The sequence below is a fragment of the Pezoporus occidentalis genome, unplaced genomic scaffold, assembly GCF_034315485.1.
Source record: "Pezoporus occidentalis ecotype Australia unplaced genomic scaffold, CSIRO_AGI_Poc_V1 ctg149, whole genome shotgun sequence".
Lineage (NCBI taxonomy): Eukaryota > Metazoa > Chordata > Aves > Psittaciformes > Psittacidae > Pezoporus > Pezoporus occidentalis.
The window spans coordinates 237,350-346,112 of record NW_026913305.1 but is presented as its reverse complement, the minus strand read 5'-3'; the positions used below and the strand labels follow the sequence as shown (position 1 = coordinate 346,112).

The 108,763-nt window shown below is 42.8% G+C and overlaps 5 protein-coding genes across 13 annotated transcripts; 1 reads left to right on the top strand and 4 right to left on the bottom strand.

Moving 5' to 3' along the window:
* Nucleotides 1–665: 665 nt before the first annotated feature.
* TMEM40 (transmembrane protein 40) lies at nucleotides 666–19,417 on the bottom strand. Of its 3 annotated transcripts, XM_062610674.1 has the most exons (14): nucleotides 13,424–19,417; nucleotides 12,971–13,027; nucleotides 9,337–9,393; nucleotides 8,616–8,752; nucleotides 7,876–8,029; nucleotides 6,594–6,701; nucleotides 5,876–5,929; nucleotides 4,962–4,997; nucleotides 4,556–4,588; nucleotides 3,150–3,212; nucleotides 2,755–2,826; nucleotides 2,598–2,672; nucleotides 1,808–1,870; nucleotides 666–1,341 (listed from the first exon to the last, which is right to left on the bottom strand). In XM_062610674.1, exons 1-14 carry the CDS (start codon nucleotides 13,557–13,559, stop codon nucleotides 1,322–1,324), a joined length of 1,065 nt encoding a protein of 354 aa, XP_062466658.1. In that variant the 5' UTR covers nucleotides 13,560–19,417; the 3' UTR covers nucleotides 666–1,321. The 3 variants fall into 3 exon arrangements, with proteins under 3 accessions (XP_062466658.1, XP_062466657.1, XP_062466659.1); XM_062610673.1 differs by having other exon boundaries at nucleotides 666–1,870; XM_062610675.1 differs by lacking the exons at nucleotides 12,971–13,027; nucleotides 13,424–19,417 and adding an exon at nucleotides 12,510–12,736 and having other exon boundaries at nucleotides 666–1,870.
* Nucleotides 19,418–19,561: 144 nt separating this feature from the next.
* On the bottom strand, nucleotides 19,562–20,088 carry BRK1 (BRICK1 subunit of SCAR/WAVE actin nucleating complex). Its single transcript, XM_062610679.1, has 3 exons — nucleotides 19,952–20,088; nucleotides 19,785–19,867; nucleotides 19,562–19,701 (listed from the first exon to the last, which is right to left on the bottom strand). The coding sequence occupies exons 1-3, from the start codon at nucleotides 20,067–20,069 to the stop codon at nucleotides 19,675–19,677; spliced, it is 228 nt and encodes a 75-aa protein (XP_062466663.1). The 5' UTR covers nucleotides 20,070–20,088; the 3' UTR covers nucleotides 19,562–19,674.
* Nucleotides 20,089–20,101: 13 nt separating this feature from the next.
* FANCD2 (FA complementation group D2) lies at nucleotides 20,102–61,269 on the bottom strand. Its single transcript, XM_062610680.1, has 44 exons — nucleotides 61,251–61,269; nucleotides 60,723–60,824; nucleotides 59,922–60,038; nucleotides 59,255–59,322; nucleotides 57,720–57,823; nucleotides 57,047–57,107; nucleotides 55,886–55,938; nucleotides 53,671–53,749; nucleotides 52,822–52,946; nucleotides 51,798–51,885; nucleotides 51,018–51,122; nucleotides 49,722–49,822; nucleotides 49,142–49,250; nucleotides 48,408–48,443; nucleotides 47,868–48,011; nucleotides 46,692–46,826; nucleotides 45,202–45,333; nucleotides 44,819–44,926; nucleotides 42,880–42,989; nucleotides 41,506–41,566; nucleotides 40,671–40,796; nucleotides 39,591–39,664; nucleotides 39,362–39,502; nucleotides 38,141–38,241; nucleotides 37,732–37,847; nucleotides 36,793–36,901; nucleotides 35,801–35,899; nucleotides 35,063–35,172; nucleotides 34,447–34,593; nucleotides 32,788–32,904; nucleotides 31,962–32,090; nucleotides 31,648–31,763; nucleotides 30,695–30,808; nucleotides 30,008–30,135; nucleotides 28,623–28,722; nucleotides 28,133–28,255; nucleotides 27,266–27,359; nucleotides 26,649–26,720; nucleotides 26,322–26,360; nucleotides 25,617–25,691; nucleotides 24,398–24,472; nucleotides 21,961–22,107; nucleotides 20,318–20,392; nucleotides 20,102–20,227 (listed from the first exon to the last, which is right to left on the bottom strand). Exons 2-44 carry the CDS (start codon nucleotides 60,799–60,801, stop codon nucleotides 20,147–20,149), a joined length of 4,323 nt encoding a protein of 1,440 aa, XP_062466664.1. The 5' UTR covers nucleotides 60,802–60,824; nucleotides 61,251–61,269; the 3' UTR covers nucleotides 20,102–20,146.
* A 335-nt stretch (nucleotides 61,270–61,604) lies between these two features.
* On the top strand, nucleotides 61,605–66,342 carry EMC3 (ER membrane protein complex subunit 3). 2 transcript variants are annotated; one of them, XM_062610676.1, is made up of 8 exons: nucleotides 61,606–61,842; nucleotides 61,968–62,025; nucleotides 62,776–62,869; nucleotides 63,526–63,630; nucleotides 64,305–64,386; nucleotides 64,537–64,616; nucleotides 65,193–65,275; nucleotides 66,099–66,342. In XM_062610676.1, the coding sequence occupies exons 1-8, from the start codon at nucleotides 61,688–61,690 to the stop codon at nucleotides 66,225–66,227; spliced, it is 786 nt and encodes a 261-aa protein (XP_062466660.1). In that variant the 5' UTR covers nucleotides 61,606–61,687; the 3' UTR covers nucleotides 66,228–66,342. The 2 variants fall into 2 exon arrangements, with proteins under 2 accessions (XP_062466661.1, XP_062466660.1); XM_062610677.1 differs by lacking the exon at nucleotides 62,776–62,869 and having other exon boundaries at nucleotides 61,605–61,842.
* Nucleotides 66,343–68,286: 1,944 nt separating this feature from the next.
* On the bottom strand, nucleotides 68,287–106,233 carry USP4 (ubiquitin specific peptidase 4). 6 transcript variants are annotated; one of them, XM_062610638.1, is made up of 22 exons: nucleotides 106,036–106,233; nucleotides 105,765–105,892; nucleotides 105,334–105,464; nucleotides 101,743–101,869; nucleotides 100,537–100,682; nucleotides 100,286–100,347; nucleotides 93,631–93,774; nucleotides 92,904–93,021; nucleotides 89,895–90,068; nucleotides 87,926–88,084; nucleotides 87,325–87,549; nucleotides 87,002–87,085; nucleotides 86,442–86,536; nucleotides 76,568–76,759; nucleotides 75,929–76,017; nucleotides 74,717–74,932; nucleotides 74,550–74,620; nucleotides 73,792–73,907; nucleotides 72,952–73,101; nucleotides 72,162–72,265; nucleotides 70,946–71,034; nucleotides 68,287–70,822 (listed from the first exon to the last, which is right to left on the bottom strand). In XM_062610638.1, exons 1-22 carry the CDS (start codon nucleotides 106,197–106,199, stop codon nucleotides 70,721–70,723), a joined length of 2,886 nt encoding a protein of 961 aa, XP_062466622.1. In that variant the 5' UTR covers nucleotides 106,200–106,233; the 3' UTR covers nucleotides 68,287–70,720. The 6 variants fall into 6 exon arrangements, 4 of the variants coding, with proteins under 4 accessions (XP_062466622.1, XP_062466625.1, XP_062466623.1 ...); XM_062610641.1 differs by lacking the exon at nucleotides 87,325–87,549; XM_062610639.1 differs by lacking the exon at nucleotides 93,631–93,774.
* Between the last annotated feature and the right edge of the window lie 2,530 nt (nucleotides 106,234–108,763).

Sequence of the window (108,763 nt, the reverse complement as noted above, 5' to 3'; positions counted from 1 at the left end):
TCATTCTGACTATTCCACAAATTACTTTTCAGAAAGATGTTGCACAGCAAAGGAAACTGATTTTCATCAGAGCAGGGTGACTGTGCATGGACTTTCTGTTCACCCAAAAACCATTTGACATTAACGCCACCATACTGGGCTGAGCAAGACTATTTGCAGACTATAAACACAGAAGATATAGTACCTTGGTATGACAGAATTTCTACAAAGACATGTAAATGAGAATATAAATATTACAAATAAATTGTATCCGTCCTTACTTGGCTTAACCCCTGCCATGCTAGATACCTGCTAGGCTCTGTGGGTGCAGGCCTGCATACATCTGTTGGCATTTCTGGATGTGGAAATGGAGCTGCAGTGAACAAGAATGATCCACGCTGGTGCTTAGAATTAAGTGCAACTGAAAAGTAAGTAAGTGCTTTAATTTTCTAAGCAAGGCTTGAAATTGCTTCTCTAAAACTCTGGGTTGTTTGGATTTAATGGCTTTTAGATATACATTTCCTTACAGTTCGATGTTTTATGGCTCTCTCTGTATGACTTGGTGCCTTCATTTTTCTATGGGTATAACTGCATTAGCCCTACATATGTAACGTGCAACATGCCCCTGTAAAATGAAAGGGATGTTAAAGTTGCACTTTCTTTTACTCAAAGAAAAATGTTGGGGATGAGTTAAATTAAGCACTTTATTTTTCCCCTCAGAAAGTGAGATGAAATTTGCTGCTCTTAATAATCTCATTCCTGCATCATTATTGTCACTGCATGTTACATCTCACCCAGCTTTCATGGGGTGAAATCATTATACGCCCACTGTATTGAGTTCTGCCACAATAAATTAATCTGCTTCAGTGCTGTTGCACTGTTAGGGCTCAGCTGTGTAAGCAAGAGGCTGATGTGTGCCTGGATTGTGGCATCACAGGGTGAAGAGGAGGCAGCTTTGTGGGTGCCAAGATTCCTACTGAAACATCCAGAAACAGTGAAGGATAATAGTGGTCATTGTGTTGATTTTGATAAACCATAGGCAGGCTAACATGGTTGTACTGGGGAGGGAAGGAGAGTGTGTTTATATTTAATGCAATTAATAGAACCCTACGTCCAGATTGTCTATGAGCTCTGCTGAGCCATGACTCACTTCAGAAAGAGTAGGACCCTGTACTGAGGTTTCAGCTTTATTTTTGTGGGGAAGGAATGATGTCTTTCTATGGTTTAACATTTCGTTATTTCACATTAGCCATTAGGTTTGTGTGTTCACCTCATAAAGCAGCTCTTTAATACTAGAAATTCGGACAGCAGGGTTCTGTGGAACTCTCCTGAAATGCTCCTCCTAGTCAGCCTTCCTCATACCTGCATGATGAAGGAAAAGATGAATGTCAGGACTATTGTTTGCAAATTGTCACATATCTATACAGCTGTTCAGCATTCTTCATGTTCTGCGTTCATGAACACAGACAAATACGAGCCTGGAGTCTGTCTGAAGACCCAGCATGAGAAACCTACTCCCACTCCCTCTGTTTTTAATTGAGATATAGAATTCTTATTCAGACATTGTCAGGAAACAGTATCCCACACCAGGCAGAGTATTAGAAATGTGAAAATGCTCTGCCACAAGGAGAGTCAAGAATGATTCATTTTCAACCCCAGGCAGCTATAATGAACTAGAGTGAAATATTTTTACTTTTTTTTTTCTTTATTTTTAATTAGGAAGATGGGAAATCATAATTTGGAGAAGTTCATCTTAAGACTTTACTAAAATGAAGCACCCAGAAAGATCCAAGGACTATGCATGCAGTCAGTAACAGGTCACCGTTACCTGGTAGCCTGAATTTGTCAATCAGAGGAACAAAGCTGTTAAGTACGCTCCGAATTCGGTACACTAATGGCAGAAACAAACACATTTTGTCAGGGTGAGACAGACAGCAACATAAAACATAGAAAAATGGCAAAACCCAAACACTGGCATTTGCAGTATCAATGAACCCAAGATCCCTATTTAAACAAGCATGTGTGCAATATCATTAATAAGAAAGTTGTGACCAGGCTGGTTTCTGAGGACCAGCCACAACCTACCAAAAACGTTAGCCCAGGATTACAGCGGTGACTCCTGTTCTCAGTTGGGAAACTGTGACTTGCTGCTAGTTGCACCTTTCTTGCCACATCCCATGGAATAGCTGAGAATGCCCATATTTTTAATAGTATTTTCAGTAGCTGCCACCATCCCGGTTCAGCCGCCTCAGTGCCAGGGGTTGAATGGCAGCCTGAGTGTGCCTCAGCACCTTATAGAGTGTATCTGGGAAGGCTGCTCTGCTGCTAAAATTGTCTGTTGTCATGGCAACTTAGCATTCAGCCATTGCTGGGGGAAGAGGTGACTCAGGGTCTTGTGATCATTGAGAATGAAAAATGAGTCAGCCTTTCCCTTCATTGTCGCTAAGGCACATTTGTCTCTAGCCACACTGGAATGGTGGATGAGATGTTACAGGATCACTCCATGGTGACGTACAGCATCACAGCATGAGCCATTCTATGGATTTGCATTGCTCAATGACTGTGTGACCTTGTACCCTTAGTGCAGATACAGAGTTGTCTGCTGTAGATACACTTACCTAGACCAAAGTAGATCCCGGTGGTTTCCAAGGAAGCAAAGGTGACCAAACCAGTTCCAACCGAAATAGTCCAATCTAAGGCAAGAAACTAAAGGTTTGGCTTTGATCGCTTTTCCAGTATGCAACAATTTATCCTTCTGTTGAAGTCTTGCCTTACCTTTGTAGTAGTAGTAGCAAATTAGTAAAGCTCCAATTGCAAAGCAAAGAATTACAAAATGAAAGAATTCGTCTGAAATAGAGAGGGGAAAATCAGGTCACAACTGCAGGCACAGCCCTTACAAATACACCTTAAGATACAGTGTATCTATGGCTCAGTTAATACAGTCTATTTCCACAAGATGTCTTGTACACCAGGTTCAATTACAAAACATCCATGCACGTGTTACAAGAAGCTGTGATGATTTTCATCAAGAAGCCTTGATGCATTTCAACAAAGTACTCATGTCAAAAAACAGAGGGGTTTTTTGAACCAGAGATCTTATTCATGGACTAAGGTTTAACAGGGTTGGCGTCAATTGAATTGAAAGAAAAAAATAAATTTAAAAAGATTACCATCCTTACGTATGCCCATCCATCGAACTGTCCACTGATGGAGGTGAGTGTTCTCGTCATATGCTACAAAAAAGAAATGCCTTTTATCACCATGGAATTCTTTAATCGATTCTCAGAACAAAATAGATATAAAACTGTTCAAAGGAAAAGATCTAGGAGGCTTTCAGCTCAAGTTGTCAATCTTTAAATCACCCCCAAAAGCAGGTTGGTTGTTTTTAAAAAGGCATAATCAGATGGTTCCATTAACAATACAGAATTATTTCAAAGCACTCCGAGTCTTTTCTATCTAGTCTGAGACAATTGGTAGTCTCAGAATTAGTGGGAGTGAAGCAGTAGTACAAGGAAGATTCAGTCTGATTCTTGGGTGCTTTGCACAATCACAGCCACCATAATACAACCATCTTCATTACCAAGCATATAAGAACCATCAATCTACTTATGCCTGATGCTGAAGTATTTCTGTACCTCCAAAATTAAGAACTGTAGCTGGCAATTACTCTCCTGAGCTAGCATACTGATACATAGAAAGAATAACATAACAACAAGCTAGATGTTTTTAGAGGCTTAAATAGAGAGTATTTCGCCCAATGCCAGTTGTGTGCAGTTGCCAAATTGCGTTCTTTTTCCAACCGTATTGTCCCCAAGAGCTCAATGTTTTACCAGATCAGCAATGACATGTGCAGAGCAGAAGGCTTTTTTCCTTTTTCTGTTTGCTGCTCACAGAAGACCCCTGGGCAGGCTGCTGTGTGTCAGCCTTTGGGAGTTGATTCATCACTAGTTCTAGGTGCTGATTTCACTTACACTGGTCTGTGCATACAGGCAACCGCTGCCTGGCAGTGAACTTCATTTTCTCTAAAGATGTAACAGGTGAGTACTGGAAACGTATTCCAGATGAGCTATAGGCTCTTGCTGCTGTGCTTTTAAACCACGAAGCAACTCAACTTTTGACAAAAAATTCTGGTTTGGGTCACCTGATACTGGAGTCGTATTTTTAAATTCTTGATTATTTCAGTGTTCTGGATTGAACAAGTTCTGGTTTGGGGACAAACTCAGTTATTTGATTATTAATGTTAACATAGTGTTGCACTAGCCTGACTCACAAATGTTCCTCTCTGCACTTGTATGAATGATCCACAGATCCAGAATTTATCAGAATACCAATTCATGCTGGGTGAGTTCTGCTTTACTCTGCCTCCTAAATGCAATAGTCCCACTGCACCTTTGTGTCATGGGATGACTTGCACGGTATTTCTTCTGTTAATGCATTTTAATAACTATTCTCAAATTTCCACCTTTTGATAAGGAAATATCTGGGTATCAAGGAGCTAGTATAGCTATCATCACTAATCAAAACTTAGTTCTGAAAGGCAGCACTCACAAAAAAAAAGCTGCTTGTTTGTACTTACCATCTGCAATTGAATCTTCTCTTCTGGTAATCGCTGAAAAGCAACATAGTTTCCTTATTTCTGATGGTAAAATACAAATACCTTGTTTCCCGTCATTATCAGCACTAGCAAGCACAGCCAGTATTTGCATATTTGGTGACACAGTATAGACAAAACATTACTTGAAAGTGCCAGGAAATCAGGGAAGTTAAAAGAGCCCAAAACCAGATAAGAATAAAACTGACTAGTCACAGTGATCCCGGGTTCTTTGCAACAGCTGGGCAGTAAGAGATTGATGGGCTCCGTGTCCAGTTGCTAGAACTGAAGCTAGAACCAAACTGTACGGGTGTTTTTTAATATATAAGAAAGAAGAAACTACAGTTAGAATCTTCCTTTCAGGAGGATGAGATTATCTGGGAATGTTTACCTGAATCCGTGTAGGGAACGACCTCTGCTGGTACACCTAAAATATTACACATAGATGATACAGATTAATGCCCCTGATGAATACACATAGCTTGCCACCAGTCCTAGCCCATGCACCTCTATTGAAATTAGTGTGATTGTGTAAAAGGGACAAGGCAGATCCCAGCTCCAGCCATTAGAGAGGGCATCTTAGCTGTGGGTTATGCAGTATGAATGCAGGAAACATAAATGGATTATTAACACCTCACATTCCATCTCTCAATATCTAGGCTCAGGTGGAATCAGACTCCTGTGAGAAAAATTAGATCTCCTAATGTCAGTTTAAGTGAGCCAGCCTTACATCTGAGCTGAGATCAATTTAAGACATTAAGTGATTAAAGCTTTAATTGTTTTATATCTGTGTTTCTACACCATAAGCTGACAGCTATTTCTGTGTGTTGACGCAGCACATTTTCTTCAGCTGCATAGTACTTATTTTCCATTTTTCCTTTGGGAGGAAAGGAAAAGCCTTGGGAAGAAGACCCAAGGTGTGGTTCTCTCTGATCTCTGGTCAGTGCTGAGGGCTGACTGCAACCCCTGTAAGTAGTGGCTGTAACAGGTATTTTCAAAGCTCTTTTGCTGCATTTCAACGGCAGTGGTGCAGATCCAGGCAGCAGGACTTCTCCCACCACAGCAGGTTTTGCTATTCTCCTGGTTAAACTCTAAGCACAGGGCATGGGTAAGCATTGGTATGACTTGAGCTTCATCTTGTAGGAAATGCCTTTCATCCAGCCAGATTCTGACTGGTCATTTTCCTATGTCTGTACAGGCTTGTTTGCTCAAATGTCAAACCAAAGAATGCCAGAAATTATTCATCTTTTCTTGCTTATATTGGTTATCTTTAGTAAAAACAATACTGTTGTGACTTTGTCCTACCTCCAAGTAATTGGCCTTCAGTCTTCTGTCTTCCTAAATCTTCTCCATCACTGTCTGCATAGACAAAGTTTTTCATCAGATTAAAGAAAAATGTGCCAGCAGTATCAGAAACAACAGCACTATAGCTGTTTGCTCATAATAATAGCTATAGGATATGTAGGTAAAAATCAAGGCTTTGAAATGCAAGAATCATTGTCAAGTGCTTTTGCCTCACAGCTCTCTGCCAAGCTGGCTGAATAGGAGAAAACCAGCAAAATCTGAAGTTGGAATAATTTGTATAAAGGGGTGTAGTGAGAAAGTTCTTATTATTTGAAACAGGAACATCAGCACTGCTCACGTAAGTACCATGGCACTGGCAGCTCCTACAGTACACTGATTGTTCTTGGCCTCCCCCTGTAACACAGGCTTCAGCTGGACTATAAGCACTGAAGATCACAGAAGTTAGGACTTTTTATTTGGGAAGAAATCTTGCAGCAGAATTCCATGTTTCTGAAACCTCCAACTTCCACAAGAGCAGGAGGCAGCCACTATTTAGCAATAATGAATCTGGACATACTGATTATTTTCTCTGCTCTCTCTTTTGCATAATTTCTCACTATTTTTTCCAGAGTTCTGCAGAATTGCTACAGAACTGCTGCAAGTCTGATGTGAATCTCTCATTGAACATGCAATAAGATTAAATTACGTATCAGTGAAAAATAAAATAAATCCTCTTTACCTTGTGTATCTTCATCTGTGGACTCCTGGGACGAGTTTTCAGCCTTTTTATCACCTTGTGAATGCACAAGATTCCTTTCTAATCTCTTCAGGAGTTTCAGTTTTTCATCTGTTTTATCAACAGAGAAAAAGGTATTAGAAACAACTGTTCACATTTACTCTCTTTTACAGTGACAGATTTCACAATGGTTGAATTAAAAGTTGCCTGTTGGGAAATCAGACCCTTAGTCTTATTTCAGCCATGGTTTTTGCACACAAGGAGTAAGTACAAAGCATTACAGATTAAAGCATCATACACAGTACTGTTAAGACTTCCCTAAAAGAGTGTGGGAGATGCCTAAAGTTTCATATTCTGACCTTTAATTTACTCATAATGATACCTCTATGAAAACTCCCATTCCCTGAAGCAACAGCAGCTGCAGCTGAAAGATGCTTTAGTTGGAGAATAGTTGTTCACCCTTCCCTGGGTTACTTCTCCCTTCACCCCTGACTTCTGCAAGATTCCCTGCGTTCATGCCATAGTGCCAGCACCCTCCTGTGGCACAAGAGCAGAGCCCTCAAAGCCAGCCAGGCCAAATTACCAGGAGGAGAAACCTTCATGAACATGTCTGATCAAGGCAAAAAGGGGAACAGAATCTCCTTAAGGGTATCCAGTTAAATTCAGGGTCATCTTAGTAAGTGCAGCTTTGTAATCTATTAAAGAAAGACAACGATTTTATGGACCCTGTGGAACTGCACTTAGTTTCTTACTGCACACCCAAGCATGAGAAATGCAGTGGAGTCTATTTGACCCTTGTTGCCAGGTTTAGCATCCTGAGTGGCTCTATCCTCTGTGCATTACATGTGCTCCTACAGTCACTGCAAAAATATTTTCAGTGGCTCAGCTTGGATTCCTCACCACTGTGAGAGCTCAGGGAGGTCCGGGCTGGCTGGATAACAGTCTGTGCAAAAAAGTGTCCTAGGTGTCATGAATCCAGTTAGACAGGAAAAACCATGACATGACTTTGAGTCAGAGAAATTTGTTTGGCATCACTATGACAGGATATCCTCTCTCCCTGAATACATGTGTTTTTTTCCCTGAGAAGAAGTGAAATCAAACTAAAGTAAAATACTGTCTTTGGCTCCCATTATCACCATGCCTAACTGACTTTCCTAAGCAGTACTTTAGACATTTTAGCTGTTCACTAGTAATCACTTCCAAGCATTTTCAAACTAATGTCAAGTCCCACTGGCACTGCAGTAATTTTGATAAAATAGCTGATGTGCAGCTGGGTAGGACTCACCCTTTCCCTTGGAGCTGGGCAGCTCCCTGTATCCAGATGGGTTTCTTGTCTTCAGCAAGAGGTAGAGAACAGTCATGGCCCTCACTCCTTCCTCCTCTATGGCTTTCAGGCAGGCTGCACAGCCTGCAGGCGGGACACTGCAGTTGTTGACGAGCTGAAAGAAAAGTAAGTAAATAGCAAACAGTCCTACCAACAAAACATAACCTGTAAAAACATGCCCCGCTATATAAATGAATGTATCCTGCCCCATCTGTTGGAAAGGTAATCCCCTGATCCTACTACACAACAGGGAAATCAGGGACAGAGTAATGCCAAAGATGGGAAGAGAATGCAAACTCCATTCAGCAACTCATAGCTGAGCCATAAACTTGAAAAAAAACATTGTGTACAACAGTTAACTGTCTAAAGAGCTACAGAAATACAGGGTGTGAAAATAGACATGGAATCTCTGCAGTATCTTACAGCAAAAATGTCACTAACAATGGTATTGCCTTGAAAACTGAGCTGGACAGATCCTGAGGAGTTTACACAAAGGCAGTTATTTTTGCGCATGGAGAACAATGAAGGAAAAAACAGGGACCTGAGTCTCATTTATCTAAGTGCCCTCTTACAGCACTTCCATATTTTAGATACGTTTTAGCATATCAACTAATTAGACTGTATGTTTTCTCTCTCCAAATTACAAAAGTATCTGTATAACAATGTTTCTCAAAGGATGCACGTGTCTTCAGTTAACTTACATTCTTGTCTTCAGTACTCAGGACAGGTGGATCGATAGCGGCTAAACATTTTACAAGTGATTCCCAGAAGGACTTATTTGTTTCCTCATGATTCTGCAAGTAACTGGCATCAGCAGTAAAAGCCCTCTGGAAAATGTCTGGAAGGGAAAACAAACAAATCACTGTGCAGCAATAGAGGTGGGTTGCAGGGCAGTGCTCTTACCATGCTGAGCACAGGTATGGTGACAGACATCAGACTCAATACACTGCCCAGCATCCGCACATGAGTGTAGAGGAAACAGCAGTGCTGTGTTATGTAAAGCAACTCAGTCTGGCAAAAATCAGTAGAAAAATGTCAACACCCCATACAAATTACTGATGCCTTTGTCTCAGAGAAGCAGGGGAAGTATTCCTGGCTATTTAATGGATACTTATTCCGACCATGCTGTTTTACAGACAGGCAGAAAGGGCTGGATACCAGGTTATTGAGACACCTCATCAGGCATTTAATGCACAACAAAATCTACTTCAGTCATCTGAATTCCCACCAGCACACACTTAAGGCCTGACGAGAAGCCTGTGGAAGAGCTGGGAACTGACTGCTGGTCTCTTTTTACAAGCAAGGAGATGGATGGAGTGTGTTTTCAGAGGAAACAAGTTTCCTTGACTCATAACCACTCTAGCAAACACTGCTGTGTAGCATGAATGAGCCTAAACTTTGATCTTCATGCACTACACTCACCTTGCTGCTCTTCAGTAAGGTCTGGGAGTAGGGCATTCAAGTTCTCCATTGCTGTGCCTGTTCAAAAGAGGAAAAAAAGCGTATTAGAAACAGATCTCTGGTTTTCTGAGTTAGATTTGCTTTTTTGAAAACGTGGCATCTACCTGTAGGCACTTTAGTTTTGAAATCCCTTCTCTGTTGCAATGGGAGTTTCACATCATGATTCATTTACCTTCTGGGGACACCTCTGAGTGAGTCTTGCTGAGCTGGCCTTTGGTTATTAAGGAAGAACAAATGTCTGATCAGCATGAGTAAAATGAAAAGAAATGACCTGATCGTTCATGTTGGTGGTTTTTTTACAACTACCAAGATGCCTCATTAACTATTTACAACAGATGTGAGTAACAGGCCCTGTTCTATTCACAAAGCAATGTTTATTCTGTGCCTTTTACATCCTTATACTTACAATGTACTAATTAGGGAAGACAGTGACAATGGTTCATAGGAAGACCCTGCAAGATTTAGAACCCTTGGCACTCAGAAGACTTTGACACTTCAACATCTGTTCTTCCCAGGCTGTCATAGAAAGAAAATTTCCACTAACCTTAGGTTTATGAATTAAAAAATTGTGTCGATCTCAGACTTCTCACTGGTATTTTCACAGAAACAAAGCTTTCTGACATCTCCAAAATTCAATATTTCCTTTTGTTTTGCTAAACTCTCCCCAGAAATTTTGGGTTGAGGCTGTTTTATTCTGATGATGCATTTTTTGTAGTTCTGAACAGTTGCCTCTGCCCACCATGGTCCAGTATCCTGCTCTGACTGCATCCCCTCTCATGCAGCATCTCAGCTAAGATACTACTGTACTAAGAGATGCAAAAATTCTTGGGAGCCTGAAGTAGTTTCCACCATGCAGGGCACAACAGAAAAACCATTTATACCCATACACATTTTCTTACAATATGACTTGAGTCCATTCAACAAAACACTTCCAATCAAGCGGTTTGATACCTAAGTATTTCCTTTAAACTTTCCAGATGGAGAACTGTTTCTTTTCCAACAGGCAGTTTCAGTTCTCTAAAGCCCCCTCAGATCAGTCAGAAAAATATTCTAATACAAAACCCAAACCAGGCCCAGAGAATACCTTCAGAAGTACAGTGTAACACACATGCAAACCTATCTTCATTCTGGAAACAGAACAACTTTTTAGCATATCAGTTCTCAGATAAAAGAAATTAGACACAGAGACTCCAAAATAGCTGCAAAACCTTTTGGAACAAGGGCCAAGGTCCCACATTCCTGATATGTTGGTTTTCCCAGGGGCTTTCTCCTTTCCTAGCCTGCAAAAGTGCTCTTCAAGTGATAAGGTCCTTAGTTTGAAACTCGTTTTAGCCACTGGTTTGCTGTTTGGTTCTGGGAAAGTTACACAATCCTTTTATCCACTTCAAAAGGCTAAGCCCAGACAACTGCTTACCTGCCTTCCTAGGTCTATTGTGAGAAAACAACAATTAAATTGTTCCTGATAATAACTCTATGCAAGGCACCTACAACAGCAGATAATACCTTGTATTTAACCACCTGATATAATACCTGGAAAGACTGGCAAGTTTTTGGACAGACAAGCTTTGAACTCTATCCATCAGTCTAATAGAATTTTTTACCTCTCCCACAAGCCCTGCCTGACTTGCAGCCTTTGCTGCTGCAGCTGCGGCAGCAGCACTGTGTGACAAAGGCAGGCAATGTGAGACTGTGAGCACCCGATAGGGAATGCAGGAAATGCATCTGCCGTCTCTGCCCTTGTAAGCAACAGCCAGTGTTGAAACACAGGAACCCAATATAACACACCCTGGATAAACTCGTTCCTGGCTGCACAATAAAGAGTGTAATTTCTGTGTCATTGTGTATCCCCAGCTATGGTTTTCAGCCTTTCTCAGTATCTTTCTTGTCTCCCTATTTACTCATCTTACACCTTGCAACAATGTTTGCTTTTGTAAGCTATACCCTTTAGGCCTCTCTGTGGAACGCACGGTTGAAACATCAGGCCTAAAGGGACAAAAATTACTTTAAATATAAAAATTTCTTTTTTAACTGATGAATTGCCCTTCATAAACATATTTATAAACAATCCACATATTTTACTGTTGAGTGAAATTCAGGAGGTTTGTCTTTGGTGCTCCTAATACCTAGTGAAAGCCACTTCCATTGGCACATTTGATGCATGTTGCTATTCCCATGACATGAGCCTGCCGCAGCAGCTGCCTTATGCTGGCTTTGTGTTATCCCAAAGACAAAATGAGCAGGTAGGCACTAGCATATCTGTCCCACCAAACACAAAGAGCAGATTCAACACTGAAGGCAGAGGAAACACTGTCAACCTCATTTGCTCTCAGAGTTATTTACTTTAAGACCAGACTGCTCAGCTGTACCAGTGGAAGCACATTTGCCTAATGCATTTATGCACCCCATTATGATAAGTCCTGGTTGCCACAAAAGAAACAGCCAGCATCTGCTCCCATCTTCCTTTCTGTGCCTCCAAGCATAGCAAAGCCCAGTCACCAAGGTTTACGTAAATAAGGAAGTTGGGTACCTAATTTCTGTTAGACTATGGACAATTAATTCCCCTGTGGCTCTTCTGGAAAGAAAATCAGATCTAAACAAAGGACAAATACAGGCACTTAATTACTGTATGCTTTTAAAGTGATTTAGTTGATTATACTTCATAAAGAGAGAAAGATGATGACAGACTGGGATTCCAGCCTCACCATGAGCTCACTGAGGAATGACATGAACAACAGACATCATCTTGCTTTCCCCCACAGTAAATCAGAACTTAATTGCAGTGAGGTCTTTTTAACATATCAGAATAAGATTTGTGTGCAGACTTCTCCTAGTTGTTTAGAAAGTGAGGTCAATAACCACTGTACACAACAACTTGTTGCTTAGCTGCTGATGATATATATCTGAGTGAAATTGTACAATGGGATAGCAAAAAATACAAATAAAGTGAAATAAAACTTTTTGCTTCAAGACAAAAAACAGCTAATCGTAAACCTTTTTCCTTTGGAACTACTTTCACCTTTCATTTTAAGTTACATGATGAAAACAAATCTTGCTAAATTTTACTTTAAACATAAACACTAAGTCCTTCTCTGCCCTTTTCTCACACCAAACCAAACCAACTTCATAAAGCGCACCTGCAAGTATCAGGTAGGTCCTAGCAGCTGGTTCCACAGATAATGTCCTGGAGGGCTGTGGCTATGCTGAAAGCTGGTAGCTTCTTCCAGCAAGACAACAAAAAACTGATCCACACAAGCTCAGTCTGAAACTGCTCCTATACTAGGCTCCTTGGGCAATGCCACCAGCAAGATAACCCTGCTATTCTTCTGCTTGCCTTCCTGTTGTCAAATATGGTTGAAATGCGACAGAGAAGTAGCAAAAGTCTTGTGACTGGCCCCACGGAGTGAGCAGGGAGTAGTCATAGCCCATCCACCCCTTGCCACAGCACCGGTGCTTCCTCCCTCAGCTCTCACAGCAAGCCCAGACATGGCGGCCATGCTGCTGCCAACCTGAGCTGGTTTGCTGCCTGTTTTCCAGCTGGGCTGGAAACAGAATGTCAGTGCTCCCATATGCATTTACATACACAGCTGGAAATTACCTGGTTTGTATTTCTCCTTATGCTCTGTGTGCTCCTCTCTGTAGTCCTTGGAAAGCTCTGAAAGGAAGAAAATGAGCTCATCAGAAGCAAGAAGAGCTCATGTTTGTAGTCTGAGTAAAGTTAAGGCAAACAAGTCTTCATCTACACATAAAGTGCAGGGATTGCCAGGAGGATTTTGTAAAAAAAAAGAATAAAAAATAAAAATCCAACCAAACAACCAAACAAAAAATATATATATATTTTTTTAGAAGATACGTAAGTGTAGTCAGGAAGACACCGAGGTTACAGGGAAGCCCTCTGGCTCACACCCACAGCACCACAAGCCCTTGTAAAGCAGTGTGACACCTCAGGGAGTTACCAACAACCCAGCAGTGTACCGAGAGCCAAGACGCAACCCCCAGACGCCCTCAGTCTCAACCACACGACGCTCCCGAACCCCTCCCTGGCAATTACCTGCAGGGCCATGTGGTGGCTCAGGATCCCGGGGCAGGCACTCGATAGCAGGCGGGCAGGAAGGCGTCGGGGCCAGCGCCGGGGCCTCACGCGGCCGTCCTGACTCACAAGGAGAGCGGCGGCTGCTCCACATCATCCCCTGCCCGGTGGCAGCCACGCTCCAGGAGCGGTGGGAGGAGCTGAGCGCTTTCCGTGTCCCCAAGCTCTGCTGAAGCAGCCGAGGGCTGATCCCTCTATGGTGTGCGGCAGAGGAGCTGGGTGGCCTCCTGGACTGACTCAGCAGCCCAGACTAGCTGGGACCCCCAGCCCTGCCTACAGCTGCACTGTGCCCCTTTTGAGGCAGGAGGCCTGGGCCCATGGGGATTCCATGATGGCAGTTTGGAGGCCAGGGCATGCTGCCCTCCTGCCCAGAGTGTCCCCATAGGCAATGGCCTATGCAGGAAGCAAGGAGATGGGTGGGTTTCATACCACACTCATCAGGAACTGGACACTGCCAGCAGAGGTCAGGTCCAGCATGATCTCCTGCTGTGTTTGCAGGTGGCTGGGGTAAGAACAAAGTGGAGCAGCCTGCACTGACTGCCAGGAGCCACCCAGGTTACGAGGGGCCGTTTACTGCTCCTCAGTTTACCATTTACTCCCAGGTCCACTCCGCTTGGGCCAGCCCTCATTTCCCCAACCTGCTCTGCTTTAGCACCAGACAGGAATCTCAATAACTGCATCAGCTGAGGCAAAGAAAATACTAGTGTTTCCTAAGCAAACCTCCCCAGCCTAGCTTTTGCTTTCACTATGACCAGGGGTCTCTCAGGCCTTACCATGCACCCTTAGATTTCCACCTGAACCTTTGCCAGGTACAAAAGTTCTCTTGTATGTAGTCACATTGAGGCATTTGCCAAATTAAGCTAACGGCTTCACCCTGGTGCAGTGTGCAAGAGCAGGTTGTGCACGCTCCCTCTGATCTCCACGTACCAATGCTTCTGGAGAGACTGGGACCCAGAGAAAGTAATTTGTACTTCCTGTAGGAGGTGTGCATTGAACTTCTCCTTTGACAGTTGGGTACTTTTTTTTTTTGATTGCTTGGGGTTTTTTAAAGCAGGGAGTTTCACTGGTTTTCCTTAAGTGCCCATTCAAGTGCCTTGTCTCACCTACCCTGACGTATTTAATTACTTTATGTTCAACACTCAAAGCAGCTAATACCATCCCATCTGCTTTTGCTGGGAGAATATTATCTAATTAATTAATTGCTTTATCATGCATTACATGTGTTTATTTTGCCCTTTGTTGGGAACTGTCCTCTTGAGTTAGGTGAATGGTGAAATGGTGAATGTACGCTGGAAAAATCACTTCCAGGAGAGATTCAGAGACACAAAAGCAGCTCTCTGCTTGACAGTAATTAGGAACAGTGTGTGTGCAGGTCTGTCACCCAGTCAGATTGCATAAGAAATGTAGAAATACGCCTATGTGAGTGTAGGAGGGGCCCAGTGCTGGTACGTATTCAAAGCAGTAATTGCTCGTTTAATCATCACATTTCTGACAGATTAAAACACTCCCCTGACACATTGTGCCCTACCCTGCTTTTATCCAGAGGGTTGCTTGAATTAGTCCCTTCTGTGCATTTACTTAGTTGCTACTTTCTTTTTTCCTTTAAATAAATTCTGCTTAAACAATTGTTGTGAGACAACAAAGTAAGAGTAACTGAGGGAGGATTATGCTTCCCTGCCAGCTGCATCTTGCAGGCTACAGCTAGTTAAGAGATACCTTTCTGTTGTTGAACTCTGAACACCTTTGAGAGAGAACAAGAACAGAAAAGCAACAGGTAATAAGTGCACTCTCCTAACCCTCCACACTCTCACTGAATGAGTAACACCCTCTTATGTGGGGAGATCACAAGAGAGCAGCCGTTTTGCCTTTGGCTCAGCTGAGAGGAAGTCCGAGGTTTAGCCACGTAACTTTTTGCAGAATTGCATGGGAGAGTGGATCCTGTTGTACCTTACTGCTTTTGGAGATGATTTTTCTCATTCTGTCCCTTCTCTGGAATTACCTGCTATAATAACTTATTACCCTAATATTTCAAACTAATACAGTCACATTTTTGCTAAAGCCTGCTAAATGTAAGAACTAGGCCTTATTTAATGTTTAGCTACAAGCATTAGTTTATTCTATACAAATCTTTTAGCATCTCTCCTGAACACCAAGAACGAAGCAGAACACTGTGCTCACCTCTATGGCTGACTGTTTCTTATTGTTTCCTTAAACTTTTACTTCTAGTCAAAATCACATTTTCTTTAAATTTGTTAGAAGCTTTCTAATATGATGTGTTGTAAGTGGTGCCACAGCTATACTCTTACAGTAAAATTTTCTTATTTACATTTAAAATGTCTGGTGTCTAATAACTACTGAAAAGTGGCAACAGAGACTGAAGATCCACAAGACGAAATTTATGCATGCTGCAGACCCTACTGACGGACTCCAGAGAAACCTTGCTCTTTGTTTCTCCTTACTGCCAGTGCTAACGCTCCTAACAGCAGACTACTCTGCACTTTCTTGAGCCTCACAGGTTTTCATTATTTGGCTGAGTTACAGAGCTGTTAAGCAGCTGTCCTGTGCCTACAGTCTGCCCTGCAGACTACTGAGCTCCACAGCAAAAGTGGCATTTCACAGCTCAGATTTCTTGTGGAAATGCACTAAGTTTTTTTTATGCAGAAACCCAGAAGATAAATGGCAGTCTGTCTGAAAGGCCAGAGAGGGGAAGGTGGCAGCGCCACCCTGAATGTCACATCTCCTCCAGATGCTCAGCCCTCCAGAGCAGAAACCCCAGCTGATTAAGGCAGATGCTGTTGGAGTTTCTGCTTCTCTCACACTTGAAGCATTTCTCTGAAATGCAAACTCAGTCTGGTTCAGCAGGAGGAAGGCAGACCTGGCTCTGGCACTTTCCATGAGCTCTTTCTTTCCCTGACCAGACTGCAACAAAAATGGCCTGCAGTTTTGGAGCCTGGGAAAAAGCACTTCCTTAGCTCACACCAAGGTCTTTGCAGATACTGAAGGTAACACCAAGGGGAGAACATTTTCCAAACCCTGTCCAGAAACATGCCAGTTTCTAGTAAGTTTAAACTGTAGTTTATTACATTCCTGGTGGTGAATTTGAATGTCTGTTTCATCACATCTATAATCATGTCATCAGTGCAATTCTATTGCTACTACACAAAATATTCGCCCTGCTCCCAAAAGGCTTGGGGTGCCAGGGATCTGAGGAAGAGGCTTGCTGACTGCTAGAGAAGTGGGGAGCAATGAACTGCTCCCAGCTGCTGCCTGGCTGAGCCCCCAAGTCCTGCAGCAAGCACAGGGCATCAGCGTAGGGTCTGAGGGCACTCTCCTGATGCACCCCTCCACCAGCCTTCCACGAGCAACCTGCAACAAAACCTGCTCTCACTCAAGTGTCTCTTCTCTTCCTCCAGTTCCCTGGGGTCCCCTCCCACCTCCATCCTCCTGGTCTAGCAAACTGGAAAAGATGTCAGTGAATCTGAAACCTTTCATACCCCTGTGAGTTTTCCAGCTCATTGACAACTCAGCTGTGTCCTAACACATTCCCCTCTTGAGATCACCTCCGATCACTGAATTATCAGGTTCAATCATCTCAATGCAGAAGGGATGAAGATACATATGGTTTTTAAGATGTTTCCAAATATCAAGGCTGTATCAGCACCAGTACCCACAGAGCCCAAAGGTTATTTACTAGAAACTAGGATTATTTGTGAGATCTGGTCCAAAACTACGTGCTTTTGATTGGACATTACAACCTTTGTGATGTAAGCAAAGCTTCTCCCTCTTGTGCTGACATCAGAAAAATAGTATCGTAGCCAATACCGTATCACCTCAGCTCCTGTCCAAGATCAGAATTCAGTACTGTTACTCATTCCCAAACTGTTACTTAAACGAGGACTGCAGGATTCCTCTGACCAATCCATGAGGTTGGGCTGCCTGTCCTGCAGGCAGCAAGCACTAGAAGCACACTGCTACCATTTGAGAGTGCAAACCTTTCTCAAACTACAGATGCAGCTCATGCTCTAATGAAACTGCACCATTCTGGCACCTTCCTAAGAGGTTTCAAACCAGCTTGTTCCCAAGCCCAAGCTCTGGGAAAATATCTCAGCTACAAACAATAGCAGCAAGGGTGTCCAAGCACCCAGCTCTCCCAGAGCAAAAGGAAAGCACCCTGTCAGCTCCTGCTACATTAAACGTATGGCAGGGAGAACAGCACCACTAACACAGCAAGTAAATCAATCTCCTGATGCAGAATACACAAATCTATTCCAGAAAAGTTTAATGTGAGTTCCTGCAACATCATATTCTGAAAAACACAGTACAAGAAGAAAAAAAAAGGCAAACAGGATTCCCCAGTCTTTAAAACAATCAAAGAGATCAAAGCTCCATCTACTAACAAGGCTGCACACCAGACCAGGTACTGTAAGTAGCAGTGTAAGTCCAGGCACCAGGAAGCTTCCCCTCCTCCCAGAGATGGGCTGGAGTGAGCAGCACCCAGAGCAGAAGCCTGGTCTTGCAAAGCACAAGGGAACTACTGAGACTCTCTGAAAGGGAAAAGCGCAGGACCCTGAACTGCAGTGAGCTGCCTAGCATCCCTCCTGGGAGATGAACCAGAGAGGCTGATCCCAGTGCTCCAGCTCTATGACAGCATGTGTCCAGAGAGGAGCAGTACCCTCTGGAAGACAGAGCCCTATACCAAAACTGCTTTGGACACATCAACTGTATGCCAACACCTATTCCTCCAAGAAACACTGGGGTCAGAGGGAAAAAGGAGCAACAGCGTGACAGCCTTACAACAGCCTGTCAGAGAACCACCAAGTGATCAGAGACACAAACCATACTACTAGGTGGGATCAGGAACAAGAAACAGATCTCGGGTGGTCAGCCTGGTACAGACCCCATCCCAGGGATGTCTGTGGTACCCTCTGTCTCCCATTCAGTCTTTGGGTTAAGAATTTTAGGATAATCTAGACTGGGACCTCTGGTAGTCTCTATCTCCTTAAAACACACACACACCTTCAGTCAGAGATCAATCTGCTCAGGGACTTGTACAGACAAGTATAGAGTTCTCCAAGAGGACAGAGATCTCACAGCTCCACTCCAGCACATCCAGAATGAATAGTACACAGACCACAGGCATACTATTGATGCACCTGGGCCAGAGAGCAGCTGCCTCCGAGGAAAGAGACAGGTGCTTTCCCTCTACCTGCCAATCCTGCATGACAGCACTCAGTCTCATCATTTGGTATCACCCCCGAGCAAAAGGGCAATGATCCATGACTGCTCCACTCGACTCCTCTAAGTACTGTAGGATTGCTACAAAGCACTTATTTCTGGTGGGACTACACACCAGAAGCACCTAAGCCTCCTGGATGTGCAGCCCAATTTGACAGTAAAGTGTAACTGGCTATGTGATCTGAGGGAAATGCTGGAGGAGCACTTACTCAATGGAAAACACAGAGCATCCTACAGAGAACAAACTGTGAACTCAGAAGACCTATGCTGAGGAGCAACCACCTGACGTCAACTGGAGAACATACTAAAACATGTAAAGCCTGCTGGGAAGTAAAGCCTTTACTGACACCAACTCCATGGACTCTCCAACAACTTAAATATGACCTGCAAGTCTGCAGCTCTAGATGCTCAGTGAAAAACTGAAACACACAGAGGAGTGGTGGGAAGGGAAAAGAGATTTCTTCTACTTGCCACTTGCCTCCCAAGAGAGAAGACATTCCCCTATGGCATGTGATGCACTCCAGGGTAGGTGAGCCTGTCCCCAACACAGCCCCAACAGCATGAACATAGGAAGGCTTAGACACCCTCCAAACCATCAGGATCACCAGGTTTTCTGCTGTGACTGCAGCAGGAGCACAGAGCACCTCAAAGGCTGGTCAGGTACTTCATGGAGCTGACAGCATGCCAGGCCTGCAGCCCCTGCAGCACACTCCCTCCCATCACAGCCCCCATTGTGGCAAGGAACACAGTCCCAAACCCCACAGGTCAGGTAGATGGAAGGCCTGACTCTGGACATCCAGGATGGTGGCAGTGAGCCAGGCATCCCTGGCCCAGCCCCAGGCAGGCAGGCAGAGAGCAGGCAGGGCAGGAGCACAGCGGTTTATTGGCAACACAAGCAGAGGCGGCAGTGGCGGCGGAGGCAGGCCCGGGGCAGGGCAGCGGTGCTCTGGTGGGGCAGGGACCGGGGCCACCCGGGCCTATGTCAGCGTCTCACCCTTGGTGACCTGCGGGAAGAGAAAACGACTCAGCCAAGGCCGGTCCAGAGCCCGAATAGACTGCCCCCCCCCCCCCCAGCCCCGCCGCATACCCGGGCCTCGATGTACTCGATCCTGCGCTCCAGCGCCGTCAGCTTCTCGTTCAGCGTGGCGAGCCGGGACCGGCACGACATGTCTGCGGGGAGGCGGCAGTGAGACATCCCGAGCGGGCGCCCGGCCCGGAGACACCCGCACCCCGCCGCCGGCCCCCCGCCCTCACCGAAGGAGTTGAGGAAGTCCGCGATCTTCTTGATGGAGCTCGTGATCACCTCGATGTACTCACGGTTGGCCCAGTCCTGGTGGATCTCCCGCTGCACCGGGTCCTCCTGCACCGACATGGCCGCCCCGCCGCCACAGCCGCCGCGCCTGCGCCCCGCAACCCCCGCCCCGCACGCCTCCGGCCCCGCCCGCGCCGTCAGCGCGCCGCCGGAGAGCCCGGCCCCTTCGCCCTTGCCTCGCCGTCGTCGCTGGGATCCGTGCTGCTCCCGCTCAGCTCCTGCAGGGAACACCGCCGTCAGACGCACACTCACGGCCCGCCGCCTCTGCGGTGTAACGAGTTAGAACCGAGTCGCCCGAGCGGCGGTACCTCAGCAGGACTTTCTGCAGAGTCCTCCTCATCGGAGCCCCTCTCTCCAGAAGCTTGAGACAGGATTTCTTCTCCCTAAGGTGAATGCAGAAAACCCGTACTGAGCTTATGCAAGGCAAACAACGCATGCCAGGGTGGAAGAAAGCAGCATTTTGTTACCATCTTAATAAAAGCTTTGAGTCAAAAGCAAGCTTTAAAATCATAGAATGGTTTGGGTTAAAAAGGATCTTAAAGATCATCTAGTTCCAGGATGATACAGAGGGTTGACCAATGTACAGGGGGGTAGTACAGGGGGGGGTTATACAAGGGGGTTAGAGGAATTTGCTTGCTTAAACAAAAGGACTATCTGTTGTAAATGCCTGCTAAGCAGAACAGAGACCTCCGGTCCTGTTGATAAGCAGACGCCTGAATCTACTGATCAAACTCTACTGATAAAGGGGAGAAGTAGAGGATTTACGGCTGGGACACTGACCAAACTCTAAGGCCACACGTAAAGACTAAAAAAGGTGAAAAGTGCAAGAAGAGGAAGACTCATTTACTTCATCTTGAAGACCCCTACCCAGAGGAGGAGGAGTCATTTACTTCATCTTGAGACCCCTGCCCATGACCAGAGGGGGCACTGCGCAGGCGCAGAGGACCTTCTGGCTCATTATAATACGAAGCGCAGATAGGACATGAATATGTATAGGCGTGTTGTGCAACCTTATGAATATATATAACTTTAGAGAATAAATGTAGAGGGAAACAACACTAAGGTACGCATGACTTTGAGGAATTATCCCCGTGCGTCTCAGCGCTGAATAAAAAGCATACCTACTTTACAACTTTAACGAGTTGTGGAGTCAATCCACGCATCAAGGAGACACCTTCCACCAGACCAGGTTGCTCAAAGCCTAATCCAGTCTGGCCTTTCACTGCCAGGGATGGAGCAACCACAGCTTCTCTGGGCAACCTGTGCCAGCACCTCACCACCCTCACAGAACTCTTCATAGAAGATTTTTCCCTAATATCTAATCTCAGTCCTCCCTCTGCCAGGTTAAAGCCATTCCTCCTTATCCTGTCCCTACAAGCCCTTGTAAAAAGTCCCTCTCCAGATTTCTTGTTGCCCCTTTTTAGGCACTAGGGGCTGTTCTAATGTTTCCCCAAAGCCTTCTTTTCTCCAGACTGAATCAACCCAGCTCTCTCAGCCTGTCTCCAGAGCACAGCTGCTCCACCCTTGGAGCATCTTCGTGGCCCAGATTTGTTTCGACTGTCCTGCTTCTACAGTGAAAGATGAATAAACCAGCCAGAACTGGCTTGTTAAATCCACACACCAGAGCGTGTGAAGAGGTGTTCAAGTGACCTGTATCTTTTCCCTTCTTTGCATGCAGTCCTTGTCACCAAGTACCCCCACCCCTTCACCACAAACAATAAAACTTGACTGCTTCAGTGCAAGAGCTGGGCTGCAAGGAAGCCCCCAGAGGCACAGATCCTCCATCCTGGAATAAAACACTTCCTCCTGCAGCACTAGACAAGACTGGAACATGGTCACACTGAATTTGGCCGTTTAGCCCTACCCACACACAAGGGCAGAGGCGTATGGGCAAGATGAGCACTGTCTTCTCCCAGGTTTTAACTGCCCCAGGCAGGACAGCGATTCTCACCTGAAGATCCCGATTTTTAAGGACACCCATCCAAAATGCCTCCTGGCAGTGGTTGAAGGCCAGCATTGCCTTCACTCGGTACACAAATTGTTCCAGAGACTTCTTCAACAAAGGCACGTGGTTGGTCAGTCCGATGTCTTGGTGAATCTAAGTATGAACAGTAAAACATGGCTGTGATTGATTCTTGCGTAAGTATTCTGGCTATTTAAAAAGCCACCGTTATACAGGTGAGAGTGATGGGATGTGATCCCCACAAAGCTCACCCAGATCATGTCATTTCTTGGCCAAATTCTTGCATAGCTTTTGTAATCAATAAAACTCAGATAAGCATTTTTTTTAGCAATAGGCAACCACACCATTCCAGTCCAAAGCAAAAAGCAATGCTACAACTGGCCAAACTCCAAAACTACCCACTCGGAAGGGGGATAGCCACAAACTGCAAGTTAATGCTGCAGGGAGTTTCACGTCAGGATACTGCCTAATTCCCAAGCACAGAGAAGAAAGAATGAGAAAGGTGTTGAATAAACCACTGCAATGATAATCTTTTATTGCTCAGTGCCTGATGCAATTCCTTTACACTAGCTGCATGGAATGTGTGTACGCTATAAAATCCAAAGGCACCTTGTCCAGACCAAACAAGCACTCACTGTTGTTGAACTAGGACAGGAGAGAACACATGGAGTTGCTGTAAGCAAAGCCCAGCTGAGGAAGGGCAGCTATGCCAGGTATTGTATGAGATGTAGCTCTCTGTGAGCACCTCTTCTGCTAGGCTTGGATCTGCAGTACACTATAGTCATTGCTAACCAGAAAACCTGCCAAGAACCATAAACAATTATTGTGTGCATAAGTATTTTCCTCTTTCATAAGCATACTTTGTAACCTTTTTTCAAATCACAGAAAACCTCGCTAATGACACAACCAACGGTCACAGCGGTGCCTTGGTCTTGGAACCTGCCCAATTGTCTGCAGGCAGTTTGGAGACCATGGTGTTTGCAAAAAGCTGTCTCCAGAAATTGCCTTTATGCCCAGCATTAGACACAGAAACAGAACAGAGGCTCGATGTGAGAGGATAAATGACAAATACTTAGGAAATTATAAACAAAGCCCATTCCTGTTCTCTGGTGTGTGATGCTCTGAGCAGTCCTATTGAGGGAAACCCTAGGTAACAGCAGCAAACCCTAGGTAACACTGCATGGTACATCAGTGAGCAAGTGAAATCAAGACTGGTTTAATAAATGTTGGTGTCAACTCCTCTTCAAACAGGTTTGGAGCACTCACTGCATACATTTATTTGCCTAGATTCAGCTGCTGCCTTCTCATTCTTGCAAAAATGATTTGGCACAGAGACCTAATCAGATTGCAACAGATAGAAGAGCAGTGGTAAAACACAGGTGTTCACTAATTGCAGTTACATGCTAACAGGGACCATGGCACTTGAAAATGCTGGTCAAACAGAAAAGACATCACAAGCTGCAGTGATATTATCCTATTTACAAGGTGAACTGTGACTTTAAAGCAGGCATGAGGATTTCACTGCAAACACAAGGGCTTTTTACCATCTCCAGGGTTTGTGCCAGATTCCAATTCTCCCCTATACTCATAGCTGCAAAAGCATATTCTGATCCCCAGCTAGGCTTTTATGCTCCTGATGCCAGCTCTGGACTAAATGGGTAGCAGACCTAGCTTGGGGAACCATGCTAATGGCTTTCTCCCTTCAACAAATTTGGCAGAGCCCCTTCTCAGACATGTGTTCTTCAACCTCTTAGGAGTCTAACACGAACAAAGCAGCACAGATGAAGTTCCTGCTAACCGCCTTTCCCATGTGATTTTCTCTCATGACAAGCACTGGCTCTCCACACTGTAAACGGGCTGCTAGTCGTCTCCTTCCTTACTGCCCCAAACCTCCTACAGAGGCTGTCAGACTGCACTTTCCAATGTTCCTCCTCTCCCTTTGTCCTCTTCCCTAGTAGCAACGTAACAAGGCCAAAAAGGCACCTCAAGAGGATTATGAGTAAAGTTTTCCCTTGTTCACCTCCTGTTACCAATTCTTCTGACCCTTAAGGCTGTTGATCTTTGCCAAAACTTCTCTCCCATATTATCAATTTGGCATCTAGACTTCATGCAAGGTCTCTAATATCTTGGCTTGTGTCCTCAGAAACACTGTCTTACAGAGGCCAACGACCACAGATGTCAAGAGCCTCTGCCCTAAAGAAGTATGCTAACCTGACCAGACATCCAAGTCAGCTACTTCCAGACCAAATACTTAACTTAGGGCCATTAAGCCAAGGCTATTGCTCCTCCTCTCAGAGTTTTTGCTTGTACAGATACTGCTGGAAGCTTGCAAGTAGAGCCAACCTATGTCCCAGCTGGGAAATAAATCATTCTTAGGACAGGAGCTTGTGCTGCAATTCAAACTTACCTTGGAATTCAATCTTACCTTTGAATGGCCACACATGTGATGAAGTTGTCTGGTACTCAGCTGCAAGGTTTTCAGCAAACTCTGCACATCATCCTGCAACAAATAAGTGGACCAGCACACCATTCTATCAAAGTATTTTTCCATAAGGGAAAAAATAATGAGACAAGTGTTCCCACAGTCCCAGCAATCCTTCTGAAGGGTTATGGGATAGAGATGATGCACATATTCAGGAAACATCAGACAAACAGGATTAAGCCATAGGAGCCTTGCACTGTGCATCTAAGTAGTTGGTAATAAAAGTATGACCTCATGTCATAAGGTCAAGCACTTTGAACTGATTTTTGAATCATTTTGGATTGAATTCATATTAGTGGAAACAGGGCAATAAAAATACAAACAACCTTGTCACCTCTTGCCATGAGCAAAACCTTGCGAATAGGGGAACCAGAGGAGAAGTACAGAACGTACTGCTACACCGTGGTATTTGAAATGCATCCAACACTAACTCTGAGTATCAGTGCTCTCTACTGAGCACATGACATGACACTTTCTGCTGTCCAGTGGCAATAAGTAGATATTCATTTGATAACCTTGTTCCCTCAAACATCCATGAGAACTCATCTTACATTTGTAATAGAAAGGAGTTACCTCTTAGAGACTAAGTTACCAACTTAGCCTTAAGTTGTGAAGGCTAAGCCAAAGACTGAGTCTCACTGGCAAAGCCGGACTGCCTTGCAACAAAACAGGGGGAGTAAAGTGAACTGTTCTTGCCATGTAGTACAGCAAGGCTGGCCTCTCCATCTGCACCCATGCATAATGTCCTGCTCAAAGCTCCAGGAATTACTGCAAACACACCAATGTCACTGTCCATCTGCACCACAAGCCCTCACCAACCTGACCACTCAAACGAGCTTCCTACTCTGTGATTGACACCTTTGTGGTAACCGATTCTGAAGGAGATAGAGATTGAAAGGCCTTCTTTTGCCAACAGAGAAGCCATCCAATGAGAAGAAAGTTGGCAAGTTGGGAAACAGTGATCTGTTTGCTGAGAGAGCATTGACTGTGCAAGTAAACAGGGCACAGCACAGCTGGGAGACATCTGATGTGTTTGTCATGAGGTGTCTGTCACAAGTGTCATGCCAACATATCAACATGTGACAAGACAGAACTCTTCATCTAGCAAGAATCAGTCCTGCTTCCCAGCTGGCTCCAAGACAGCTGTCTCCAAAAGGCTTACCCTGTGCTTTTTAAAGCTGTAGTCCAGGAGAGGCATGGCAAGCTTCAGAAATGCTTCTACAAAGAGACGGCCGTACTAGAAAAGAAGGATAAATATATCAGAAGGGTAGTTCAAATTCCTGTTCAAAGAACCATCACAAAGTCAAATAAGATAATGACACATTCTTTCAAGCTACCCCAGAGACTATTCTTGCTTAGTAAAAGACTATATTCATGAAGACTGTACTAGAATATACAGGATCAGTAAAGTGTCCCACTTCAATCACTGCAAAAAGAGGTAAGAAGGACAAGATCTCATTGTTGTACGCATCCCTGGCTGTATTCACCACAAAGTGGGAATAAAACTGAACTACCTACAAAATGTTAAAATCCCTATACATATGCATGAGTCAGAAAAGGGAGAGCTGCAGAGGGGGACAGGATCTCTCTGGGCTCAGAGGGAGACCTGTCTGCTGTGATGTCTCCTCTCATTTGGACTGCCAGGGGGAAAGGAGAAGAGAGAAAGGGTCTGAAGTCAGAAATGCCAGTCGCAGTAAGTTCACTCTGGTTGAGCCACATGGTGAGGATTAGTGGAAGGCAGAGGTATAAGAAACAGTCTCTGCTGCTTTCAGACAATTCAGTAACCACCTCCACTCCCCTGAAGGCAAGGATTCAAGAAAGCTGGTTCTTAAACTGCTCTCTTCAGTTATTTTGAATTCTTGCTTACCTTCAGGCAGGTGCCAAGTACAGGCCTGCTGTCAAATACCTGCTTGGTCAAGAGGAAAAAAGAGCCAGATCAGTCCACAAGTCTAAAGGGAACAATGTAAGCACATCAGCCAATTCGTTACATACTCTCACTACAGTGAGAAATTTGTTCTAAGGCAACATCAGTCCTCAAATTTCAACAGGGACCACGTAAGCATATGAAATGCAGTGCCTGTCAGGTGGAAGTACTTGACAGGATGGCCGTTTGGTGATCTTTGTGCTCATGAACCAGGGTACACTGGGCTTTGTGGGGAACATGAAGGTAAAACCAGGAAAACAACAATCTCACCTTGACCAAGTTAATGAGGATATGGAAATTCCGCACAGCGATGTTCCACTGCAGCAGCTTCTCCAGTTGCACCTAATGGGATGCAAGGAGACAAGAACCCAAGGTGGTGTATTTCCTCTTACCTTCCTGGATGCTCTCTCGGCACTTTGCTGCTGTTGTTGTTGAAGACAGAGGAACTAAGCTTCAACTCAGGAGATTTATCACAGCAAAACCACTTAATGGCAATTCCAGCCTGATCAGTGCCCACATGGCTTAAAATGCTGAGAGTTAACACACTTCCTTGCTCTCAGAACAGCTCCTGGTTGCAAAATAACTTTGTGCTCCCACATGGGTGTGCAGACCAACTGCACAGCTCAGTGTTTTGCAGAGCACTACCTGCTTTCTGGTTATAGCTTCTACTGGATATACTAGATTTTTGACATGGTACAAACCAGTGAAAAAGGATGCTACTTATATGTCACTCTGTATATCTGTTTTGGCTGATGAATGAAGCTGTCTGACTGCATTTCCTAGGCAAAGTTCAGAAGATCCTTTCCAGTTTATATACCTTTATTGTACGGTACAGTTTAACTTAGGTCATCTTCCCCTCAAAGAGTCCAGTGCATTTATTTTCATACCTCACTTGAGTCTGATGGTTTCCCAGCTGGGATGCTTTTCACTGAACTCTCTAGCTGAGCCATCATTACTCTGAAGAAAATCAGGAATGTCTGCCTGTGGAGAAAGCGAGAGCAAAACTAAAAGCCAGCTCTGAGCACCAAGATAAACTTCTTGTCCCCAGAACAATGTGAAAAATTTGAAGGTTACTCAGCTGCGCATTCTTTTCAATAGGAAATTGCAGGAGATTGACCCTAGGACTCATAAGCACGTCCAGCCCAACCCCATTGCTCAGACAGATGGAGAATCCTGGGAAGTCACTATCACTTCTCCAGTATGAACCACAGACACCCCTCACTCTTTTGTAGCTCTAGAGGTGCACAGTGAAAGGTTTGCAGCTCTTCACATAAGATGATTTTAACAGTTCCACAGTGCAGGAATTTTGGCCATCCCTGGATAAACTGGATTTCCAAGTTCTTATACCAGGAGCAGAAACACCCTGAGCGTGCTTTTGCACACTGCATATCAGCCCAGGAGTATCTAGAGGCACCCCAGGCCTCTAAGGCTGACTTTTGGAGCGCTTTATACCACCACAGTAGCACAGAAAGAGGCAGCATACCTGACAACAAATAGCAGCCCATTCTCCAATTAAAATGGCTCACAAATAATAAACTCAGCACTGTGTTAATGTACAAGGACATTCCCCTTAACATAAAGTTAACCCTGTACTAACTTGTTGCATGCTGCCAAAAAATGTTTATAAATGCCTATAGTAGCCCACACCAGTATTAACATATTAACAGACCCAAAAATAAGAAAATTAAATATTAAAAAGCAGAAATTGCCATTATGCATCTCATGAAATTCAAAGTTTCTACTAATATAGTTACCTGGTTAGAGTAGGGTAAGTAGAAGAACATCCATCTTTGGCAGAGTTGATCAGTTCAGGGACACCAACACTGGAGATTTCTTCTATAGCTTTCAGGATGTTATCTGTGTGCTCCAGGTAGACACTAAATCCAAATCCAGCTTAGTTAATCAGTAAATATTACACAGAATAACACAGTAAGTTCTTAAACACTGCCCTATCTGCAACACGGCCTAAAATTGTCAAGCTCATTCTTATGCCAAAGGCAATCATACATAGGAAATCCAAAGCAATACTTAGAACTGTCACAAGTAATGTCACCGAAAGCTACCAAACATGTTTCTACAGCCAATGGCTAACAGAATTCTTCCTATCACTCACTGTCTGTCAATGCAATGTAGGCCAAACTGTGCAAGTGTGAGGGTTATGACTGAGAGGGGTCATTCCTCTGTAGCAACAGGAATTATTAGAAAATGAGTGTCTCAGCATTGAGGCAATGGCTTGAGCCTTACCAGAGCAGAGTATGCAGTGCACTGTTGAACTGGCTGCCCTTCTCTCGATCTCCACTAGGTTTCACCCATGACTGGCAAAGGAACTGCTTTGCTAGTGAAGCTGTAAAAGATAAGGGATAACTTACTGAAGAAAGAATCCAAGACCATTTCTTTCTTCCCTATAAAGGCAGTGTGTCCAGATGGCTTTTTGAAAGGTCGCAGTATCGCTACGCCTCAATATGCCTGAACTTTGACAAGTCAGAATGCATTTCCCCTAAAAAGCAGTAAGGCCACAGGGACATGTATCATAACAAAATATATACACACCCAGTGTGTTCTGGTCTGGAATAGCTGTTCACGTCAGATCCATGAGTCATCTCTGGACATTACTCCCTGACAAGCTTATATTAAACCTTATTTGTTTGGTAGCTCCTACAGTATTCCAACCCTTTCATTTTAATTAGGCAATATGCAATCCTTAGGGCATCAGTTTCTAGAAATGGAATTTCTAGAAGTGACTTGACTTTTTGGCCACAGTGCTATAATAATAAATGTGAACAGGCAAGTTTAGAGTTTACAGATTCCTTAATTCAAAACTGCTAAGAAACCCGTTTCTCTCTTGCAGAAATGTTTCAAACCAGGAAATTATTAGTTGAAATTGGCTACTCCCTGCCATAAGCAGTGGGCAGTTCTCCTAATGTGGGACTTTTAAAAACAGTCAAATAATCTCAAAGTAGGGAAGTCACAATTCTGAGTGACTATGGAGTTCTGAGGACAAATTCTAGAGATGTCTCAGTATGACAAGGTATGGCTGAGAGAGGTGACTGTCCAGAGTCTTTATTTCAGTGTGTGACAAAGTGGAGACCCAATATTTTTCTTGTACATTTGTCGCAAGCATGTTTTACCTGCTTGAATGCTGCTCCTCTTACAGAACGGGTCCTAACCCATGAGAAGAGCTCTCAACTGGAAATGTTTGTTGCATGGAGTTAAGAGCATGTAGGTTTTCCTCTCTCTGCTCTGAAGTAACAGCTGTATTTGAATTCATTTCCATAATTTGCCATAGACATCTGTACTTACACTAGGAAGCTACATCAAATTAATCAGTGATTAAACTGGTACCAAAATTGAACAGCAGGCTTGCTCTTAGAACTCTAAAAAGCTGTGAAGTTTTGATTTTCGAAAACAGCAGCTAAGAGACTGAGGCAAAGCAAAACAAATACCAAAGAAGATCCAGTGTATTTACTGCTATTCCTTTTCTAAGAGCTAGGACTGTTCACCCAGCATGATTACTAGGACACCATGGGAAATCTCTCCCTCAAAAGATGCCATCCAGAGAGAGAACCCAAGATTTACAGGCAAAACCATCATGAAAACAGATGTCAGATTAGAGGTGCTTCACACATTACCAATTTTCTCTTTCTTCCAGCCAGCCACTGGTTTCTCAGTGATGGTGATCAGGAGCCGAGTGAGGATGAATGCACAGTGGAAGTTGGGAACACTCTGCTGGAAATTCAGCAGGTAGTGGAAACTCTCACTGGAGATGACAGAAAAGGGAAAAGGTAAAACTAATGTAGACAATCTCCCAGAAACATACATAAAAAGGAAGTATTAGACCACCTCAGATATGAGGTCTCCCTAGCCCACTATTTTATCTCTGGCAGTGTTCTCCTGAAGAAGTGGTAGTCAACCACTAGTAAATAAAAATTCAGCCACTGAGAAATTTCTCTCAAGCCCCAGTCACGTTAAGTCCAGCAACATCTTTATATACTGCTTTTGCTTAGTGTTCCGGTAGGCATTTTAACTATCCGGAATATACTTATTCCTTCTGTGAATCCTACTAATCACTTCATCTCAAATAGCATTCAAACATTGAATAATTAATAATTAATACATATTTTATAATCCAGTAGCTTCTTTTCATTAGGTTTGACTGCACTGCATTCAGTTAAATACAAACCTCTGTTTGAAGATAGCTAGCTCAATGCTAGCTCTACGAGAGGTCCCAAACATACATTTACCCATGATGCTCACATAAAACAGGGGAAACTGCTTGAAATTCATCCCTTTCAGAGCTTGGGAAATACTGACTCTACCTTATCAGATCCTCAAGAAGAAGAAATTCTGTCTCTCCTGGTTTTAGTCTGCCTGCAAGCACCTGGAGAGCTGACCTTAGCAAGTCAGCATTTTCAGACTGAGAAAAACCATTCCTGAAGGGGGAAAGAAAAGATCCAGTTCATCATTAGACTAGAAGAAAGAGAGACACCAGATGCAAAAGCATCTCTACCCAGTTCATCATCAGACTAGAAGAAAGAGAGATATCAGATGCAAAAGCATCTCTGGGCGTATTTTTGCAACACTAAAAACAAAGAAGCTGGATATGCAAGAAGAGCTCCGAAATATGAAAGTTATAAGGTGACACAAAAGATTGGAAACTGAATGGGAATGGAAAACCTTGTGCACACACAACAGAAACTTTTCAGTTCACAAAAAGCTTCTATGATGTTATCCTGGATTATATTAGCAGATGCAGAGGTCAAACCCAGGTGCACCAGCACTACTGAGTTTTACACAAATGCAGTTCAAATGCATTTGACTAAATGCACATGGCTTTTAGTCAATGAAGTACAGATTCATCCTTCCCCATTGACAAAAGAAATTCTTTCATTGCTCAGGATTCACGCAGTGACAGTTCAGCAAAGGATGAGGGGACCTGGTAAGAAATTCCAAGACCCCTAGGAAGAACAGGAGTTGCACAGCTAAGGTGTGCCAGTATGCCACTCACACTGGTCTTGATCCAAAAGCACACTGAATTCTATCCAGTTCAGTGCTTCATCACCTACAGTTTTAGTTCAGCTCAGGATCAGGCAATGAAGCTTGACATAACCATAAAGTGCCTAAAAGTCTCCAGCCATCGCAGTGTGTTGTTCTGTGTGGCTTACAGGCCATTTGCTGGGTACAAACACTTCAAAGATGATGAATAGGAGGAGGAAGCAATAAAAAGACTTTGCTCACTTAGGTGACTATACACTTTTTTGTTTAAACTTACCAAGCAAATAGGGAGCGAAAAGTTAGTAACAGCTGTTGGTAACAAGAGGACATCAGCATGTGCTCCTGGATGTTCTCTCCTGGTTCATCTTCCGCACCCTGATTTTGTATAACTGCCTTTAATACAGAACAAATAATTCATTAAACACTAATCCAAGGAAAGATAATGGCACAAGAATCCATTTCCATAATTCCATGTTTAAAAAAAATTGAGGAAAATTAAGCAGCTCTTTTTTCCCCACAAACAAAACTAAAAATACCTTTAGAGGTGACAACACTTGATAGTTTTTTGAGTCAAAATTGCTGCCCATTCACCTGGAAGTAGTTGTGCATGTTCTCCATGTGATTGCACAGTGGCTTTAGTAGCTTGACTACACACATAGCAACTTCCTTGGGGGATCTCTGACACAGGTGGGAAAAGCCAATATCCTTGTAGCTTCTTTCCTGAAGCAAATAAAAAAAATTAAAGTCATTTCATCAGCCTTACTTGAGAATAACTTCACATCAAGCTCTACCTCTAAGACTGCTTCTGAGCAGTGCAATCCCTGATGTCAATACCCTCTATGAGGAACCAGCACAAAGTAAGAAAGTTGGTAGAAAGATTAAGAACACTGAATCTGATAGAGTCCATCAGGTTGCAGTGAATTTCTCATAGTTTAATGCAGTGGGCCACACATTTACTTTACTCCTGAAGGCATCAGCAAGGAATGCAAGGAGTCACTGCACTCAGGTGTTCTTCTAAAGACTGCAGAAAAAGCAGAAGCATGGATGCAGTAGCTTCTGTTGGACAGAGCAGCTATCTGGCCTGCCTAAGCTGAGCTACCCCTTGAACAGGAGAGACAGGGTCCCCGGGGAGGAGTAGGAAGAGGGCTGCTCGAGTTTTGAGGCTGAAAGGCTTTCCATCTGTTATGTACCCTTCCCTCAGACATGCAGAGAACCAGATGCTACAAACATTTCAGCAAGGGAAGTGGTACAGAAGTCTCTTTTGAAAGAGCAAGTGCTGCTCTGACACACAGCTGGGCTCAGACTGCCAGTTAACTGAAAATTATTCTGAAAACCTTTTCTCTTGGGAAAGACCTGCAGGAGGCGACTGATGTGGCCCTGCCTCTGCCCTACATCCATTGGCTGCTGCAGTACTTGCCTTCAGAAAAGGTACTCTCCTTGTGGAGCCTGGGGTCAGCACATGCTCCAGCTTCCAGCACAGGTCATCCAGAAGGAAGCTAAGTTCAGCAGGCCCCAGCTGCACAACTTCACAAAACTGCAATTACAAGAACAGTCAATCCCAGGACCCAGATGTAATTGTAGTGCCTTAAAACTCAAATTCACCCCTTCCACCTCCAGTTATGACTTCTGAATTAGTTAACCTCTGCCAGGGACCTATTTGATGGTTTTATATATCCCCATTGCAGGTATGGGGCATCAGTTCTGGTTACTTGAAGAGTGAAGCATGCCGGGTGCTCCGAACACAGCTGAGGCAACATCAGTAAGAGAACTGATTTACATATATTGACACTGAAAATTAGCTCCTAAAGATAAAAAGAGGTTTAAGTCCAAAGAATCACCAAATTCAGCAGTTGAGTAATAGCCAAGAAGTAATTTGAAATAATGACACAGACTTGTCAAACAGTCTTCCGACTGGCCTGTGACCTGCATGGGGGTGTTGGTCGATGAGAAAATGAACATGAGCCGGCTTCAGTGTGTGCTTGCAGTCCAGAAAGCCAACCGTATCCTGGGCTGCATCAAAGGGAGCGCAACCAGCAGGTCGAAGGAGGTGATCCTGCCCCTCTACTCTGCTCTTGTGAGACCTCACTTGGAGTATTGTGTGCAGTTCTGGTGTCCTCAACATAAAAAGGACATGGAACTGTTGGAACAAGTCCAGAGAAGGGCCACGAGGATGATCAGGGGACTGGAGCACCTCCTGTATGAAGACAGGCTGAGAAAGTTGGGGCTGTTCAGCCTGGAGAAGAGAAGGCTGCGTGGAGACCTCATAGCAGCCTTCCAGGATCTGAAGGGGGCCTATAGGGATGCTGGGGAGGAACTCTTCATTATGGACTGGAGTGATAGGATAAGGGGTAATGGGTTAAAACTTAAACAGGGGAAGTTTAGACTGGATATAAGGAGGAAGTTCTTTCCTGTTAGGGTGGTGAGGCACTGGAATGGGTTGCCCAGGGAGGTTGCAAGTGCTCCATCCCCAGCAGCGTTCAAGGCCAGGTTAGATGAAGCCTTGGGTGGCATGGTTTAGTGTGAGATGTCCCTGCCCATGGCAGGGGGGTTGGAAATAGATGATCTTAAGGTCCTTTCCAACCCTAACTATTCTATGATTCTATGCACAGACACAGCTGTCCTTGGAACAGGCCAGGCTGTACTCCAGCCTGCCACGGCCTTTTCACATCTTACAAATCTCACTGTAGCCTAACACCATTAGACTCCAGATGGACTCAGCCTGCCTACAAAGAGAGTAACAAAAATAAGCACTTCTGCTTTCCACAGCAATGCAGTTTTATATAAGATGATAAACAGGACCCTGCTCACTGAGGGAACATCCAGGACACCGGTCCCAAATTCGTGCTACATTTCTGCTCTGTTTGTGCCTTGAGACACTTGGCTTTTTGCAACACAGGCTTTACTTAAATACAATAGGTTCTTTTTAATAGGCAAGCCGCCTCTTAGCAGTGTTCAATATTAAGGCCCCTTTCTTTACATTAGGTCTACATATGTTAATGGAACAGAAAGGGCAGGACCTCTGAGAGAGGCAGTTACATAAAGCCTTAGCAGTACAGTTTTACTCTGTTCCATTTACCTCTGTATGCATCTCTGTGTCCAAGACAGACTTTGTCAGCAGCCCGCAGTGGAGCACGGTGAACACCTCAAGGTCTAACTCTCGGAAGTACAGGCGATAGTTCTGCAGCTTTGCCAGAGGATTTTCTGTCTCTCTCTCAGTTGCAATCTGAAAAGTAAATGGCAAAACTAAGATTGCAACCTGCAAGACTATAAGGCTTTCTAGCTCCAATAAAGCTATTTCTTTCACATGTACTTCAACATTTTGTGGCAGGCTGAAGAAAAGACTAAGAAGAATTCACAACAGCCAGTACAGAGACAAGCACTAGAATCAGAAGCATTTTCATTTTGAACTGTACAAGTCACTAAAAATTTCCTAGGGAAAATACTTAGGAAACTGGAATAACCTTTGCCATCTCCTTGCTGTGAATCTGTGGCCGTTGTGAAACCCATTCTGGACTTGCACCTTAAGCACCCATAAGCACCACAAGGGGCAGGTGTCAGAAAGCAGAACTGAACCCCTTAAACTGACATTAACTTCTGAAATTAACAACCTCTCCCTCAGAGCTCTTGCTTATACTTGTACATCACCTTCCCTGGTCTGCCTTTCCTGCAAGTTCCCAGGGGTATACATATACCTTCTCCAGCTCAGAGAGCTCAATGTCAGGCTGGTTTCCCTCAGAACTGTCATCTCCTTGAGAACGATCTGCAGAGCTGGTTTTGCTGCCATCAGTCTGTTTTTTCTTTCCTTAAAGAGAAAAGCAACTTCAGAAACAAAGGCTACACTGTGCTCAACACCAGACAGCACCTGCAGCCAGGGAAACAGCACCAGGTGTATTTTAATCAGCTCTAAGAAAGCATGGCTCATGCACAGGTTATGTGTCATCCACAGCCAGGATTACAGTCCAAAAAAGAGTCAAACGCATTCGGAGCTCTCACACAATCAGCTTCTCTTTTATAAAAATCACAGTAAGAAATTAAAGCAAATCTACCTGTTCTGACTGTGGTTTAAACATTATGAAGTGACTGAAAAAATGAGTGGGACATCACCTTAAAAAAACACCTGAACCCAAATTTAATGTTTCTTCCTCAGACATGTTATTGAGAAAGGAATAAAATCTGGATAAAGAAAGTAAGACACAGCTACAGAAGGGACTTGCAGGGATGCCAAGCCAATAGCTTGAGCTGTCCTAATGGCTCAGCACTAGTCCTGCTCTTCTGTCCACATCTTTCTTCTGTTCCTAGGCACAAACACACCTGACACTTGCCTTGCACTTACTCAAGAAAGCCTGATCACTGGTTAAGCAGTCAATTTGTTAAAACAGCAAAAAACTAACCCAGCAAAAAGTAAACAAACACTTTTAAACTTCCATTACCAGTCTTTTTTCTTACTGGACCAACAGCGTTAGTGGATGATACAGCCTCGAGGGCTTCAGAATCAAAAGTAGCTGGTGGTGGGACATATCCAGGGGTTGCTGAAAGAGCCAAAATGTAGAAATTGGATTAGTTAAGCTCCTGAATGACAAAATATAGTACTTCCTCTAGAATTTGCCTGTATGTTCAACCATTGTGGTGAAAGTCCATCTGCTTTTATGTTTAGGTGCATTTAGCTCAAAACTGCACTGGAATTACAGCACTTTGTATTCCTCCAGTAAGGGAAGAAAACAAGTGCTCAGATGCTGAAGGACATCTGTCCATGTTAGTGAAGCCTGAAGGGCTGTTCTAAGCACATCTGAGCCCTTCCTGTGCTGGCCTTGCAGTGCTCTCTGAGCTGCAGAAGGGTGTTGTGGCTGCACTTTATTTCAGATAAAGTTGGTCTGCTGGTTTACAAACACAGCTCTTAATGTTTAGCTTGTGTAAGGGTATGTGGAAGATGATAGTGTATTCATCATTACATTTATCTAATCAAAGAACTTTCCCATGTCAAAGGTGATAACAGTAAGGGGGGAAGCCACAAACAAAAACAGACACAAACCTGGTAGACAAGGGATAATGGAGACAATGCCAACGACCAAAAGTCTCCATTTTGTAATTTTGATTGATGGGCCATTAAGAAACTCCAGGCATGGCTTTAGTTGGACACCTGGACTACAAAGTCCAGGTGATAAAATGGGAGGAAACAGAGGAACTTTATGATATGGGATATTCTGATGGAGAGGGAAGGGTAGAACTATGCAAATTAATGCAGGAATGTGCAGTGAAGTGGGATGGGGAAGAACTAAGAGGGGAACAGGCAGAAACAGTATGAAAGTGACTGGCCATGAGTAAAGCACTGCTAGTCAGTAGAACTGACCAGTGTGCTCGTCTGCTGAACCCCGTGCCTGATCAGCATGTGCAGGACCAGAATATACAAAGGTTTCCTACTCACCTGCCAAGCATTTCCCGAGCACATTCTGCAGCTCTGTGATGTTCTGTAATCGAGTCAAAACTTTCCCCTTCATCTCAGCATCCTGTTGCTGGCAGAAGGCATTTACAACCTAAAGATAAAAACCAAACTCACTGACATAGGGAGATTTGTATCCACTTTTTCTTTCCTGAATAACGTTCTCAAGTTCTGAACAAGCACACAACACAGCACAAGTGGCCTCTGTGACCAGATCCAGATGGCATGAACAAAGCTCTTCAGAAGCCCATGAGAACATGGACATAATTGGTGCAATCTACAAAAAGCAACAGTGCAACAACTACAGCTCAAATATTAACTGAAGAAGAGGAATTAGGGGGCAGCACATTGTTTCTGTGCTGCTTGTGGCTCGAGAGCCCTTGCACTTCCCAGGTCTTCCAGGAAAGAGGCAATCCCAAGAGAAGGCAGGAACAGGGAGGACGCATGCAGAATTGCACCAGCTCTAACAGAACTCATGTTATCAGAATAACCCCACCAGGGAGCATTCCCACTGACCACCAATGTTAGCAAACACATGGGCAAATCTGCTTAAAGGCACCACATTTCACCCTTCTGTAAACTCACAGAGGTGAAGAACAAAGCACAAAATCATGAACTTGGGAAAGCCACAGTTATCACAAACTGTGTATAAACTGCGGCTGAGCAGCAGATTAAAAACTCACATCAGCAAGGCAGTTCTTAGAGCCCCTGACCAATGAAGCAGAGCTGCTGGTAGCAGCAGGATAAAGGATAAACGGTAATGAAAAGAAAAACACAGAGAGGTCATCAGGACCTTGCTGGAGAAGGTTTTCAAGATGCAAGACTTTTCTTCAACAAGAATTGTACCTCTGAAGCCCAAGATTAGTGTTTATAAATGCTACTCCTTAGTGCCACTCCAGCAGCTGCAGACAAGGCTCTACTCACCTCACGAAACCAGTTAAGAGCATAGAACAGGAGCGAGCATAGAAATTCCCGTTCCTGCTTAGATAGAGAGTCCAGCTTCCCTTCAGCCTCCAGGTTAGTCAGGTACAGGGGGCAACCTCAGAGCAGAAAGAGAACATGTTGGACTTTGTTTGCTACCCACCCTTTGGTCTTTGTGTGGACAGTTTCTTACTAAAGCCCGTATCAATTCCAGTGGTTACTGGGAGAAAGCCTCGTCAGCCACTCTCAACAAAGCAATTTTCTCCCCTGCCTCCCTTCCACTTTGTGGACAACAGAGCATCCCACCCCTTCACAAACTGCACGATTCTTCCTACAACTGCAGGAAGCCTTTGCAGATCTGGGACAGGCACAAGTCAGCAGCCAGACTCCACAAAAGGTCTATTTCCCATACCTAACAGGGCATCGATCTCCTCCAGGCTTCCACTGTTTTGCTCTGCAGTGTAGAACCTCAGCAGTCGGAAACAGGGTGACAGACATAGTGGTGACACTACCCTTGGGGGGAAAGAAAAAAATACATAAAACATAGGACTTGCTCCATGTATCTGCAGAGTGTCTACCACTTTCCCATTACATCTTACGTTCTCCCTGTGCTACTTTGCCTACACCTTCTATTCTGCTTCTTGCCAGTCCCAGCAACACAGAGCAGATATGCACCATTATGGTTAAAATAGTAATACAGAAATAAAAACTGGATCACCAGTTTTCTGGAAAAGCAGATATGGGCAGAAAACCAGCTGTAATGAATAAAAATGGGGTCAGATTTAGTGATGGTAGAAATCAAATTTGAATAAGTCAGGATTAACTATATGAAGTTGTGCAAAGCACAGCTGTGAGCAGTGAAGAAACATCCCCGAATGTTTTCTAGCACGCCACTGCTTACATTCTGAGTGAGGAAATTAACATTTTTCCATAGATGCATGCAAAGAGCTACCTGTTCTTTTATTTTAAAGTGATCCTTTTGTAACCAGAACTAAAATGCCAACAAGATCTTATGACAATAAAATTACGTAGGATATGAAGGTGCCAGTTAATAAAGAACAAACCCACAACTTATTTTTCACTTTGATGCCCTACTGTTTAATTACACTTTTCTTAATTTTTTTTTTAACATAATCCTGTTCCATTTTCCAAAGACAGAGCCCTTATTTTTCACTCATATTTCACTTGTGGCTGCATGTGTGTGGTTTTGCTCTGGAGCACAGTCTACATTGTCGAAGTACAACAGAGTGAGAAAAACAGTGTACTGTTGATACGCACCAAGTTCTTAGTGACTCTATTTGAGAATCATTGCTGAAAACATGAATTTTGCCACCTCAGAGTTGCCTATCCATCTCAATCTGGCATTCAATATCACCGTAACACCAGAAGAAACAGCTACTCTTCTCACATACGTATCTCATTTACCCAAGACCACCTAAACAGCCTGAGCCAGGACAGACTGCCATTTCCCAATCAGCTTTCGCCTCTAGGCCTATCTAAACATATCGAACAGCAAGAGAAGAAAAAGAACACTGGGAACTGTTGTATTCTCTGCCCAGTGAAGCTGTGAAGTGCACCAATGAAAACAATTCCTTTACCTCTGCAGTCATCCCACAGTTTAATGTCAAAGTACCTTTTACTTTGGCTGCTCATTCCACCAGCGACCCTTCCAACATTACTCTGTGACACCAATGGTAGGAGGTTAATGGCAATTGCTCCCTGAGTTTCATCTTCATCCAGATTATACAAGGACTTCACTGGGAACAAGAATGAACTGCAAGGAAAGATAGACAAGCTCTTGTTAACAAACTCAGTTCTCAGTGATAGAAGCATTACAAATGCTTAGCCTGTGATGAGCATACCCATCCACTGTGGGGCTGAGATCCACCACAAAGTCACTGGGAAAGTCCTCCACCAAACTCTTCCCAAACTTGTCCTATAAGGAAAAGGAAAAAAACCTGCTCAGCAAAGGGGCTCTGTGAAGAAAGCTTCAACAGCAGCAGCAGCAGAAAGTGCAGAAGGTAAGGCTAAACAAAAGTATCCTGGAGCAGTCACAGCAATGAAGCCAACTGCATGTAAGGAGAGACAAGGCATGCCTTTAGAGACAAAGCCAGGAAACACTGCTAAGCATGCACAAGTTTCTCCCCTGTTCTTTGGATATGGGCTTGTCTACAAGTTCCCCAGTGATACACAGACAGAGCAGCTGGCTAGAAGAGGAAAGCAGACATGGGAAATTCTGGGTCCTAACAGTAGACCACCAAAATGAAATGGCTGGAAAATGTTGGCAAGATTTAATTTCACACAATGTGTCCCACATACTTCACGTGTTAGAAACAAGGGAGATGTAAAGAACAGGTTTGACAGAGTCTGGATAGACAATGAAAAGATCCAAAAAGCCTGAATAAAAATTGTAAGAAGAATCTTAGCTTGCTTTGCATTTCAGTCTTGCAAGGAAAAAGAAGAAATGGCTTGTACCCTTCTGCCAGGTACAGACCACGTACAGAGTGCCCAGGGAGAAGAAAGTCCCGTGGCCTTCACAAATCTCCTCTGATTACCACAAATACCATTTATTTTTTTATTACCATAAATGACTGTGGCTTTTCAAAGTCCTTAGCCATCAGACAGCCTTAACAGCCTGACCAGAAGCCAATCTCAATACTAAGTTTAAAGTTCTTTCAGATTCTACTTTTATCTATGAATCTTAAAAGCAGGCTTTAAAAATGTCATTTAATTACCTTTAAAAGTTTCCCTATTGTCATTTAAAAGTCAACATAAAGGAAGCCGTTGAAACACAATGAAGAATCTGCCACAACCAAAAAAAAAGCTGAGAGTTCAAAGAGGATTTTTTATCTGATCAGTCTCTTACAGACCTTGAGCATGCCTAGATCATATTTCTGAAGAATTAATTTAAATGATTGAGTTCAATCTACTGTGCAACATACCAGGAGCTGCAAGTCCAGATTCCCCTTCTGCTTCTCAATCAAATTGGCAAATTCATCATAGTACAGAGCCAAGACCTCTGGTGTTTGCTCACAGCAGAAGCCCACAAGGTCCAGCAAGTTAGAAAGCTGAAAGGAGAGAGAACAGTCTGCAGAAATGGGCATGGTAAATGGTTCCAGCTCAAGCTTTTATCTTCAGTCCCTTTTATACTAATTTACTCTGAGGCACATCCAAATTTCAACTCTAAGCAACAGCCCATGGTGTTTTAAAACCCAGTTTTAAAAAGGAACATGGGTCTTTTAAGGTACTGGCCCAGCTCTGTTATGAAAAAAAAACAAACCAAAAGAGTCTGTCCAGGACCACCCTTAAATAGAGGCCAGCCTAGAAGAAGGTTCTTCAACAGGAGCTAAGGAAAAACGCCAAGGGCAGGCCAACCCTGTACAGCAGAAGTACTCTCTCTAGATGGCTGGAAGGCACTGCTGCCAAGCCGAGAGGAAGGCAAAGGTTGCCTTTGGCTCATTGAAGCAGATTGTCCTGTTTTTTCCCTTTTTGTCTGAAATAACATCTGGATAGAAGACTTCCACTAGATGGCTGCAGTACTGCTTGTCCTGTCCTAGGAGCAGGCAAGATCAGCGGGTGCTATCTTAATACAGACCTTTGTTTCTCCAAAACCATTTTTAATAGATTCTTGTCTCTACAGTCAATGGATGAGAATCCCAGGCTCAGTAGAGCTAACTCCCAGATACATACACTGCTTCAGTTAAGACTGTTTCCAGTCACACCTCCTGGCTGACCATATCCTCCCTCTCTCCACACTGCCCCATTTTTGGTACTCACCTGCTCATCACGCTCGTTGTTCAGCTCCAGTCTCTCCAAGGAACTAACATCTCCTTCATTCCTAAAAGCAATTGATAACCTTTTGTTGCACAACACTTAGATATGCAATTCCCATCACACACACAAGGTTCTCCCTCAAAAAATTGAAGAACTACGCATGAAAAAGATGTTCGTTGGGATACTATTAGGAAAAGACCTACTGCTGTCTGGGACCTGTGGGACAATCCTCAACATTTTCAAGGATGTGTTTTTAACAACTTGTTGAAACCTAGGCCCTCTAGTCACCCTCTCTTCTAAAAGCCAGATGGAGCCTCATCTTACCATAAGCCTAGTATCTGTAGTTGCACATTAGGATAGCTATTCAAAGTTCTTGCTGCTTACTTGCAGGGTTCAGAAAGGTATATTTTCCTCTGATTTTCCCTGGCTTTCAAGTCTGTCTCCTTCAATCTTTCTCTGAGGAAATCAGACAGGACTCCAGTAGGTTACACAATGATCTAATGTGATGCAAAGATATTTCTCAAGTACCATCAGACAGATTTTTCTAATGCATTTGGGTCAGACTTGAGTGGGAAGGAATTTCTCTACAGGTCAAACAGATTTCCTGTTTGATTTACTCCATTTTCCAGGTATAGAACATGCTGAGATCATCTGCATGCACTTTACCTGGCAAACTCCCTAACAGACCCCACGGGCTCTTCTTTTGTTTGTTTGCTTTGTAGTTGTTTTTTTTACCCTTGTTATTCACCTTCTAAAATTTTCTAAATCTCCTCTTGAAGTAACTAGGTTAGCAAACACTGCTTAGACTTGAAGTAGTGCCTTTAAATTAGCAAGTCTGATGTCAGTGCTATGGAAGCAACAACACAGAGCTTGGAGCTAAGATGGGCTTTTCCCTTTCCATAATAAATAGCAAAAGCATTTTATTAAGAAGTGCAAACTCAGGGAGCTAAATAACTCTTCCCAACACCAGTAAAATCTTTATTTCTCAAGTGCTTAAATCTTTGCCACAGCTCTTAGCAGTAGGTTACCTGGTTTACTGCTGTTCATAAATCATTTATACAGTACATTGGAAATTGTCATGCCAATGCCCAGCACAGCAGGAATACTCTTTCTCTTCTCTTTTAGTTTTCCCAAGCAATAGGTCCTGGTGTTGCTAGTTAAGACATCCATGTATAGGCATTAACAAGGAATTCAGGATGTCTTTGAGATTAGCAGCAGGTGAGGGTTGTAACACCAAGCACTGCAGGAAAGTTTTACATTACTGGATTAGACCAGGATATACATGAGCTCAGAGGCAATGCCTCCCTTCCTTTGTTCTGCTCCAGGTTTGGTCTGAACTGAACATGTTAAATTCACCTTTGCTACATTCTCTCTCACCTTTTTAATGCCACGCTGCCTATCATGGTAACAGCACCAATAATCCCCATTTGTTTGTGGTTGGGAACTGTGCTAGAAAGCCATTTCCTGATCACCATGTGCATATCATCCTAAAAAGACAGACACAGACCATGTCACCACATTGTTGGCATCACTCACAATTCTATTGGCATCTTCACCTAATATCATCTCTAAAGGCTGCAGGGGGTGGTTTACTGGGATTACGGCGTTGCAAGAGGCACATGCACATTCTACAATTTCTGTTATTATGAAAATACTGGTCATAGCTGTATCACTAATGATAGACTAAGAGGTCTCCTGACATAGAGAGCATAAAGCAGTCGAAGAAGTGGCTTCAAGGAAGTTGGGAGACCAGTCTGGTCCATGAGAAGTCTTAATAATTGTCAAAGGGATTGAAGGCAAAGCACAGAAGAGTGTTTAGCAAATCATCCACAGGAATCAAAGTTGCACCTGCACTGCTGGCAAAGGAATAATAATCAAGAAAGCCATCACCTTGAGAGAGGAAGATGAACAGCCGAGGCTAAAACAGGGCAGGCACCAAGTGATCCAGAATAGTGTCTGTGACGAAGGGGTATGTTCTTGCCTGACCTCTTAAGCTGATAAACAGTAGGTGTCCTGGGTTCAGCAGTAGCAGTCATGTTTCTCCTTCTTGGTAGCTGGTGTAGTGCAGTGTTTTGACTTTCAGCTCGGGAACAGAGCTCATAACAAGGATGTTTTGATTTGGCCAAGGACTTTGTGAGCCTCATGCTCTGCCAGGGAGGAGGAGGAGCCAGGAGGAAGCAGAGACAGGACACCTGACCCAAACTGACCAAAGAGGTATTCCATACCACAGCATGTCATGCCCAGGATGCAACTGGGAGTTAGCCGGAAGGGCTGGGAGACTGCAGGGTTGGAGGAGGTATCGGTCGGTGCTTGGTCGGGCTGAGGGGGGCGAGTTATCAGTCGGCTGGTGGTGAGATGATGTATTCTCTTCCCTTGTTATTTCCTTTATCATTATTATCACTGGTGGTAGCAGTAGTGATTTGTGTTATACCTTAGTTACTAAACTGTTCTTATCTCAACCCATGGGAGTTGCATTCTTTTTTCGATTCTCCTCTCCGTCCCTCCGGGAGCAGGGGGAGGGCAAGAAAGGGGGGGAAGTGAGCGAACGAATTACCTGACTGGGTTTAAACCACGACAGTAGGTGATAAAAGACAGAAAACTCATCTAAGCAGGCAGAGGGCTGCCAAGTGGGTCCTGAACCAAGCTAAGTGACAGCTCAGCTTCCTGGTATCTAAATGAAGGTACCAGAAAGTAATTGATTTCAAAGCACAAGCTCTGACCAGAGAGAGGTCTTGAGACACAGGAGGTGAAGTATGCTTTGCAACCTACCAGTCCCAACAAGATCAAACTAGTAGCAAAGAAAATGACAGTACACAATTATGCTATCTTTTCTTGGCCTTCACTAGGCAAGATGCCTCTGGAATGACCTGTGCAGTGCAAAGATAAGTGCCTAATCTGTCCATATAGATCCTCGTATCCAAGAGGCATTGGTTTTAGAAGCACAGTTAAGAGAAGGCAAAGAGGAAGTTGGCTCCCAGGATACCAATTTCTTTGGTGATCTGCCCCTGAAGTCTTGGTATCACGAGGACAAACTGCCACCTTTGGATCCCCACAGTTACAAACTCTCAGTTCAGAATAAATTCTAGAGCTTACACTCCTACCCTTCTTTTTGCAATTTATGAAGGGGACAGGCAGAACATTTCTGCCTAACATTAATCACTTTTCATAGATAAGGCCATTATTTGCACAATACAAACTGTGGAAGTTAAGCAAAAAAGACCAAGGCACAACCTGAACTCCTTTCTGTTGTGTTACAGAAAAGAGTTAACCTTAATATAGCTTCCTTAATATATATTAAGGAATACATGTTCCTTACCTGAATATAGCTTCTTTCTTGCCTCTGGCTAAATGCTAGTGTGCTGAGAATGTAGAAGAGCTTTCGGATCTGGCATGGGTGCAGTTTTTGTGTAGAATCTAAAATGGTCTGTAAGACAGAAGCCACAGAATAACTCAGATGTATCAGGAATCCCTTTGCATATTCCCAGCAATATATCAGTTGTCAACTACAGGGAAGACAATTAGCTTTACCTTTTTTGCATATGCATGAAAAAGCTACATTCAGATTAAATAAACATAAATGCAGAACTATTGCTCTGGCCTTAATTACGGCAGTTCATTTTACCAGAGGCTGAATGGGAAGAACAAGCTGACTACCATAACAACATGAGGCTTTTCATACACTTCCTGAAATCTACATACCTTCACGAAGGTGGCATAGCGCATCAGCAGGGATGTGTGCAGTACCACCAAATCAGTGAGCACATCCAGAGAAACATCCAGTTCTGTCTCATTTCCACTGCACACGTGAGTTACCAAAGCACTGACAACCTCCTAAGGGAAAAGCCCAGAAGAAACCATAGGTAGTATCAACAGAAAAATGTCTGCCCTGTTCTGCTCATACAGAATGTGTTGTTCAAGCACAGATAATCAACCTGAAACTCAAACATATTATTCTAAGTCCCTTCTCAGTTTGCTCTTTAAGTCCTGATATCCACAATATTGACTTTCTCCTTGAGAAAAGGAGTTCTAAAAGCTCTCTTGATTCCATAATGTAGCTTTTCACCAACTTTTTCTGCCTGCTTGCTAACACTACTGCAGATTCTGCTCTTTGCTACCAACGTACAAGACTATACACACCTATGCTATTTCATTAGGCACACAGAACACTGCACCATACCCCAGACAGATAATTTCAGCAGTTCCTGTGCCTTCAGAACCTTTATCAACAGCACTTCAGAACTGCCATTTTTGTTTCAAAATATTTTTATGGCCTTAATTCAGTTGATTTCTGGACAGGGATCTCATTCCACTCCCATCCACTGCCTGAGGCTCTGAGTCTTTCCTATGTCACTAACTGCTAATCAGCCATCCTTGACTGAAAGTCTTAACATCCAAAACTATTACTTCAAGTACTTTGAAGTATACAGTATGCCTTCACCTCTCAGGTTTTTCCCAGTTGATTTTTTTTTGCACACCTGCTTATTAAGTTTGCTGTAACAAGTAATGCAGGAACACAAGAAATAGTCTTAATTATAAAAATACCGTGCTCCAAAAAAGCACAAATACATTCAAAAGCTTGTGCAGGCTGTCTTAAGTCCCCAAATTTTCTGTCAGCATGTCTTTAGGAACTCATGCTCAGAGCTGAAAGTCTAGTCTCTGATTATTCAGAACCGCAGCAGGAGCCCAAGCTGCCCAGAGCATTGAGGGACATCTATGTAAGCTTTTTCATCATGGTAAGTTATCGAAGTAAAGGGGAAAAAGTTTCAATAAAAACTGTAACAATGGCTTTTTAAAACAGAGGATGCTCAAAGCGACTAGGTACGACAGAACAGGAATACAGATTTATGAACAAACCTCCTCTGACCCTGGAGCCAGTCCTGACTTCCTGGCTAGATCTCAGTCAACATGTTTGCACACAGCACAGTCCCCTCTGATCCCTAAGTATTTTACGTTCTGTCGTTTCCAAGGCCTATTTGTTCCCTGCTCCTCCCAGCACTCTGTGCTTGAGTCACTTGCTACCAGAGTTTTGCTGTGATTATTCCCCACCTTCTGCTTGGCCTGATCTACAGCACAGACCTCTCTCCAAAGGCTTCCAACTGCCTGAAATCCTCTTCCCATAAAGGATCACGACAAACATTCTAGAGCAAATGCAAACACAAATACAACAGATGCCATCCATCACACTATACCTGCTGGCAGTAAGAATCAAAGGCTGCAAAAGCTTGTTTGTACATGCAGCTGCCAAAGGAGACCACGGCTGGTTGTCCAGAGTGCAGAAACGTCTGAGCAACTGCTAGGATTGAAGGGAAGAAGTCTTTGATAACCTGAAATACAGACATCATGAAAAAGGACACTATTGCTGCTTGTTTTCAACACACTCAGTTCTCTAAATAAACAGTGTGCTATAGCTCATCCCAAAAGCTTTGTCTAGTTTAGTAGGTGCTTTCCTGCCTTCTCTGACTGTCCTCTCTCACATAAATGGGCAAAAAGAGCAGGTAAGGCACACTGGGATGGGTTTCTCTAACCTTCTCCACACAAAGGATTTACAGACTGGTTAAGAAGCCAACCTGCAAAGCTACAGAGCTCACAGCAGCATATCCCTTAGGGATGACATGAAGGAAATCACATTACAGCAGAGTACCACTAAATATAAACCCCAGGACAGAAACACTCTTGATCTTATTTTACCAGAAGGACTTCGCTACATCAAGATACTAAAACATCTAAGTTAACTTTTAAACTCACCTTAATCATACATAGTGCCTTTGAACAATAAGTTATTCTTATTCAGATGTGGGAATGGCCTTATTTCCTTTATCTTATTTTGGAAGGGAGTTAAACTAGGACTGAATTAAACCCATTTAGAATAAAATGTGCCCACTTAAGGCATTATTATAGTTCAATTAATTAATTTCAAATTCATAACTTTCTCATCTGTCCTCTACCTCCAGCAAGGAGTACTGCATGATTTTTCATTGATCTTTTCAGTTTTCTCATAAACGGTAACTTAGATTACAAACATATGCCCAATATATATATTTAGACCTAGAAAACACTTGGAAAATGGTTCACATAAAGATACGAACTTGCAAAAATAACGTGGGAAATAACAGCATGCCTGGAACACAGAGTGGAGAACTTGGGCTAGGTCACATTTCTTAGGCTGAGAGGTTTTGCACCAAAATAAAAAGCCCATCCAATTCTGAGGAAAGCTCATCTATAAAACCCATGTGACAGTTACAAGAGAGGACATATGCCTTCATACACTGACCTGGGACCAAAAATTAAAACACAGAAGTGTACACAACTGGAATAAATCATCATCTGACAAGATCTTTGGGAGGTAAAAGAGAATCAACACTCACCAGTGAATGATTCTGGAAGGCATTTTGCAATAGCTGTTCTGGCATGCAGCCCAGCTGGATTTTGCTCTTCAGTAATTTCTCAGCTTGCTTCCTGTATTTGGTGTTTGTAGAATGGATTAGCAGCAAAATCATCAGATCCAGAACCTTTCAGAGGAAATAGCCACCAATCATTACACTGAAAAGATATTAAACAGCGCAGACAGCGATACACTTTGAAATCAAAACTGAGAAGGAAGTCAAGAGCTCAAAAAGCCCCAACAACCAGAACTATAAAAAAACCTCATCAGTCCAGCTGGACAGAATTAAAGCAGGTCAACTCTGTCCCTTAACATTTAGAAGGGATTAACTAAGAGTTACAAAGAAAATGCATGGCTGTTACACTAGGAACAAGTCAAATGCCAAAAGAATCACCCGTGAAACATCACTGGCAGTTTCTGCTCCAACTAGAAAAATCTCTCCATCTACAACCATGAAAAAAGTCCTTGAGAACACCAGCAAAAGAGGATGCTCCAGAGACAAGTGCAGACTCAGAAATATTACCTTATGGTCAGATACAGACGTGCTGTTCTCAATAGCCTAAGGGAAAAGAACCAAGAAAGCTGTTATGCTACAGCACATTACTGTATTCCAGAATCAAATCAAAAAAAGGCAGACACCAAAAGAAATCCTGCTCACAGATTTCTCTCTTCTACAACAGGACAGCTGTCAAAGCCAGCAACTGGATCTTGCCAACAGCAGAGAACCCAGAAGGCACTCAAAAAAACAGCACAAAAATTCAGCTTGAACAAGGATGTTCTCAAATAATATCAGGCTTGAAAAAAGAATGAAGGTACTTAGTAATGGAAGCTGAAAACAAGAAACAGTCTCCTAATTTATACTGAAATGCAATTTAAAATTAAATTTAGCCCAATACCAACTGATTTCTACCTGGACATTTTTAAGCACCTTAAGGCTTTACACAGCTCAATCTCATCATATGGGTACTCATTTTTGCTCTCATAAACCTGCAGAACAAGGTCTAGCCTCCACTTCAAGATTTAGGGGTCTGTACAGAGGAGCTCAGTGGCCATCCTGCAAGAACTGTGAAATTGGTAACTGAGGAAGAAAGCAGACTCCTGAAAAAGCACTGCTAATCTGGAACACATAATAAAATCTGTACCAGTAAAATTAAGGGCTAACATTTGTCTTTTAGTATCACATTTTGATTACAAAAAAAGTTCAGGCTCAACCTAGGAGTCTGAATAAGGAAACCAGGACTGAAGCATGTATCTTACCTTAATCCATGCTTCAGAGACCTCTTTCCGAAATCTCACAGCTAACTTGATCACATCAAAAAGTAGCTTCACACAATTCTGGCTGGTAGTTACTTCGCTCATGGAAGAACTGTAAATGATCAGAAGGGAGACTCAGTCATTGTAAATACTCTAGTAAATGGAACGAGGCAGCCTAGCAGTCACAGCAGTTACTTACAGCAGTCATTCTCTAACAGGAATACTCTGGCAAGGACAGGAAGTTTCAGAAGGGGTAGAAGCAGACGTCACAGAATCAACCAAAAACCTACTGAGATTCAGATGGACTGTCAGCAACAACTATTATACATGGAGTTGCTTATCCCCATGCAGACACGGATACAGGTGGCTCAAAAGGAACTACATGCAGGGCAGGGGAAGCTGGCTGGGCAAGGACTAACCAATGTGTTATATTAGCACCAAGTAGGAAGGAATAAAGGTGTCAGCACAGGAGAAATTAGGCTCACATACGTAACCACATGTGCCAGAGAGACCATATAAAGAAGGGCTGAAGTCCTCTCGTCCCATCTTATCCCTGGAAAATCATGTAAATCTGCTAAAATACCTGGCCTGGACTTGACTTTTAGCCTTCTTCTGGGAACTTAGGATCTTCAGGGGCAGATCACATGATGACAGATCCAAGTTCTTACGAAGATCAGAAATCACCTGTAAAATAAAAAGCCCTGCACATATAAGGGAGGAACAGGAAAAAGATGAGGAAAAGAAAACAATCTCCAAGAATAATCCTAAAATTACAAACTAAACACTCATGTATTTGTAAACTCATAAGCAACTAACCATGCTCAAGCTTCTTGTTGCTTTGGGGGGCGGGGGGGGGGGGGGTGTTAAGCTTTAAAAATAAACCAGCAACACTTTGCTCTTCACCCATCATGTCATGATGTTGCAGATGCATGCAGAAAGCAGGAAAGGATTTTCTACAGGTTAGTCTGTGAAATTCCCACCTATATCTGCTGTATGTTGCCATGAACTAGTTTTATCCTGTTTGGCACCTGAGCAAGATAAATGACAGCTACAGGAATTCTGGAGGATGTGAGTTTACCCATCTGACTGCTGTCAAATTGCACTGTATCAGCAGAGACTGGCTTGTTGTTACAGGCATGCTGTTTTCACAGTGGTCTCTACAGACTTGAGCAGATCCCAATCCTCATCTGGCACTAACTAGGCTGAGGCTTCCTCAAAGCATGAAAAGAAGCATGTTCAGCAACACTGGCTCAACCAAATACATCTAGTTAATTTTAAAATTATTCTGACATTTCCTTAGATAAAGCAACTTCAAAACCTGAGGAAGCTTATACCTTAGAATGAAAACTGTTCTCCAACAGGAGAACTACCCTTATAGGAATGTTTCCAAAACATGAACTCAGTGCAGAGAACAAGAGCATTACCAACTTGCAGTCCCATGGATATATCTGGAATTTAAAACCCTTAAAACTTCTGTACAATGCACAATTCTTAGACAAAACTCAGAGGCATAAAGCTGCCAGTTAACTACAGCTCTTCAGTCTGAGTTTAGCTCAAGAAAATTTGACTGCTTTCAGTTCTTTATGATGTTTACAACACCAAAAAAAAAAAAACAACAAGCAAAACAACTCTAAAAACAAATGAGAAAACTTTACAATAGGCAGCAGAAAGGAAGACATTTCAATTCCCAGGCCTGAAGGCATAACCAAATCCCCATCAGAAGATAGATAGTTTCTAAAATGTGCTTTGATCCTTTGCAGTATTAAAAATTTTGCTTGACAACATTAAAGCATACACCTCTGTGTGTGAAGCAACTGCTCTCTGTCTAAACAGGCACTGGATTATACAACTTACTGGTCTTTAGAGCAAAAGACTGTACCTCTACTGCATCTGCTGCTTTGACATTATGGAGGATGAATTTTACTACTACAGGCAAATCTTCCAGTTTTACAGAAGGAACAATGGTCATGGCAGACTGCCGCACCTGCAGAGAAAGCAACACTGGGTCAGCTGTAAGACCATGGTTCACAGAAACAGTTATGTTAGTGGGAAGGAATATCTGAAGAATTATAGTCCAGCCTTGTGCCCAAAGCAGGAATATTGTCAGTACTAGATCCGACTACGTAAAATAGTAGTTAATGCACTCAAATGAACCAATTTTATTCTATACATAAGAAGCCTAACTGCAATAAGTGCACCAATCCAGCATGCTTAGAAGACCCAGGGCCTATCGCGTCTTCTCCTTTTCCCAGCATTCTGCAGAGAAAAACTATGATCATGCAATTATTTAATCACCAGTCTGCCTTTACTTAAAATATAGGAGTGGTCAGTGTACTTTAAAAAGAGAAACCGTGACAATAAACAGGTTTAAGACAGACAGTACAAAATCACTGCAGCAGGATAAGGTGCTTTTGCATCTGCTAAAACAGGGGTGTTTGAAATTTCTGAATGTGTACTGTAACAGCTAGAAAATGCCTCTCTGCTCCTCAATGAACAGTTTGAGCTTCCCTGACTCATTTCCCATTTCAGCAAGCTCAGGACTTTTGAAGGTCTATAGGAGTCAGGCTTAGCAAAATACTTTGAACAACCTAACAGTTCTAGGTGTTGTGCTGTTAAGCAGGGGCTGGGTTCTGCTCAGCTGCTCAGTAGAAACTCTCACCTCAGCCATAAGACCTGCATCAAGATCCAGACGAGAAAGGGCATCCAGGATTGGAACTGTCAGCCGCCTGCCCTGTTTGAGTAAGCAGCTGATACACAAGGAAAAGAAAACAAATAAGCCTCTTAATAGAGCCATAAATGGACCTCTAGTAAATGATTCCAAAAAAACTCAAACTAACAATGTATGCCACTGGTATCATAGAAAACTTGTTTCCTAAATTGTCACTCCTCCCTGAACATGCCGAATTGTGATTCTGTGGTTGCTGATCAGAAACAGATAGGAAGAATCTACTGTTTTTCAAATCTCATAAAAACAGGGAACATGGACAAAGGTCTGGTACAAGCCCTAAGCAAGAACTTTAAAACTGGAAAGTCCTGGGTTCACAATGAATAGAAAAAAATAGTGAGACTGCTGGTATATGATTTAATCACGAACATGACTTGGGCCTGACACCTTCTAGCCACACTTCTGTTCCATAGACAGGCCACCAGCAAAGTGTAAATGAGATTGCCACATTCAAGCCAGGGATTGAATCCTCCTCATGTGTGACCTCCTCCCCAGTCAAAGGATTTGCTCTAAGAATTGCAAACATGTAATGAAAGGCACAATGGGTCCAACCAGAATCAGTTTCATTCATCATCCTCTCCCCAGCACTGGTCAACAGGAAACAGTAAGAATTGGACATTTACAAATGCTTCCTACATAAACTGGTCTGGCTTTCTAGCAAGCTGTGGTTTGGCACCTTCTTGACCAAGGGATTGCAGCTCAAAGTCAAGACTAATGATTTTTTTAGATAGAAGCACTTGCAAAGCATTTTGACCTTTATTTAAGAGCATAACACAACAAATTATATGTCCTCCAGTACTACCTTTCCCCGAATGTTACAGAACAAGGTTGCTGTCCTACTACTTCAGTCAGTCCTGGTATGACCAACATTAATGCACAATGCTCTTTTCTGCTGAGTGCAAGGGGAAAAATAAATCAAACAACAAAACAGAAAAGTCCCAAACAGAAACATTTGTACCTGAGCTCTCTGGCAACTTCACTTTGCTGGGAATCCTCCAGGATCTCGGGTAAACTGGTGATAATATCATGCTGGATTGGCACTGGAGAGACACTAACCAGCTGCATTAACTTCTTGACAAGATCCTGAAGACCAGAAGAATACTTGTAAAATGCTGAGACTCACTGTGAGCAAGTGGTTCCTTAGTAAAGCAACATTATGTATACAAGGTCACTCTAAGTCATTTGTCTGGATTTCTGCTAACTGTCCCTTAAATCATAGTCCCACTGAAGTTGTGAATAATAGCACATACTTTTACAGAATAACGACATTTTACAGGTAGAATATAACTATCTTGGTGAGCAAAGGAAAATGGGAAACACAACAGCAAACTCCCCAGTGTATAGTGTGACTTCTTGACACAGTTCATTGTCATTCTGGGACTCTCTAGGAAGAGCCCTCCAGTACAAACCCACAGAGACCAACTAACTAGGGAATGAAGAAAAAGAACCATCAAAGCAGGAACACATCTCCAGACACTGGCAAGTAACCAATATCTCCAGTTAAAATTAAACAAGGGGGCTTGTAACTTCCTACCAGCAAAAGCTTTCAAATGGGGTCACACATGTGGACACATGTGCACAGATACATATTTATGAAAAAGGAGACTTAGAGCAAGGGAAGAAGAAGGGGATGTTCAAGTAACTGAAAGCAATCATAATAAACCAGAAAGATTTAAATCTCTCCTTCAGCATGTGAATATGAAGACATCAGCTCTCATTAGCATAATAACTGATCTCATCTCATCTGAGAAGCATTCCAGAAGCTGACTGGAAAGAGCCTACATGTGATTGCACTGTCAGCACCCACCTGGCTGTCAAGAACCTTGTCAAGCCATTTAAACTGATTGATGATGAGCTGGGGAAAATCTGTTCCAAAGGTGCCCACGCTGAAACAGCAGAAAGTGAAACACAGATTAGCTGGACCTACAGACACTCAAAAGCTTTGCTGCTGCTCAGCAAGACCATGAGATGCAATTCAAATTAACCAAATATCAAAACAATTCAATGAAAATATCATTAACACCCCTACAGATTTTAGCACCACCCAGGAAGAACCCTACTTATTACTGGAATACTAGCAGGCTGTTTCAATACACCGCCAACAATCTAAGTTAGGGTACAAAAAGCAAAATATACAATGTGACTTTACTTCAGATCTCCCCTGCCTCCTACCATGAGAGTGGCTACGCCAGCTTAGTCTAAAGATCCTCTGAGGCCAGCATCCCTGTTCTCAGCTGCAGTCAGTATTAGATGATTTTGGGTAAGTTTTGTGTAATAGGGCATTCAGAGAGCAATCCTTTCACAGAGTACCCATTCAGTCTCTAACAATGAGCAGTTCAGCAAGTCTCCAAGGCAGAAGCTGGTACCCACTCCATGTGTGCTATCCAGCAGCACATTTATTCTCCCTTAATTTCCCTAAGCCTTAAAAACAAAACAGAACCAAAATACAAAAAACAAACAAACAAACAAAAACAAACAAACCAAAACACAGACCCCTGTGTGTAATTTCTAACCTCTACATTCTCCAGCACTGAATTCCACAGGGTGGAAAAGTCTGAAATAGCAATTCTGGTTTTTTTGCTTGCTGCCTTCCATAGTTAAAAACAGTGGCTAAACCTTCCTCAATTACCGTTCTTAAATCTTTCTTTCTTTTACAGACATCTGCCATTTCTCTGCTAATCATCTTCCTTGAAGGCAGGCAGAATTCTATTCTATTTAGAATATTTTTCCCTACTTACATAGAAACTGCTCTATTAGATTTTTGTGACAGCTTGACCAGAAGTGCATGCAACATTCAAAATGTGATTGTACCACACAATTAAAGTGACATGATGTTTTCCATTTTTCCCAGCTCCCTCCCTAGTCTTTTTTTCCTGCTTTGTCTATCGCTAAGCATGGAACTGATGCTAAAGAGTAAGAAACAAAAAGAAGCATCCATACAAGACACGTTTCCTCAAGGAAAACACTGAGTTTGTCATTGTCTTTATCCAATCAGGATTAATTTTAGTCTGATTTTTTTAAGAAAACAAGGTTTATAGAGCTGTGCTCAGACACCCTCCCTCTTCTGTAACTTCTGGTCACACTGGTCTGTGAGCACAGATGTAATAATAAGCTGGCTGCTGCCAAGTCACATGAATAAACCAAGTTCTCCCTACCCTTCCCACATGGAGTCAGTATATTGCATGTCCTCTGTCCAGGCACTGACTGGCATTAAGGTCTATAGGTCAGATGTGGGAGAAATTGGTGGGTCAGTACAGCTGTGGTTACAGATTAGTTGTAATGAATGTTGTTTCTTATCCCATAATTAAACAAAACAAAAATCAGTAGGAATTCCACTGAAAAAACTCTGTTGTTCTTTACAATTAGTTTTAGACTACATTATTTGGGGAATTTGTTACCATAAATTGTTCTCTCACTTTTCATTTCCTTTTTCATTTACAAACATGCTGAGCAATCAGATCTCCATGGACCATCCTCCTTCTCCTGCAATATGGACCACTCTCATTTCTTCCCCTCCCATCTTTAACTGGTCATTAATGCATAGAAAAAAACAAATCACTTCATTCTTCTTACAATCTAACAGGAGACAAGCGTAACAGAATCCATTTTTAAGAGCACATTTAATAGCTTGAACACAATCTGCATTTTGTAAAGGAGGTCTGTTTGCATCCAGCAGCCTCCTAAAACTGCCATCCACTTTCATCTTTTTCTACATCATGAAACACTCCATAGTCCTTTGCTGAGATACTTCCCAGCTTGTGCCAATAGCTATTAAGACTGTAATGAATCATGAGGTATGTCTGTATTTCAGCTTTTATAAATTTACTTTCTGCTTTATGCACCTACAAGTTTAAAACCATGGTACCTCACAGATAATTTTGCACATGTATGAAATAAAAAAAACACATCAGTGAAAATATCTATTCAAGTAAATCTGAAGTAACTGTTACAGTCAAAGAGCTGCTGATTGTCCAAAAGAAGAAATAACATTTCAAGGCAGAAGGAAGAGAGTCTAGACTCACATGTCAAAAAAGAACTCGGGGATCTTTTCCAACAACAGTGCTATGACAGCAGGCTGGAAGAAAAGCAAAAGGACAGCATTACGATGATGACTTACTGCTTGTGCTGCAGAACTGCCACCAAACCTGATCTTTCTCAAAAGATTAAATATGCAGAGAATAAAATACTCAAAAGGACCAATATAAGTATTTCCTGCATAAGAAATCTCTTGCCAAATGCCAGAAAGGAGGCATACAGCCTGGAAAGCAAAACCCACAAATGCTGAGGGTGATATAAACTATCCACATTATCTAACAGAATCAGGGCATAGGGGCAGGATGTCAAATTTCTCTGGAAGCACTCCTTCTCAGACCCAGCTGAGTTGCTTTCCACTACACAGGAATCTAAAGTATCAACTTTAGACAAGATTGAAAACGAGGCCCACATGCATTTGCCATTCCCTCTGAGGGTCTAATTTCCTCCTCTCCCTCCTCCACCCTTAATCATGGCCCAAATGCAATTCCAAAAATGTATTTAAGACAAGAACTCGTAAAACATTTTAATTATGAGAGGATTTAAATCCACAGCTGCTCAGATTTCCCATGCCTTGGCAAGATATCTGTCAACTTCAATTCCATATACCTCTTAACACAACTTGCATAGAGCTTAACAGACCCTGCTCTTGCCAGCAGGTTGCTCAGCATCTTGCCCATTTTTAAACACTCCCAAGGTTCAAACTGCTCCAGTAATGGGGTTTCAATCACCTCTCTAGCCTACCTGTTCTAGCACTTAAAGGAAACATTCTCCACAGTGGAAATGTTTATATACTATCACAATTTCCTATGGTTGACCTAAGCTGTCCTGTCTCATCCTGCCCCCGTTCACCTTTGACAAGAATCTGACTCCATTTTCTCTATACCAGGCAACCACGTATCTGAAGACTACAAAACATCCCTTAACCTTCTATTTTTAAGACTGAACAAACCCAATTCCCTCTGTCTTCTTGCATGCCATGTGCTCTCTGCCCTGAGCATCTTTGTATCTCTGAAGGAACAAATCAGACACTAATCCAGATGCAGCCCCATCTGCCTCACAATGAGTTCTATTAATCCTCTACTTGAGAAAGCAAAAGAATCTCTAAATAAATCAACACCATTGTGAAGAGCAAACTAAAGTGCCCATACCTGTAAGATCTTAATTCCCAGCAGCAGTTTAATGAGGCTGTCACAATAAGAGTGTCGAGTCCTGCAAGATGAAAGATTCCACCACATTTGCAATAAAAACATAAAATCACAGAATAGTTTGGGTTGGAAAGGACCTTAAGATCACCTAGTTCCAACCCCCCTGCCATTGGCAGGGGCACCTCTCCCTAGACCATGTCATCCAAGGCAAAACATGTTTGGAGAACAGGCTGTAGCTCTTTCCACTACACATACACACACACACTTAAAACTGCCCTTCAGCTCTCAACAAGGTTACTCTCTACAAGACTAATGTGAGATGGAAATGCAAAAGCGTCTGTGGTCAAGCTGCCTCTCCTGGAAAAACTGTCAAAAACCAGTTGACCTTTACCAGCCTTGTCAAATTGTTTTTCCCCTGCAGAATTTGATTCTTGCCGTGAAATGCCACAGAGACCAACACATGCCACAGGCAGCCAGTAAATACCTTGACTTATCACTTTAAACTTACTGCTGCTGAATAGCAGTGTATTACACTAGCTACTTCTGCATAAGAAACAAGTTTCATTGTGTATCAGCTGGAGCTATGGTCTTTCCCTGCACTCTGCTCAATGTTACATGGCATTTAACTAGACACTGGCTCTGACTGAAGGGGAAGACAAAACACATGTTCTCTGACCTTGACCCCTCGGTCTGTGTGGGAGCACAGGGCAAGAGACAGTTCTTGAACTGGTTTCTGTCCTTGATGTGAGATTCCAAACCGCTAATAAATAGCTTCAGAACCTGCAAAACACAGAGAAGTTATCCACTTCCTGAAAAGACAACCCCCTCAACTCCTGTGGTTTAGGAACAGATGATGAGGACAAGGAAGAGCTAGCCAGGAAACTGCAGACACACAGAAACTGGGCTGGAAGGAATGCTAGATAATACATGAACTCTAGTCTAAACCATTTCCAAAAGGAAACACCAATTGTTCTACAAAGTAACTCTAAAGCAACAGTCTTATATTTTACTTTCATTTAAAAGAGGTTTGCCTGTCTTTCTGTTCAGCTGAGACAGCAACATTTGATGTAACAAGAGCTGCACCCAAAAAGCAGTTGCAGCATTTGATTTGCAAATCAAATCACTGGCCTCAGGATTCTCACACTGGGCTTGACTGGAGAGGAATATCACACTGGCAGTTTTAATGCTGCCAGCTCCAAGCCAACACAAAACCAAACACAACTTCTACTAGAAAGATAAGTAAATGATTTTTCTCTCTTAAGAGTCTCTGACTATTGAATAATATTGCCAATGAATTACTTTGACAGGGCATGATGGTGGAAGTACAGAACTTTTGCTTGGAATTGTGCAAAACCAATCTTGGAACATTCAGCTGATATAATTTTCTTCTTGGCAGCTGGTACAGTGCTGTGCTTTGGCTTTAGTCTGAGAATAAGTTGATATTATACTGATATAAGATGTTTTAGTTGTTGCCGAGTGCTGCATATGAGTCACAGACTTTTCTGCTCCTCACCCCAGCCCACTAGCGAGCAGGCTGGGGCTGCAACAAGCTGGGAAGGGACGCGGCCCAGACAGCTGATCCCAACTGGCCAAAGGGACATTCCAGACCATATGGCATCACGCTCAGCATATAAAATGGGGGGGGGGAAAGCTGGCTAGAGGCTGCTGCTCAGGAACTGACTAAACATTGGTTAGTGGGTTGCGAGTGGCTGTATTGTGCATCACTTATTTTGTATGTTTGAATTTTTTTTATGATTGTCACTATTTTCCCTTCCATTTTTGTTCTATTAAGCTGTATTTATCTCAACCCAAGAATTTGAGCTTTTTTTTTTTTGTTCCCTCTAGTCCTCTCCCTGATCCCACTGGGACAGGGAGTGAGCAAGTGGCTGTGTGCTCTTTAGCTACCTGACAGGTTAAACCACAAGCACGCACATCAAGGCTGGCTTAGCAAAGTCACAGGCTGGTCATCTCTTTCTGACTGTTCAGACCTAACAGCTGAGATGAGACAGAATAGCAAGACAATGGGACCAACTGACTGGAACAGCAACACTGACAAAATTAGAGAACCTGGACCACAGAAACTCAAGATATACTGCTGTGCTCCATACTTTTGTATGGGACTAGCATAAACAGGTAGCTGCATTTGCACCTTTTGCTACACAGCAAGCAGCTTTAAAGCTGACTCCTGCCAAAGCATAGTCCGCTACTCACGCCTGGGTAAGTTGGATGCTTCTCCAGGGCCAGGCAGAGCTTCTTCTGGAAAGTCATTTGATCCACAGCTAAGGATAAAGTTAAAAAGAAAATAAAGAACCAGACCATACAACATCGTAACAATTGGTACACTGAGTACAAGCTCTCAGGCCCACCTGCCAGTACTTCTGCATTTGTTTTACTGAGAAGTCCTGTCAGCAAAAGCCTGAATGGCATTACCACTTATGCTTGTTCCAGTCTGTCTTTAGAGTAGCTCATAGCACTAAAGAGGCTTAATACACAAATTTCAAGGGCCTTGCCCGAGCTAAAAGGCAACATGTTTGTTTTCCTGTTTCAAGGCTCCTGCCTCTGTAACTCACTACTCATCACAGATGCAGTCTAATCTTATTTCATATACCCCCAATAATCTTTCAAAAGCCTTTTGACTTTGCATGTATACACCCAAAAAGTTGCCATAATGAGTTTAGGTGATGCACTGAATCCAGCAGGAACTGTGTAATTCAAAAGGCATGTAACAAACAAGAGGCCAGGTGCAGGTTTGCTTGAACTTTGGAACAAGCTATCTCAAGTATTTTTGCTCTGCAAGTAAAAAAGCATCTTGACTTTGTACCAGTCATCTTTGCAGGTTTTCAGACACAAGCAGAGAGAGCAAATGTTAAACTTGTACCTATTTCATTCTGTCCCTCCCCAGCTTTCAGTACAATTCCTGATGTTCTAATGAGCTCTTCAAATATTCCTTCAGTCTCCACTTCACCAGGGGCAGAAATCCGCGACTTCTTTGTTTCTGAGAAAACAAGACACTTTACATCAAATATACTTTGCAATAAAAATAACAAGGATCCTTCAAATAACTAATTAAAAATTAACTTTCTGGTAAGAAACTAGAGGAACACAGGGAAAACACTTATGGGACCAGAGTAACCAACTGTACTGCTATTTGACAGCGGTCATTACCCAACTCAGGTGCCAATGCACAGATCCTGTAAAGCAGTTGTCCCTGCAGCATGTCACCGGAAAGGAACATTTCTTACCCCTTTAGGTGATCCATAGCTAAAGACAGCTAAGGTACACCTGTAGTGGCATACTCCCATGGGAGACATACCCACCAACAGATTATGAGCACATACTTTCTTCTGGCCTGAAAAGCACAAATTTGATATCGGTTCTCCCACTGGACCCCTCTCGAGTATCAACCCACCTGCTAAAGCTTCAGCTAGAGAGAGGTTATCATGGTTTGATTTACAGATATCATTTTTGATCAGATGAGATTAATCTGCAGACTCTGAAGGGAGTGAAGCTCAAGATAGCAAACAATGAACAAAGTTATGAGAACAGAGAGGCTAACAAAAGATACAGCACTGCTTTTAGTGTTGTTTTATTGTGACTTTGAAGTATTTAAAAAACAACAGCATCATTAACAATTGGCATCACCAAAACTGTCATTTTGGCCTTCTGCATAAGATAATACCTGAGGACCTAGCCGGCAGATCTGCCTTGCCATTCTCTCCAGAAACCTCAGCTTTTGACAGCTTCCTTTTTGAAACCATGGTAACAAAACCTTTGTCGTTGCCTATAAAAATGCAGGAAAAAGACAAGTGAGCAAAGCAGATGTAACTTTAAGTCAGATTTTTGCAAGCAAATCTAGAATGTGTCAGTGAATAGTGAAGGGAAATGCTTCAGAAATTGCTCACAGAAAGGCAGATTGCCAGGTTAACCAATACTGGCGCATTTTTCACATTTTTCTACTGCTGAGACTGAGATTTTAGAGCTGTTACGTTTACATAGTAGAATACATCACTTTTTCTAAAATTCAGTTCGTCATAAAACAAGGCTTGGCTTTGAAAAGCAGCGTGGCCTTCGCCTGCCCAGCCACACTAGCTGGCCCCCGTGCTCCTCACCAACTGCAAGGTCAGCTCTTGTCAACACAGACCTCCACCAGCTTGCCCTCTTCAGGTGGGTGGCGGTGGTTGAAAGGAAATAACAAACCCTGACTCACCTTTAAAACCTAAAAGAAAATGCACGATAGGCTCCAGCAGCTGTTCGGGGCCCGAGGAGCAGACGGGTGGGGCAGGAAAGAGCGGAGGGCTTCGCTCTTTACTGTGCCCGTGCCCAAACGCTTGGCAGTTTCGGTGTTTACTGCAGAGCAGGGAGACCCCAGGGCGGGCCGGGGCACGTCGAGGCTCAGGCACCCTCAGCCCGTCACAGCAGCTTCGGTGGGAGAGGCCTCCGCCTGCGGAGAGCTGCGCCTCGGCGGGACGCGCCACCGGAGGCAGCTCCTTGAGGAGACCGGCCCGCGCTTCCCGCCACCGGCACGCGATGACGTCTATTCCGGCGGCGGCGGAAGGGCTGGTCCCGGAAGCGGAAGCGACACAGAGGCCTGGGGCGGGCGGCCCGGTGGCGGCCGGAGCCGGGCCCAGTGTCGGTACCGGCAGGATGAGTGAGCCCGAACTGCTACTGGACTCCAACATCCGGCTATGGGTGGTGCTGCCCATCGTCTTCATCACCTTTTTCGTGGGCATGATCCGGCACTACGTGTCCATCCTCCTCCAGAGCGACAAGCGGCTCACGCAGGAGCAGGTGTCCGACAGGTCAGCGCCGCCGCCGGGCCCCTGCCTTCCTCCGTGCCCCGGCCCGGCGCGGTGCGCCGAGGAGGCAGCGTTGGGCCCTTTGGCGCCTGCGGCCGCGCTGCTAACGAGACCTGCCTCTTTTCCAGCCAAGTCCTGATTCGGAGCAGAGTCCTTCGGGAAAATGGAAAATACATTCCCAAACAGGTAGGGAGAGGCGCGGGTGGCTTTGTGCTTCGCAAAGAGGTAACTCGGAGGCGCGCAGCCGCGGCAGTGGAGGGCCGTGGTTCGAGGTGTTCTTGTATCCCATGGGACCAGCCGGCCCGGCTGGGGATTCCCCCACCCAGGAGCGTCTGGAAGTGCAGCCGGGAGCGGATGCACCAGGAGACATGGTCACAGGACCACTGCACGTCTTTTCCCTCGTATTGATGTTAGCTTACACTACTCCGTGTTTTAACTGCATGCTACAATGAAATCTGTATCCAATCCATTATGTTTAGTGTGTGCCAACAGATATATAGAGATTTAATAAAAGCTTGGGATAATGAGGTAGTCGTACAATGTCAGCTGTAGTGCTTGCTGAACTAAAATTCAGTTGCTCATCTTGGCTCAGTTGCTGCCAAATATCTATATTGTAAAATTCAGAAGTCAGTTGGAGGGAATGGAGATGTTCGAAGTACCAGTCAACATCAGTGGTGAACCAGTAAAAACTTTGCAGAAAGCACTAAAAGCTCGTTAATTAATGTAGATTCTTATTTAAATAATTCTTAGAATTATCTTAAGAATTTTGGAGAGCTGGTGCTCTGGAGCCAGGGAAACAGGAGTAGCTTTAGAGCATAGGGGCAGTGAAGTACATCCCCAAGAAAGATGGATGTGTTGTGAAAGAGTTCGTCAGATATCTGCATGTCCAAGCAAGAAATAATGTTTCTGTCCTGTCATTTCTTCTGGTGCTTTCAGTCTTTCCTGACCCGGAAATATTTTTTTAATAACCCAGAGGATGGATTTTTTAAGAAAACGAAAAGAAAGGTAGTGCCTCCTTCACCAATGACAGGTACGTTAAGGTACCATCAATGCTGCCAGACAGAAAAACTCTTAACTTTCTACCAAGGCAGGAAGGTGAATCAACTATGCAAAGAGCTCAGAGGATGTGAGGGAGAGGGTGGGACTGTGCCACTGGGTTTTGGGGAGGAGGAGGGAGTGAGATCCTCTCTTTGGTAGCAACATGTTGCTTCATTTTGTTTAACTTCAGCCTTCAGCTACCTGCAGCATTTCATGAGACCACAAGTACCTCAGTGCTGCCAGAAACGGGAAGTCCTGCTCTCACTGGTATCCTTATGTCAGCTTTTTGCACCAGCAGGACCTTCTCTAAATGGATGCAACTTATTAATGTGGCCAAAGACCTCAGCAGCATACTAGCTAGATAGTTAGTTGTCCCTTTTTTAGCTAAGTCTGCCTACAGAGAGGTCAAGCAAGTTCAGCGATCTGGAGCAAGGGATGGAGTCAAACACAGACACAGCAGCTGGGCTCAGACATGGGAGGAAACACACCACCCTTCTGAAAGCAGCAGCCCCCATAGATCTGGCATAGATGGTGGGACAGGACTGTTACCTCTTACACAGTTTCTTAATTAAAATAGTTGACCTTGGTGAAGTAATGTTTCCCGTTATTGTGATACACTGCTGCTACACATCGAATCTGTGATTGCAGATCCAACCATGCTGACAGATATGATGAAAGGGAATGTAACCAATGTTCTGCCTATGATCCTCATCGGTGGCTGGATCAACATGACATTTTCAGGATTTGTCACAAGTAAGTATCTGGACTAACACGTCTGGTGTGTTTCTGATGATGATCTCGAGGGTCTGGGCTGTATCAAAGATTTGTTCCTCTATCTGAAAGCAGTCAACTGGAAGCAGTGTGAATGTGGCTTTCGGTACTGCCACTATTTACTCTGTGAGCTGCACTGATTCTCCTGCCTCATAGCAAAAGGAGGAAAAAGAGTTTTCAGAGTACTGGCCACAGTCACAAGAAAATAGCTCATGTATTCAGGAACAAGTGTAGTCACAAATCCAGTATTTAAGTTTACTAAAACTGCCTAAACTTCAACTTGATACAGTAGATTTTCCTCTCAATCTGTCCTGGGAGTTGGTTACTGTGTAATGCAGGATGTACACATGAAAAATATTTGCTTAAATGGACAGTTCTGGGGTTTCTTTTTTTCCTACTGTTTAGGTGGTACATTTTGCCTTAACAAAGACATTCCCCTGAAACACTACCTGTGAGGGTTTGGTCATTGGGTTCAGTTTCAAAAAGTCTTTTCATACCGATACAAATAGAGAACTAGAGTTTTTTCAAAAGTACCTGTTAACCTGATGTAGTCTGAATGCAATGCATACAAATACTAGATTTAATAAAAGCACTATCTACTTGCTTTGCAATTTTGTAGCATCACTTTGTGAAACTGGGCTCTTTTCATCCTGCAGCAAAAGTCCCATTTCCTCTGACACTGCGTTTTAAGCCAATGTTGCAGCAGGGAATTGAGCTGCTCACTTTAGATGCGTCCTGGTAAGCCACATCCTCAGCAAGCAAGGTCAAACCATCACTTGGAAAATGTTGAATGTGTTAATAACCCTTGAATGGTCTGTGCATGCTTCCGGAACGAGGTCACAAGCCAGCTTTGAGCTGAAATCAACCATGCTTGTTCTGATTTATCAGGGTGAGCTCTGCTTCATGGTACTTCTTGAATGTGTTTGGACTCAGAAGCATTTATACGCTCATCCTGGGCCAAGATAATGGTAAGACACCATAATTTCTATGAAAGAGCTGTTTCTCCTTCCCTGGAATGACTTCTTGAGGGAGGCTGGGGAAGTATTTCTAAATTCCCAGCCAAAAAGCTCTTGAAAGCCTCTCGCACATCTGTCAGGTTACTCTCAGGTTATGACCAGGTTTGACACACCTGTAGCAGGTATCCAAATCTTCTGTACCAGCTGTTGGCAAACTGCTCATGAACTTCCATGGTAACTGACCCATGTTTTCCTTCACATCAAATCTATGTGTAGAGATTTTGCTCTCGGGCTTGCTTTTAGTTTTAGTAAGTATCAGTTTTAAGGAAAAACAGATTTTTTTAATGCTAGATGCAGGGCAGGACAGATACTGTTTCTGGAGGTATTGGGAATGTGGAAGACCATGTTTTCCTCAATTTGCCTGCATATTTATGGTGAATTTAGCTGAGATGTAGGGGGTGGGAAGACGATGTCTTGTGAGAACTCTTTCTGGCACATTAGTATTGTATTCTGTGTTTCTGCAACTTCCTATAAAGGAGCCTGCTGTTTAAATGACGCAGAAATCAGCCTCTCATTTCTCTTTTGCAGCTGCAGATCAGTCCAGGGTGATGCAAGAACAAATGACAGGGGCAGCAATGGCCATGCCAGCAGATACTAACAAAGCATTTAAGGTACTATATTCCCCCTTGCATTCCCAGTTCCTGTGAACTTGCAGGATGGTAGGCTGTATGTAACTTGGCCTCTTCCTGTGTCAAGCAAGGGAATTGCTCTGGCTTACTGCTCCTAAAATTAGAGCTTGCCCTGGGTCTGGCAGAGCCCCAGTATCCTGAAGTAAACCTGATCATTCCTGATGCAAAAGGTGAATTCATGTGCCACTGTCTGCTTTGGCAGAGGAAGATTTTTTTTCATTTCTCTCGAGATCTAGTTCCAAAACAGAAGCTGACTCCCAAAAAGTTGTGTGGAAAATAAGTAGCAGGGGACATGATTCTCATATTTAGGATGAAATTCTGGTTTTGGGCTGCTGTGAAAACCTGGTGCAATGAATAAAGCACTGCAGGTTCAGGGAGAGAGTTGCTTGGAGAACAGTCTCATGAAGCACATGAAGTCTGTGATCAGTTGCAGAATTTTTGACCTGTAACTGTTTTTATCAAATGTCTCTGCACTAAATAATTAACCACAAAGTACTTGAGTCTCCAGAACAGAATTGGCTGTTTCGAGACAGCTGTTCAGAAGAAATGGAAAATTCCAGGTTAGAGGGTTTTCAAAAAGCAGATAATGTAGTTTTTCTAATTACTATGCTGTATTGACCAACTATCTAATACCCAATTAAGCATAAAACACTGATTTCAGGGAGCTGGCAGGATTGCCAGGTTTTTAACAGAACTTGGGTTTTGTTGCAGGTTTTAGGGCAAGCACTGCTTTGTGTAGTTCTTGTGTAACTACTGTAGCGGTGTGTTTCTCTTCTTTCTCTTCCTCTCTTTATTGTCAATGCAGACGGAATGGGAAGCTTTAGAATTGACTGATCATCAGTGGGCCTTAGAAGATGTAGAAGAAGAGCTTATGGCAAAAGACCTCCATTTTGAAGGCATGTTTAAGGAAGAACTTCAGACCTCCATCTTCTGAATTTGAGAATATGCTTTTGTCTCTTCTTGTAAAAGTAATTTGAAAAGAAATATGTTACTTAAAATTACATAATGTATTTTAGAAAGGCTGGGAATAAAAGAAAACACGTTCAGAACTGCAGTTACCTCACTTTGATTTGAGTCGCAGGACTAAGGATGTTGTATTTAAGCCAAAGGCTCTTGCTGTGGGTTCTAGCTGGGATTCTCTTTCTCTTTGTGGGAAATGTATGCTGGAGAAAAGATCTAACATTTCTGACAGACAAAGAAAAGCTTGCTTAAAGAACTTAAAATGTCTCAGGGGCACAAGTAGTGCCCATGGTTCTGGTTTTAACTGTTTAAACAAAGGCATAGCTAGGTATCATTTGCTTTTGAACATCGTGTTAGCAATTCAAAACTGACCTGGCGACAACGTAACACATTTCAACAGAAGCACAAGGATTCAGTTTCTGAAAGCAGTAGTTGGCCTTCCTCTCTGTACTCTCCTGTTGCAATAATAATTGGTGTTTGAAGCTTTCTCAGAAGAAAACAAAAGCAAGAGGGAGGTACTCACCACTTGCTCACGGCAAAGCACAGGACAGCTCACCTTCCTCTCGTATCTGAGCCTGCACCCAGTGATGCAAAATCCCAGCTGTTTTCACCTGCCCTGCTCAATCTGCTAGTGAACACAACGGTGGTCACAGGGGCAACTTCTAGTCCCCTCTTTGCTGCTTTCAGCCCTGGGCAGAGCAGCTCCTGAGAGGTCTCTGGGCAGTAGAGAGCCAGAGGCGGCATTTCTGTGCAGAGGCAGCAAATACACAGACTATTTCCCCATCAATTTAATCCCTCCTAAGTCCATTTACAGACACCTTCTACACAGAGCCCTCCTGCCTGCCAGGATATACACCCAGCAAAGGTGCCTGGCTGTTCCCTATGGTCCCTGTTCAGTTACTTACTGTGTCAGGTGGGGAAAATAAACACCTCAGTTTAAGCCTCCTGCAGTCTTGGGACTGCAGTACTTGGGACTGTAGAGAACAGAAAGCAACTTCTGGCTTGTCCTTCTGCAGGAGCTATTCAGATCTCTGCCCTAGGGGAAAGAGTCCTAACCTGGGGAAATGCTTAAACAGAAGCTCTTTCATACTCTTTGGCTGTTATTTTCCCCAACCTCTGTATTTCCCAACCTTTTTTGGGGGGTAAAATTGCACACCCTCTTCAAAGCAGGAGCTGACCCAGGACTAAAACACAGTCTGTTTTCTGTTCTTACCAAATTCATCCCCCCTCTGAACTGGAGCCTGAGCTCAGAGATGCTCTTTTCTGCCTCAAAGACCTCTTTTCTGAAAGTTCACAATTGCTTCTCTGACAATACAACTTGTGTTTCAGGTTATTTCTCCCTCCCTTTTGCAATGGGAATTTCACTTCATTCCCTCAGCGTTATTGCATAAGCTGTTCTGCACTGACACACAACACCCCAACACCTTCAGTCCGAGAGATGCCACTTTCCTTCCCCTTTGTCCCATGATGGGTTTCATGCCATTCTGGGGAGGTCAGCATTCCATAGCAATGCTTACCATCTGCTGTTCTACATTACAGCTCTTCCAACTCTATCTGAGGCTCCAACTATTATTAGGCTCCTATGTTGGTGGAGCTTTGTGTTTGAACAATACACTGCATTTAGCCTCAATTTACTGGTTCCATGACAGTATCTCCCAATACCCCTGGAGATAATGGACAGAAGGAAGACATGGCTTCCCCTAAGATCTGCAGAGGAAGAGGAGTAACATGGAAGCTGCAGCCAAGGCTGCACAGTGCCACAGAAAGGCAAGGGGAGGCTTTGCTACAGCACCAGTTATCAAGTAACACAGCACCACAGGTGAGGAAAGCTCATCCTGAAGTGAGCATGAACTTCAAGGTGTACAGAGCAGTGCAGGCAACAGCTGACTTTCTCTCAAATCCCTCCTGGCAGAGCAGGAGGGGTTAGTTTCACAGGACTTGCCCTCCCCCAGCCAGAAGAGCTCCTGCAGCACCAGGCACTTTCCAACTGTCTCAGGTCACACAACGGAAGCTGAAAATACAACACAACCCAGTTTCAGTGCAAACCACTCTTTAATTTTCCTCTTTGTACAACAGAGCCAGCCACTTACAAAGTGCTAGTCTAAAAAACAGGTCTGGTATTACAGCACACACACACCAGCCAAAGCCCACCAGCTCAGGGGCAGAGAAAGTAAGAGCTAGGCCACTTTTTCTGCAGTACAACAGTCTGTTCAGCATTTGGGCATCAAGGATTTATCCCCACTGATGTGTTTGTTGGTGTCAGCACAGGTGAGGAGATGAGGATGAGAACAACAGCTATTTCAGATTAGGTTTTCTTTTAAAAAGGTCTTTTATTCCCCTCCCTTTCCTCTCCTCCCCATTTTGGAATGCCCATGTAGTTTTCTTTCAGGGTTAAAATGAACAAAAACATGCTGATAAGAGTAATTCAGTGCAGTGCTACAGCTTAAAAATTGCTTTTTGGAAGCTCCCCTCAGTAATATGTTAAAAAACAAAAACAATCACAGAAATACAATATGAAGAGTTGTAAAAATCCCAAACCACCCCCAAACCTGAACAGCAGAAGCAATGAAGCAATTAGGACCTCAAAATTTAAATTTCAATGCTTTAAAAGCAAAATTCCACAGAAGAGGATCACAACACTAGTGTGCCAGCTAAAGACAGCCCTCCTCTCACCTTTCAATGCCCCAGCCAAGGGCTGCTCAGTGCCCCTCCTCCCTTCCCATCGCTTAGAGCAGAACACAGCAGTAGCTGACTGGGATTTGCTCAGCTGCAGCACAGCAGAGATGCAGGCACAAGCACACAACAACTTCCTATGGGGCTTGTCACCAAGAGCTGGAGAAAAGGGAGCTGAGCTGAAATACTGGGAGTTAAATGGATGATTGCTGTTCCACTGACCATCAGAAGAGAAGATCACTGTCAGCAAAGCAGCCACAGGGACTGTGCACAGAGGATTGAGTGGCACTAAACATGCATTTTGGGGAAAAAGCAGGGCAGTAGCCTGTTTTAACCTTTTATTCTGTCAACACACTTGGCTCCAAAAGGAAAAACCCTCCTGTTTGGTTCACCACCTTGAGCAGGATCTTTTCCTGAAAAACACAGACTAAAGCTCTAAATTCTTCCCATTTCTGACATTGAAGACCAGCTCTTCACTGAGGACTGACCTGATCTAGTGCTCACCAGAGATCCTCATTCAAGAAGAAAGCTGGGCTTGTGTCTTACAAGTAACACAGATGGTAAAGGAGGACAGAGGGAAGAACATTTGTCAGTTGTACTGAAAGGCTGGAGTGGAACTACTGAACAGCTGAGGCAAAGGGAGACCTCGGACAGAACCATCACAGCTGCAGCCTCATGGAAGATGATGGGGTGCAGGATCTAAAGGGCAGTGCTCAAGCGAGGAGAAGAAAGGCTGAACGAGCAGTCAAAAAAAGATCCAAAAGTCACAAGAGAAAAGGCTGAAAACTCATACAATTCATTGCGCTGGGCTGTCATCCTCACAGGTGACAGCTCTGGGGACACATTGCTGAGCTTTGCTGGAGAAAAAGCTCCAAAAAGTCACATAAGCAAAGGAGGGTAAGAACACTGCCACTGCACAAATCGTAGCAGAAGTGGTAGAGGCAGAAAGTGCTTACAGAGCATCCTGGAAGCAAGGGGTGCACAAGGTGGATGAAAAGAAGTTGCCCAACCGTGAAAAGATGACATTTTCTCTGCAGAAGAATGGGAGGCAGAGCAGCTGTGTCCTGTGTCACTGTGCAGATCAGCCTGAACACATACCATACTATAGGCAGGTACGATCTGCTTCTAGCAAAGTTTGCTACATTACAGGATTCAGTGTTCGCACGAAAGAGGCAGTCAGAACTGCCCAGAAAGCCTTAGATGTATCAGTGAAGGGTCTCAAGAAAGAGAAACATTTGCTGCTTCGCAAGGTGACCAAGGTACAATGGCAGAGACCACAACTGACAGGCCAGATGTACAGAGATTTGAATTGAGCTCCCAGGCAGGGTGCAGCAAACTGCCCTGACACCAGCATGGCCCAGCACCAACACCACAACCGGCAGGACACCCCCCCCACCCCCAGATTCACAGAATCATATGCCCTGTACTGCTCCCCAGGCCCCCACGAGGCTCAGCTGTGAGCTGGCCTCCAGCTCAGGCTGTGCTCTCCCAATCTCAGCTGCAACTCTCAGCCACAGCCCCAGCTCAGCCCTGGCCCCTGCCTCTAGCCACACAGCTCAGCCAGATTTTAAAAATAACTTTATTGAAGCTCCAATATATATTATTTTTGGCCTCTAAATACCCAAGTATCAGCACCTGGCTCTCCAGTGCTACTCTGCAACCCCCAGCACACAATCTCTCAGTGCTAGATTTTCTGCTTGACTCCTACAAGAAGGAAGAAAAAATTTCAGGTGCCTCAGGCATGGCTTTAGAAGAGCAACCGCTAATGTGGTGGCTGAGTGCTGGAGGTGATGCTTAGTTGGTATCCATGCCATCATACTCTTCTTGGGGAGGAGATGGGGCAGTATGTTCCTCACTGCTTCGGCGCTGATAAAACAGCACATACGCAGCTTTTGTCTACCAAACAAAGAAGAAAACCACCTGAAACAATCCATACAGCCTGGCTGGAAACATAATGCCCAAAGCAGGAAACTACACTTTGAGCACACACACAAGACTGGCCTCAGGCCAAATACTCACCACTATTTGGTCTTCTGAAGCCATCGATACACTGCTGTCATCAAAATAGTACCACTTGTCATTCACTTTGTTCTTTGCATAGGCAGTGTCTGTCAGGAGAAGAAACTGCACCTCAGTGCTCCGGTGAGGACTGGCAGGTAATGCCACGCCAGCTGCGCTGCTCAAGACTCAAACTGACTGTGCGTGGGAGGTCAGGAGCCAGCTTTGACAATAACTACCCCAAACCTAGCTCATCAACATACATATCTTCTAGAAAATGTTAGCCGGTCCGTCAAATCTAGAACCATGTTCCACATGCCAGACTGATCCCTGATAGCAGAGATACAGGGCAAAGACACTGAGGAAAGAAACCAGTGTTTTGTTCATCCCCTTTGAGCCAGAGCTTTCCCAAGCAGTTTAAGACTGCATTTTCGCATTTTTCAGATGAAAGTTTTCCATTGGTGACGGATCTGATCTAGTGCTTGCAAGATTCCTGACTCAAGAAGGAAGCTGGATTAAAGTCCCACAAAGTCTCTTCCAACAAAGACTTCAGTGACTGATCTCCAATCTCAAACCACATCCCTCTTCAGCTAATGCTATTCTACAGTGGCATACCCTTAAGTTGAGCACATAAACTGCCAAATGAATAGGGTTCATCATCGTCTCACAGTAGACCACTTCATGACAAGCATATCCTCTGCTCTGTCTTCCTGGCCTATGCACAATTCCTGCTCAGCAGACCTTGTGTCGCCACTGCTGAGGAACCTGGCAAGCTCCTGCTTGGCTGCAGGCAGTCTCTGTTCTGTGACACTGCACCCACACTGGACAAGCAGCCCTCTATCTAGCATGTTTAAGAGCAAGAGGCTAAGTCTTGGAGCTGAGCTGACAGGTTACACTCAAGACTCTCCCCAGCACTCGCCAATCAAGCTCCTTTCCACAATTTCACATTTGGCGTTGAAAAATCTTGACTCCACTCATATACTGGGGAATACCACTGCACTATAGATTACTACAACCAAGGTCCCATAGGCATCAGTCAGATCTTGTATAGCTGCAGACTACACAAACTGGCCAGCTGCTCTGCAAATCCTAATGGGAAGGACTCAATCTCCAAATACAGAACACAGGTAAGTTTTGTCTAGACACCCTTGGCAAGGGCTCCTGCAGGTCTCCAGTTCACAGAGCTCTCTCTTGCCTACATTTCCTGTGTGCAAAGGACACAGAAGCAGTTACTCACAGTGGCCCACTCCCATGGCTCCATAGTGATTGGAAACTGCAATGAGGTCGTAGACATACGAGCCTGCTCTGGGGTCGCAGACAAATTCAGACATGTTTAAAGCCCTGAAACAAAAAACAAAAGTATCAGTACACCAGTAACCAGTGCTTTCTAAAAAGTAATGCATGATACCTGTGAAGCTCTACAAGACAAGCCACATGGGTAGACAAGGGCTGCACTCTGCTGGTCTACAGCCAGATATTATTAGTGTAAAGACAAAATGTGTTAGCCCTCCCACACAGGGCAGGTCCTGATAAATGCATCAAGTGCTGCTGAAAGATTCAGAGGGAGGTGCTGAATAAAATACATTTCATGCCTATGCAGGGATACTCTGAAAAGTGAGACAGGAGTAGTAAGGAATACTCTTCATCCTGCAGCAGGATGCTGTCAAGCAGCAGCAAAGGAATGAGGAAGGCTTTCACTTGTACTTGTGCAATCCTCAGTACAAGTGCAGCTCTGCCCAACAAATTTGCTCTCTAGAAGTTCTTTTGGTTCAGCAGAATCACATGGTTCTATCCTAATTTCAGAAGAAACAGCACCTGCTGGCAAGTAGTGTTCTTTGAGATGTGCATAACTGATTAAGGTTAAGAAAGCAAAAAACCACCAAACTCAACTCATGCCTGCTGTACTGCAGTTGAAACCCAGAACACAGAGTTGTTCCAGTTACAGCTTTAATAACATGCCTGCCCCACCAGTAACATTGGGAGATTTCTCTCGACCAGGCTCTTCCTACTTGAGGGAAGAATCTTACCTGATAGGGAATTCCACAACAGTGTCAAGTTTATCCCTCCAGTATCTGCTGTATGAGAAACGTTTTAAATGCACTACCAAAATCCTGGGCAAAGACCACAAATCAAACTTCTTTGTGGCCTGTTGATGTTTCTTACAGTTAGGGCAGTACCTGTGGAAGGAGTAACAAACAAGGAAATGAAAGACTACATTAAATGAAAAGCTTCTGGCCTCCCATTAAGAAACGCCTCAACAGCACAGTAGTCTTTTGCAAATAAAAGTATGGCTTAAAGGTCCCACTGCTAATTGCTATTGCCTGACCCAGCTCAAACAGGTAACAGCTGCAAATACACCTATAGCATGCAATTGGAAATTAACAATAAACACCTACTACAAGTTATTTTCTTACACAGCTAGCAAGCAACATCCTAAGATCTCCTGCACACACAGTAATCACACTTCGATCACTTAGGATCTGTGGGTCAGGACTGGTTCAAGCTAGAAAAAAATAAAGGGGGATTAAACCTTAAGGTAGCCACATGCTTTGACCCTTTATTACCCCAACTGCTTCCTCTGACACAGTCTGGAAGACACATATATGCTGGGGAATTAAAAACTGCTTGATCTTTGGAAGCTACATGCCCACTGCTAGACTTGGTTTTTTGGTTTTCTTTATAGTAAAGGCAAGAAGCAAATGCTTTTCACTAACCCACATCTGCAGCCTATCAAGTTAGTGACTTAAAAGAACTGACAGGCTTCTCACACGTGAATACAAAAGGACAGACCGGGGAAATTATCAGATTCCCATGGCAAATAATGTGGCATTTTACAATAAACCTGGCAGGCAGACAGAAGCTCTTACCATGGGTCATGTTCACCAAGCGTTTCCATAGTAGTGAAGAGCTCTATGCAGTCTCTGAGGGCTACCACAGCTTTCTTCTTCTGTGGCTGTAACATACTTCCATGTTTTTCAAATGCCTAGTGAAAAAGATGAATGCTTTATTCAATTCCATGTAGTCTTTAATCCTTGACATCACAGGCAGGAACACACCTCACCATGCTGCCTAATTTCCGTCCATCTGCCCTCTTTCTCCCCCCAATCATCCTGAGCTGCCAAACACTCATTCTTGTGGTACAAACAGTCCATGAGAGTAATACAGTGTGTCCTTACTTCAAAGTAGATAGATTTGAGGTTTGGTTCAGGGATTTGGTTTTTGATGTTTTTTTTGGCCAAAGAGTAGCAAGAAATTATTGTTACAAAACACGAGCAACAGGACTCTGGCAGAAAGAACACTGAGCTTTCTATTAGGCTTTGTGAACTTGGCTTCAGGTTTCTTTAGAGTTTTGGGTGTTTGGTTGGTTTGGTTTGTTGAGTGCACTATGAACTAGACTACTTAGCTTTGAAATTAAAACATCTACTTTTCAGAACACACTGGAAACAGATCAGCAGTTACAGAACTATGTATCTTATCACTAAAAGACATAAAGCAAACATTCTCCCATGCTGGTGACTCCAACTTTTATTAAAGGAGCTACACCTACATGTCATCATTTATCGTCATCTTTTAAGTACCATGCACATTCACATAGAGATTGTTTATGAATAGAGCATACTACAACCTGTGCCTCCTGTTCATCAAAAAGTAGCCTCCGTGTATCAGAATCCCAGTCAATAGCAAGTGCAGAAAAAGCTACAACAAACACAAAAACAAAACACCAAAACATTTATTGCAAAGGAACAAAGAGAAAGGGGAGGAAAAAAAAAAAGACAGCAAGACAATAATTACCATTCAGTTTTAAGATCTTTCCTTCTACAATGGAGTTTATCTCAGAGGTCCCAGAGGAATTCACAAGGCTAAAAGTGAAATGCTGCTTCTTGCAAGGCTGCAGGTCTCTTGCTGACTCAACCTGCATACAACCCTCAGAGTGGCAGGGATCCGCTTCTGCCAGCTTGTCCTTGCCTTCCTCTCCACCATCCTGATGCTCCATCTCTTCAATGTCACCTGCCAAAATTTAAAACAAGCACAGTATTCATGAGCTTCAGTGAAAGTTTAGACTGACACCTCACATGACCAGCTGTTCACATAAGCCTGTTACAACACAGGCTGATTACTCAGAAATGAAAAGACACACACACACACAAAAAAAAAAAAAAAAAAAAAAAAAAAAAATCAGTGCTTGCCAACCACATTTGAAGTTGTTTTTTCTTTAGCAGATGCCAGGTAATGTGTTGGACTTTACATCCTAGCATCAGACATGATGGACAATGCTCAGTTCACATTAGGTTAACAATCACACCTTCTGAGAGCACACCCTAATAAAACATCCCAAGAGAGAATCAGCAAGGTTGCAGTCAGGTGTCTTTACAGAAGGGAATGTGTAAATCTCCAGGAAAGTCATTTCCATTTTGGGGGAAAAATGGGCAGATTCTTTTTCCCCATTTAAAATTTCCATTTAACTTGTTCCAGTTGTTACTCACAGTAGCACAAGTGAATCATTTCAAAAAGGAAAATGAAGCATTTGCAATCAGCATTAAAAGCCTTCTTTTAAGTGTCTAACCTAGGAACAAGACCTTGTGTTTCTAGAGCCACGAACACAAAACACCACTTCCACTTTATTTCTCCAGAATTTGTCTTTATGACTTAACAGGCCAGTTTTCATCAAGCCAAAGGGCATTATTAGGAAAGGAGTCGCCTCTGGAGGGAGGCACCTGAACACCTAAATAGGAAAGCAAGGACTTTCCTCACACTGGTCAAGATGAATGTACACCACACCTTGCTCTCTTGCTGCTGCTTATGTACATCTGATATCACTTGGAAGGAAAATGGTCTACAAGAATTCTCACCATATCATGCAGTCATCCTATGCAACAGTGTGGTTTAATCATTGTGAAAGAACAATCTGCTAGAGCTTGAGTCAAATACACACAGTACAACCCAGATGCTCATAAAAAGCTGCAAGTGCTGAAAAGCTTCCAGACAATGTTGCAAGGACTTTACCTTCAACCACACCATTTGAGCCACTGCAGGTTCCTTTGTCTGTGCAGAGGGTAGAGTATTCTTCTGCCAAAGGGAGTTTCACATAGCGGCTAAACAAAGAGAGAATATGTTTACCACACAGTCATACCAAAACTGTTCATCAGAACAACAATACCCCTTTCTCTATCATCAGTCTATGCTGCCCAATCCCTCTCAGCAAACCAACCCAACCCATACAGCACCATTTACAGATCAAGAGCTCTCAGAATGAGTCCAACAAGAACAATTCAGTAAGTCACTGTTCTCAACTGCTTGATCCAAATTTTACTGGCAGTAGATGGAAAAGGCAAAAATAAGTTATGGAGGTCCATCTGAGAGCCCTGAAAACGTGGTTCGAGTTTTCACTTGCAATGCTAAGCAGACAGCTTCCCTTGTGACCATCACCAGCATTATCTTCCAGTCTGCTTTTACAGAGCCCCAGAAACAGGACATTGAAATGTCCCTGGGGCCTCCAGACACTAATGCCACACAAATCCTGGTTTATATGCAATGAAGGAAAATTCTTCTCATTACCAAGGATGCAGTAAACCTGTTACAGTGTAGCTGAATAAGTGACCACTAGAACTTTGAATAGGATTCAAAGGTAGAGACATGACTTACCTGATCTGCTCCAAAACCACACTGTACAGGTGATCCACAGTGAGCTTATGTTTCAGCACAGATATCAACAGTGGCTGACCAAAGAGCACAGTCCCTGAAGTATTGCTGGATTGCCTCATTGTCTTCTCCCGAAAGTAAACAGAGAGAGTAACATACTCCGAGCTGTCGTCACTTGGCTTGCAAACTTCATACCTGTTTGAAAGACAGATATTTCCTCAGGTTACTTCCACTGCCAAGAAGCACAGCAGGCAGAATCAATATGAACTCCGTCTAACAGGTCTCTCCACTAGATTATCCCGAGGACAAAGGGTAGTACTCTGTCTTCATGCTACAGAGAAGTTTCCCGAACATTTTCCACAGGTCAGACGCAAAGCTGCTACCAACTCAACTGTCAACTTCCCTCTGTCTTTATCCCTAATTCACACCTCTGCTGCTACTCACCTCTCAAGACATTACCCTGACAACCACATGTTGCTTCAACCAGATCCCAGCATGAGTGAGGAATACTAATGCACTTTGAAATCCCTCAGACAATGTTTGTTAGCTCTGGAGAAAGAAACCCTCTTGACACCTTGGGTCTTGCAACCTCCCAGCCTCTCGTACAGTTAATGGCCTGAGCTTGTATCACTGAGCAACCAAACCTTTAGAAAACTAAGTTTAGAAACTTCTGCTTCACAGAAAAATGCAAGGACAGTAAACACACACACATAAAACAAACCAAAATTCTGGAAGAAAACAAACAGCTCTGGAGAACAGTGAGGAGACTGAGACAGCCTGTGCTACAGGGCAAAATGGCAAATGAGGTATTTGCAGGTGTCAGGATCAAAAGAAACCATGTGGTCCAATACTATCACAATGTTCACTTCAGGGCTACTCATTACAAAAGATTCATTTTCAGGAATGCCAAGTCACACTGTTCTTTAATTTGGCGAGTCACCTGTTTCAGACTTATCTTAGAAACTGAAAGAAAAGGAAGATTTCATGAAAGATGTCACTATGCACAACGATCAAGACCACAATCTCATATCTGAACGTACCAACTCATTATAGCTCTCTTACATTAAACAAGCCATTTCCCTTCTCTCAAGGGCAAAGAAACATTAATTCCCGTGTTCAAAATGCCCTCGTAGAGCAGGTAGAAGAACAAATTTCAGAGTTGTAGTTCCACTCCATCCTACTTGAACACAAAGGGATCCCAGCTTGGGACTTGTACTGAGTCAGTAGAGTACATGAAGAAAAATAACCTTCCAGAGAGTCCTAACCCAGAACATCAGAGATCAGTCAGCATAAGACAGTGCATCACAAACGGCTGTTGATGTTTTCTAGGCTGTCAGTGCTGTTCAACTGGACACTAGCAATGGATACAGTCCACACAATGGTTTCCTGAGAAACAGCACCACAAAAGACAGGAATTATTTTACCTAGCACCATTTAAACAACAAACAACCATACCTGGGTCCCAGAATATCACCTACAATGAACCCCATGTCCTAATGACACTGCTATAAAACAGATCAGTACACAGCAAGCACATGTTCCCTGACATTCTTGTGACTGCCTCTCACACCACCTACACTGCGCTCCCCAAGCAGTAATTAACACAGCCCTCATCTATACTCCACCCTCGTGCACCTAGATGAAGCCCTGTCCATGCGATGGAACAGATGGGACAGAAAGGAAAAGCTGAGTATTACCCATAGGTAGGTGTCATCCGTCACAAGCAGCCGGCATACTGTACACTCTCCAAAACACTCTGCAAAAGAGCATCTCACACTTCTCATTGAAATGTCACAAATTTGGTTACTCAAGTGCCCTTCTACCCGCTCCACCTCAGAACAGCTTTTACACACTAGTACTAAGAAGCAGACGTATCAGAATCAGGATCTGTCATTTCCTGAATCTCTTGAGCAACAATCATCTCTAAGAAAAAAAAAACAAAACCTAAGATACTTTATCTGTAGTTTAAGGAGGGATAAAGATCTAATAATGGGAATTAATAGATAATGGATTAAAAATGGATAATGCACTGTAATTCTGTATTTTACAACTTACTGGAAATAATAGAACATAAAAATGATGCTACATCGGACTACACAACATGGTTTCTGATGTCAGTCATTGGCTCAGCTGCCACCACACAGCTGGATCCTGACTCCTTGTCTTTATCATTCATGACAACTCTGAAAAGACTCTGAAAACTGCTAAGCAATAGGGTAAGACTTGACCAGTCTTATTCAGGATTATGAAGGCCTGAAGATCTGTGGTTATAATCTAGAAAGCAGGCAGTGAGCAATGAAGTACGTAACTTCCATTCCCTTACAAAGTCAAGCAAGTGCACAGGAGCACGAAAAGCTACAGAAAGACAAGGCAGAGCTACACGAAAACTACAGGCACTGAAAGCAAGAAATGCTCTGAGCTGAACACCAGGCTATTATGTATGTTGTATGCTACTGAAACATACCGCCCAAGTGCTGCTATTTATGATAAATTTCTCCACTTGGAAAACACTATGTGGACAAGTCAGTCTGTAGCAACAACTAAGAAAGTAGTAAGTTTTGTAAGAGAACAGAGAAGTGCAGAAAATGCCACTGCAGAAGCTGACACACAGATCCATCTGAACAGGATTACCACTGCACACCAACGCAGAGATGCTGCTGTGAAGTTACAATAGGTTCAGAAGCTGACAACAAAAATGAACAGAGGACTTGAAAAAAACCGGGTGAAAATGCTGCATGTATTTCTGATCTTTCCTAGGTAACAGAAATATTACTTATCTCTTTCTTTTACGATGCCAGAACACATACAACAAGTAAACTAGGAGGTAAGAAAATGCAAATGTAACTTCTTCAGATAATGGGTTGTTTGCCCCATAAAATTCAGTCATAGGATTTTGCCAGTCTTACACAGAAGAAAGGTAAAAAAGGATGAGGGAATTCACCCAGCAAGATTTTTAAAAAGCTTATAAAATACAAGCTCATTTTGGAAAGGACACAAACCCCTTATTCCAAACAAGAAAACACCAATTCCAGCAAGCGAGAACAAACTTCCTGTATCACTCTGCAACAAGGTCTCACCCATCTACAACATTCCATACAAAACTACTGGACTAGCTGGTTTGCTGACTTAATGAAGTTCAGTAATTGTTGTAGTCTCAGTCATGTTAACCAACCTGACACTTCTGCAGCCAGTCATGGTTTCTCAAGACCACGAACTTATCTCAAGTATATACAGCATGTTGTAAGATAAGGCAGAAAGCATGGTATATATGGCAAACTAAATATGTCTTGCTCAACTATGCACACTTTTATAGGTTAAAGGTGACCTGCAAATCAATTTGTGAAATTTTATCAACGCAAACAACACATACTATATGCCCCATTAGCCAGGCTAAGAGAATATGGGTATCTAGTTTATCCATCCAAACATTTTTCTTCTTAGGCCTTCAGAACTAAGAAGAAATACAGGGAGGGATACCCTTGAAGTGGGCTGTGGAGTTCATTCTTGAGTAGTGCTTACCTGACCCCTTGTAGGCCGGCTCCGAGCTCCAGCAGGATCCCTGGGTGATGTGACATCACCAGCATGGTGCATGGGAGGGTGTTACATTGGAGCAGGAGCCGGAGGTCCTAGTGGGGCTGGGCTTCCCAGAACCTAAGAGAAAGAAACAGTAAGCATTTTGGTTATGTGCTGAATGCTGTTCTCTGATTAGCCTGGAGAATGAGAGCATTCAGCACAAACACTGAGCTAACGGCATCAAATTGATTTGCAGACCACCTTTATGGAAGTGACTTCCTGACTATTTGCCACAGATCTCCCTGTCCTTTCCTGGGAACAACATGCCTTGAGAGGAACCTTTACAGCGCTGTGAGAACCAGGCTAGTCCCACTGTTCTTTGGCTGCACTGCCCCTACATGTAGCGCCAATGATCTTGCTTCAAGGTTTATATCAAACACCTTTGTTGCTACAAGCATCACGCCTCTTACCTGATGCTAAATATTAACGTATCTTTTATTAGGACTACACTAAATTTCCAAGCCTGTCATAATGAGAAATGGGTGAATCCAAAGCCTCATGAAAGTTCAGGCTTGGAGAATTCTAGCCTCAAATTCTCCTCGCTTTCAGGTGACCTAGAGAAGAAAACGTATAGTTTTGTCCTTTTGTGTAAAAGGATTCAGGTTCATTTTGGGATACATCTGAGTTGAAGTCACTTAAGAAGCCCAGTAACATTCACGTTTCTTCTTTTTGAAATTTTACTATCAGAGAGCACAAAAGGCCAGGTAATATACCATGAGAACTGATAAAGCCAGAAACTGAGCAGCTGAAAGGGAAAATATATCTTAGCCATGCAGGCCAGACTTCCCCTTCTTCCCCCCAGATCACTCTGTAGTCAATATATGTTCCAAACGAAGTATGATTCTCACCCCACCTCCCCAAGAATCAGCACCTCCTACCACTTGGGACATAACAATTCACAATGTATGTCTCATGAGGTCCAAGGTGCCTTGCAAAAATCACAGAAGGCTGAACATGTCTTCCCTCATATCCTTATGGTGAAAACCAGACCAAAAATACAGCTTTTCCAACCACTGAAATCACCTAAAAAAGTGCAATTCTCTATACAACCCACATATTGCATGTTTCACAAATATTTATCTGTAGTACACTGTAACTACAATACCTGTGCCTGCAGACCATGTCCTCTGTCAAGCAAATAAAACAGTAAAGCACATTCCAACTATGCTACTCCTACTGCAACCTGCTGTGTGAGTTCCTGCTCAGTGACATTTACAACTGAAGCAGTATTCTGCTCAGTAATCAAGCAATACAAAGCCATAAATCAAAAGCTGAGACTTAACACATTGGTGTCGAAAGCAAGACAACAATACAAAAGTACTTTTTTTTTTCCAATCACATCCCTGCTGGGGCCCAGATCTTCTACAAAATTAGATTCTTCCTTGAATTTTGAATTGAGATGCATGTTATTAGCTGGCTAGCAGGCAAAGCTCCAAAATCAGAAAACTATCAAACCAATGAGGATACTGTTGTCATATGGAGGCCCAGCTCTGGCTATAGCTTTCAACAAAGCAAAGCTGGAAAAATACTGCAAGAGATTGACCATTTATACCTAAATTTTTCAGTCCTGAGACAACTTAAGGCGATGCCAATAAACGTACAGAAAGCAAAAACTGCCAGTTTAAGTTACTTCAAGACCCTAAAGCTTCAGAACCATTGAAGCAACTGATTTCTGTTACAGAAGACAGTCACCTAGCTGATCACAGTTGGAAGATCTACTGGACACCATGCAAAGGCCCGTTAAGATGGAGACAAAGAAAGCAAGGAACAAAGGAACAATTTGATGGTAGCTGTTCACAAAACCAGAGCCTGGAGGCCTTGTAGCTCCCTCCATAACCACACACTCATTCTCTGCATTTTCAGACTAGCAAACAACCACAGATGATTACTAACACAACCTTGTTTTGCTTCCCAGAGGAAGGGAAGAGAACTTTTCAGGTGAGGAAATTTTTACACCATTATTTAAACACTAGCAGGAGGCATGGAGGGGTGCTGGCTTCAGTTTATCACAGCTTCTCCCAGAATTGTCTAAGTGTGGCTGTCAAAAAGGAACACATGAAAAGACCTGTGAGCAAACCCAAATTACAAGACTAGCCAGCAAAATCTCTCAGGAAAACACCTCAAAATCAATAGGACCTACTGACAAGTCTGCAATTTTAAAATGTAAGTTTGGGGAATATATATGTAGGCAAACTATTTCTGAATATACTGGACTAATTTAACTCTATTTTTAATTGCGTACTTCTTTGCACTTCATTTTCTATCCAGTAAAAGAAACTTTGGGTCTAACTTCAATTACTTAAAATAAGTAGTGACATTTACATATTAGTTTGCCAACAGGGAAGTCTTGCCACTAGACATTACTGGAAAATAAGAACAGATGGTCAGTATAAAAAAACGGATGGAATCAAAACATGAATTAGGGAAGAGTTCAAGTACATGAGACAGTGAATATCATGCTAATTTATGTACAAGAGATGTTTTGCTTCTAGAAAACTCCCCATTTAAATACAAACTATTAACTAATGGTCCCCACTCATACCCCAGGTTGTTTATTATATATCAACTTTAAATACACCTAGTTAACATTTAGATCCAAGCACACACCCTGTAAAAATTACCACAATTACCAGAGAGCTCTCTCCAGTTTGATACCTCTTACTCAGCTTTGCTGCACTGCGAGCACAAGATCCTGAAACAATGCCGTTTTCCTAATGGATTTGTAACATAAGTAATGCTATTAAAAACATGGTCTTTTCAGTAACCTCTGTTCTCCTAGTAGAGAAGCTGATACGTTCCAGTCTCAGTACACAAGGCAATAAAGTGATTCAAACAAATCTTAGGAAAACTTATGCTTTCAAAACATGGTAGGGAAGCAGCTTCTAAAAGGTTCCTTGCTTATAAATCAATTGCATTATTTTGTCAGCCCAACTTACTGCTTTAGAAAGTTTCCTTAGGAGTTTATTTTGTGGCAATATCCAGTATAAATGAAGTGCAAATAAACTTTTGATGAGTTAGCATGATTTATTAAGTCTTTGGTTATTTATTTCAATTGTGAATTTTGGGTGAAAATATGGGTCACTATAAAACATTACAGTTATGCTTTTGAATAAAAAGCAGCTGTTCCCCTTCACTAATCAATATAAAGACAGTTTTCTTTCAGGAAAAGAAGAGAAACACATTACTCTGTGTAACTAGTGATACACCCCACAGCTATGTCACCAGCCAGCACAAAAGGATCTTGTCCAAACTGAACATTTTGTGGCCTATAGAGGCACACAGAGCCACCCTTCAAGTCATAAGAAGCAAGTCTTTTCCTGACACTTCTCTAAAGAATTGGCCTTGTACTAAAGCCAAAAGAGCTAAATGCTTTTTAGTGGGCACTCAAGTCTTTGTAGTTGACTTTGGGAAAATAAAATGCTTCTCAACTATACATTATTTCAGTCACAGATTTTTAGTTTCAAGTGGAAGCAAGTTTGTTCTTTAAAGTGGGAAGATTCCAAAAAACAATTTTTTTATTTTTTTTTTTTATAAACACCAAGATATTTGGCTGTAATCTAAGAAGGTAAATTGTTGGGGTATGAGAAACTCCTGAAGTTGCCATCAGCATCAATCTGAACATACAAACACTGTACACCTCACACAGCACCTTCAGGAAGGCAGCAAGCCCTGATCTGACCGCTGATAACTTCTGCCAGAAATGTAACAGCTTGAGGAACACTTGAGAAGCTTGTTTAATCTGCCTCAACACCACTCTTGAGCCGTTTCCACCAGGACAGCCATGTGCAAAGCAACACTGGATTCCATGCCAGAAAATGAAACAGTTACTAGAACACTGCCCTGTATCCTGACCCAAGTTATCTTCTAGTTCCAGTTACATCAACCAGCTAAGGTGCAGGAATGAATGCAGAGTGTTATCAACCATCTTAGACTAAGATTTAGAAAGCCTGAAAAAAAACTTATAGAAGCCAGTTTCAGCATAAGAGCTTCAATTCAGAGAGACCTCCAAGGATTTCTCAGACCATGGGCTAAACAAAAAGCAGAAACATTTCCTGCAAGGAAAAATTAAAATCAAAATAATGATTTTAAGAAAAATACTATGACATGCAGTAACAAAAAAAAAACCCTTCAGCATACCCCTAATGTCATCAGTTTGCAAGAGCCCAGTGAACCTAGTCTCAAACTCAACCATGTCCTTTCAGTGACAATTGTCAAAGTTTCTTAGTTCCACTAGTCTCACAACCTGCTCACCTCAGACTCTCTAAGTAACACCAAAAGTGTAAAAATCCCTAAAGAATCATACCTGCAGCTCAGAAATAACCAAAATGAAGACCCACCCTGACCAATCCCACCTTGTACCCTGACCAATCCCACCTTGTACCCTGACCAATCCCACCTTGTACTGATCTTAACACAGAACTGATATACTGTCAATCTCCCCTGTCAAACTCACTTCAGCAGATACAAGACATTAATAGATGGAAACAGTGTAATTTAAGAACCTTCACACTACTATTACCATTTCTTGCATGACTGAATTAAATCTTAGAACACCTATGAGCAGACTTGTTATAACCAGATAAAGTAAGCAGATTGTCAGCAATAAAAGTAATATGCATTTGCCTTTAAATAGCAAGTTCTACTCTTTATGAACAAGCATTTCTCTGTTGTGTTTGAGACAAGACTCCCTTTCAATAAAAGAATGCTGGTTTTTAAACTGTAGGTTAGAATATTACTTTACATATCTTTTTCCTGGCAGCATCACCTATTAAAGGGAGATCCTATGAGCAGATTTCTCCTAATTCTTGCCCTGGTGCTGGTTGCTTGCTCTTGCCCCACAGTGCTGAAAACATCTTAGAGGGTGTACACGCAAAAACACAATTACCAAAATTTCCTCATGCTACTGCCTCTCTTGCTTGGAGTGTTATTTTTAACCCAGGTCAGTTCACTGTGACTCACAGCATCACCTCATTTACAGTTCTGCCTGCACATAAAAGGAAATGATGACTGCAAAGGAAAATACATGTGGAACTGCTGTTCAGCCAGTGCTCCCCACCTCCTAACCCAGAGCAGTCCTGATTCAGACACAGTTGTTTTCTGTGGAGGGATATGCAACGTTATGCCTGTAGGAAAGTGAAGTTTTGTAATTACCATTGTAATATCCCACTTCTTGATTCTTTTACATTTTCTACCTTTGGAGGTTGACTTACTCACAATCTAACCCTTTACAATACCCTCACAAAACAGATTTCACAGAAGCCAAAGGACCTTCCATGGAATCCTAACATGCCACACCTTTAGCTGCAGCGAAGAAAACATCACAAGAACTTGCTGAAAAACACAGATACTGCATCTCAGGAACGAGGTGACGACGGCATGACAGAATAGCACCAAGCAGTATGTCACCGCACCCCACTCAGTGAAAGGTACACACTGCTCCAGAGAGTTATCAGTGCAGGACTTTACACTGGCACAATTTTATGGAAGCAACATCCTTGCACTGGATTATTCTCACATGAGGAAGACTGGACTTGTCATGAAGGGCTGGATTTGACCTCCTCAAGTCCCAGGTTCAAGTGTGAGACTCAAAGGCTGTTTTGCACTTCATGTGCAACGTTTTTCATTTTCCAGCTCCAACAGAGGAACATGACTTTTTGCCTTCCTCACCAGATTTCCCAGGTGACTGGAGACATCATCCCATCCACCACACATATATAAAACATCAACCACAACCTAACCCTCAGCTTTGCTGAAATTCCTCAAAAACTATAGTTAAGACACAAAAAGTGTAAGCACCAGTAAAGAGTCTACCAAGAACCTCCAGTCATGGTTAGCTGAGTGCTGTAACTACTATGATGGTTTCCGGAAAGGCAGAGTACGACAGCTTAAACTTCACACTGTGCTAGTAACAGCTCCAAGGCTTTTGGCCCATCTGGAGCATAAGAACAGTAAGCTTGAGCTTGCCTAATAACACCAGTGAAAGTGTAACTGTAATCCAGACATCCAGATCACTATCTCAGAAAAAACTTGGAGAAAGTTCCAAGCTGCAGAACACAGAGCAAACACAAACTTCACTGTTACCCAGGGCCACGACTTCCTTTGCATTTGGAAAACACTGAACACCACACATGCCAATCTGCTGCTAGAAGTGCTGCATTACTGCTAAATCATATAAAAGGTCTACAGGAAGGCTTATGTTCAAGAGGGAAAAGGTAAAAAAAGGAGTAATCATGTTTTATATCCTGAAACCAAAACAATGTTTTGTAGCACTCTTCACACCATGGCATCTTCTCACTTTACTCACACAAAGATGTCGTCTTTTGGCATGATATGATTTAAACCTTCATCCATTTGGAAGATTTTGTGGAACCGATGATTATACACGTCTGTCACCACCATCTAGAACAGCAAGTGATATTTGCAAAGAAATTATAATAAAAGCTTATGTAAGTTTATGCAAACTAACTTTAAATTCAAATAGCATTTTATTCCTATTCTTTATCAGAATTTTCAGCACACATCAGCACTATTTTCTATAACAGCACCCAGCAGCTAATCAGCTGTTTTTGTTAAGACAGATCAGAAAAACAAAGCAAATAGACTGGGTCCACAGAGGTATGGAGGAGATGCAATGCCAAAAGTTTTCTGCCCATTCTCTTACACCTCTGTACTGCAATGCATGTATCAGAGCAAGCACAGATTATTTCGTGCATCTTTCTTATTTCACGATCAAAGAAAAGCATTCAAACTTGCTAGGATTTCATCACTATTCCATTAAGTTCAGCTTACCACTCATCTAAAAGCTAAGCCACCAAAACGCTTCAAGAACAAAAAAGAGAGATTACTGTCTGCATTTACCCTTACATTTTCTGCAGGAACACCAGAGAGTCTGGAAAGCGATTCACACAGATCTGAGATGGCCCCCATCATCGGCACCACAACCCGGTACTAGAAACAAAGACAATATCATGCTTATACCAGGCAAAATAAACCTAGTCTCACGAACTGAGATTTTATAAAGCCACTTGATTTCACATGTTCAATTCCCAGTTTCTGAATAAGAAAAACCCATCCTACTTCACCCAAAGGTGGACAACAATATCCTCTACGTCACTTGCAAAGTGTCAACTTTAAAACCTAAGAGAAAGACTCGGATTACTTAAATTTTTGTCTCCAACATGCCTCACCTGGACAGGCCTACGCTGTGGGTCTGCATATACCAAGGTGACTTCCATGAGACGATCTCTCCTCAAGGGCAATGGAAGGGTTAAATAACAGAAGGGATCAAAGGTCACAGAAACTTTAGAGCATTTGGGACAAACAAGAGTAGATTTGAAAAGACCATGAAAAATATCCACAATGATAGAATCATTCCTCAGCCTATGATTCTCCCAGGCCTCTTTTGCCACTGCCTATAAAAAGAAAAAAAACACAAAACATTAAAAGCTATTTCTCACAAACACTCAGGGATCTCACAAGCACAGGGATCAAAGAAAACTCAGAACATTGATACTGATGTCAATATTGCACCATAAGCACATCTTCCTGCACAACAGTACAAGAACACACATTCTGCTGTAAGGCTGAACAGCGGCAATGTGCCATGAGGTGTCATGAAGAGTGAGCCAGGCCATAAGGCATGGCAGAGTTCTCCCCTCCCAGGTAGACTGCTTTGCAAGGACAATGTTTGTGTGGCCGATGAGCTGGAAGGCCAGGAAGTGCCACAAAACACAACTAAACTCCCTGGGAAGCACTACCTGCCCTACCCTTAAGTAAAGGGCACCATACCGAATCAGGTCTGCCATTGGCATCCTTCAGCTCCAAGTAGGGCTTCTTCTTCACTCTGTTCAAATCCTCATGCAAGCCATCAAGAAGAAAAGCCAAGAGCTCCTGGGAATCTTGCTGCTGGTATCCTGAAAACTGAGGGGCAAATCTGCCAACCTGTGTCTGAAACATAGAGACAAGCGTCAGAGGGGTTAAGCATTACCTATGTATGAAAAAATAAGAATAAAAACACTCATGTCCTGCCTTTTGCAGGGATTGACTCCATGCTACCTTATGCTAGCAGCAGATCACAGTGAACTGGATTCTAATGCAGTAAGGGTGTCAGTACAATTTTCTCAACTGTTTTTATTTCCCTTCCTAGTGTTGAGAGGGAAGAATGCATTCAGTGCTGCGATGCTAGAAATCTAAGCTACCAATATTAATTCAGGAACCTCCAAAACAACCAGCACACAAAACCTATCTGCCAATATATACGTTGTACTTTAATTTCTCTTTCAGAAGCTTACAGTTCTCACAATGCAGACTTGCTGTAAGACAGCACCCTGAAGCAGGTGGACTGGAAGACTCAAAATGTTTGCAGAAGATAATTATGAGCTAAAAACCTGGCTTAAAATTTAAGATTGAAAATCTCACCACAGTAATCTCTAGGTACTCTAAAGATTATGATATGAAGCTAAGAACAGCCTGAGCTAGCAAAAGCCAGAAACAGCGTGCCCTTACACACCTCTTATCTCGCAACACCGCCATCTAGTGTTCCTGCTCCTGAAACAGCAGTAGGAAGGGATCCCAGAGGAAAACCAACAATTAACAGGAGTGGTCAGTCCTATGACCATCACTAGTCTTCCCATAAAGAGTCCAACAGGCTTGCAAAATTATGCTTAGCACATTTTGAACGCTCAAGGTAATAACTGCAAGGAAGCCCAGACTGAAGGGCTGCTTACATATTGCAGATAGTTAACACTGTCACTGAATAAGCAACAGAAAAATCACAACTGATACTGTACTACTAGGAAATAAAGAGTAATTCCTATTCCAACCTTAAACAAGAACAGCCCACATTAAGGCACTTTTACTGCTGTCCACTATATATTCATATATTTCCTCTGAATGGAAGTTTACAGATCAACTTGCATAGTGGTGATTTGCCAACAACTCCAAGTCACAGAAATTAAGCATCTTGTTGATCCAGATCTACCTATGCCTACACACAGACAGCAGATTTCTACAGCACATCAGACTTCTGCTCCAGGTCTCAAAAGTATATACCCTCAACTGCAAGACTATACCACACAAAACCTAAACAGTAACAGGACACACATTTACATTGATATCAGATCACTGCTTATTTCATGCATTTGGGATCTTAATCTTTCACAGCAAACTGAGACTGCACTACAGAAGCAAACTCTTTGTGTTCCTTCGATGCTTTATTCACTGTTCTGCACTGGAGCATCTTTGCATTACACTTAAAACAAAAGACATAGCTACAGTTTTTCTAGAGGTTCATATGCAACTGCTGTATTGCAGTATTTCAGCTGAAAGCAGCTTTTTACACTGAAGCACTGGGAACACTGCATCAATAAATAACATTATAGACAAGGAAATGCGTTTTGTTCTCCACTAATTTTATTCCTTAAAATTATAACATTCCTTTTCCCACTGATTAAAGTTCACAGCAATTCACATGACCTTGCCTAGTTTTGTGGCAAAGATCATTTTGATGCATCTGTAAACAGCTCCAAGGCTGGAAGGTCATTTACCAAGTAAGGCATTTCACATTAAGGAGCAGTAACCAGTTCTGGGGTATGACTTCTAGCAAGTCCCTCCCTGTACCCTGAAAGCATTTGCATAGAACATGAAACAAAAAATTCTGTCATTGCTGCTTTCCTAACACTAGCATACGTGGAAGGCATATTAGCTTCCACCGTTTCTTCTGTCAAAAAGCTATGCTACAAGAACATGGAGTACTTACTTTAAACATACGTGGTGCCACATGTGACTGTCTTCCAGACCACATCTGTTTAATGAGCTCTGCGTAGGCTTCTGCAATTTCTCCTCTCATCCCCAGTGGATTGTTCTGATTTATTTCAGCTTCATACTTGTCTTCCAGAAAATAGTCAGTCAGAGGAGGGGTATTGCTTAGACACTGAAAAAGCATTAAGAAAATGAATTTACTGCACAAGACAATAAATCAGTGACAATAAAATAACAAACCCAACTTTCACATTAGAACATGTACTACGTTACTAACAAAACCCAAGAGACTGTGGGATACTGTAACCATTGCAACTCGGAGCAGGGCTAAAATTAAAAAGCATCACCACCGGATAGGGCAGCCTTCAAAAAACTAACAGCTCATTTCTGAAACATGGTTTCTCTCATTGGTGTCACATGGACTTTTGTTCTCTGCAGCATATTTGCCCCCAAGTGTAGGCTCCCCCTCCAGAGCAGTCTCCATTGGTTTATTTAGCTTCAGGCATAGGCTCCACAGCCACTTGGTTCTCCCTCAGAAATCTCTTTAAAACTGGCAGCACATTTATCTCCTTCAATTCCTTCAGTGCAGAATAATTTGAAGCATTCATTTAAAGTTACTGTATTTAACAGATCAGGAAAGTAAACAGCAAACAAAAACAAAAAAAAAAAAACAAAAACTCCCACAAAACACAAAACCAAACCAAACAAAAAAAGAAACAACCAAAAGAAACCCCACAGCTGCAGACTTTCGGAAGAAAGATATCTGCTCTTGGTATTACTGTCCCACCACATTTTGTTATTTTGTCCTGTAACTTCCACTGACACTTCAATTTGGCTAGAGTCTCTTAGTGTAATGCTGAGATCTGGCAAAAAAAAAAACCTGAAAGCGCCATAAGAGTAAAGATTACAACCACAGCCCTGCCAAGACTCGCCTGTTCCTATAATTAATGTATGCAGACCTGTTTTTCCACCGGTTACTGGGGTGTTAGGGCAGGCAACCTTACTAATGTATTACACATAAATCTGCACAGAACAAGTATGGAAGGTCTTCAGAGATGTCCTTAACGTCCTCAAGCCTACATCCCATATTCCATCTCCAACCTTGAAATCTTAACATGAGGGACACTGAGAAGAAAGGTTTTTTTGCTCCTCCAAGAAGTGAAACACAAGCTATGCTTTAACCTACAAAGGACCAAACAGCATTAAAAAATACCCATCACAAAGTTAGCTGTTTAAAGATAGGAAGGATACTACTCTATATCTACTCTCCTGGCAATGTTTAAGGCCAGGTTGGACAGAGACTTGGGTGACATGGTTTAGTGTGTGGTGTCCCTACCCATGGCAAAGGGGTTGGGACTAGATGATCTTAAGGTCCTTTCCAACCCTAACTATTCTGTGATTCTATGATTTATATACGCATTAGCTGTGTATTGTGGTAGTGATTTAATACATCCCAGGAAATCACCATAAACCTCAGGACACAACTAACACAGGAAGTAGTTTTGCTAATTCAGTAATTCAAAGATTTTTACACTTATAGCAAGAAGTGACACTTGGATAAGTAAAGCAAGACTTCGATGTGAGAACAAAGCTAATTCTGAGGTACGATCAAAATTACTCGGGCTTCAAGGCACTGCAGTATCAAGAAATATTAAACTGGGCTCTTTCTGAACACCTGAAATTTCAGGACCTGTAGCAGATCCCTGTACAGCGCTTCACCAACTAGGTGTAGGTACACAGCTCTCCCAGCAGTTACATAGGCAATCCAGAGAGAGTTAGCAGTCCTGCCCTTCAGCCTCCTCCACTGTCACTGCCTTGATGTGTAGCTTGTGGAATTTATTTCCGATCGAATTCTTCCAGTTCCAGTGTCTACGCGCTAAGTAACTTTCTCTGGACAGATGACATTAAAGTGCTTATAGATTGCTATGGTTTGACACCAGCCTCTCACTGGGAGACTGCTGCTAACAAAATTCCACGAACCTCAAAAAATTAAGTCAGAGATTTGCATTTGAGAGACTAATGTCTAGAAAATAAAAGCCTAATAGTAAATACAAAAACGTTTTTCACCCGATTAGTTTCTATGCAAAAGTTCAGATTAAAGCATGTTTGGATTAAATTACTTTGACAATTAAAAAAATAATTCTAGAAGTTGTCTCTTAGCTGTAAAGTTATAGAGAATATAATGTGGTGTAAGGTTACCATGATACAACTAAAAATAAAGTCACGCCGAACAAACAAGTAAGGCAGCCCAAGTTTATTCTGGTATCCCGAATACGACATGCATAATGCATTATAGTTATTTTAAGACCTGTTCTAGCTTTCAAAGCTACCACAGAATGACAGAAGTCATTACACAGCACTTGTACCACACTAAAGTTCATACAAGCTGGCTCATATTTTGTTTGAAATTCTTAACAAAAAACTATCCTTAACAAGTTGGGTTTTTTTTAATGAACCAAATAAACCTAAGAGACTAAGTGAAATGAGTATGCCAGTAATTATTATCTTTGCATAACTGACACAACCTTAACACCCACACAATGACCCTGAACCCTTCCTGTGGCTTTTCACACTCTTCATTTTGGAGGAATCTTTAAATATGGACCCCAGAACTGCCTGCAGTGAACTGCTCATATCACTTGTGCGGCCCACACAAGTCACAATGTCCTCCACGTCAGCCCATCTTTGTCAGAGCACAGCACTGGGACTTTACAGTTGCACATCTGTTTAGTATTACTTCCCCCCCCCAGTCTTCCAGAAGTTACTGGATCATTTCAGATCCAGTCCTTTATACTGTTTATAGAACTAACATGCTATGTATAAGTCAAATTAAATACGAGCCCATTTTTTTGTTTGAGATTTGTTGTTTGGGTCGTTTTTCTTCATTCCAGGTGCAGTCTCCTCATTGAATCACATTAGAACATCCTTTTCTTTCCACAAGTTTTAATCCACAATGTTTGCAAGACTGCTCTTTCATTTAATTCTAAAGACTCTCCCAAATTCTTACCTGTAATGCAGAATTCATGAAGCAGGTATTTCCAAGGTTACTGAGTCCACAGAGTCCAGGTTGTGACAGGGAAGCATTATCCCTGCAGCTGTAAGAGTTACAGACAAATCCAGAACCTCTGGAAAAAAAACAACACAGTGAACTCCACAGTGAGTTTACTGAATCTCAATACTGTTTAAGAGTCACACCAAATACCAGTCAAAAAGATGTTTAATGAAATTGTTTAACCAGCATGTTACATGTTTGTGCTGCTTCATAGCGGCTAATGATGAATACCAGGAATGTGAAGTACATGTGCTAACTTTAGAAACATTAAGCATTACACAGTCTATTATTAATTTATGGCTCATAACACATTATTTTCCTCTGTCAGTAAGTACACAGCACTCTACCCTAATGCAGCAACAGTTTGCACAATATTACTGTAAGAGTTAATAAAAAAATTATCTCTACCTGGAAAGGCTTCTATCACACAGACGTAATCCCTTCCATTATATTCCCAATCCCCTCAAATCAGGCAGTGCCCTAACAGTAAACTCTGGAATATGTGCTACTTTTGCAAGTGAGCAAGGAACAGCAGAACGCAGGGGTTTCAAAAGCAAAGTCTGATAAAGAGATAGACAAGAGTAGTAGAACTCCTCATCACACTCCTTTTTTATACAGGCAAGGATGCATGGGATTATTCACATGAAGGACGAAGAAGCAAAAGGAACATTCCTGCTCTTACCCCCTGCCCAGGTGGGAGCTGTTCAGTCCATAGGAGTTACTGCTATCACCGTTAGTAATGACAGAAGTGGCAGACACTGAGGAATAAGAACTTGCTGATGATTTTGAAGAGGTAGTAAAGCTTCTGCTAGTTGCAGTGCTTGATCTGGGAGAAAGGAAAAAGAAGTAGAAACAGTGCTACTACTTGTTTCATCCCCAGGCCCACCTCCCACAAAACTCCAAGGACTTGCCACGCTACAGTTAGTTCCCACACAGAAATTTACTGCTTTGATCTGTGTGATCACACTTTAAAACACTTGACTAGAACAGCAACATCAGACAACAGTATCAGAAGCAAAAGCCCTTGCTTGAAGCAAAATCTGGGTTCCAGACTGAAATAAGTAGGTAATTCAGACAGTGAGTGACAGAAAAGCAAGCTTTAAGTTCATGTGTAAACCACCACCTTGAGACAAGCAAGCAAAAAAATCCCAATCTTAAAATCACAAAACACTCGCCCTCTGTTAAAAAAGCAACGAAGTCAGTCCTTCCCTACCTGAAACTCCAACCACCCACTCAAACAGAACATTATTTAGCAAGAAGATAACCAGGGTGGACACAAAACAGCTCGTTACTAAGCCTAGTTGATACAACTATATTGTAGCTGCAACTCAGAGGGAAGACACACCACTGCGTACACATGGTATGCATAGCAAGCCTCAGCATTTTGAGACTGGAGATACTGGAATGGATTAAAAAAGTTACTAAGCCTCAAGTCTATCCAGTTGTGGATCCTAGGTTATTCCAACACTACTAGCATTATGGTATGGAAAAGAACCAGAACACAAAAGTCACCAAAAGATCAACAAGGCACTAAAATTCTATGACAGTGTTCTGTCAGACAGCTTTGGCTCCATAAAAAAAGCAAAATCACAAGACAGCAGTATATAAATAAAATTAAATAAACTATTTTGATACTTGTTAATATCTCTATAGCGAGAGATAACTGGAAGACGGTCTATTCTCTCCATCTTTGCTCAAATAAACATGCAAAACTGAATGCAAAAAGGTGTGAGACACCAACAGCCACAAAAAAGTGGCCAACGCACCCAAAGCACAGCAGAGGATGGTGCCCTCAACCTTTAGCTGGTTGGTGTATCTCTTTATCTCTCAGCTTCCAGATGAAAACGCAAGCCCCAAACACAGTCTAAACCTGAAGCATGATAAAGAAAAACACATCAAACACCAGCCACCAACCAAAAAGTATACTGGAAAGTATACTAGAAAGAACGAGCAGATCTACTGGAATAACTAAGACAACCATTTCTAGGGCAGTACATGTCCTTCCAGTCATCACATGTTGGAGGTGGAACTTCTCAAGTCTACCTGGACACAATGATAACATAGAAGAGAGAACAAGACGATCTAGACTAAACAGCAATTACCAGACTTATGCTCCACAAGCAGGCATTTTAAGGGTTAAGATAATCACACTAATAACAGCATGTAAATATATTAAGAACATATTTTGTAAAGTCTGAAGAAGTGAATTATCTAGAAGCAAAAAAAAGGCAATCTAAAAAGTGCTAGACTTGAAAACGAAGCATCTCTGCTTGACATGTTTGACCCTGCTGAGAGAACAGAATAAGATGCCAGGAAAATAATATGAAGGAAATCTAATAAGGAGAAAAGGAGGTCAACAACTTAAGGGATTTCAAACTTTTCAACTGAAGCATCAAGGCAGTGCAGAATCCCAAGTCAGATGGCAACTGAAGAGTGCCCAGAAGTACTTCAGGAATATCCTATACACACAGAAAAGCTATGAACTCTGGAGGAAGATTAAAAAAAAAACACAACCAACAACAACAAAAAAAAACAATTTGGATGAGAAAGGAAAGATAAGAGTCAAGTCACAAAGCAGAGAAAAGTCTACCTACAAAGTTATCAAGGATCTTGACGGAGTTCCTGTCAGAAATTGGAAAGGATCATGTAGGAAGTAAAGCAATGAAAGAGAGGCCAACAGCTTTCCAAAAGAGGAGAATAAAACAGAAATCAAATACACTTGGGAATATAAATATAATCACTCTTACACGTTACAAGTTACTCGTCTACCCGTAATAACTGAAGAAAGATTGAGGATTTATGATGGATAGCTGTTCCCCCTCATTTCACAGGGTGATCACAAAGGTAACTATGATTCCAGGTGAAAGGCACAGATAGCAGCTTAGAAAAATTGTTTTCCTCTGAAAGCTTCCATTTTTAACCCCAGGAAGCTACTGTCAATGTCCCCACAACACTGTAGGCTCTCAAGGAGACTTTCTCATTTGCACAGAGATGACAACAAAGTCCTGGATGCAAAGCATTTATCCCCAGAAGTGTTTATTTATGGAGCCTGCAGACTTTGACTAGCCAAAGCCACCTGCTCCCCCCCCCCCCGCCATCTCTCACAGTATGCAACTTCTGCTCCCTTCGAAATGGAGGCCCCAATACCTTGCTGTGAAGTAAGAGATAAACATTATTTCTTCTTTAAGTTCATGACTTAGAACCTTCCAAAACATTCTGGGCTACTCAGTGGGCTACCACTGAAACTATGCTCAGTTTGGTCTCTGTATGCACAACAGACACTGGACTGGAAGGTGCCACGCTCCTGCAACTTCCCTTTGATCACAACTACAATGTTTCTGATAGGGATAAACACATTCAGTTACATTTCATCAACAAAACCCATAGAGAAGTAAACTATATTGAAGACAGACTTCATGTAACCATGCTACAGATCAGGGATTTGAAAAAGAAAACAATCATTTCACAGGTTTGAGGATGAGAATGCATCATATGACTGCTCAATCAGTTCTCCTGCTTAAGCACAATTTAAGTCTCTCAAAATAACTCCTATCCGAGTTAAAAATACACCTAGAAAAACCTTCCATCATGGTTTCAGAACAGCCAACAGCAACCAACCCAGACCACAAACTGTTCTAGTGACCAATAACCCTTACAGTCAGAAGAAACTTGCATTTCATTTGCAACATGAGTACCTGGCTTCATCATTTGCACACTGGTTTGTGCTCACCTCCATCTGCTGCCTGTAGAGTTTCTCATATCCTACAGAAGCTTTTAAGCGTTAAAATAATCTTTTACATTTCTCACTGATAAAACATTTTAACTTCCAAGTCTCCTATCGCAAAAAAAAAACATGCTAATTCTTCAACAATTCACTTTGGTCTGAAGCCTCTCATTAGTCTACTTTCCAAATCTGTTTACAGCACCACAGGACATGATAATAAACTGAAAAAATGTGCAGTTTTATCAGTGTGCCAGTTATCAAAATCTTCTGATGCACACTCAGCACTTCCATACTGAAGCACTGAGGTTGTTTTCATTGGTTTTGTCTCAAGGCTGCTACATGAGCTCACATCCAGGAAAACGAACCAGGACCGGTATCACATTCTTACAGAGCCCAGCATGTATTTTGGGCTCATGACCTTCATCCCCACATACACAACTTCATGCTTCACAATACTGATGCACATTGCCCCCCGTCTGCCAATTAAAGACAGCAGCAGTTTCACATCTTGCCACAAAACCTTTCAAAACCCACACAAACGGCAAGTGAGAAGAAATCTGAAGACTTGCAGCACAAAAAGTACAAAATTAGTCCAGAAACTGTGAAGCCATATGGTTGATAAGAAGAAAAACTGCTAAGCGGAACAGCTTGAAAGAGTACTGTAAAAGGCTTTCAAGCGTTTGGGAGACAGAGACAGAAAAAGTGTTTCAATTCAGTTGAAGCTACCTTCAGAGGATACAGCAGAATTAGTCCTCCTTTGAACTACCAATAAATACATATATACATATATATACACACAGTGACATTTCTGTCAAAGCTAGACAAGGCAGGACTTCCATTTAATTGGCAAAGCAGAGACCACAATACATTTTCATTTAGAAAGTTCTTACATGCAAAAGCCTCCCTGACTTATCTTACATACTTGACGATACCCTGAAAGCACACGGCACCTACTGCAAACTCAAGCACTTGAAAATCACATAATAAAGAACTCCCACAAAATAAGCTTCTCCTAAATCATGAGCACACAAGGAACCAGGAGAAGGACATCAATTTTAAATACGAGAGGGCATTTAATTATGGTATTACATACCTACAAAATACGTACCAACCATAAAGGTCTTAAGACTGTACAGTAATTTCTGGCATGTAATATCATGGAATGTTGTTTCAAGTTGAACAGATGCCTATAACAGGACAGAGTACCTGAGAAAAGCCACATATGCTATACCATATACATGAACGAAACAACTCCTCAACACTTTTACTGAGGAGAGTAACACGGGGAGAGGGGAAAAGGTTCACCACTGCCATTAGTAAAAGGAAGAGCAGGAATCGGAAACAGCAAGAAAATTACAGCAGAAACCAAAGAACAAAAACGAATTCTACTGCTGAGTATTCCAAAGAGAGGCAGACAGCTACCAGGCAGATGCTAAATACAACTTCACTCCTGCTTTCAAATGCAATACCTGACGGAAAAGGTTCTGTTATTACAGATCCAACACAATTTCTTGTTCATTTGTGCCAAGAAAATGATACCCAGGATAAAAACATGTGTTCTAGGACTGAGCTGGAACTCTGCTAGCTCAGCATTTTATTTTGGGAGTCTTGTCAGTAACAATCAAAGAGGACCAAGTTCCACAGAGTCTTTGATAAAATCTCCCTTCAGAAACAAAACATGCTTCCAATTCCAAAATTCCTAGAATAAGTATAATCTATTCCCTCTTCTGAAACTTTGTCTAGTAATAAAAGCAGTTTCAAACTACAAGAAGAAAGCATTTTGTTCCCTAAGGAGAAGCAAACTAACATACAAATATACCACCCAAAGACTGCTGTGATGTTTAATAGCATGCTTTCTGTTAAATGTCAGCCAGCTTTACGGCTGGGAAATAGACCGAGGGCTGCCAAACATGGGGAAAAGCTGTTTGCCCTGGCAAGAGCCAGTGCTTCTGACTAACACCAAATGGTGGGGGTAAATCCTCACAACAGGGAACTCGCCCACCTCATAGTCACCTTGCACGCACATATTCTCAGCAGTGAGTGACATGAACTCCCAGCTTTCCAAGGCTTCTTTTGGCACACACAGGCAGTGGTGCAGACACTCACCATTCCTCTACCAACAGCAGAATGCTCTCCATCCTGTTTGGTTTATGGCATCAAAACTCTAAATACACAAACTTTCTCATAAGCTTTTAAAGTGATGCAGCCTAAAGAAAAAAACTTCAAATATAAAGTTTCCCATGGTCCTGGCTAAATGGTATTTTCTCCAGCTGAGAAAGAAATTACTAGAGCAAAATGTTTGCCTGAGATAGGATTAAGTACAAGACAATGCACAAAGGCACAGATAAAGCTATTCATATGACTTAATTCAATTCTTTCAGCCACCATTATCAGCATCAAGTCAAACAATTTCACAAGTTTTACATTATAATAAGCAAATGTTTATTTCCATGTCATTAGCAAACACTAATCTGTGTACCCATAACCATTTCCATTTAAGTACCTCTAAAGGTTGAAGTGCTTACATAGCAGACTAGCTGACAAAAAAGGGAAACACAGACCTGGGAATGCTACAGGGCTCCTTTTTGGCTTTGTTTTATGTGGAAACAACAGGTTATGATCTGGTCTTGCATGGCTCCCTCTCTAATACTGACTGTCCACCAGTACTTGATTATGTACATGATATGAATGTTTAGATGCTCTTCACACAATGCTCTTACTGAAAGCTCATTGTAATATGATGGACATTCACCAGATCCATTTACCCAGTATTATCTCTCAGAAGTAGAGAACTGTTTAAAAAAAGGTTTCACTGACCTATTTGATCCTTTCTTCAAGTTTAACACTAGTGAGATCTTGATCTCAAATGAGGTAACTTGGCAACAAGTTCTGGAAGTCAACCATATTGTACAGAAAAGCATTTTCTTTATTATGGCCTACTCACAGGACTTGGTACGAGCAGTTTCTTATCACTGCAAGCAGCTTCCATTCTACACCATTCACTCTCTATATACAGTATTTCATTAAACTCTTCTACCTAGCTCTTCTCTAAATTAGATAGCAGACGTATCCATGTAGTACTTACTTGTAGTAGGCTTGTATAATTGCCTTTGGGGCAAGTGGGGTTGTTCAGCTTAAAACTGAAACAACAAAAAGTATATTTCAATACACTTTTTAAGGGGGAATTACCAGAACTCCAAGCATTCACCACTAGCAGCTTTGGAAATATACTCCAAGATCCTTTTTGTTCTACAATGGCAGAAGACTTTTTTTTTTTCCCCTCCTCTGTGCAGCTTCCAGAGGTAGCTTTTTTAAGTAGACTAACTCAACGTAAATAGCACCTGTGCCTCCTAAGAACCTAAAGGTCCTAGAACTTAAGGTACTTAACCCTTACACAATCTATTTGTGTAACAGAAGACACTGGCTGAGACAAGAAATCAGCAACAGAACCTTGGAAGAATGTTTATTTTCAAGATTTTCTCTCCTTAAAAAAGCCAAAACAAAGAAATCCACAATAGCTCATGACAAACAGGCTCCCAGAGAGAACATGTGGTGGCTACAGTCTAGCAAACAAACTGGACAAAACAGAAATGTTTAGAACATGCTTGCTTACTTGGCCAGGATATGCTGTCCAGGCCACGTGCCATCTTCATTTTTCACTTCTATTAGAACCATCTGAAAGATAGTTCAGATAATTAAGAAAGGTAACTCCAAGCGTACTACACATTTCACAAAATCATTTTTTCAAATCACACTTTCAATGTTTGCTCAAAGTACATAAAAGCAACTGAAAAAAGAAAAAAAAAAACAAAAAAAACATAGTAGAGAAAGCAGTACATGAGAATCAAAAGTTATGCCCCTTACCTGACCCTGATAGAGCCCTGCATCTTGGACTGTGCTATCCAGCTTGCAGAGCTGCTCGTAAGTGTTACTCATGTACCTGTTCCATAACCTAGTTTCCTTCTCAGCGGGGATATTAAATAGTTTTCTCATTTCTTTCTCGATGGTAGCTGTTCAGGAGCAAAACAACACCAAAATTCATAAAACATGAGTGCTTTTGGGAAAAAAGCTCACAAGCCAGACATTCAGCAAAGAGGTACATCACTGATCATTTCAGGCATATACTTGCCTGTCAAGCCCTCAAACTAATAATGTTCAGAACACACTGAGAAATTTCAGCCCAAAGGCCAGCTGCTGTGAAACAGTTATCATTTGAAGGTTCAAGAAAGAAGTGTTCTCAGTTACTACTGGCAGGTCAAACATCAGCAAACAAACAAAAAACGTATCTTTACAAAAATATGACAGCTGACAGTATTTTTACAGAAGAAAATACAGCAAACATACAGAGAGAGAGAGAGAGAAAGAGAGATGAGCCAAGTTTCAGGGAGAAGTGTAGGAAGAGCCACTAAGATGTCCAAAATAGTCACACACTAGGAAGAAGGAATCATAGGAAAACCAGAGACAGAACTGCTGGATGTGAGTGACATGGATGCTTCTTAAGGACATGAGTTAGTTAGAAACATATTCCCCAAAGCTTTTAATCACAACTCCCTGTGTCATACACAGAATCACTATGGCTGGAAGAAACTAAGAGGATTCTTCATTTAAACACTCAAGGCAGGGTCAACAGTGAATTCAGATCAGGCTGCTCAGGGCTTATCCAATCAGCCGTTCAAAAATTGCAAGGTAGATTCCCCCACCCTTCTGGGCCCTATTCAAATGTCTAGCTATGCTAACACAGAAAACATTTTAATTGTATTAGCTGGAATCTGTCCTGTTTCAATTTCTGACTACTGTCTCTTGTTTTGTTGCTTTGTTACTCAGTAAACAGCCTGACTCCATGTTCTCAGTAACCTCCTCACAGGTGCTATTAGGACCCTCAAAGCCTTCTCTTTTCCAGGCAAAACGTAGCTCCCTCAGTCTCAGACATCATGTGATTCAACTCTGACTACCCTGTTGGTACTCTTTAGATTTGCTCCAGTTTATCAACACTGTTCTTGTTCTGTATGGCACAAAGTATCTCTTGAGGTAGCCTCAGAGCACAGCTTCACGCATCAGAGAACTACTTACCAACAGTATCTGCTTTGCTAAAGTGACAGCTGATTACATTGTCAGGATCACTGCTCTCACACAGTTTCAGCTCAAGAAGATAAACTTCAACCTTATAGTGCTTCACAAACAGACCATATTCCACTACCTGCAAATAGAAGGCAGATGTGATAAACAAAAGAGTTAAAATACTGAGCAGTGCTCTGTAAGGTACACTTGCCTAAATACTTTAAGTTACAAGTCTTGCAAGTCAAGCCATAAACCGAACACTGACTTGCTTCCAAGTCACAGCTTCTGTCAGCTTGTTTTGAAGTTTTCATTTTCTAAAACATAAGAAACCGCAGTGCTTTCCTTCCAAAGTGCAAAGTTCCAAAGGTCCACCATCAGAGCTGAACTGACAGTGCCAGTAACTACCCATGAAAAATATTTGACCACTCAGAGCATTTTAGGAGGAAGGAAAAAAAAAAAAAAAAAGAAAGAAAAACAAAACAACACAACTGCCTCCAGTCTTTGCCTAAGGTTTGCATAAAAAAGAAATAAGCCAGGAGCACCAGAGCAAAAACCCTTCTATTACAAGACATTAAGACAAAGCATTCATTACTTTTCTGCATGATACACAGAATGTGCCTCATTAGCCTGTCCTTGCTCTCCTTGCAAAAACAGACAACTCCTCAAAACTTGTTTCAATGACACTGCTTTATTTCAGAGTGGTTCTCTAATCAATTTGCATTTGAGAGAACACTCCAGTAAGTACACCTACCCACCCACTAGCTTTCAGCATGTTTAGAGAATGGTATTCTGTAAGAGCAGACACTATGCTTTACCTACAGATCACAAAACACATCAGACCAGAAAGAAAGCACATTTCAGGGGCCAGCTACGAGACAACTGTGATATAACTGGACAATGAAGGGAAAAAAAAAAGAAAAAACAAACCAAGAAACCCCACAAAACTCCAAACCCCACAGAACACCAAACACCACAGCACAATTCCCTCCACAGTTCTTTACCTGTAAAATTGAGATCATAATTTATTGAACCATCTGGTGTAATAGTAATAGTGTTTCAGAGGTATTTGGACAACAGCCTTAATAATCTCCTCTAACTTTTGGTCAGCCCTGAAGTGATCAGGCAGTTGGACTAGATAATCGTTGCAGGTCCTTTGCAACTGAAATATTCTATTCTATTTGAGTGACACCAGAGTTGCTATGACCTACATCTGTGTCATGCTTCCCTCTTCTGAGCTTTTATAGGGTTGTATTAGATTAGGTAAGGTGCTTTAAAGGTAAATAATTAACACACACATTTGGAAAGATCCTCAGTATTTTGCTGTTACAACAGAAAGTAAAACTCTCCCTCTTTAAACGCGTTTGACAGGAAAAATCAGTCTCTTTTTTTTTTTTGCTGGTTTGGTTTTTTGTGGGGTTTGTTGGTGTTTTTTTGTTGGTTTTGTTTGGTTTGGGTTTTGGTTTTTGTTTTAAAGAAAAACCATGCAAAGGAACCAATTCACAAGTTCTCTATTTCTTTTTCAGAAGGAATTTCATTAAATGGGACGTCCTGTTCTCCAGTATTCCATAGCAAGAATCAAATAAATAAAAGCCATATTCAGGAATGGAAGTACTCTCTCCAAGAAGTTTTTGATGAGCTCACTGTGTCCATTAGGACACATAAATGACAAAGAAGAGTCTCTAATTGCCTGCAGATGTCCTTTAAAGAGTGTCTGACCAGCTGGCTTGTCCTGTGTCACAGTAAAACGTGTCCACCCCACTGGACAGCAACCTGAGCACAGCACTGTGGAAGTACACTGGTCTGCATCTTGTACAGTTAAACACTTTGGGACTCTACAGAAGACTGCACAAAAATATGGTTTGAGATTATCAAAAGAAACCTGAACCACAAGTAAATCTAATCTAATCCTCCTGTACTTGACTCTGATCATCAGACACATAGGGATGGAAGAAATACCAGCTTGCAGAATTACAAAGATGCCTGAACACTACTTTCCAAATTCTACTTTTATGGGTATTTTGATGTATGAATTACAATTGATCGAGCTTTAGGAAAAGGATTAAAGCATTCAAGGACCACAAGTTTAAGTGCTTTGCTTCCAACACCACCTGGAGAATACTGTAACCAAATACTGGCCATGTTCTGCTCAGGTGCAGTGCTACAGCTTGTGTACCCAATGACCTTTCACTTTGTTTTTATAAGAGGCTGTTATCATCCCACAAACCTAATGCTCCGCTATATTTTAACACTGAAATATAAAAATCCACTTCAGTTACTGGGTTAACAATAAACGGGAACTGGCACTCTCATAGCAATTCAAAACTTTACGAATTTACTCTTAACTGGGCAGCAATAACTTGGAATCTTACACCTGTAAAACAGCCCCAGCTCTAAGCTCTAGCCCCCAGTAATTACAGTGTTGAATAGTGGTATCTGATACCCCAAGAAAAGGGGGCACACATGGTTAAACCTGTCAACCAAGTGTTTCCCCAATAACATCCATACCTATTGTCCAACTTGTGAATTTTTCAGAAAAGGAAATGTCTAACAACGTGCCAGGCTTTGTGAAAATAAAAACATATTTGTTAACAAAAGCTTTCTCACTCAGAGTCACTGATCTGCATTGGTTCCAGCTTTCCTTCTCAGTACAGATTTTCCTATTCCTCGCTAAATTATCCCTACTAGAACCACATTTCCTTTACATGCTGTAATCCTTTTCCACACACCTCCACTCCTGGTTTACACAGGAGCTCTTTCTACTCAGCAGAGTGAACCTGGAAGTATTCATGCTTTCAGAAGACATCAGAATTTTTCATCCCATGTATTTTCTAGCCCACACTGAGTGACAACATTCCAGGAGCACTGACCAGCAGTGGGCTTGCATGAGAGGGACCTTACTTCCTTTTACCATTCCAGTGCTACACTTTCCTGGGCCTTGCATTCCTTGAAGCAAGCCAACATAACGCTACTTAAAACTTAAGCAATATTAATGCTGTACATTATATCAGCACTATTTACTTGGTGTAGTGACTAATGACTCTGTTTAGCCAGCGCAAAAACCTAAGACTAAAATACAAACAAAAAAAACTTTTACCCATAACCAAGTGTCTGATGCATTTCCAGAACCAAAACTTACAAATTTACTTTCTGGAACAGAATTTTGGAAAACAAGAACTACCTTAAACTCCAGAGGAAGTCCCTAAGCTGCCTGTAGTAAAACATAACCTATTCCAATGCCTCTTTGTGTCTGCAAATAATGACAACTTTAATTTTTCAAGAAACTGCAAACTATTCCATGCAACATAAAACCACTGCACTAGTTCAAACTGCAGTGGTTCAAATAATAAGGCAAAAAGTTAACCAGAACAAGGTTCACAGCTTTTCCCACATATAGCCCCTCAACTCAGAATCACTGAAAATTCAGGCATTTGAACTGTAGCATTGGAAGATATTCTTTCAGACAACACGACAAAAGACTTTATGTTATTAACTCCACAGAGCTGCTGAGGATCCTGTCCTCACATCTAGCAAAATAAACACTAAGTTTGGTAGAGACCAGACAATAAAACCAGGCTGAAGAGAACTGGGCTTGCCCATACTTACTTTTCTCACAATAGGCTGCTGTCCATCCATGCAGCCATACCACATCACTAGCTTATTCCAGGCTTCGGTTGGAACCAACACATAATCTAGCTCATCAATGAGGTGTTCTTTTAAACTCTGAGTTTTTGGATCTAAAAGGAGACAGACATGAGAACGCACGGCATCAAACAGAATCCTTTATTCTCAAGACCTACACACACTACCCATGACGCCGAGAAACGCCAACACTCCCACGGGCAAAAGGAAACCGCACCAGTCTCGTATTTACAAGGCCGGGACGGCCGCTTGTACGCTTTCAGAACGCACGGCTTCAAAAGCGAAACCGCGCGACGAGACGCGTGCACAGAGAAGGGACTAAAGGGAGCCCGGCCGCGGCCTTAGCCCAGCCCCCGCCCAGGACCCGCTCCCCGGCGCCGCCGGCGACCACTCACCGCCAAAGAGCCCCGAGTTGTCAATAGGCCCAGGGAAGAGGCTGGGATCACCCGCGCCGAACATGTCCCAGCTGTCAAAGCCTACGTACTTCTTCCACTGCTTAAACCAACGGTTATCCACCAGGTACCTGCAACACATGGCACCAGGCTCAGCAGTCCCCCTCAGTGGCGGCGCGGCCCGACCCGACCCAACCCGACCCGACCCGCTCCAACAGGCCCCACCGCCCAGAGGGAAAGGAAACAGAGAGGAAGACCGGCCGGGTGCGCTCACCAGGACTCCCCAGGCCTGAGGGCTGTGGCCAGCAGCGGCCCCAGCTCTGCCCGTTGCACCGCGACGTCCGGCCGCGCCCCGCTACCACCGCCGCCGCCACCCTCGGCCGCCGCCATGTCGGTGCGCGAGCCCTGGCGCGGGCGGATGTCGGCCCGCGTACGCATGCGCCCCCCGTGAGCCAGCCTCTCTCTCTCCGGCCCGCCGCGCGGCCTCTGACGGGGTAGGCGGGGCTACGCTCCGGAACAGCGCGGATGGTGGTGTGGGCCCTGAGGTGGGGGCCGCCATCTCGTAGTTACCTTGCGGCAGCTTCCGTTAACCTGGCCCGTCCCGGTGTCTGTGGCAGAAGCTCGCGACCCTTCCGGGCAGGTTTCTGCCACGAAAGCAGGTGGCACGAACGTTTGGTGTGTGCTGTGTTGCTTCAGTCTTAACCTGTTTCTCCCATTACTGACTTCATGGAGCCCTCTGGCCAGGGTGTTGGCTAGGGAAGGAGACTCCAATTGTCACAGGAATATCGCTCAGGAGTTTTTAAAGTGTCTCTAAAAAAAAACAACAACAAACTCTAACCAAAGAAGTATTTTTACCTCACAGAAAGGCAGTGAGGGATGATGTGGTGGGCCATGCTGGCTGCACAGGGGAGTGCTCTCCCAGCAGGCAGTGTCTGATGGTACTCCCATCTCCTGCCAGCAAGACCTGGTGGGGCTGCAGCAACCCAGGTTAAAATGCTAAAGGCCTTTAGATTTTTGAGAGCAGGGCAAGTCCAGTTAACACTGAAAAAGACAAACATTTTCTCCTTCCAGCAAGCGTCAAGTCCTGTTGCTTCTGCTTTTTCCAAAGGGCAGGGCACCTTTAGGCTTCCAGAAGCTAACACACCCTGTTACAGCAAGACCAGGTGTGTTTTTAAAGTGAGTCAGCTGTTCTGAGGTAATGCTTATGTGACTGACCTCACTCTGCTAATGAATTACCTCCTCCTAACAGAAAGTGTGTTAAACAATTAAAATAGTTTCATTCAAAGCTTTCTGATTCCATAGTAGCAAGTGGCATTGTTACAGTTTCACTAGTCTGGCGTGTTGTGTTCTCCTGCCTTTTCGAAAGCTTTCCTTCCCGCCATTCCAATTCCTGCCCTTGTCTCCAGCTGAACCTGTTGGCTGCTTGTTGTGAGAGTGGCACAGTGACAGGAACAAAGCCCTTTCAAGTGCCACCCTGGTGGAGTTGAGGCAGATGTTTCCTACCTGCCTTATGACAGCAGTGATAAAAAACAGTGACTAAAAGCTATCTTAAATGTTAGCAGGTGCAACAAAGCTCAGGCAGGAGGAGAACAGGGTTTTCAGTAGCTGAAAGAACATTGAACAGGCAGAGTAAAAAAGGCCATAGGCTCTACTTGATGGCATTTCTGTGGAATATACACTTCTGAGCACCACATCTCATCCGCCATTTCAGGAGATGTGCTTGGGTTTGGTGGGCAGAAAGGACACAAGGGAACCCAGGAGAAGCAGCTAGGGGCAGAAAGGATTATCTCCTTTGCAGCTGGTTAACACTCCTGACAGCTTCAAATATCTGAACATATTTAGAGATTTAAAAATTTAATGGCAACTATCAGCACCGGGGGGGGGGGGGGGGGGAATGGGGAGGAATCACTGGGGGCGCAAACATTTGCTAGAAAGGGGGGGACTGATATGTTACAGAATGGAAAAGCAGTGAGCACTAACTGAGGGATTAGCTGTTTGCAATAAAAGTGTATAAGCAGAAAAATAAGTGGAGTGTCAATGTGATAGACACATACATAGATGTTCCAAGGACAATGTCCCCAAGCCACAGAAGCACTGGAGTATGCTAAAGGAGTATTTATGAGCCCATCTGTTTCTCTCTGAAATTACAGAAATAGAGCTGGGCCATTCTATAATCCCTGAGGAACCACACAGGATTCTTCACGTCTACCCTCAGCATTAAGCTGCTCTCTGCACTGAAACATCTTCTGGTCATGACACCACGTAATGTTTGGGCACGAGATCCTGCATGGGGGCTGCGCTCATCTGCTGGAAGTCCTGCAGGCTGCCCTCACCACCTCACCTTTCCCCCCAGAAACGGGCTACTCTGGAGAACACCAAAATGAGACGGGGAATAACGAGGTGGGGAGGCTTTTCTCTGCACTGTAGAGTTCCTGCTGGTGTGCTTACACTGGGAATTGCTCATTTTTCTGCTGGCATGGCTAATTTTCATCCTGGAATCACATCACTGTACTTCTGCTGGCGTGGCTGTATCTGTTCTGGAGCTGCTGTTTGTTTTTCTGCTAGCACAGCCCCAGTAGCCAGAAGGTAAAAAAATCCTTTGGCCCTTAGCACTGAGTAAGCACGGTGTAAGGTGCCTTTGACTAGCAGGCTCGGTGGGAGACCCTTTCAGGCAGGGCTGCTGCTGGAGCAGCTGCAGGCGTTGGGGGCTGCTCCCCTGCGGCAGCCAGGCTCAATGCAGGCTGATAGGGAGCGGGTAAAACAAAGCAGCTCCTATTGCAATGGCTTGAGTCTGGTGAGTCAGGATTGAGGAAGTGCCATATGCAGCTTGTGTCGAGAAAGATTTTTCAGTGCAGTGAGTTCCTGCTGCCCTTCATCCTCTACTCACATCTTTCAACATCCTGCGTTAATGAGGGAAGTAGGTTTCACTGAAAAGAATAATCTCCCAAATCAAGCAGCTTCTGCTCCGAAGCTGCAGTAGCTACTTAAAATATCCGTTTTTT

What these genes read in the sequence shown, in the direction of transcription:
- BRK1 (XM_062610679.1), bottom strand. Translation starts at nt 20,069, where the DNA reads ATGTCGGTGCAGGAGGACCCGGTGCAGCGGGAGATCCACCAGGACTGG. An exon ending in GGACTTCCTCAACTCCTTCG is followed by an intron (nt 19,868 to 19,951) that starts GTGAGGGCGGGG and finishes GCCTCCCCGCAG; the next exon opens with ACATGTCGTGCCGGTCCCGG. An exon ending in TCGAGTACATCGAGGCCCGG is followed by an intron (nt 19,702 to 19,784) that starts GTATGCGGCGGG and finishes CTCTTCCCGCAG; the next exon opens with GTCACCAAGGGTGAGACGCT.
- FANCD2 (XM_062610680.1), bottom strand. Translation starts at nt 60,801, where the DNA reads ATGGTTTCAAAAAGGAAGCTGTCAAAAGCTGAGGTTTCTGGAGAGAAT. An exon ending in AGCTCTCTGAGCTGGAGAAG is followed by an intron (nt 34,594 to 35,062) that starts GTATATGTATAC and finishes TTTACTTTTCAG; the next exon opens with ATTGCAACTGAGAGAGAGAC. An exon ending in TTAAAAATCGGGATCTTCAG is followed by an intron (nt 20,393 to 21,960) that starts GTGAGAATCGCT and finishes CATTCACCTTAG; the next exon opens with GGAGAAGAAATCCTGTCTCA.
- TMEM40 (XM_062610673.1), bottom strand. Translation starts at nt 13,559, where the DNA reads ATGATGTGGAGCAGCCGCCGCTCTCCTTGTGAGTCAGGACGGCCGCGT. An exon ending in TAAGGAGAAATACAAACCAG is followed by an intron (nt 9,394 to 12,970) that starts GTAATTTCCAGC and finishes TCTTTTGAACAG; the next exon opens with GCACAGCAATGGAGAACTTG. An exon ending in TGAGTACTGAAGACAAGAAT is followed by an intron (nt 8,030 to 8,615) that starts GTAAGTTAACTG and finishes CTTTTCTTTCAG; the next exon opens with CTCGTCAACAACTGCAGTGT.
- USP4 (XM_062610638.1), bottom strand. Translation starts at nt 106,199, where the DNA reads ATGCGTACGCGGGCCGACATCCGCCCGCGCCAGGGCTCGCGCACCGAC. An exon ending in CCAATGGCAGACCTGATTCG is followed by an intron (nt 87,550 to 87,925) that starts GTATGGTGCCCT and finishes TTCTTTTTATAG; the next exon opens with GCAGTGGCAAAAGAGGCCTG. An exon ending in CTCAAATGGTGTGGTTGAAG is followed by an intron (nt 74,933 to 75,928) that starts GTAAAGTCCTTG and finishes AAATTTTGGCAG; the next exon opens with GTGACATTGAAGAGATGGAG.
- EMC3 (XM_062610676.1), top strand. Translation starts at nt 61,688, where the DNA reads ATGAGTGAGCCCGAACTGCTACTGGACTCCAACATCCGGCTATGGGTG. An exon ending in CAGGAGCAGGTGTCCGACAG is followed by an intron (nt 61,843 to 61,967) that starts GTCAGCGCCGCC and finishes CCTCTTTTCCAG; the next exon opens with CCAAGTCCTGATTCGGAGCA. An exon ending in GCCTCCTTCACCAATGACAG is followed by an intron (nt 62,870 to 63,525) that starts GTACGTTAAGGT and finishes CTGTGATTGCAG; the next exon opens with ATCCAACCATGCTGACAGAT.